At 49.4% G+C, this 135,233-nt stretch overlaps 44 protein-coding genes across 44 annotated transcripts; 25 read left to right on the top strand and 19 right to left on the bottom strand.

The window, feature by feature from the left end:
* Positions 1-2,491: 2,491 nt before the first annotated feature.
* On the top strand, positions 2,492-3,355 carry PG994_013664 (uncharacterized protein; the record flags this gene model as incomplete). The annotated part of the gene is made up of 1 exon (XM_066865073.1): positions 2,492-3,355. The coding sequence occupies one exon, from the start codon at positions 2,492-2,494 to the stop codon at positions 3,353-3,355; it is 864 nt and encodes a 287-aa protein (XP_066710034.1).
* Positions 3,356-4,460: 1,105 nt separating this feature from the next.
* PG994_013663 (oxidoreductase vrtI) lies at positions 4,461-5,716 on the top strand (the record flags this gene model as incomplete). Its single annotated transcript, XM_066865072.1, has 3 exons — positions 4,461-4,750; positions 4,831-4,897; positions 4,985-5,716. 3 exons carry the CDS (start codon positions 4,461-4,463, stop codon positions 5,714-5,716), a joined length of 1,089 nt encoding a protein of 362 aa, XP_066710033.1.
* A 1,153-nt stretch (positions 5,717-6,869) lies between these two features.
* Positions 6,870-8,367, top strand: PG994_013662 (FAD binding domain-containing protein; the record flags this gene model as incomplete). Its single annotated transcript, XM_066865071.1, is given in 5 exon segments — positions 6,870-7,054; positions 7,068-7,706; positions 7,772-7,827; positions 7,897-8,227; positions 8,283-8,367. The coding sequence occupies 5 exon segments, from the start codon at positions 6,870-6,872 to the stop codon at positions 8,365-8,367; spliced, it is 1,296 nt and encodes a 431-aa protein (XP_066710032.1).
* A 721-nt stretch (positions 8,368-9,088) lies between these two features.
* PG994_013661 (uncharacterized protein) lies at positions 9,089-9,615 on the bottom strand (the record flags this gene model as incomplete). Its single annotated transcript, XM_066865070.1, has 2 exons — positions 9,089-9,322; positions 9,601-9,615. The coding sequence occupies 2 exons, from the start codon at positions 9,613-9,615 to the stop codon at positions 9,089-9,091; spliced, it is 249 nt and encodes an 82-aa protein (XP_066710031.1).
* Positions 9,616-12,376: 2,761 nt separating this feature from the next.
* PG994_013660 (uncharacterized protein) lies at positions 12,377-12,691 on the bottom strand (the record flags this gene model as incomplete). The annotated part of the gene is made up of 1 exon (XM_066865069.1): positions 12,377-12,691. One exon carries the CDS (start codon positions 12,689-12,691, stop codon positions 12,377-12,379), a length of 315 nt encoding a protein of 104 aa, XP_066710030.1.
* A 530-nt stretch (positions 12,692-13,221) lies between these two features.
* Positions 13,222-14,213, top strand: PG994_013659 (uncharacterized protein; the record flags this gene model as incomplete). Its single annotated transcript, XM_066865068.1, has 2 exons — positions 13,222-13,722; positions 13,890-14,213. 2 exons carry the CDS (start codon positions 13,222-13,224, stop codon positions 14,211-14,213), a joined length of 825 nt encoding a protein of 274 aa, XP_066710029.1.
* Positions 14,214-14,250: 37 nt separating this feature from the next.
* On the top strand, positions 14,251-15,073 carry PG994_013658 (uncharacterized protein; the record flags this gene model as incomplete). The annotated part of the gene is made up of 2 exons (XM_066865067.1): positions 14,251-14,348; positions 14,668-15,073. 2 exons carry the CDS (start codon positions 14,251-14,253, stop codon positions 15,071-15,073), a joined length of 504 nt encoding a protein of 167 aa, XP_066710028.1.
* Positions 15,074-15,660: 587 nt separating this feature from the next.
* PG994_013657 (uncharacterized protein) lies at positions 15,661-17,806 on the bottom strand (the record flags this gene model as incomplete). Its single annotated transcript, XM_066865066.1, is given in 3 exon segments — positions 15,661-15,677; positions 15,744-16,023; positions 16,043-17,806. 3 exon segments carry the CDS (start codon positions 17,804-17,806, stop codon positions 15,661-15,663), a joined length of 2,061 nt encoding a protein of 686 aa, XP_066710027.1.
* Positions 17,807-43,698: 25,892 nt separating this feature from the next.
* On the top strand, positions 43,699-44,595 carry PG994_013656 (uncharacterized protein; the record flags this gene model as incomplete). Its single annotated transcript, XM_066865065.1, has 2 exons — positions 43,699-43,877; positions 44,298-44,595. The coding sequence occupies 2 exons, from the start codon at positions 43,699-43,701 to the stop codon at positions 44,593-44,595; spliced, it is 477 nt and encodes a 158-aa protein (XP_066710026.1).
* Positions 44,596-45,901: 1,306 nt separating this feature from the next.
* PG994_013655 (uncharacterized protein) lies at positions 45,902-46,594 on the top strand (the record flags this gene model as incomplete). Its single annotated transcript, XM_066865064.1, has 1 exon — positions 45,902-46,594. The coding sequence occupies one exon, from the start codon at positions 45,902-45,904 to the stop codon at positions 46,592-46,594; it is 693 nt and encodes a 230-aa protein (XP_066710025.1).
* A 1,335-nt stretch (positions 46,595-47,929) lies between these two features.
* PG994_013654 (uncharacterized protein) lies at positions 47,930-48,768 on the bottom strand (the record flags this gene model as incomplete). The annotated part of the gene is made up of 2 exons (XM_066865063.1): positions 47,930-48,597; positions 48,666-48,768. The coding sequence occupies 2 exons, from the start codon at positions 48,766-48,768 to the stop codon at positions 47,930-47,932; spliced, it is 771 nt and encodes a 256-aa protein (XP_066710024.1).
* A 996-nt stretch (positions 48,769-49,764) lies between these two features.
* Positions 49,765-50,719, bottom strand: PG994_013653 (uncharacterized protein; the record flags this gene model as incomplete). The annotated part of the gene is made up of 2 exons (XM_066865062.1): positions 49,765-50,210; positions 50,692-50,719. The coding sequence occupies 2 exons, from the start codon at positions 50,717-50,719 to the stop codon at positions 49,765-49,767; spliced, it is 474 nt and encodes a 157-aa protein (XP_066710023.1).
* Positions 50,720-52,340: 1,621 nt separating this feature from the next.
* PG994_013652 (uncharacterized protein) lies at positions 52,341-52,851 on the top strand (the record flags this gene model as incomplete). The annotated part of the gene is made up of 2 exons (XM_066865061.1): positions 52,341-52,619; positions 52,747-52,851. The coding sequence occupies 2 exons, from the start codon at positions 52,341-52,343 to the stop codon at positions 52,849-52,851; spliced, it is 384 nt and encodes a 127-aa protein (XP_066710022.1).
* Positions 52,852-53,614: 763 nt separating this feature from the next.
* Positions 53,615-54,277, top strand: PG994_013651 (uncharacterized protein; the record flags this gene model as incomplete). The annotated part of the gene is made up of 1 exon (XM_066865060.1): positions 53,615-54,277. One exon carries the CDS (start codon positions 53,615-53,617, stop codon positions 54,275-54,277), a length of 663 nt encoding a protein of 220 aa, XP_066710021.1.
* Positions 54,278-54,745: 468 nt separating this feature from the next.
* PG994_013650 (uncharacterized protein) lies at positions 54,746-55,240 on the bottom strand (the record flags this gene model as incomplete). Its single annotated transcript, XM_066865059.1, has 1 exon — positions 54,746-55,240. One exon carries the CDS (start codon positions 55,238-55,240, stop codon positions 54,746-54,748), a length of 495 nt encoding a protein of 164 aa, XP_066710020.1.
* Positions 55,241-55,344: 104 nt separating this feature from the next.
* Positions 55,345-56,134, bottom strand: PG994_013649 (uncharacterized protein; the record flags this gene model as incomplete). The annotated part of the gene is made up of 2 exons (XM_066865058.1): positions 55,345-55,869; positions 55,964-56,134. The coding sequence occupies 2 exons, from the start codon at positions 56,132-56,134 to the stop codon at positions 55,345-55,347; spliced, it is 696 nt and encodes a 231-aa protein (XP_066710019.1).
* Positions 56,135-56,513: 379 nt separating this feature from the next.
* Positions 56,514-57,546, bottom strand: PG994_013648 (uncharacterized protein; the record flags this gene model as incomplete). Its single annotated transcript, XM_066865057.1, is given in 3 exon segments — positions 56,514-56,760; positions 56,775-57,103; positions 57,136-57,546. 3 exon segments carry the CDS (start codon positions 57,544-57,546, stop codon positions 56,514-56,516), a joined length of 987 nt encoding a protein of 328 aa, XP_066710018.1.
* A 337-nt stretch (positions 57,547-57,883) lies between these two features.
* PG994_013647 (uncharacterized protein) lies at positions 57,884-59,239 on the bottom strand (the record flags this gene model as incomplete). The annotated part of the gene is made up of 5 exons (XM_066865056.1): positions 57,884-58,336; positions 58,414-58,713; positions 58,769-58,894; positions 58,993-59,105; positions 59,152-59,239. 5 exons carry the CDS (start codon positions 59,237-59,239, stop codon positions 57,884-57,886), a joined length of 1,080 nt encoding a protein of 359 aa, XP_066710017.1.
* Positions 59,240-59,915: 676 nt separating this feature from the next.
* On the top strand, positions 59,916-62,283 carry PG994_013646 (major facilitator superfamily domain-containing protein; the record flags this gene model as incomplete). Its single annotated transcript, XM_066865055.1, has 6 exons — positions 59,916-60,155; positions 60,227-60,310; positions 60,369-60,556; positions 60,789-60,856; positions 60,919-60,941; positions 61,765-62,283. 6 exons carry the CDS (start codon positions 59,916-59,918, stop codon positions 62,281-62,283), a joined length of 1,122 nt encoding a protein of 373 aa, XP_066710016.1.
* Positions 62,284-65,838: 3,555 nt separating this feature from the next.
* Positions 65,839-67,502, top strand: PG994_013645 (uncharacterized protein; the record flags this gene model as incomplete). The annotated part of the gene is made up of 4 exons (XM_066865054.1): positions 65,839-66,072; positions 66,185-66,595; positions 66,624-66,878; positions 66,975-67,502. 4 exons carry the CDS (start codon positions 65,839-65,841, stop codon positions 67,500-67,502), a joined length of 1,428 nt encoding a protein of 475 aa, XP_066710015.1.
* Positions 67,503-69,930: 2,428 nt separating this feature from the next.
* On the top strand, positions 69,931-70,862 carry PG994_013644 (uncharacterized protein; the record flags this gene model as incomplete). Its single annotated transcript, XM_066865053.1, has 3 exons — positions 69,931-70,219; positions 70,240-70,605; positions 70,714-70,862. 3 exons carry the CDS (start codon positions 69,931-69,933, stop codon positions 70,860-70,862), a joined length of 804 nt encoding a protein of 267 aa, XP_066710014.1.
* A 1,070-nt stretch (positions 70,863-71,932) lies between these two features.
* PG994_013643 (proteasome maturation factor UMP1) lies at positions 71,933-72,558 on the bottom strand (the record flags this gene model as incomplete). Its single annotated transcript, XM_066865052.1, has 2 exons — positions 71,933-72,409; positions 72,556-72,558. 2 exons carry the CDS (start codon positions 72,556-72,558, stop codon positions 71,933-71,935), a joined length of 480 nt encoding a protein of 159 aa, XP_066710013.1.
* A 645-nt stretch (positions 72,559-73,203) lies between these two features.
* PG994_013642 (uncharacterized protein) lies at positions 73,204-75,175 on the top strand (the record flags this gene model as incomplete). The annotated part of the gene is made up of 3 exons (XM_066865051.1): positions 73,204-74,313; positions 74,403-74,549; positions 74,597-75,175. The coding sequence occupies 3 exons, from the start codon at positions 73,204-73,206 to the stop codon at positions 75,173-75,175; spliced, it is 1,836 nt and encodes a 611-aa protein (XP_066710012.1).
* A 1,814-nt stretch (positions 75,176-76,989) lies between these two features.
* PG994_013641 (uncharacterized protein) lies at positions 76,990-77,938 on the top strand (the record flags this gene model as incomplete). Its single annotated transcript, XM_066865050.1, has 2 exons — positions 76,990-77,144; positions 77,206-77,938. The coding sequence occupies 2 exons, from the start codon at positions 76,990-76,992 to the stop codon at positions 77,936-77,938; spliced, it is 888 nt and encodes a 295-aa protein (XP_066710011.1).
* A 1,040-nt stretch (positions 77,939-78,978) lies between these two features.
* On the top strand, positions 78,979-80,064 carry PG994_013640 (meiotically up-regulated protein; the record flags this gene model as incomplete). Its single annotated transcript, XM_066865049.1, has 1 exon — positions 78,979-80,064. The coding sequence occupies one exon, from the start codon at positions 78,979-78,981 to the stop codon at positions 80,062-80,064; it is 1,086 nt and encodes a 361-aa protein (XP_066710010.1).
* A 164-nt stretch (positions 80,065-80,228) lies between these two features.
* PG994_013639 (uncharacterized protein) lies at positions 80,229-82,533 on the top strand (the record flags this gene model as incomplete). Its single annotated transcript, XM_066865048.1, has 3 exons — positions 80,229-80,388; positions 80,460-80,716; positions 80,773-82,533. The coding sequence occupies 3 exons, from the start codon at positions 80,229-80,231 to the stop codon at positions 82,531-82,533; spliced, it is 2,178 nt and encodes a 725-aa protein (XP_066710009.1).
* Positions 82,534-82,588: 55 nt separating this feature from the next.
* On the top strand, positions 82,589-82,909 carry PG994_013638 (meiotically up-regulated protein; the record flags this gene model as incomplete). The annotated part of the gene is made up of 1 exon (XM_066865047.1): positions 82,589-82,909. One exon carries the CDS (start codon positions 82,589-82,591, stop codon positions 82,907-82,909), a length of 321 nt encoding a protein of 106 aa, XP_066710008.1.
* Positions 82,910-83,718: 809 nt separating this feature from the next.
* Positions 83,719-84,597, bottom strand: PG994_013637 (uncharacterized protein; the record flags this gene model as incomplete). The annotated part of the gene is made up of 1 exon (XM_066865046.1): positions 83,719-84,597. The coding sequence occupies one exon, from the start codon at positions 84,595-84,597 to the stop codon at positions 83,719-83,721; it is 879 nt and encodes a 292-aa protein (XP_066710007.1).
* A 2,451-nt stretch (positions 84,598-87,048) lies between these two features.
* On the top strand, positions 87,049-88,446 carry PG994_013636 (uncharacterized protein; the record flags this gene model as incomplete). Its single annotated transcript, XM_066865045.1, has 3 exons — positions 87,049-87,286; positions 87,395-87,836; positions 87,933-88,446. The coding sequence occupies 3 exons, from the start codon at positions 87,049-87,051 to the stop codon at positions 88,444-88,446; spliced, it is 1,194 nt and encodes a 397-aa protein (XP_066710006.1).
* Positions 88,447-90,677: 2,231 nt separating this feature from the next.
* PG994_013635 (uncharacterized protein) lies at positions 90,678-91,574 on the bottom strand (the record flags this gene model as incomplete). Its single annotated transcript, XM_066865044.1, has 1 exon — positions 90,678-91,574. The coding sequence occupies one exon, from the start codon at positions 91,572-91,574 to the stop codon at positions 90,678-90,680; it is 897 nt and encodes a 298-aa protein (XP_066710005.1).
* A 347-nt stretch (positions 91,575-91,921) lies between these two features.
* Positions 91,922-92,596, bottom strand: PG994_013634 (uncharacterized protein; the record flags this gene model as incomplete). The annotated part of the gene is made up of 1 exon (XM_066865043.1): positions 91,922-92,596. The coding sequence occupies one exon, from the start codon at positions 92,594-92,596 to the stop codon at positions 91,922-91,924; it is 675 nt and encodes a 224-aa protein (XP_066710004.1).
* Positions 92,597-93,626: 1,030 nt separating this feature from the next.
* Positions 93,627-96,584, bottom strand: PG994_013633 (serine endopeptidase; the record flags this gene model as incomplete). Its single annotated transcript, XM_066865042.1, is given in 5 exon segments — positions 93,627-93,887; positions 93,905-95,080; positions 95,139-95,561; positions 95,603-96,388; positions 96,462-96,584. The coding sequence occupies 5 exon segments, from the start codon at positions 96,582-96,584 to the stop codon at positions 93,627-93,629; spliced, it is 2,769 nt and encodes a 922-aa protein (XP_066710003.1).
* A 2,027-nt stretch (positions 96,585-98,611) lies between these two features.
* Positions 98,612-99,743, top strand: PG994_013632 (uncharacterized protein; the record flags this gene model as incomplete). Its single annotated transcript, XM_066865041.1, has 2 exons — positions 98,612-99,460; positions 99,516-99,743. The coding sequence occupies 2 exons, from the start codon at positions 98,612-98,614 to the stop codon at positions 99,741-99,743; spliced, it is 1,077 nt and encodes a 358-aa protein (XP_066710002.1).
* Positions 99,744-100,370: 627 nt separating this feature from the next.
* On the bottom strand, positions 100,371-101,171 carry PG994_013631 (uncharacterized protein; the record flags this gene model as incomplete). The annotated part of the gene is made up of 1 exon (XM_066865040.1): positions 100,371-101,171. The coding sequence occupies one exon, from the start codon at positions 101,169-101,171 to the stop codon at positions 100,371-100,373; it is 801 nt and encodes a 266-aa protein (XP_066710001.1).
* Positions 101,172-103,508: 2,337 nt separating this feature from the next.
* Positions 103,509-107,362, bottom strand: PG994_013630 (ATPase family AAA domain-containing protein 3A-like; the record flags this gene model as incomplete). Its single annotated transcript, XM_066865039.1, has 6 exons — positions 103,509-103,928; positions 104,000-104,389; positions 104,473-105,315; positions 105,438-105,621; positions 105,736-105,903; positions 106,017-107,362. The coding sequence occupies 6 exons, from the start codon at positions 107,360-107,362 to the stop codon at positions 103,509-103,511; spliced, it is 3,351 nt and encodes a 1,116-aa protein (XP_066710000.1).
* A 3,370-nt stretch (positions 107,363-110,732) lies between these two features.
* Positions 110,733-112,984, top strand: PG994_013629 (potassium ion channel; the record flags this gene model as incomplete). Its single annotated transcript, XM_066865038.1, has 4 exons — positions 110,733-110,830; positions 111,006-111,359; positions 111,442-112,372; positions 112,442-112,984. The coding sequence occupies 4 exons, from the start codon at positions 110,733-110,735 to the stop codon at positions 112,982-112,984; spliced, it is 1,926 nt and encodes a 641-aa protein (XP_066709999.1).
* A 320-nt stretch (positions 112,985-113,304) lies between these two features.
* On the bottom strand, positions 113,305-115,191 carry PG994_013628 (MFS general substrate transporter; the record flags this gene model as incomplete). The annotated part of the gene is made up of 6 exons (XM_066865037.1): positions 113,305-113,407; positions 113,570-113,949; positions 113,988-114,373; positions 114,510-114,747; positions 114,810-114,911; positions 115,003-115,191. 6 exons carry the CDS (start codon positions 115,189-115,191, stop codon positions 113,305-113,307), a joined length of 1,398 nt encoding a protein of 465 aa, XP_066709998.1.
* A 635-nt stretch (positions 115,192-115,826) lies between these two features.
* Positions 115,827-117,334, top strand: PG994_013627 (uncharacterized protein; the record flags this gene model as incomplete). Its single annotated transcript, XM_066865036.1, has 3 exons — positions 115,827-116,560; positions 116,651-117,025; positions 117,211-117,334. 3 exons carry the CDS (start codon positions 115,827-115,829, stop codon positions 117,332-117,334), a joined length of 1,233 nt encoding a protein of 410 aa, XP_066709997.1.
* Positions 117,335-119,463: 2,129 nt separating this feature from the next.
* On the top strand, positions 119,464-121,474 carry PG994_013626 (sugar transporter family protein; the record flags this gene model as incomplete). The annotated part of the gene is made up of 5 exons (XM_066865035.1): positions 119,464-119,555; positions 119,597-119,786; positions 119,861-120,073; positions 120,367-121,121; positions 121,153-121,474. 5 exons carry the CDS (start codon positions 119,464-119,466, stop codon positions 121,472-121,474), a joined length of 1,572 nt encoding a protein of 523 aa, XP_066709996.1.
* Positions 121,475-122,808: 1,334 nt separating this feature from the next.
* Positions 122,809-123,084, top strand: PG994_013625 (uncharacterized protein; the record flags this gene model as incomplete). The annotated part of the gene is made up of 1 exon (XM_066865034.1): positions 122,809-123,084. The coding sequence occupies one exon, from the start codon at positions 122,809-122,811 to the stop codon at positions 123,082-123,084; it is 276 nt and encodes a 91-aa protein (XP_066709995.1).
* A 358-nt stretch (positions 123,085-123,442) lies between these two features.
* PG994_013624 (uncharacterized protein) lies at positions 123,443-124,891 on the bottom strand (the record flags this gene model as incomplete). The annotated part of the gene is made up of 1 exon (XM_066865033.1): positions 123,443-124,891. One exon carries the CDS (start codon positions 124,889-124,891, stop codon positions 123,443-123,445), a length of 1,449 nt encoding a protein of 482 aa, XP_066709994.1.
* A 524-nt stretch (positions 124,892-125,415) lies between these two features.
* Positions 125,416-126,285, bottom strand: PG994_013623 (macro domain-containing protein; the record flags this gene model as incomplete). Its single annotated transcript, XM_066865032.1, has 2 exons — positions 125,416-125,590; positions 125,672-126,285. 2 exons carry the CDS (start codon positions 126,283-126,285, stop codon positions 125,416-125,418), a joined length of 789 nt encoding a protein of 262 aa, XP_066709993.1.
* Positions 126,286-127,010: 725 nt separating this feature from the next.
* Positions 127,011-128,424, top strand: PG994_013622 (uncharacterized protein; the record flags this gene model as incomplete). Its single annotated transcript, XM_066865031.1, has 2 exons — positions 127,011-127,591; positions 127,662-128,424. 2 exons carry the CDS (start codon positions 127,011-127,013, stop codon positions 128,422-128,424), a joined length of 1,344 nt encoding a protein of 447 aa, XP_066709992.1.
* Positions 128,425-129,036: 612 nt separating this feature from the next.
* On the top strand, positions 129,037-131,875 carry PG994_013621 (uncharacterized protein; the record flags this gene model as incomplete). Its single annotated transcript, XM_066865030.1, has 7 exons — positions 129,037-130,081; positions 130,204-130,458; positions 130,556-130,816; positions 130,902-131,020; positions 131,046-131,089; positions 131,129-131,370; positions 131,445-131,875. The coding sequence occupies 7 exons, from the start codon at positions 129,037-129,039 to the stop codon at positions 131,873-131,875; spliced, it is 2,397 nt and encodes a 798-aa protein (XP_066709991.1).
* Positions 131,876-135,233: the final 3,358 nt, after the last annotated feature.

The following is a 135,233-nucleotide window of genomic DNA, read 5'->3' as shown; positions in this document are numbered from 1 at the left end:
CGATACCTGCGTCTACCCAAGGAAACACGAGTCATGTGGATAGACGCACTCTGCATCAATCAGGATGATCCCGAAGAGCGAGGACGCCAAGTCAGGCATATGGCCCAAATTTACAGCCGGGCGCGCACAGTAGTCGCTTGGCTTGGTCCTGACCGCGACAATGCTGGAAAGGCTTTGGAAGGGTTGGCCCATATAGGAGAGCAAGCCGAGATCATGTTGCACGACAAATATAGCGTTGTGCCTTCTCCAGATACAACAGAGCCCACATGGCATTATTTCAAGGTGGACTTGCCTTTCGACGACGTCTTCTGGACAGCAGTCATCCGTCTGATTGACAGGCCGTGGTTCTGGCGGGTCTGGGTCGTTCAAGAAATCCAAAGGGGGAAGCTCGATTCCGTTTTGCAATGCGGATCCCACAAGATACCTTGGTTGTTGTTCCGACATGCCGTAAAATGTTTATGTCCAAAGATCGGCCGTTTCAAAGCGCTCGAACACATTCGAGCACTTGCTGGGCTATGCGGTGCTGCTTCTGAGGGTCAGTTTGATCTCGAACTCTCCAGCCTTACTCGTAACCGCCACTGCTCTGATCCCAGAGACATCATCTACGGGCTCCTCAGCCTGGCACCCCGGAGCTTCAAGAAGCATTGTATGTCGACTACAGTACCGATTTCCGACTCGTATACAAACACTTTTTCATCACGTACGCTACCCTGCAGAATAGGAGTGATCTCTTGCCGTTGGCTCGGTGTCCTTCAGCAGCAACAGACACCAAATTTCAACCTTGGCCAAGTTGGGTGCCTGACTGGCGGGATAGGGGTTGCATGATGACGTGCCATGGAAATGTGTCAGCCTCGGGGCAGTTCTGTGCAGAAATGTCCTTTGGGGTTGAAAATAATGACTGTTTACATATCCGAGGAGTTGTCTTGCATGAACCCGTGTCGTCCATCATTATCGAGGATATTGGGCGTGTGGCCGATGCGTTTGGGAAGCTCAAGGCATTGCTGGAACAAGGAATTCAGGGGGTCACGATGCCAAGTACTGACAAATACCGGATCAGTATAGATGGCTACATTGACGCGTTCAATCAAGGTCTCATGGCTGAACGGTTCGTGGCTCCTCCCCTTGCGACCCCCACTCGAAGGAGGTTCCGAGACGATGTCTTACAAAATCCACGATTCACGCTAGAGTCAGAGGAGAGCCATCCCAGATGGCGGGCAGCTAACGAAGTCATTCGAGAATCCGTTTGGCCCGGATCGAAACTGTTTCTGACAAGACGAGGTCGGCCAGGTTGTGTTAGTGTGTCCGAGGTAAAGCCGGGTAAGTACTCTACTCGTCACTTACCCTAACTACCCTATCAGCAATTCATGGCTAGAGTCCAAATTGGACACTTTCCTCAGCGATTCTCTGATCACATTATTGATTCATTTGCCGCAGATGATACCGTATTCATACCACTTGGCTGCCATTTCCCCCTCAGTTATCCGTGCTGTAGGCGACAAGGGCAATACGTTCGAGGTGATTGGCCTCGTTTACCTAGATGGCGTCATGGACGGTGAGGCCTTGCTTGGTCCGCTACCTGATGGGTGGCGCGCACAGTATGATGGGTATGGAAGATATGGGGACAAAGGTATTGTATACAAGAATTTGGCGACACGTGCGAGGGTGAAAACCGACCCCCGGTTGGACAAGATACCAGTGCCGCCGGAGTGGGAGTCGGTCCCTTTTATACGGAAAAGGATTGATCCCAGACATTGCTGCCGATTCAGGGACAGAGTTACGGGAGAGCTGATCAATTACGATCCGAGGATGACGAGCACAGCCCTCCGAGAGCGAGGCGTTGACATCCAGGAAATCACGCTAGTTTGATAAGGATTTCCGGAGAGGCGAGAGGGCGGGAACAGTAGGATTTATATGCAAGCGTATTGCTAGTAGGCTCAATAAGGAGACTCGATCATGGGAGGATACGAATGCCTAAGATATGACGACTGGGATTTGGGCGAGCCGTGTCGGATGTAGACATGACCGTTATTAATCCCATTATCGGGCTCCCTACGTTGGTATTGTCTCTCTCGAAATGAGAGACTGCGGGACTCACTCCGTATGCATTTAGATAAAGACACAGATGTAGTAGTGTCACTGAGCATACCATGAGCAGAAAAGGAGTCGTCATCTATGATAGTGTAGCACGAAGATTTACAGTTACATAGAGATTTCATTTTCATTATTACGAACGTCATCTCATCTGACTCCTGAGTCCGTTCATCTGATATTGAACGAATGAAACTCAAATCTGAAAAGGTAATATGCCGTCGGGAGGGTAGGCGGGGAAGGGGTAAATCGATGACAAGGCCTAATCGGGTCTTCCGAATGCCCAGCCAAGGGCCCCACATCCTTCGGCAAGTCCCTCCCTTGCCTCCAGAAACTCACAACAGCCGTTTACTCGACTTCCTCTAAACAAAGTCTGTTCTTCAAATCAGGACAAATACTCAAAATGACGAAAATCACAACGGCACCGGTTGCCAATGGGCACGAGCCGCACAACATCTCCGCCATCTTGAACTACTGGGACGACCCCGACGACGGCTCGAGCCCGACGCCCATCTACATCGGCAAGGGCCGGATCACCAACGAGCGCCCGCACCTGCCGCACCGCTTCACCGTCGCGGACGTGACCAGCCGCGAGGGCGACTTCACCCTGGACGGCCAAGGCTTCCAGTACCTGCAGCACCCGAGCCACGAAAAAGACTTCGTCGACGAGCAGCGCATTCGGGACGACTACTACCCCGAGTGCGCCGCGCTGCTGAAGCAGACGACGGGCGCGCGCCGTGTGCACATCTTCAACCACAAGGTGCGGCGGGGGCCGACACAGTGGCACCACCTGGGCCTCCAGAACCTCGCGAACCGCGGGCCCGTGACCAAGACGCACGTGGATCAGTCCTACGCCGGAGCGGAGCTGCGACTGCGGTGGGAGCTGCCTCAAGACGAAGCCGATGAGATGATCCGCCAGGGGAAGCGGTACCAGATCATCAACGTGTGGCGGCCGATCCGGACCGTCCTCAAGGACCCCGTGGCTGTCGCGGACGCGAACACGGTGCCGGACGAAGACCTGGTCAGCGCGATTATGGTGGAGGACGACTATCACGGGGAGCAGTGGGTGGTGCGGCACAACCCGGCGCACAGGTGGTACTTCAAGCACGGGCTCTCGCCCAACGAGGTGCTGCTGATCAAGTGCTTCGACTCGGACCGCTCCGTCGCGCGACGGGCGCTGCACTCGGCGGTCGAAGATCCAGCTTACAAAGATCTGGAGTCACGGCAGAGCATCGAGGTCCGATGCTTGGTTCTCTACGATGACTAGCTAGATTTATACCTATGGACTTCAAAGTCTTGGTGTTTTGGGTTTGAGTTCATCTGATCACTTCAATAGCAACATTATTTAAGCTTATCATGACTCAACATCATCATCCCTGAAATTTGATTCCATCGACGATGGCTGTACAGAAAGTTGTTGTTTATTGAATCTCACGACATAATCGAGACTGCCGCTCTGCAGTCCATTGACAACTGCCCTTATCTCTCGGCCGGCAATGCTGCGGGTGCCGATCCATATCCGGGGCGATAGGTCCCTCAGGAGCCCGAGTGGCGTCTTCATTGATTGCCCACCCTGATTTCGAAATGTCGCGTAGACGGTGCGGGGTTTGTCGTGGCAATCAATCTATCTCAAAGTGCAAGTGGATATTTCTGCAGCTCCTGCGCCAAGTATTGACGACCAATGCCGTCGCGCCGCGCGTAACTCGGGGAGCTGTTGGGGTATCTACCGGGCCTTGGCGTGCGACTCTGCTATAGGCGTACCCCAACACAAGACCTCTGGGCATTGCGACGTCCATGCAGGATCCCCTCACGCGAACCATCTTTTAGCAGGCTGCAGCGATATATTATCTATGCCGCCGCGAATCTTTACTTGCTGAGACATGGCTGCCGAGGCACGTGTTCCGAATAATGTACGACGCGCCAAGGAAAGGAGCATCATCGAAAACGTCGTGATGAGCTATCATAGGTGGCCATATGATACCGCGGCGCTCCTGCGATTGGGTCTTGGCTTGTTTCAATGAGCGGGAGCAGAGAATATGGCGAAATGGCCGATGCATGACCGATAAATGAAGCAGGTGAGGGGCACAGAAAGCCCAGATCCGGCATTGCACAACGTTGGGGTAATGGGATGTAGGTTCAATGGCGCATAGACTACATCACGGAGGCGATCCTGAGTAGGCGGAATCGACCTTCCGGTGGCATGCAGCCAAGCCAAGAGCGTCTCGGAACCATCTATAAAAGGGGGAGGGAGACGGAGCAAAAAGGGGGGATCTCGAAGTCTCGCCCCCTTATCGACAATACCAACCACCCTAAACTCAACTCCGTTCTTTCACTCTCATCAACACAGACAGCGGCACATTCTAATAGCAACCATGGGTGTCACCAACGAAGTGCCCGAGACCGTCCAGTGGAACGGGAAGCAGGTCCCCGTCTACCCCATGGAGACGGTCAACTTCTCCAAGATCCTCTGCCAGGAGCCCAAGGAGGTCGAGAAGGCCGTCCGCATTTGCCAGACGCAGGGCTACTTCTACATCGACCTCTCCGGCATCGACGGCCGCCGCCTGCTCGAGGACCAGGAGAAGACGCTCGACCTGATGCACCGCTTCTTCGAGGCGCCCATCGAGGAGAAGAACCAATACGGTCTAGTCTCGCCTCATCTTGGGTACGTTTCCAGTAACACAAGCCACCCCGCATTGTGCCACCAAGTTGAGATATTATACTGACCTTGGCTCGATGGTCTAGATATGAACCCATTGCTTCCCGAACTGGTGTCCTTGAGGGAACCAAAGACGGCTACGAGATGATCAAGGTAAGACAGCGCAACTCCTAACACCCCCGCCTTTCCGTTCCAGTTCAATCTTCATTCACCGAGCAAACCACTGACACTCTGTGCAAGGTCGCCCGCGACGAGATCCAGCGGGACAGCCCGCACATCCCCGACGTGATCAAGAACAGCGGCGACATCAAGGTGCTCGAGAACGCCATCGCCGGCAGCAACGTGGTGACCAAAGCCATCCTGTCGGCCCTCTCCACCGGCCTGGGCCTGACGGGCGCGTCGCGGTTCGAGTGCTCGCACCGCAACGACAAGCCCTCGACGACGACGCTGGCCATGATGCACTACATCCCGTCGGACCCGGCCAAGGACAAGCAGATCGGGCACCAGAAGCACACAGACATCTCGTCGCTCACCCTGCTCTTCAGCCACGAGTGGGGCATGCAGATCCGTCCGCCCGGCGCGCGCGAGTTCGGCTTCGTGAAACCCAAGCAAGGCTGCGCCATCGTCAACGTCGGCGACTCGCTGCGGTTCGCGAGCGGACACACGATGCAGTCGTGCATCCACCGCGTCGTGCCGTACGACTACGCGCAGCACCGCTACTCCATCGCCTACTTCCTGCGCGCCGAGGACACGACCATGTTCACGGACCCCGCCGGCCGCTACGTCACGGCCGGCCAGTGGCACGACGAGAAGTTCTTCGCCTTCACCACCGACGCCGAGCTGCAGAAGCAGGCGCCCGCCCATATGATCCTCGGCGGCATGCACGAACCCGAGGCCGAGGAGCTCGAGGACGGCGTCGAGGTCATCGCGGCGGCGCCCCCAGCTGCGGCGCAGCCGATCACGGTGGTTTAGGAAGAGACGATCATTATAGCTACCCATTCATGCCCATATGTACATAGTAAATCCAAAGATTGAGACACTAAATTGCGCGTTTTCGTAGGTAATGCCAGGTAGCAAAAAGTGCATAAACATACAACACCGAGGATTCCCAGGTCGTCACCGACCCTAGTACTAATTCGGCTCTCTGCTGCTTATATATGGGAGAGCGGACGGGATCCCTAGTATTCAGCAGGATATGGTCGTATGTACCAGAAACTGCCATTGCTGGAGTCAATATGGCATGCGTTACCGCGATAGATTGTTCAGGTTCGTCCCAACTTGCGCAACACCTTGAATTGCCAGGGGAGCAGTTTGGGCCAGCCACCGCGTTGGAGAATAACCCAGCTCAGTACAGCACACCACGTCATGTAATGCATTTGGGTTAAACCTTTTATCAGCATTGCTTTAGTAGCAGCAGTACTCGATCATGCACTATTGAGTGGCCATCAACTTCTGATGGCCGGCTTGGCTCCCCCTGTCCCCTGCTGATTCGCGATCTCGGCTTGGTGAAGCGGGCACGCACCCGTAGCAGTAAAGACTGGATCTAATTAGCGCTTAGGCTAACCGTACCTAGTCAACTATACACTGGAATAAACGCCCGCCAAAGCGCTCAATGTGTACTTACCATGGAATCAACGCTGGAATAGCTGTCGAAAATCTGAAGCGTTGAAATGTTCTTCGACGTCGATTCCGATTTAGACGTGTAATTAATTATTGGACGGTCCGGGAGGCGTTATTCCGTATGTCAATGGTGGCAGGATCCTGAACTGCAGTCCATTGGTTTATCTAAACCAGCCTAGCCTGCTACGGACCTCCTTGGCGTATGCGGGTGAGGCTCCCTCGGCCCCCCTCCACTTCTCCAACGCCGATCTCAGGCCACAACACAATGACATCCGGCGTTGCCCCTTTTGGGATTTTGCGTTGAGGGGTAAAACCTGCATTCCAATTTGTCCTTGAGCTTGGCTTTTCAACATCGCTTGAATCTGAAAAATGTGAAAGCCTGTTTCTGATGATGCACTTTGTCGCCCTTCTGCAGCCGCTGACGCATGGCATTCGACTTCTTAGTGAGCTTCCTTAAGCACATCGTCTTATTAGCCAGTGACAATACATGGAACTGCCAATGGAAATGGCCTTCGAGTCGCCTCTCCATGTTCTCATTGTTGGAGGCGGGCTAAGCGGCTTAGCCACAACCATTTCCGTGTCGCTTGCCGGACACAAAGCCACCGTGTTCGAGGCAGCCCCGCAGCCACACCCCTTCGGGTCTGGAGTGCTGACCTGCCCAAAACGGGACCAGGCTGCTTTCAAGATGGGGTATTGGTGTTAGTGATGGCGGCGTTCCAGAAGCAGGCAACAACCACACACCCATCGCGCGGTGGCAACTGTGTGACTCTTACGGGGCACCACTCAGCCCCGATCTGTGGACGGCTGGCGAGGATGGTGATAGCGCAAATTCGCATCAAAAGGAGTCCCAGCCGCCATTGACGTTCCACCGAGTCGATCTACAAGCGGCACTACTGCACCGAGCTCAAGAGGTTGGGGCCACGGTCCGCTTCGGCGCTCGCGTCACGAGTCTGGACGACGAAGATGATGATGGAGGCGTGACGATACAGCTCGAGAGCGGCGCGATGCACTGCGGAGACCTAGTGGTTATCGCCGAAGGCACCAATTCGCGGCTGAGGAATATCATACTTGACAGACCTGTGGATCCAGCAGCTACGAGATACGTCGCGTACCGCATCACCGTGGATCGTTTCACGGTGCACGATCCTGCTTTGCTAGCCTTTATGGACGCCGCTTTCATCCGCACATGGGTCGGAAATGGATCATACGTCTCCGCCTTTCCAATGAAGAGAGGTGCCCAGTTGAGCATGATGGTTCTTATTCCACATAACCAACTCCTGCATGGAGCGACTACCACACCAACGGACGAGCTCGGATATTACTTCAAGGACTGGGACGTCTTGTAAGTGGCATACTGAGCCCCTTTAACACTACAAGTGGCTTTCCTAGACGTTGATTATGGTCTAGGCTGTCTTCCATGATCGATGCTGCGCAGAGAGTGAACAAATGGACAGCGGTACACTGTTAGTTGTTTCACGCATCCCAGCCACGAGAGTCGACCAGTAGCTGACACAAACACGTCGCACCAAAAGTACCAGAACTACCAGAGAATTGTTCGCCGCAGGGCACGAGCATTCTCGTCGGCGACGCCGCAAACACCATGTCCCCCTTTCTGAGCCAGGGCCTGAGCCTGGACCTCGAGGACGCAGCAACCATAGGCTGCCTACTCGGCCACGTGCGTAGCGTGTCACAGCTTCCTGCAGCCACTGCCCTATATGTTAGAATACGAAACGCGCGAGCGCAGAGGATGCGGGAGGAGACGGTTGTCTTCGAAAGCCAATTGCGAGCTACGACTGGTGGTGGCTGCAGAAACGACGAAGAGAGTTCGGCGCCAGGGGCTGGTTCTTCGTGTCCCAGACTTGAGTATGTATGATGCCCCCCCATGTCAATACACTCTCTCGACTGACTTCAGGAATAGGATTGGGCGTCTGGCACAAACATGGATGTGGTCCTACGACGCATATGCAGAGGCTGAAGCGGCTTTCAGGTCAGAACCATTTTAGAGACATTTATTGGTCGCAACCGGTCTATCAAACCGAAACGAGCCTATATTATGTGCTACATACTCATGCCGGGGCACGCATATGGTTTATATGACAGTTAGCCAGTCAACAGCTAGCTTCCAGGAATCTGCGGTCTTCCACTGCAAACAAGGTTAGACAGGCTGGCCATAAACGCATGTTTTATTCATGTTTCGTTTGCATTTTTTGTCGAGGTCGAATCGATCTGGCATTTTTCTACATTAACGCTAGAGCGTTGGGCGGCGACGCAACCAAGCCCGGATTACGATGGGGATTAGCGCGTGTCTTACGCGGAGAGAACCTGACCGCTGCGTCACCTGGACCTATACTTACATATTGAGTGGCGCTGAGGTGAGCAGAAAGGTGTATCAGCCCGTTTTGGCGCAATACTCGGAGAGTGCTTTGAGGTTCCAGATCTCACCGATGGTCAAACCAAAGAGACTCAAGAAGTAAGGGTGAAGTACTGGGATATCGTCGAGATTCAGTGATGAGAACTTCGAGGCGGTTGATAATTGATCGTTTGGTTTTTGCTTACCTAGGTCGCCACCATCGCCCACAGTGCCGTCTGGTTTCTGCGGCGGGTCACTTCGAAGGACAGGTCGTCAGCCGCCACGGCAGCGAAGTGCTGGTTCCAGAACCACTGGACTCCGAGGGTCGGCCATGAAATTGCTGTGTCATTGGGTGCGTGTTCGGGAGAAGGGGTTTATGCGCTATACATGATTACCTTTGCGGCTTTCTCGTTACCCTCGATACCGATCAAGCCACCCTGCCCGTCCATCATCTTCTGCAGCTGCTGCTCCGCGTTCATCGGCGCGATGTCCTCCGCCATGCCGGTGTGTACGACCAGAAGGTCGCCCTTCTTGAAATCCGCCCCCTGGTGCGCCGCCACCGCCTCCAGGTCCTCGACCGTGATGGTGTGCCGACTCACGGGCTCGTACTGTGCCAGTGGTCAATGGACGGGATGCGCTTCTCGGGGTCGTATGCGAGGTGATCCGCCGACCCCTGTAGTTGCTCCTTACCGGCCTGAACGTCAGACTTCAAGATATCCAGCTGGCAGCAGGCCACTTAATACAAGAGTCCCCATGCGCACCCCTTGGACATGCCTTCCACTCGAGGTAGACTATCGAAGTCAGGGAGGTTGTCAAATCGCCCATCTTGGAAAAACTAAGGGGTGGCTTGGTTGAAGAAAAAAGTGAAGGAACGTCCAACGCCTACTGATACTGCGTGCATAACATGCGGCTTTTAGAAGAGCAGAGCCTCATACACTTCAGTGGTTTGCGAATCCCTGTCGCAACCAATCTGATCGGATGAACCCGACCCCCTACCAACTCTTGGCGTTAGTATTACACTTTTTAGGATAAACGGTATGTCACAAGATGGAATTAAGACAACCCCTCAAATAAACGGTGAGTCCACTCCTCCTAAGATACTGGGATAACGGGGAATAAACATCAGAATAAGGAGGAATAAACGCTGGAACAGGAAGGAATCAAACTTGAAAGTCGCTTACCGGCGGCATGACTCGCCAGTAACACAACACGCGAGAAAGCCCCGAGATGGGGCCTTTCCCAAATAGTACTAGACACTAAATATGTATCTATATAGATTAGTCCGATTGAAGGGGTTCGGCCAACGCTGTACATTAAGCGGTTATAAGTGCTTATTATAGTAAATATATCAATACGATCCAAATAGTCTTGCCCTGCAGAATATGTTTGCTTCTAGCGTATTTACTAGGGTGCATAGGCCGCTGTAGTCCTCAGTCCTGTTCCCTGCCGTTGCGGACTCTATCGAGTAAAAGGTACGTTGCGATGAAATTGAGGATGGAGTTTTTGGTCTTTTCAAGGACGGGTTCCTTGATGCAGGAGATTCTGCGACAGCTTCTGGGTTGCGTGATGGCGTAGGAAAAGTATATGGCGATGAAGCTAAGGAGGGAGTCTCGGATCTTGTCAATGACGGATTCCTTGATGTTTTAGACTCTGTGGTAGCTTCTGACCTGCCTAATGGCGTCTTTGATTTGCTAGCGAGTACTGAATGAGATAGAGTTTTCCTTCGAATTGTGTATGTGTCCTTGTCTTTCCCCTTAAAGAAGGCTCTGAGCTTTCCGAAATTGACTTGGGATTTAAGCCCGAAGGTATAGATGCTAGCCTGGTATTGCTCGACATTATGAATGTGTTGACGGCTTCTTTTGGGTTGATAGATTTAAGGGTATATTGCGCGTTGTTGTGAGACTTGATTTCTGGGCCTCATATCGAACCAGAGAAAACAAAACGAAAAAAATGAGGGTTGGCGGTTAAAAGGTTCTGGTATTTATATAGGGCAACTGGGGGGTTTGAGCTTTCAAGTCTCTGAGTCACCACGATCGGAGGAAGGTTGAGAATGTTTGCGCACGCTTCGGTAGGTTGGTGAGCAATGCCCATATATCGGAACGTAGATCAACTTGTTCTCCGTCGCAGCCAAGCACGAATGGCCCTCCGACGCTAGATGATGTGGTTCGGTGCAGCAGTCGGTGACAACGAGCCTCTCTAGTACTGATGCAAGGCATGGGAAAGGCTCCGGGTGTTGGTCGCGACGCTGGTGATCGTGGTGGTGAACGGGGCCGAGGAGCAAAAATAAACGTCCATGGCTTGGGTGAGGTTCATTGTTGGTCAGCTTTCGTGCCGCCGTATTGAATGAGGGTGATTTCAGCGAAATGACGGCCACCAACCCCTTTATGGCGACGGGAGATGGAATACCAAACCACCCCCTTTTTAAATCGGAGACTTGTATATAAGTAGATATGCTATGCAAGATACGTTGATGCGTCTAATCAAAGACACTGCCAGCCTTTCGAGCCATCCAAGTCGTTGCGAGCTACTCAATTCCCATGCTCATCTCCACTGACGGGCTGCCCGATTGCCAACAATCTATACATACTTTACTTCACTCCACGCTCTCGTAAGACGTCCTCCGGTCTTCGAGAATAAACGAATCCCGTCCAATTCTGGATTCCGGAGGTCCCGCAGGAATCCCAATGGCATTCGCTGCCCTCGTCTCTTCCCCCAACCCGCGATTCCATGACTCATTAAACTCAGTGTTTTAGAATATCTAAATCCGAGAGTGGAATCGTTACCTACAGATGGTGTAGCTCCGCTTCGATTGGGATCTCAATTGAGTACGAAACTCTCTTGGTCGACAAGCTGTTGGATTCTTTCGTATAGTCAAGACCAGCCGTGCAGACGTATGTAAACTGGGCAAAGTCATCCGTGGAACCAATTGAAAGAGCAAGAAAACAAGAAAAGATCAAGAGAACATTCTAGGCATAGAGTGGTATGAACACAATAACGGAAAGAAGAATAAGAGCACACGTCGAAGCGTGATAAAAACACGACACACACATACACGCCTAAGAGGGAGACACTTTACTTGACATAACTGGTTTTGACGGGCAGTGGTTTCGACGGACGACAGTGTTGCTGGACAAACGACAGTGTTGCTGGACGGACGATAGTGTTGCTGGACGATCGAGAGGGACGACGCTACTGATGGGTGGACAAGGGTTGACGAGACGGTGTTTTGTTGACGGATGACGGAACAGTCTTTTATCGACGGACGACGGTACTGTGTTGAAGCTTCGCGGATGGCGAGCAGTATTTGGAAGGCAGCAGAATTCGGGCGTAGTTGGAAGACAGCGGATGACGGTATAGGCGACACGTATTCTCCTCAAGGAGGAATTCTTCCAAAGTTTCTTGTCGATATGATGTAGTTGGCTAATAGCCGATCAATAACCAGCCGTGCTAGGATGCAGTAAACATGTATCGAGCCTTAGTTTTACCTGTTTTCGCCACGAGTTTATCGGAGTCAGCACCGCAGAAGTGGCATTATTTCGTGGAGGATGGGGCTTGCCGGAGATTTGGGTCGTCGTGTGCTCATCTCCCTAGACGGCAGAGCTCGCGTCGGACGTCGAGGACTTGGCGTTGGGCGATGAGGAGTTGAATCGAGTGTTGTGGAGTTATCTCAGCTCATCAGGGTCTGACAGATGGAGGCTTGGCCTCGAGAGCGACGGTGCTACTTCTGACTGTACTGAGGCTCTGTCGATGCGGATTATTCTTTGGGGAACTTCTGTATTGCCGTTCAATGATTCTCGAAGCAGATTGAACTTGCCAGGTTGAGCAGTGTATTTGCGTGGCGCAGCAGTGCCAGAGAGCTCGTTTGGCAGATGTCGTCGGTATTCGGGAGCATGCTCTGCCCCGGTATTCCAGTAATGGAGACCCCTTGTGAGAGGCTCGACGCGATGGTTGACGGAGCTGAGAGTAGGAAGCTGCATGATACTGGGACTTTCAAGTAGCGAACAGTGTAGACCACAAGTGTGAAACTTGAGGACAGCACGTGTGGATGTGTAGCAACACCAGATCTGTGAAAGCACGGTGTAGGTCGAGCTTTAAGGAGAGTTATATGGCAACAGGGTGCACATCAGGACAGTTGCCATGAAGTATGCATGGGACCTAGGTGTATAAGGGGTGAGTCTGACTCTCCGAGCGATGTAGGCTAATCCGAGATGGTATCTTGCTTATTGTGAAGTATAAGCTGCTTTCCGTGGTAGAGTAAGCGTGTGGCTAGTTAGGCTATAGAGAGTTGTATATAATAGTGTACTAAAGTATCGGGCGAGAGATTCGACGTATTTAATAAGAATATGTAGTAATGCTTAAATTCGTGTGGGGATTAGAGGCCGCTAAGATTAGGAAGTAGACGTTAGAACTAATTCGATACTTTGAGTCTACCGATGTTTGTTGAATAAAAGTCAAGGGTCGAGGAGCTATTAATGTATCCCGGTCAGTCCAGAAGAAGCCGGAAGCGATGGTTGGTGCGGATAAATCAGGGCACCGCTCTGCTGCCCGTATCGGGCCGCTGCTGTATTTCCCGACGCTCCCTGTTGGCTCGCACGACGTCCATCAGTTTCTTGCACGCCGCCGCATCCTCGCCGTCCTCGGCCCGGCGCAGATTGGTTTCGCTGAGGCCGACCACGTGGCGGTACTGGTTCTCCATGGACACGTACGGGAAAATCATCATCATCTCGGCCTCGGTGGTAAAATCGCCATATCCCCCACCGCCCTGCTGCGGCGCTCGAACACGGTCGCGCAGGCGCCGGGCCCATCGTCGTTGTTCCTCGGCCTCCTCCCGCTCCGGGTGGTAGCTCTTCTGCGTCAAGGCAGACCGATACTTCTCCTCGTCGAACAGTTCGACGGCCTCGCTCTGCGCCAACACCAACTCCTCGAGCAGGAGGGGGCTTTCGGCGGCGGAGGACCTATTGCCGTGATAGCTCCTCACTCCAAAATCGCCCCGAAGAATTCCGCCCAGGTGATACAGGCTCCCTCGTAATCCGTCTCCATCACGATGGCCTTGCAGTCGACCAGCTCGACCTTCCGTAAGGACCCCGGCGACCGTGCCCGGTCCGCGATATAGGCCGCAAGGTCATGACTGACGAGACAGTTCTCGATGCGCAGCTCGCGCAGACGCGGCGCTAGGCCTCCGCCTCGGCGCATGCCGCCTCGCACGTGCTTGAACCCGTAGGGCCACAGGTCGCCGTCGTCGTCGGGGACGTTCAGGGGACAGCTCGGGTGCGCCGCGAGCGCGAGCCGGCGCAGCGGCATCGACGGCGCGGCCAGGTGCTCATAGAAGTTCTGCACCAGGGCGGCGAGGAACGAGCGGCAGCTGTCGCGCAGCAGGGCGCCGTCGGCGTTGCCCCAGAGCCCCAGCTCGAGCGTCTCGAGGTGGCCGAGGAGGCGCGCCCAGCCCCGTCGGCGCCACGTCGTCGCCTCGGCCGCCGGCAGCAGATTCACGGTCCGTAAGCGGCGCACCCCCATGTTCTCGGTCAGGGCCTGCCACATGGCGGCTAGGCCGGCCCGCCACTTCTCGTGCTCCTCGGCGTACGCCAGGTTCTCGTCGCCGTCGTCGGGGGCGACGGCCCAGACCTCCTCCCAATCGTGGTCGAACTCGTGCCCGGGCGCGACTTGGTCGTCGGGGCCCGACGTGAAGCGGATCGTGACCTATCGTCTCTCACCGTAAGTATTACTATTTCTAGAACAAACGGGATGTCTCAGGAGGGAATAAACCCAACTCCTCGAATAAACGGTAAATCCATCCCCCTTATAACACTGGGATAACGAGGAATAACGGCTGGAGTAGAAAGGAATAATCCCCGAGAGTCGCTTACCAACGTCACCGCAGGCAGGGTCTGGCCCGTCAGCAAGTGGCACGTCGGGTTGGGCAGCCCGTACGTAGCCCAGTCGGCATACCGACGAGGCGGCTGGCCATCTGCGTCTTCGCCGGCTTCTTCCTCCTCTTCGCTGTCCGTCAACGGATCCTCGAGGCCGCTCAAGTCCATCTTGAGCGACAAGTCGCGGGCATAGTGTCCGTACTTGGCCATCACGTGCGAGATGGCGTCCTGCTCGACGGCCGGTTGGAGAAGCGGATCGTCTTGTACAGTCCGGGGACCAAGACCTGGCGGAGACGCGCATCCACTTCGCTCAGGCACCGCCTGTCGTCGAAGGGGAGCGCCCGGCCAATCTCGCTCAAGAGCTCCGTCGGCAACTTCTTGAATAGCCCGGACGCCATTTCGCCTGCTTGGTCTGACTATCATGTAGGACGGAAGACGGTTGAGAATAATGTCAAGCCACTTGTTTTATTGATCTTGTGCCACCTCACATAGCCACTTCAGCTGGGATGCGGGGCACGTTTCTGGGCTGGGCTACATACAAGCGCTGGAAGGATTCATTGGCAGACAGGGGCTAGGTAGGGAAATACTGGGCCAGAAAAGAAGCAACTTCACATGTAGAGTAGTAGCTGCTTGGCATCTCAGGATATAACAAAATATAAAATATTTTTCTACACAATTATCTGTGAATGCGTAAGTCATTGCATGTTCTGGCACGATGAAGCGAGATGGGCTGAGCAACAGCCTCATCTATTCACTAATTGCGCTCTCAGGAGTTTCATCACTGCGAACCTCTGGCTGTACTATTGGGTCCTGGAATCCAACTGGGCCGAAAAGTTTGGGTTTGTGCTTGGCTGGGAGGCCATCGTGCTTGGGTGTTTCGGACATTGAAGTTGTCCCGTCCTTGTTGTTGATGAAGACGCTGCTCCAAAGGGTTGCAAGTATACGGAGGAGTTCAACCAGCCATCTAGGTAGCTGAGAAATATCTAGATCAAAAGGTTCGAAACACTAACCGTTGTCTATTATATCTAGTTCCTATTTGGACGTATAGTAATGTTACCCATCGGTAACAGCGCCCTTCTTTAAAAACTGATCAAATCTGTAGATTGGTTAGCCAATATGCTTTGGATGTAGGGAGGCATACGGAGATAGATGAGTTCCTTACCTCGACCGAACAATCCCCTCTTCATCCAATCCATCGCCATCAGCACCCGCGTCCGCGTCCCCACGCTCTGCGCAAAGTAGACCCCGCGCCACGCGTAGACGGCCCAGAGCCCGCCCGTCAGCCCCCAGCCGCCGCCGAGGTCGAAAACGGCCGAGTTGCCGACGTACGCCAGGCTGCCCAGGTGGTGGTACTCGAACGCTTTGTAACACGCCGCGTCGACGTCGCCGTCGCGGATGTCATTGGCCGAGAGCCCAGCCGCGCTGCGCGCCATCACGTTGAACTTCTTGCCTGAGGTAGACCCCTTGCTGGTTGGCGCGCTGCGCCGTGGCCGGGAGCGACGTCAGCTTCGAGTCGATCTCCCCTAGCAGCTCGCGTAGCTCGCCAAAGTCGAGCGTTCCCGATTGGTCCTTATCGAAATCGTTGAACAGCTTGTCCAGGCGTCGGAGGTGGCCCACGGCTTGGGGGAAGCGCTTCTTCACGTCCGCGGCCAAGCCTCGCCAGTCGGCGAAGCTGAGCTCGAGCGTCTCGGGGTCCTTGCCATGCTTGAAAGCCAGGCCACGCAGGAAGGAGACGATGTTGTTGGCCACATTGTTTTGGACCGTGGAACAGTCTCCGATAGCGTAGACGTCACCGAGAGGGGTGCCATTGAGACGCAGATGGGTGTCGGTTTCCAGGGCATGTCGGTTGGTCTGTACATGGCCAAGTTGGTCGGCAATGCGCTTGCAGAGTTCAGCTTGCGCGACACCGGTAGACCAGAGACAGAAGCCCATGGGGAGTTCTTTGGTCACGGTCTCGCCGTTCTCTCCCTTCTGAGTAAAGATGATCTTGTCACTCTGGACTTCCTTGACGCGCGAGTTGGTGAGGACATCGACCTGGTCACGAGAAAAGCGGTCTTCGGCGTATTTGGACAGCGCCTCATCGTAGGTGTTCAGGATGTGACCGCGACTCTGAATGATATGAACCGAAATCTCGTTGCGGAGTAACTTGGGGAAGCGCTTAGTGAGGTCTTCGTTCAGCAGATCGAACAATTCGGCGGCAAACTCCACCCCAGTTGGCCCGCCGCCACTGACTACAAAGGACAGAAGTCTTCGGCGTTCAGCATCGTGGGTGGTGGGCAGGCAAGCGAGCTCCATGTTCTTGATAACCTGGTTGCGGATCATACGGGCGTCGTTGATATCCTTGAGGAAGAAGCAGTTCTCCAAGCCCTTGACACCGTGGGGGTTCGTGGTAGAGCCAACAGCGACGACCAGTTTATCGTAGGGAACATAGAAACGAGTCTCTTTGCCACGCGCATCGGTCTGGGAAACCTCGACGAGTTTGTGGGAGAAGTCGACGTCTTCGGCATTGGCGCGCAGGTAGTGACCGCTGATACGGGCGAGGATACGCCGTATTGGTTCCACCAGACTTCGCATCTCGAGGGTTCCGACAGTCGCAGAGGGCAGCATGGGCGTGAACAGGAAGTAGTTCTTGGGGCTAATGACAGTAACATGGTAATCGCCTGGGTTCAGTTCCTTGAGCAGAGCAACACCGCCCCAACCGCCACCCAGTATCACCAGTCTCGGCTTGTCTTTGACGGCTTGTTTCTCTTCGGTGTCGTCGTCGTCGATCAAGACGTCGAGAATGGGCAAGTCTTCGGGCCCGCCCCGTTTCGGCTGGAGAGCCAATTCGGAGACGCGGCATTCGGCAGCCTCGGCGGATTCCTTGTAGGTAGAAGCATCATAGAGGAAGAAGGCGGCACCGCAGAGACCGACGAAAGCGACGCCGGTACCCACGAGGGCGGCAGAGCGGTACATGAAGTTGAGGAGAAAAGATCGTCGTTGGGGCAAGGGGCGGCCGGACAGAGGTCGCGTCACAGTCTTGGGAGGGAAGAGCCATTTCGAGGGAGAATCGTGCTTGGCTTCAGGCGAAGGGGGTTTCGAGAACAGGCGGAATTGACGGGCCTGGGTGCTATTGAAGTGCTGCTTCAGCATTGGCTGTGTGAGGCGACATGTTGGAGAGGCATTCGAGGCGGCGTGCCGGCCAGCGCGAAGGGCGCCAGCCAAGACAGGCGCTGCTGTCGGCATGGGAGTCTGGCAGGTCAATCAAAGTGCAATTGGACAGACAAAACGAGGGGACAGAGGGTGTCGCTTAGAAAAGACGCGGTATCATGACCAACGAGCGATCAATTGTCAGAGAAAGATGTTGAAGTCTGCGGTGTTTTCTGTCACAGTGATTTCCCATGGGGACGAAGCCAGATGGATTGTCGAGATGCAGAACAGTGGCCCAGGGCCCAAAAGCTTTGTTGCAATGCGTCATTGCCCGAAACTACCGGCAGCTACGACCACGGCGGGGCACCCTTGTTGCCTGTCCAAGCTTGGCGTATTTTGGCAGCACTAACAAGTTCGCTATTCGCCATTCGCTACCCGCCATTCCACCATCTTCTGGAATACGGGAGGTGCTCCAATTCCATGTAGCAAGTCTGCAGGGCGTGTTGAGTGACGATGTATTCGCGTGTCGATTACGGAGCAAACATGATCCAATCTATCGGTTGGGTGTATGGTCAGATTGATCCTGCCCGCAATGTTGATCTTGGCCCCACCCACACTTATCGTTCCTTATCTGATCATCTCATCTGGCTGAGGCAGTGAACAGCATCATATCATACCGGTAGACACGCAAGTCGGTACATGCAACAGGCCATACAATTCTGACCAGTAAAGCACCCATCGACGTGACATGATGTTGTTGGCAATATCCCCCTTTCAATGACTTCGATATACCACTTGAGGACTATTTTGTCTACATTACGTGACGAACCAACTGGAGACTGATTCGAGGCCGCTCAGGGGCTTTAAGTCTCACCTCGCCTCGCTCCATTCGTATCTACCTTAAGTACCTACACGCCCATTCATTAGACACATTTCACATGTCTAGACCTACTACTTCCGCCTGTTAGTCCTGCGCCTCAAGCTGCTGTCGCTTCCGGCTCCACAGCAAGGCCGGTTTCGCCATGCTGATGCTGGAGACTATGAGCCATAGAGTCTGTGAGTGGTGACCCAACTCTCGCGTCCCACCAAAAAAGATCTACACCTGACCAACGCGCACGGAAGAGCAATTCGACGATGCTCGGGACTCAAACCTCATCAGAGATTCCCCGGAGTTCGCTCGCCATTTGCCAGCTCCATGCGGCGTACTACCATCTCCGTGTTCTTCTATGCTCCACTTTGCTCCTGCCGTGTCACCTTGCGTTGCGATAGGTCCCGATGCCAATTTTGTTGTATCGTCTTGCGTAGTAGATAAACTTTATGTTGGGTGGGCCGAAGGAGTGTATTGTCTGATCTCCTTGGCTATCCATCTCCTGAAGCCCGGATGAAGGCTGGGTCTTTATAAACCTAGTTAGAAGTGAACAGCGTGTCTATAGAAGGATCTAGATACATTTGGAGTCTGGTAGACTTGTAGAGAAATGCGGAGAGATATCTCTTAATATGGCCCCCTAAGTCTATTATAGGACAGGAAGTAAAGTGTTAACTAGTTAAGCTAAGTAGCTTAGTAAATCTCTTATAAGTATCTTTCTTTTAATGGATTTATTAATTTATTAGCTGCTATTTTAGTTTTTAATATATAGATTAGTTTAAATAATCCTTTATTTTATATTTTATAAGTTAAAAGTATTTTTTTAATAGTTTTATATTAGTTTTATAAAATTTAAAAACTATATAAACTATATTAAGTCTTATAATAGTCGCTAATTAAAATAGCGAGCTTATTTTAATATTATAGTTTTTAATCGGCTTTATTTAATATTTTAATAATTAAAAGCTTAAAGGCTATAGCGTTATAATATTATTTAAATCTTAAAATCTAAATTATTAAATTAAAAAAGATAGTCTTATTAACTTTATCTCGTTAAATATCGATATTTAAAAAACGTTTAACTTCTTTTGATTCTTTAATTTAAAAGCGTTTTACTAGTTTATTTCGAGCGTTATAAATGGTTATTATATTTTTAGTAAAGATAAGTATATCGTTCACGTATAAGATAAGTAGTGCTCCGGTTCTAAAGTATCGAAATAAGCAGTTGTTTAATTTAAGAGGTTCGAAGTTAAGTGTAACGAACGCTATCAGGGGTCTAATAGAAACCTTAGTAGAACGTACGGGGGTTTATATTAATAATACGAGAAAGTATTTAAACGTGTAATAAGTGAATACTTGTTAATATAATAAATAATAACCGTGACTTAATCATAACTAAGTATAAAACCTGAAAGTATTTATAATAAAGTCGTTAAAGTAATATATTTTATTAATAAATTAAGATTAATATTTAAATTAATTATTAAAATAAAGAATATTTATATAAAATATATAAAAAACGTTTATAATTAAATATTTAATCCCTCCTTTATTAATTTTTTAAATCACGTTACGAACTAGTAATCCGCTTTAATTAGCTCACCGGGAGCGCCGTAATCCGGTAGCTCGTAGCTCGTTACGTAACTCCTATTAGGTACCTATCCTCCCTATAATTTATCGTAAGGTTCCCCGTATCGGGCGCCTATTAATCGCGGAGTATAAATAAATTTATATCGGCGTAGCTAATAGTTTTATCGATATTAATAATATTATAACTTTACCGAGGTATAGTAATTTTATACCGATACTTTTTATAAGTCTAGCCGTATAATTAAGCTAGGTCGTAATATTATCCTCTCTTTTTTACTATTTTATTTTTAAAACGCCAGGTTTTATAAATACCTTAATCTTCCTATTCTATTAAATTTAATAAGTCTTTTTCTTATTTATTACTTTTATTATAATATTTATTTATTATAATATTTATTTATTATAATATCTAGTCGTATCGAAAAGTCTTCCGTTAAAGCCCGTAAACGTTCTTTTTTTCGCAACTATATTACCCTTAATAGCTAATCCGCCGATATACCTTATTCGTATTATTTTAAAAATAAAAAACTAAATTATCGTATCGCCGATTATTTTTCTCGTTACGAAAAGTATATAAATCGCGGCCGTTAATACAACGGTTTCTTAATAGCCTCTTTTTTAAAAAAGGTTCTAACGCAGTAACGCAAACTAAACGTAAACGAGGAGGAGGCGAGCGAGAAATTATTATCGCTTTATTCCGAATTGGCTAAGTTATAATCCTAATTTACCGAGGCGGCTAGGCGCCTTTCGAAAATTCGAAAAATTCGTCGGAAAGTGAAAAAACGGGGTACTAATTTATTTAGCCGGGGTATAAAAGAGTTAAATAAAAAGAATAATATCCTCCCTACCTTAGAAAGTTATAAGAATTATTTAATAAATAACCTTCAGCATATAGGTATCCCTATAGACGTTAACTAGTCCTCCTTAGGTTTACCGGACTTTAAGGATTTAGGCCTTTTAATATCCCTTAAAATCCCTGCCGTTCGAACTCCTAAAGCTCCTTAGCGGTATTCGTTAAATATTTCTTAAACTCCCAGGTATTATTTTCCGATAAGTATCCTTTTCATTAAACGAAATATTAAAAGCCTCGTCCCCCTCTTTCTTTTATTAATAATCTTCTCGACTTCGTATTTATACTAATCCGTCTCGACTTCTAGCTATATATCGATATATACGTTTTTAAAAGCTAATTCGAATAGTAATATATAAAATATAGGGTATATCCGTATTATCTTAAATAATAATAATCGATAATTAGTTTTTAAAATAACTTTTACTATTTTAAATAATCCTATCTTTTTAAAGTCTAGTTTATCGCTAAATTATTTAGTTTTAATATCGCGTCGTAAAAAGTAAACTTTTTCTCCCTCTTTTAAAATTAATCCCTTCAACCTGGTCTAATCGGTATATTTCTTTATTCGTTCTTATAAGAAAATAAGGTCTTATTATAAAATAATTTAAAATTCTTTTAATTTTTCGACTTATATAATCGCGACTAGTGCTAGCCCTCCTTCTAAAAATTATCTAATAATCTCTAGGTCGTACTCATAATTCGCCCGAAATAGTGAAATACGCGTAGTTTCGTTATTTACGTTATTATATACGAACTACGCTATAGGTAACAACTTTACCTAGTTATCTTATTCGTAATTAACGTAACATTATAAGTACTGCTTTAAAATCTAGTTTATTTATTTAATTTACTTATTTATTTATAAGTAATAAGCCGTGAATAGCTTATACTTTACACCTAGTTACGTTATAAACGATTTTTAAAACTTAGTTATAAATAGCTTATCCCGGTTAAAAATAATTATTTTTAATAATCCGTACTAGCTAACAATAGTTTAAAAAAATATATACCCAAGGTTACTAGTATCGCTAAACTCCTTATACGGCAAAAAGTAGGTATACTTCGTAAACTTATCCGTAATTATTAATATATTATTATATTCGACCTAATTAGCGGTTCCGTTAATAAGGACAGCTTAATAACGAAATTAAGTACGATTATTTTCTATACCTTATCTAGTGGTAATATAGGTTATAATTCTTTATACGGTCGGTGTCGTGCAGCCTTAACTTTATTATATAGGTCGTATTCGTTAATAACTCGCGCGACTTAACTCTTTAAGTCCTCGTAATTAAATAGCCGTATAAATCGTTTCTACGTTTTAAATACTCCTTAATATTTATACGCGAGGTATAAGTAGAATTCCTAAATAAATTCCCGTCGATATTATTCGGGAATAAGGATCTTACTTTAGTAATATATTAACCTATTCCTCGAGACTTTATATAATAGTTATAGGGTAACTACGTCCATTTATTTATAATATTCTCCAAACCACGCAACCTATTTATCGTTATACTAAACGTAGCTGGTTACGTTTAGGTATCGTAACGGCACGAGGTTGCCGTCGTTATTATATATAAGGATAGTCCGGGTTTTTAATAGGATTTCCTCCTCATAGTTTAGTTATCGATTAAAAGCGTGGGCCCTTCTATTATCGCTGCTTCTATAATAGATAATAACGAAGTTAAATTCTAATAAGAATTTAGACCATCGTACTTATTATTTATTTAGTTTTTTCGTAATAATAAATATAAACCTTTATTAGTTCTATTATTCCGCTAAAATAATATTTCTATTTTTCGAAGGCTTTAATAATAACTATTAACTCTTTATTATAAATTTAGTAATTAAGCTCTAATTTATTTAATTTTTTTAAAAAAAATATAACGGGGTATAACTTTCCGTTATTGTTTCGTTAATTTAATTAGCTTCTGATCGTATAGTTCAATACGTCGATTTTAACTTTAAAGGGTTTTATAAGATTTATTACGTAAAGTATTAATTTATTAATAATCTGGTCCTTTATAACTTAAAAGGCCTTTTCTTTCTTATCGGTTTACGAAATAACGTGTCCTTCTTAATCAGGTTCTTCAGAAATATCGCTAACTTACTAAATCCGGGGATAAAAATCCGGTAATAATTAACTAATCCTAAAAAGGATTTGACTTTTATAACGCTTATAGGCGTCGGCCACTCCTTAACTACTACTATTTTAAAGGATTTTATTCGGATTTCTCCTAAAGATATAACATATCCTATAAAGGTGACTTAGGTCTAGTAGAACTCGTTTTTCTTTAAGTTAACTAGTGGATTAGCGTCCTATAACTTCTAAAATATTAGCTTTACGTGCTCTTTATATTATTCTTCGTCTTCGGAATAAATAAGGATATTATTAAAATATATTATAATAAACTTATAGAAATATTCCCATAATATATAATTAATTATAAACTAAAAGCTAATTAATATATTAATTAAACTAAACAGTATAACTTAATACTCGAAATATCCGTATTTAGTTTAAAACGCGGTCTTCTATTCTTCTCCCTCCTTAATACAGATTAAGTTATATATATTAAATAAATCGAATACTGTAAAAATTTTAATATATAATAACTTATTCGTAAATTATTAATTAAAAATAAAAGGTATCGGTTCTTAATAATAATTTCGTTAAGCTTTTTATAATCGACATATATATACCACTTAAACTTCTCATCCTTACTCTTTTTTAAAATAAAAAGGATAAGGAATCCGGCTAATAATATAAATAGTCGTATAACTCTTTTTTCGAAGTTCTCTATAATATATTCTTTTAATACTACCTCGTATTCTTGATTAAATTTATATATAAATATAAAAAATAGTTCCTTCTCTTTTTTAAAAAGTATTTCGTAATCTTACTGTATATAAAACGGTAAACCTGTTTCTAATTTTTTATTAAAAAGGTTTATAAACTACCGATACTTTTTTAATACGGTTATCGTAACGCTCGGCTTAAATTTTTTAATAATAATATATATTCGAAATATTTTAAGTTTATTAAAAGGTTACTTTTTAAACCGTTATTTATTAATTAAACCTCTTTTTAATATATTTTATTAAAATTAACCTATTTTTTAATTAATTTTAAAATTATTTACTAATAATTAAAGTATTTTTAAAATTATATTATATTTTACGACGTCCGTAATATTATACGTAATTCGCTTATAACGTTTTCTAATATCGATTATAAAGTTCGCGATTTCTTTTCATATTTCTTTATTATTATAAGTTATAAATCCTTTATTAACGGTCCTAAGTTAATATAAGGCGTTTTTTTTTATTTAATTTAATTAAAGTTTATTAACGATTTATAATAATATATAATTTCTTTACCTTCCGCTATTAAGTAGCGTTTTAATATAAACCCCTTTTATATCTATTATTAATATAATATACTCGTAAAGGCCTTAATCGTTTAAAGTCTAATATAAAAACCGTTCTAATCCCGCTTAATATTATCCTTTTATAATTGGCGGTTTTATTTCCCGACCGGTATAGTTTTACGTAAATAATTAACTTTTACGATTAATTTTACTATTATTACTATCTCTTTTTTTTCTTATAAGGCGCTTCTTGGTATACCGGAAAAGGTATATCGAATCCTCTCCTCGTATATAATACTAGCCTTAATACTTAAGATTTTAGTTCGTCCGGGGATTCGAAGGTTTATTAAGTTCGTCGGGCTTTATACGTATCCTAAAAATATTAGGTATTTTATTTTAGGCGTTTATAAGCCCGCGATTTTTCCTAGGCGTATCGAGGTACCGATCTTTAAAGCACTTCTTTTAATCCCGTTCTTTTAAATAATATTATCGTAATTACCGTAAATCTTTTTATATTAATAAGTACGCTTAACGTCCGTTTAAAATTATTATTTTAACTTTTTTAATTACGTAGTTTAAGTATAATTATATAATAGCTCGTTTATTAATCCGTTAAAGAAACTACTTATTCTCGAGTTTCTTCGCGAAGTATTTTATATAAATATTATATATATACGAGATTTATAAAAAAGTAAAGTATATTTCGCTTATAAAAATAATATAAGGGTTATCGCTTATAACGTAATTATTAATAATTTTTTAAATAAACCTAGCCGTAATAAATATTTAACGTAAATACCTTAAATTAAAGTAAGGAATACCCGGGATAACTAGCTATCCGTCGATTTTTAAATCCTTTAACTTAATAATCTCGTTTATAAGCTCGTTTATAAATATCCCGATTAATTATTAAAAGTTATCGGTATACCGTCCTTATTTAATTATTTTTTCGTTATTATTAAAATCGTCGGTCTTTAAATTATATATAAGTGTAAGTTCTTAACTAATCGCTATAAAAGCCCGGTCGTAATTCTTTTTACCTTTCGAAGCTTTTAAAAATTATCAAATACTTTCTTTATCCACTAAATATATAAAATACTTATTATCGTAATAAGCTATTTAGAATAAGCTACCGTAAAACACGTTTAATATATTATTAACGCTACTTCCTTTAATAACCGTTATAAAAATAGCTTCACTCTTAATAGTATTAATTTATTGTTTTTTAAAAATATATTAAAATACTTTTTTCGGTTTTTAGTACTCCTTAATATAATATCCCTTTTTTTAATAATTATAATAAATAATGTTCTATTTTTTATTATTCTTATTATATTTAATAACGTTAAAATTTATAAGTCCGTTATAATATCCATATATAATAATTACCTTAGTCTAAATATTAACTTATTAATATAATTATCCCGTATTAACCTTAATCCGTTCACTCCACCAGGGTTATCCGCTTTATTTCTCGCGGCGTCGTTTATACAGGCGCGTATCGATCTTAATAACAAGTTCTATATACGCGAAGAAAGTAGTCGGGACGTCTAGTCGACTAAGCTCGTCCTTAACCTCCTCTTTAAATCCTTAATAATATATTATAATTTTAATAGCTTCGATATAATTTAAACGAGCTATAATACGTTAGAACTCTACGGTATACGTTATTACGGATCCCTTTTACTTAAAGTGCTCGAGTTCCTTTTCGGCTTATCGTTTTTTATCGAGATCCTAAAAAAATGATTTAAAAGCGTTTTCGAAGCCGTTATAATTATTAAAAATTTATTAACCTTAATTCGATATAGTTCGATATATTAATCGCGTTTTATAAGTTCGTTTAAATAAGGTTCGAACTATAAAAAAGCTTATCCTTTAAAAAAAAAAGCTATATAAATAACTTTTTAAATTAAGTTTTTAAATATCCCTTTATAAAATTATTAATAAGCTTTAACCTAAATAAAAAATCCTCGGAAATTCCCGCTCGTCTTATCGAATAATACTAATATACTAATTTTAACCCCTTCCTTAAATACGACGAAGGTTTTAATAATATTAATAATAGTTCGTAAATTTTAAACCTCTTTATAAAGCTCGTTAATATCGTTTATTATTTATTTAAAAGCTGTTTAAGCCCGGAGCGCGTCGCGCTCCTTTTTAAGCTTAGTATAATAATATTAATAATTAACGTTTATTTATTAAAATCGCTTAAATTATTTAACCAACTCGCTTAGGTTAATAAAAACGTCTTTATTATTATTATCCTCAACCTCTATACTAAAAGTAAGTCGGGTAATATTCTTACCGTAACGAAGGGCGTTACTCTTTAAAACAGATATATTTCTTATAAAATTATTATTCGAAGGTTTAAATAATAACTCGTAGAAATAAAAATAATTAAAATATAACGAATATTATTAAGGGTTTAATAAAAGCCTTAATAAAACGTACGAGGGTTTATATTAATAATACGAGAAAATATTTAAACGTATAATAAATAAACACTTATTAATATAATAAATAATAACCGTAATTTAGTCGTAATTAAATATAAAAACGTAAAAATATTTATAATAAAATTATTAAAATAATATACCTTATTAATAAATTAAAATTAATATTTAAATTAATTATTAAAATAAAAAATATTTATATAAAATATATAAAAAACGTTTATAATTATGTATCTAATCCCTCTTTTATTAATTATTTAAATTATATTACGAACTAGTAATCCGCTTTAATTAACTCACCGAGAACTTCGTAATCCCGTAGCTCGTAGCTTACCGAGAACGTCGTAATCTTGTAGCTCGTTACGTAACTCTTATTAGGTACCTATCCTCCTTATAATTTATCGTAAAGTTCCCCGTATCGGGCGCTTATTTGTTACAAAATATAAGTAAATTTATATCGGCGTAACTAATAGTTTTATCGGTATTAGTAATATTATAACCTTGCCGGGGTATAGTAGTTCCGTACCGATGCTTTTTATGGCTCTAGCCGTATAATTAGGCTAGATCGTAATATTAAGCTCTTTTATTATTAAAAAAATAATAAAAATTTAATATAAAAGGCTTCGTCGTAAGCCGTATAAAGCTTTACGTAATTTATAAACTATTCCGGGGCTATTTTTAGCGCTTATTAATTATTAAACTTAATAGTCGATTTTTAATAATATTCTCGTATTAAAGAACATTATTTTAAAATTATATTAAAAGTTTTTAAAGTTTTTAATAACCGTTATAATTAAAAAGGTCTTTACGCTCGTATTATTAATTATAGCCGAATAAATATTTTAATTATCTTAATTATTATTTTAAAAATTACCATAAACTATTTAACGCGCCTTAATATTACGATCGGCGGGTTAGTCCCCCGCGAGGTATTATTTAAGACGTAGAATTAGATAGAAATAACCGTTTAGTTATTTTCGAAGCTTTTGCTTTATAGCGTAGTAGTTAGTCTAAACGCATTATAACACTTAATATCTTATTAATTAGTATCTAGATTTAGGTTTTTATTATAAATTTATTTACTAAGACTTTTATAAATAAATATTATAATATTAAATTTTATTATTAATAAAATCTATAGTTTAATAACTTATTATTAATAAATATATTTATTTATAGTTTAATTATTATTTAATTAATTTTAATCATTAATTAATTTAAGCTTTAATTTTTAAAAGAAAAAGAGTGAAGTTAACTATTAAATTTAGTCGGTTTTTTAATAAATAAAAGTAGTTCTCGTTATTTAATAGCTTTTCCTAGTAACGCTTTTTCGATAAAACTTCGATATTCTTATTATACTTTTTAAGCATTTCGAGCTAAGTATATCTTCTTTTTTAGTTTAATTATATCCTGTATTAGGTCGCTTAGAGCTGTAAGTTTAGCAGTGTCTTTTAAGGGAAAAATCGGTGCTTCGTCTATTATTTTATAGGTATCGTTATCCTAGTCTTATACTAACATGTTTCCTACTGCTACGCTTTCTAGTATAGGCTATATTATTATCTCTATTATTAGCTCTAGTAGTGCTTCTAGCGAAAATAATTATAACGGAGTTGTTAAAAATCCTAGTAACGTTAATTTCGTTATTTATAATATTTATTAAGGTTTCTTTAATAGTGTTATTATAAGTTTTAATTTAATTAATTAGTTTCTCGTCTCTTAAAGTATTAATTTAATAAGCATTATATTAAATTTAATATTTAAACTTAATTATTAATTATTTAGATTTTTATTAAATCGTATAGCTATGGCTTTAATTATTCTTTTTCTTTCTAGGTTTTAAATTTAATAAATCTTTTTATAAAAGTTATTAAGTTATAGTTAATAAGCTTTCTCATCTTGACTCTTAATTAGAATTTATTTCTTTAAATTCGATATACTAGCTTAACGAAGTAATAAGTATTATATTAATATAATTTTAACTGTTTAATATAAAGAGCTTTTATAGATTTTGAGAAGTTAAATTTATCGGCGAATCGTTTATAACGGCTTTATTTATTTAAATTAGCTTCGATGGCAAGAGATTTAAAACTTATACTACGCTTTTTATTACGAAAAGAAATAATATTTCGAGAATCCGATATTATTAGATAAATACCGATACTTTTTTTAAAATTACTTGTCCAGCTCTTTATTACGATCGGCGGGTTAATCCCCCGCGGCGTAGCACTTAAAGCGTAGAATTAAATAGAAATAACGTATCCCACAAGCGAATGTCCCACATAAGCGAATGTCTTACTTTCACAAATTTCCTCATAGCCTCAACCTTTTTTTATATTCTTTTACGTCCGAAAATGCTATAACTTTAAAAAGAGAGTGATATAATTCTAGCGCTTTAAACGCTCTAAAAAGACTTAACTTTAAGCGTATAAAAAGCTGTATTAATTTATTACGTCCTATTAAAAACCTTATAACGTAAATAAAATGGTTAACCTATATGACGCGAAATATTTACGAATTTTCGAAAGTTTTTAAATTTAAAAAAAATACGATTATTTAATATATTATTAATTTAAATACGCGATCGTTTTTTCCCCGGTTAAATAATATAAAAGATATAACGAATCGACTATTTAATTTACGCGACGCGAGACGCGTCGGCGTTAATTAGGCTTTTAATTTCGTACGATAATAACTAGACCTCCGGACGCGTTTTAACCGAAGAATTAATTATTAAAAAGTCCTTTATAAAGATCCCGACGCGTATTACGCGTAGTTTACCCTCGTATAGAATATAATTTATAAATACGGGATCTAAAAAAAGGATATCTATAACTTCGACGAGACCAGCTTTTTTATAAGCTAAATCTCGTCCGAAATAATCGTAACCACTTCCGATCGACGCGGAAAACTTAGGGTAATATAATAAAAGAACCGGGAATAAGTTATAATTATTTAGGACGTCGGATTACACAGTTACGCCATCCCTCTATATATTATTTTTACCGAGAAAGCGTACTTCTTTTCTAGGTACGAAAACAGCTTATTACCGAAGGACTAGGTGATCGTAATTACTAAAAATAGCTAGATTACGAATAAAAAAGGCGAGGACTAAATTCGATACTTTAATTAATATACCAAGTTTTATATGAAGGGTTATTATCGCCTCTTGGTCTTAAACGGCTACGAAAGCTACTACTCGATAACTTTCGAGCTTTATTATAAAAAGAACTCGATTATTATATTTTATATACCTTTTTATTTATCGTATAAACTTTAACCTTTTAATATCGGCTGTTTTTATATATTAAAAAGGGCGTACGAAAAAGAAATTAAATATTTTATACGGGCGCATATTACTTACATCTTAAAGGAGGACTTCCTACTAGCGTTTTTAAAAGCGTTCCAGGCGACTTTTACCGTTTCGAATATATAAGGAAGCTTTTAAAGAATAGGACTCGTCTCGTACAATCCGGAATATATTATTTCATAATTAGATATAAAGCTATATATTTTAATACTTCCGGGGACGTTTTCTAACCTACCTATTCTTTAAGAATTAAAAACTTTAAATAACCCGATTAAGGCCTAATCTTAAATCGAATACGTTCGAAACCGTATCGTACGGTATTAAAATAGTTTTTTAACGTTTATTTTAATTAGCCTTAATTAGATCGCAAGTTATAACGTATATTATATACCGAGTTACTCTTTTAAAAGGTAAAAATACGATATTTCGAAAAGTAAATAAGATATTTAGCCAGCGCCGCCGTACGAAAAAGAAACGGCTATAAAATAGAGAATTACTTCGTATATAAGCTGGAGAAGACTTATAGTTTTAAAAAGATATTAATAAATAGTTATAAAATGAATCGCGTCGAAAGAGTGGTCGTACGAGGACGTTTAGGACACGTTTATAGCGCTATAGAATTTACGGAGAGCCCGGGTATAATACGCGCACTTATTAAAATAATATAGAAGTATTTAAAGATAAGGATTTCGATTAATTTTAATATATTAAATACGTTATAGTAAAATTAACTTATATTTTATCGGAAAGGGTGTAAAAAAATGAGACATTCGCTTATATAAGATATTCGCTTATAAGATACGTTAATAGTTAAATTATTTCCGAAGCTCTTATTTTATATCGTAATAATAAATTTAAACGTATTATAATATAATAATTAAATATATTTATTAAATAAAAAATGTAGGTTCGATTTTTATACTTATTAAATAAAAACTCTCTTTAATTATTTAAATAAAATCGCTAATAAATAAATAAGCCTTTATACCAATTAATTTTTTATATAAAAGCTTTAAAGTTTTTTTATACCAAGCTTAAATAAATTATACGGTTATTAAGAGTTTATCGCCTTAGGTATAAAAGTATAACCTTAAAGAAGGGGTATAATATTACGATCGGCGGGTTAGTCCCCCGGGGAAAGTGTAACGAACGCTATCTAGGTTTTAAAGGAAACCTAGTAAGACGTACTAGGGTTTATGTTTAGTAATACGAGAGAGTATTTAAACGTGCGATAAAAGTCCGCTTCTATCGATATAATACGTAATAGCCGTAGGAATAAAGGTAATTAAGGTGCGTAGACTTAAAAGTATTCGTAATAAAGTTATTAAGGCCGTTTACTTTATTAATAAATTAGATTAATATTTAGATTAATTATTAAAATAAAGGGTATCTATATAAAATATATAGGGGGCGTTTATTATTATATATCTAATCTCTTTTTTATTAATTCTTTTAGATCTTGTTAAATATTTACGATTTGATATATCCTGTCCTAGATTATATTAGATATCTACGATCTAACATATCCTGTCCTAGCTCGTACTGGATATTTGCGATCTAATATATTCATATCTTATTTTTATATAAGTAGTATTATTTTACTATAGCTTATTTTTTCTTAGCTGTCTTACTCGTACTGTTTAACTCGTACTATTTAACTCGTGCTATTTAACTCGTGCTGTTTAACTCGTGCTGTCTTAAAATAGCTACGTCGAATATTACCTATTATTATAGTATTAGTTATTATTGTAATTTAATCGCTATTAGTTTTATTAATTTGTAAAGTCGCGATAATTAGTGGAGCTTTATTAATTAGTAGGGTTCGAAATTATGCTAAGTCGTTATACAGAGGTTCGGGGTATTATAAAGCCGTGCCGTAAGGTGGGTTCTAAGCCGTATTGTTAAGCTAGGTTATAATATTATCTCTTTCCCTCTTATTTATTTTATTTTTAAAGTAGTTTAGTTATTATAAATACTTACGAGTTTGCCGTTATATTAGGATTTTTATATATTCTTTTTTTTTTACTTTTATTATAATATATATTTATTATGTCGTTTAATTATATTAAAAAACGTAAATTTCGTTTTAAAAAAATTAAATAACGTAACGCTTTATTATTTATTATTTTATAATATTTCGTTATTATATCGTCGTGTTCTTATTACGAAAACCGTGGTTTTTCTTTTTATAAAGTTTCGGTATGGGACTCGTCTCGTTATGCTAAGTATATTCGTTAAGGTCGGTCCCGTTGCGATATTTAAGGTATTAATTTTACTAAGTTACGAAAAATCGCCGAGTAATATTAAAAACTAGAGGATAAGTTTTAAGCTACGGAGGAAAAGATCCTTCGCCTTCGAAAATAAAAGAAGCTCTAGTTTAAAAAGATGATGCGGGCGGTTCGTCGTAGTATTAATAATATCGAAGAGCTTGAGCGTATTAAGCGTAAGGAGGTTAAGGAAGAGGCTCGCTATAAGACTATATCCGAACTGGTTCCCGGGGAGGTTCCGATATTACTTTCCGACTTCTTATTCGATTAGAACGCCGTGTACCCTAACGTGTTATTAGAACTATCGCTATTAATAAAGTTTAGTATTGTCTTTTAAACTTTTAAAGCTTTTTAGCGGCGTTTTTTTAAGTATTTTTTAAGTTTTTAGGTGTTGTTTTTTATTAGGTAACCCTTCTACTTAACGAGGTATTTTTATTTTTTTTTAAATCGTTTTTTATTAAGAATTATTTTAATTTTATACTCGTATTAATTTATTTCGACTTTTAGCTATGTTTTGGTTTTTTCGTTTTTAAGGGCTAGTTGTTACGACCTAGCCTAATTATGCGGCTTAGACCTATAATTCACCGGTACGGAACTACTATACCCCGATTAGGCTACGATATTACTAGTACTAATAAAACTACTAGTTATATTAATATAAACTTACGTATATTTCGCGACCGACCGCCGCTTGATACGATGCCGCCTTAGACGGCTATAGGATAGATGAACATCCTTATAAAGAAAAACTAAGGGCGGAGGTTATGTAACGGATTGGGGGATCTAGGACAGATTCTAAGATCCCGCGCCGGATTTAGAGGATCGGGGTAAATTTACGAGATTTAAAGGAATTAATAAAGAAGGGATTAAATATATAATTACGAACGTTTTTTATATATTGTATATAAATAATTTTTATTTTAATAATTAATTTAAGTATTAATTTTAATTTATTAATAAAGAAGGGATTAAATATATAATTACGAACGTTTTTTATATATTGTATATAAATACTTTTTATGTTAATAATTAATTTAAGTATTAATTTTAATTTATTAATAAGGTATATTATTTTAATAACTTTATTATAAATATTTTTAAGTTTTATATTTAATTATAATTAAGTTACGGTTATTATTTATGATATTAATAAGCGATTATTTACTATACGTTTAAATATTTTTTCGTATTATTAATATAAATCCTATATATTTTATTAAGGTTTTTATTAAATCCCTTAATAACGTTCCGTTATATTTTAATTATTTTTATTTTTATAAATTATTATTTAAACCTTTAAATAATAACCTTATAAGAAATATATCTACTTTAAAAAGTAACGCCCCTCGTCATAATAAAGACGTTACCCGACCTGCCTCTAGTATATAGGTCGAAAATAATAATAACGAAGACGTCCTTACTAACCCAAACGAGCTGGTTAAGCAGTTTAAGCGACTTTAATAAGCGAACGCCAATTATTAATATTATTATACTAAGCTTAAAAAGGAGCGCGACGCGCTCCGGGCTTAAACAGCTTTTAAATAAATAATAAACGATATTAACGAGCTTTATAAAGAGGTTTAACTTTTACGAACTACTATTAATATTATTAAGACCCTTGTCGCACTTAAAGAAAAGGTTAAGATTAGCGTACTAGTATTATTTAATAAGATAAACGGGAACCTCCGAGGATTCCTTGTCTAGGTTAAAGCTTATTAACGATTTTATAAAAGGATATTTAAAAACTTAACTTAAAAAGTTATTTATACGGCCTCTTTCTTTAAAAAAAAAGCTTTTTTATAGTTCGAGCCTTATTTAAACGAACTCGTAAAACGCGACTAGTAAATCGAACTATGCCGCGCCGAAACCTAACAGATTTTTAATAGTTACGACGGTTTTAAAAAGGCTTTTAAATTACTCTTTTAAGATCCCGACGAAAAATAATAAGCCGAGAGGGAGCTCGAACACCTTAAGTAAAAAAGATCCGTAATAACGTATATTATAAAATTTTAACGTATTATAGCTTGTCTAAATTATACCGAAATTAATAAAATTACAATATATTATTAAAGATTTAAAAAAAAAGTTGAGAATAAATTTAATCGTTTAAACGCCTTAATTGTTTTTTTCGCGTATATAAAACTTATTATTAGGATTAATATGCGTTTATATAAATAACGTTACGAGAAATAAAGCGGATAACCCCGGTAGAGCGAACAAATTAAAACTAATACGGAACGATTATAATAATAAGTTAATATTTAAACTAAAATAATTATTATATATAGATATTATAATAAACCTATAAACTTTAACGTTATTAAATATAATAAGAACGATAAAAAATAAAACGTTATTTATTATAATTATTAAAAAAGGGATATTACGTTAAAAAATATCGAAGATTAAAAAAGGTATTTTAACGTGTTTTAAAAAAATAATAAGTTAACGTTACTAAGAATAAAGCTATTTTTATAACGGCTATTAAAGGAAGTAGCATTAACGATATATTAAACGTACTTTACGCTAACCTATTCTAAATAGCTTATTATAATAATAAATACTTTATATACTTAGCGGATAAGGAAGGTACCGGATAGTTTTTAAAAGCTCCGAAGGGTAAAAAGAATTACGATCGGGCCCTCGTAACGATTAACCGAGAATTTATGCTTACGTATAACTTAAAAACTAATAATTCTAATAATAATAAAAAACCGGTTAAATAAGGATAATAAACTAATAACCTTTAATAATTAATTAAAATATTTATAAACGAGCTTATAAACGAGATTATTAAATTAAAAGATTTAAGAGTCAATAAATAGCTAGTTATCCTAGGTATTCCTTATTTTAATTTTAAATATTTATATTAAATATTTATTATGGCCGGGTTTATTTAAAAAATTATTAGTAACTATATTATAAAATAACGATCCCCGTATTATTTTTATAAGCGAAATATATTTTACTCTCTTATAAATTTCGTATATATATGACGTTTATATAAAATATCTCGTAAAAAAACTCGAAAACAAATAATTTCCCTAACGGATTAATAAATAAGCTATTATATAACTATACCTAGACTATATAATCGGGAAGGTTAAAATAATAATCCCGAATAAATATCGAGTGTATTTATTAATATAAAAAGATTTACGATAGCTATAATAATACTACCTAAAAAGACGGAATTAGAAGGAATACCTCGAAAATCGGTACTTTAAACACGCTTAGAAAAAATCGCGGGCTTATAAACGCTTAAAATAAAGTGCCTAATACTTTTAAAATATATATAGAGCCCGGCGAACTTAATAAACCTTCGAATCCCCGGATAAACCAGAATCCTAGGTATTAAAGCTAATATTATATACGGGGAGAGGACTCGACATACCTCTCCCGGTATACTAAAAAGCGCCCTACAGGGAAAGAAGGAGATAGCGATAATAGGAGGATCGATCGTAAGAGTTAATTATTTACGTAGAACTATACCGGTCGGGAAATAAATACCGCCGATTATAAAAAGATAATACTAGGCGGGATTAGAACGGTCTTTATATTAAACTTTAAATAATTAAGACTTTTATAAATATATTATATTAATAATAAATATAAAAAGAGTTTATATTAAAGCGTTATTTAATAACGAAACGTAAAAAAATTATATATTATTACGACTTATTTATAAACTCTAATTAGATTAAACGGGAAAAAACGCCCTATACCGATTTAAAACCGTTAATAAAGGATTTATAACTTATAATAATAAAGAAGTATAAAAAAAGTTATAAACCTTTTAATTAATATTAAAAAATATTACGAACAAATTACATATAATATTACGAACGTTATAAGATACGATATAATTTTAAAATTAATTAAAAAATAAGTTAACTTTAATAAAATATATTAAAAAAAGGTTTAATTAATAAATAACTGTTTAAAAAGTAACCTTTTAATAAACTTAAAATATTTAAAATATATATTATTATGAAAAAACCTAAACCGAGCGTTATAATAATTATATTAAAAAAATACCGATAATTTATAAACCTTTTTAATAAGAAATTAAAAACGGGTTTATTATTTTATATATAATAAAATTACGAAATACTTTTTAAAAAAAGGAAAAACTACTCTTCATACCTATATATAAGCTTAATCAAAAGTATAAAATAATATTAAAGGAGTATATTACGGGGAACCTCGAAAAAAGAATTATATAACTATTTATATTACTGGCCAGATTTCTTATCCTCTTTATTTTAAAAAAAAGTAAAGACGAGAAGCTTAAATAATATATATATATATTAATTATAAAAAGCTTAACGAAATTATTATTAAGAACCGGTACCCTTTACTTTTAATTAATAACCTATAAAATAAGTTATTATATATTAAAATCTTTATAATACTCGATCTTTTTAATATATATAACCTAATCCGTATTAAAAAAAGAGAGGAATAAAAGACCGCGTTCCGGATTAAATATAGATATTTCGAGTATTAAGTTATACCGTTTAATTTAATTAACGCGCTAACTAGGTTCTAGTTTATAATTAATTACGTATTACGAGAATACCTCGACAGGTTTATTATAATATAACTCAATAATATCTTTATTTACTCCGAAAATAAAGAATAATATAAAGAACACGTAAAGTTAATATTTTAGAAGCTATAAAACTCTAATCTATTAATTAACCTAAAAAAAAGCGAATTTTACCAGACTTAAGTCACCTTTATAGGATACGTTATATCCTTAAGAAAAATCCGAATAAAATCCTCTAAAGTAGTAGCAGTTAAGGAGTGGCCGACGCCTATAAGCGTTATAGAAGTTAAATCCTTTTTAAAATTAGCTAATTATTACCGGATTTTTATCCCCGAATTTAGTAGGTTAACAATACCCCTGACGAACCTGACTAAAAAGGACATATTATTTACATAGACCGATAAGGAAGAAGAAGCCTTTTAAGCTATAAAAGATCGAATTAATAACGAACTAATATTTTACGTAATAAATCCTATAAAACCCTTTAAAATTAAAACCGACGTATCGAACTATACGATCCGAGGCTAGCTAAGTTAACGAAACGATAACGGAAAATTATACCCCGTCGTATTTTTTTCGAAAAAACTAAATAAATTAGATCTTAATTATTAAATTTATAATAAGGAGTTAATAATTATTATTAAAGCTTTCGAAGAATAGAGATATTATTTTAACGGAATAGTAAAACTAGTAAAGGTCTATACCGATTATAAGAACCTAACTACGTTTATTATTACAAAACAGCTAAATAAATAATAAATATAATGGTTTAAGTTCTTATTAAAATTTAACTTCGTTATTATATATTATAAAAGCAGTAATAACGGAAGGGCCGATACTTTTAACCGACGATTAGATTATTAGGAGGAAATTTTATTAAAAACCCGAACTATTCTTATATATAATAACGATAGTAACCTCGTATTATCACAATAACTATACGTAACTAACCACATTTAGCACGATAATAAATAGGTTATACGCTTTAAGAAATATTACGAACAAATAGATATAATTATTTTACGATTACCGTACGGAGTATTAAAAAACGGGTTAATATATTACTAAGGCAAGATCTTTATCCCTAAGCTATACCGATAGGAATTTATTTAAGAATTTTACTTATACCCCGCGTATAAATAGCAAGGAATATTTAAGATATAGAAACGAATTATACGGCTATTTAATTACGAAAGTTTAAAAAATCAAGTTATAAAGGTTATTAATAAATACGACCTTTGTAATAAAGCTAAAGCTACGCGATACCGACCGTATAAAGAGCTCCAGCTTATACTACCACTAAATAAAGCATAAAAAACGATCGTACTAAACTTTATCATTAAATTATTACTATCTACAAAACTACTAATTAAGGTCGAATATAATAATATATTAATAGTTACGGATAAGCTTATAAAATATACCTATTTCCTGCTATATAAAAAGTTTAGTAATATTAACAACCTTACGTATACATTTCTCCGAAACTATTATTAGCTAGTACGGATTACTAGAAATAATTATTTCCGACCGAGACAAGTTATTTATTGCCAAGTTCTAAAGGTTATTTATAGTATAACTAAGCGTGAAATATAAGCTATCTACGGCTTATTACTTATAAATAAATAAATAAATTAAACGAATAAATTAGATTTTAAAATAATACTTATAATACTACGTTAATTATAAATAAAATAACTAGGTAAAATTATTACTTATAGTATAATTCGTATATAATAACGTAAATAATAAAACTACGCGCATTTTATTATTTCAAACGAACTATAAGTACGACCTGGAAATTATTAAATAACCCTTAAAAAGAGAGCTAGTACTAATCGTAACTATATAAATCGAAAAACTAAAAGAATTTCAAACTACTTTATAATAAGACCTTGCCTTCTTTTAAAAACGAATAAAAAAATACGCCGATTAAACCAAGTTAAAAAGATTAACTTTAAAAAAGGAAAAAAAAGTTTGCTTTTTATAACGTAATATTAAAACTGAACGACTTAATAATAAATTAGATTTTAAAAAGATTAAACTATTTAAAATTATAAAAGTTATTTTAAAAACTAATTATTAATTATCCTATTACTAAAATAATACGGATACACCCTATATTTTATATCTTATTTTTTAAATTAATACTAATAAACGCTAAACTTAAAACCATATTAAAAATCGAAACGAATTAATACGAATACGAAATCAAAACCATCTTAAATAAAACAAAATCGGAAAAGGATAGCAATACCTCGTCAAATAAAAGGGATACTCACCTTAAAAAAATATATAAAAACTTAAAAAACACTTTACTCTTAACGTTTTAAAAGAGTACTATTCCTAAAAATAAGAAAACCTAAAGCCTTAAACTCCGAGCTAAAACTAAAAAAGAATTAATCCATATCACTAATAACGCCCCACCCTTAAAAGTTAGAAACGACGCGATATTCCTAAGCGGTAAAAATACCATCCTCCTTATCCAAAAACTACATCCCCCGATAAAACAACTTAAAACTTCGCTCCTTCATAGCCTTCTTCAAACATCAAACCCGCAATAAACAACCTAAAGCCGTAATTATCTATATCTATAAAACTTCTAAAGCTTCTTCCGTATTCACCTCCTCGTTTTCGTATTTTTTCTAGTTAACTATCGCCTTATTTAAAGCGGAAACTACTTTAAACTTATCGTAAAAGCGATTATAAAAAACATACTGGCCGTAACGCGAAAAATTGGTAGCTATCTTATAAGCTTTATTATATTTAAAATAATACGAATAAAGTATAACGTTAAAACCGGACGAAATAATATAATTAATAAGTATACGGCGCTTAGAAGTAATAACGCGTTTAAACTTTTTAATACGACCTAATATAATAAGCGTATATTATAAAAATACGAAAAAAAGAAAAAAGACTTACGAAATAATAACGCTAAAAGTACGACAACCTCTTATATAATTAAAGCTTTAAGGATAAAAACCGTTAAAAAAGGGAAATAATATTACGAACTATATAAAACAGACCTACATTTAAAGGACCAGGGGTCCAATAGGCGGCTACGAACCCCACCACGGCCTAAGTAAAGAAACTCCGAAACTAAGCACCGCCCAGGTCGGACGCCTCAGCTATGCGCAATCACGTAACTCGATTACCGGTAAATCCTAATAATTACGCGGCTTAGCGACCGTAATCCATACTAGAGATTATTAATATTAAAAAAGTAATTATTAATAATAAAGACTAATAGTTTACGGTATTAATAAAAAAATAACTTAATATATAAATTAGAAGGATTTCTTAATTAAATAATTATTACTTTAATAATTAATTTAAATATTAATCTTAACTTATTAATAAGGTATATTATCTTAACGACTCTATTATAAATACCTTTAAATTCTATACTTAATTACGATTAAATCACGGTTATTATTTATTATATTAATAGGCGACTACCTATTGCACGTCTAAATACTCTCTCGTATTACTAATATAAACCCCCGCACGTTCTACCAAGGTTTCTATTGGACCCCTAATAACGTTCGTTACAAATATAAAAAAAGTATATTACTTATATAAGTTTAATTCTTTTATCGATATTAATCGCTTTAACGTTTTACTTAGTTTATTTTTCGATTTATATAACTTAGTTTTAAAGTATTTATTAATACTCTTTTTTATATAAATAAAAAAGATCTAGTAATAATTATTAAATATATCGATTATATATATATTATATTAATATTTTAAATGTTTTAATTTATTATATTAAATTACGTCGGCTTTAATAAGCTTAAGTTTTTTTTAAATATCATAAGTAATTATTTCTCTTTTTTATCGAAAATCTTATTTACTACGTAAGACTTATAAAAAAGTTTCTTTAAAATATTAAATAATTTAATACTAGCTTTTTTAAATACTTTTAATACCGTCTTTTTATTTATATATATTAATTAATTATATATAATATCGTAAGAGATCGAGGTTAATATAACTTAATTAATTTAGTTTTAATTAAAGTGTTTCGTTAGTTAAAATAATTCTACCGGAATCACCGCTATATTATCTATTTATTCGTATTTAGCTAGTTGCTTACCTGTAGCTTTATAGACTAAGGCGTCTTAGTATTCGTTTCGAATTAAGCTTTAAGATTAAAGTGTGCTTAACGACAGTATATTAATAAAAGATTCGAAGTAATATAATATATCGTTTATTATTATTATAATAAATCGATTATTTAACTTATAAGCTTAAAGTGTATTATCTTTTATAATTTCGCTTATTTATTAATACTATTTATAAAAGTGAATTTAATTAATTAAAAAATAGCTTTAAGCTTATAAACCACTTAATATAATTAAAAGTTAATATTAAGCAGCTAAATTTATTTATAACTATATTTTTAATAATAAAATTTAATTTTTAAAGCTTATTAAACTTCATTATTAATAAATAATAAGGGCCCTTTTAAAAATACTTTTAAATCGAGATAAAAGAGGTGCCGCTAGCGGTTTAAACTAAGTCCTCGTTATTATTATAAATTACCGCGTGTATTGTTTCTTAGTTAATTAAAGTAAATATCCTTAAGTTTTAGCTCGTTATCGTTATAAGAGTTGTCGAAGTTATTACTTAAAGCTTTTTAAACTAATCGAGTGCCTCTTTTTCGTTCTTTAAAAAGTAAAAGCTTAAAATAAGCTTTATATAGTAAATATTATAGCTAGGGTATTATTTTTAGCTTTAATATCGTAAGTAATATTTCGAATGTTCTTTATATTTAAAATTTTCGTAACCTTAGATAAAAGGTTAATTCGACCGTTATCCCTTTTTATCCCGGTTTTAATGTTTTAATTCGAGGGTTTCGTATTTATTAATTAAATAATACTAGAGTAGTTATAAGCCGTAATTACGTAAAGGATTCGTTAAATAGCTTTTTAATTATTTTATTTAAAAGCTTTATTATAAGATTATATAGTTTAAAATCGCCACTTTAAAAGTTTTATACTTAAAATCGAAAATGGTTTAAATATATATTTCGTATATGATTAAAAGTAATAAAAATATAAGCTTTTTTATTTATAGTTTTTAAAACTTTATAAAGAAGCGCTTATAATTATCAAAATCAGTTTTAAAAATCGTACTATATTACTTTATTAAATTCGGTAATACATTATCGGAGATTCTATTAACCGCTCGATAGATTATATCGTATATTACCTTCGAGTCTTTCTCGTTCCTTATTTAATTATATAGCTTTAAAATCGATATAATTTAAATAATAGTCTCGTTTAATATAATTTCAATTATTATTCGTTTTTAATATTATTAAGTTTAATTATTCGACTCTTTATTTATTAATTTTAAAACTACATCTTTAATATATTGTAAACGTTCGTAAAGATTTAATATATCGTATAGCATTATATTTTATATAGCTCGATCTTTTTCCCTTTTTAATTAAAGGATTTTAAAGAGGTAAGTTTTAAAGCCTCTATTTATTATTATAAAACGATAAAGGTAATAATAGTTTATACGTTTCACGTTTCGACTAGATTTTATATATTTCGAGATTCGTAATAAATAATAAAGTAGTGTAAATTATTAATTAAAAAATATAAAGTATAAGTTATAAAGCGAGGGCTTATAACCTATTGAATGAGGTGAAAGAGTGTATTATTTAATCTCTCTAGCTATTTATCTCTTAAAGCCCGGATAAAGGCTATGTTTTTATAGATTTAGTTAAAAGTGAACAGCGTATCTATAAAAAGATCTAGATACATCTAGAGTCTAGTAAATTTATAAAGAAGTGGGGAGAGATATCTCCCAACACTTTATTATTTATATTCTAATCACAGCTTTATTTAATAACGTCGTCCTAAGGGTATTAAACATCCGTATTATAAACCGCAGCACCGATCGCAATAATAGCATGGAAGGTACATGTATTACTAGTGAGGTGGGTGGTGGTACCTCTGGTGTACTGTGTACTCGACTCCATTAAGCAAGAGTGTATTCTATATATACGGCAAGAGCGTTTGAATGCTTTCACTTTCCTCACGGCCTTTCTGCCAAAAGAGGTTTGTTGTGTCCCGCCAAAACGCCCAATTGTTGACACACCAGATTCGCTGCCATCATAAACATCCTATTCTGGACCTCCCCATCATCGTCACATCTCACCAATCACTTCTTCTCAATACTTAGTCCAGTCAGCCGTCGCACGCTGGGCGGAACCTACTACGACTTGCAAGAATTCATCTATTTCCAATTTCTTCCTTGCCTTTGTCGACGGCGAACCACGACTGGACTCGCGGACATCGGCATGCCCCAAACATCGGATCAGTTCCAACGTCCACTTCCTTTTCTCGGCAGCCTACCATCGTCACCCGAACCCAAGCATCACTGCATATCCCCATCAAATACGTCGAATCTCTCGCCCGATCACCATATCTCGTAACGGCTCTCTCACCACGACAGTTTCAAAGCTTCCAAGAATTTCAACGTTTGAGGGGCCTTATGAAGGAGGAGGAGCGTGATCCAGAACGTGCCCCATGGGTTATAATGCAATCACCCCGGCGGGGAACGATGGCAAAGTCTCCATAGCCTCCCTCAGTGGAGCAAGAGTGGGTGGCTAGATGACTGGCGGCCCCTCCGAAGTCGATCTTAAAACGTTCCCATCCAATCTGGTGGAGGCAGCAAAGAGAATCATGAATCGGTTGATATAGTGATGCTTGATGATGGAAATTCAGGCCGCCGGAGAAGCTATGCTAAGGGCGACGCAAATGCAGGACCTCACGATAGCCTGTCCAGGCCCTCCTCGACTTTTTCTACCAACAACAACGGCCGTGCTCCGGAGCGCCAGATCCCTACCGAGCTAGATCATCCAGTCCACCTCAGTCGAAGGCCGTGAGGGCCAAGGCTGTTCAGGTCAGACCCAAAATCACGCAGTCTATGTCTGGCGGTCAATAGAAATCAGAGGACTCTAGCACGGGAAGGGGAATCTCGACGGAAAACTTGGGGAGAGGGCAATCTCAGGCCAGCATGCCAGCAGCAGCAGCAGTTGTGACAGCGGCGGCAGCGATGGCAGCTGGAGCACCGCTCCAGAGGAGCTGTAGTATTTTCTTCTTCTTCTAGAAACGAAGGGTAACGACGACAACCTGCGACGACGACCGACTAACCATGACGACGATAGTAACAGCGATAGTAACGGTAGTAGCCGAAAAGGGCTTTTACGCCATATTATCGGCTAAGAGCGTAGTTATTAGCGTCGTGGTCGGTGGGGTAGTGGGCGTTGTGGCGATCATCGTCGCGCTGTAGATCCGGAAGTACCCCCGGCCTGCTCCGAACGCCGGGCGCCAGGATATCGAGTTGGGCGAGTTGGGACGACAGCTCGAGCAGCTGCAAAAGCAATAACAATAGCCGCAGCAGCAGCAGCCTCAGCCCTAGCCTTAGCTGCAGTAGCAGCAGGGCCCCGGCTAACGGCGCTAAGCCGTTACCCGGGGGCGTAGCGGCCCGTCGCCGAGGTGTAGACGGTGGCAACGGTAGCAGCGGCGGCAGCGGCGTCGACGGCGGCGGCAGTGGCGGCAGCGGTGGCAGCTGGCGCACCGCTCGAGAGGAGCTCTAGTTTTTTCTTTTTTTCTTCTTTTTTTCCTATATTACATTTTACAGCCTAGGGTGTGCTGTTTTTTCTAGCTGTTATATAATTACTTAATAATGAGACTCACCCCTCCCCCTTTCCAAAGCTCGAAAAGGAGCCGGTAATTGAAACCATGAATCATTCTCATCTTGTGCCTGTCCCTTATTGTCCACATGTGTCATCGTATATTAGAAGTTCTGGGCAACCTCGATGCAGAAGACGCAGGTCGGCCCAGCTGGGATCCAGCACCAGCGTGCTTCGGCGTAGTTACAGGGCCTTCAAACTACCGTTGCTGCCCCAAGCTATGCCGGCGGCGAGGAATTTCCAGGCCTTGGATGCCAGTGGGATTCCTGCGGGGCCTCATCTGATCATGCCGTACTGGCTCTTGGCGTTGTGATTGCTCTTTCCGGAATAAACGTGATGTCTCAGGGGGGATTAAAGGCAACTACCACCCCCCTGTGAGACACTGGGATAATCAGGAATAACGGCTGGAATAGGAAGGAATAAACCCCAAAAGCCGCCATATCCTCGAGCCTACTTAATTCTATAATAAGTCATCCATTCATTCTCCAAACTTGCTGCAGGCAGCGCTAATCGCATTACCGCTATTGGGAAACTCCAGTTTGCGCCTCTGGGATTCTGGTAGTCTATTGTTGCAAGCCTCCGGGGGTGAGTTGATGCCGATATTCAACCATTGCCTTAAAGCTCTCTGCGCGTTGACTGTTTTCCTGCGTGCTCCTGACCACCCCTTGATAGTCGAGACCTGGCCGCGGTTTCTCCCCCTTGAGACAACTGATATTGGAAGTGATGCAATCTGATTGAGACAGATTTCCGTCAATACTTTTGGGGCGTTGACCGGTTCACACGGAAATTGGGGTTCATGCATTCATCGGAGTCTATGTTGCCACTTCTTGGTGAGCCCACCCTGTTGTCCAATCGGAGTAGTAAGCAAGTTGAAGCTATCGTCGCTCCACCTCGCGATTGTTGCCACGGGGACCCTCTCCCGCTGTCTTACGTGTCTTACGTGCATGATGATCGTTCGTATTGTGAAACAATTGAGCTTTTTTGTCGTGCTTAGTAATCTTACGCGTTACATCCCCCGGATCATCAGCTGTGGCTGAGGCATTGGCCACGATTTGTTGGCAATTATATGCAGTTATATGTCATAGCTTATGTAGCAAACCAGTTTCCTCCAGAGCGGGGGAGACCCCGGACCAGCATCACAACAAACAACCATTTCCATCACAGATTCTTCGCTGACTTTCTTTAAGACTGACCTGGCGGGCGGTTGATTATGCATTTCCGGAAACCTTCCGAGGCCAAGCATCACGAGGATAAGGCAGCTTCAAGCGACATGGCGAGGAGGTCCGTATCCCTTGGCACCCCGGGGCCAACCCCGTTTCCGCCCCCAAAGACAGCGACAGACATCTCACTCCCGGACTCGTTGGGAGACTTCTCGTCGGGCATCTCCTGGGACATCCCCCATCTGAACGATCTAGATGTGCGCGGTTCAGATTTTTCCGAGCAGGGCGCGAGATCCTCCGCGCTGAACCAGCCACCGCCTTCTGGCACGGAAGGGACGGGCCAGGCGGTCAAGACGGACGACGAGCCGCTGTCGAACGCCATCGACATCATCCTGGCGCGGTCGAGGGTCTACGCGCCCGCGCGTAGAAACGAGGCGCAGCCGTGGTGGACGACGCGCTCGGCCGAGTCCACTTTGGCGGCCGAGAGAGCGAGGAGGAACCTGCAGGATCACCTGCCGCCGGACGGGACAGAGCTCTACTTCATATACCCCAAGGACGGCTGCAGCACCCAGCAGACGCGCTCCATCGACAAGCACCTGGAAGATTCGGTTGACGCCTACGCCATGCACCGGTCGAACCTGTTCGAGGGCGTCTTGTTTTGGCGTGCCTTCCTGACCGCGTCTCAGTTGGAACTCATTCGAGCCATGCCAGAGGTAGGGAAACCCAGCAACGAAGTGCCCTAACGGGTGCCCTTTTTGGCATGTAGATGCTGACACCGCCCAGGTCCTGAAGGTCGAGCATCAACCGAGGCCTGATCTGAACGCTAAGCAGCAAGCGGAACGGCCACATTTCATGGTTTCCAGGGAAAACAAGTTGATAGAAGCCAGAGCACCGTGGCCGACCGGGAAAGCCCTCTACTTCATTCTGCCCAGCAGTCAGGACGAGAAAGCGGTACGGTACCTCGACAACCAACTGGAGGCCATGGCTGGTGCGGAGAATCTGTACGCCGAGGGGCTTCCGGTGGGAGTCTACTTTTGGCGTGCCTTTTTGACGAAGAGCCAGGCTGAGGTCCTGGAAGGAATGCAAGAGGTAACGTACTACGAGCCACTGACCGATCATGTTTCTGCTCCGATTTGATGGCTAATACCTACCCCCTCCAGGTTGGCAGTGTGGGCAGTTCACGGGAAGACGAATCCGGTTACCCCCCTAATGGACCGTATTGATTACGATGGGTATGTGCTCGGATTAACGGGGAACTGCGTGTTAGCATGAGTTAGCATATTAATAGAACGTGTTACAGAAACCAAGTGGCAGCGGGACGGAGTTGCACGAACATGGTGATCCTTCATGACCTGCATATGCAGTTGGATCATTTGGACTCCTGCATTCACTAACGACGGGAAATCCAATTAGTTAAACTTTACAAGGCTCTGGTTGAGGGCGATATCAGACAAATACAGTGATCTTGGAGGTGGTTATATCGAAAACGATTCATCCCGCGTCCCCCGAAACTAACCTGCAGCTTCTAATTTAAGCTTGTGCACATCTTGAAACACCTCGTGTCCGCCAACTCGGAGCAACTACCCTGTGGTTGTCCAGGTTATACTGCGTGATACTGGATTCACCCACACCACCTCTTTTGAATCTCCTCGTTGACATCTGCTCATAGCGACTCTTCCGGCTATTCGGATATCCGACTTGGAATATTGGACGAGCATTGGACCAACAAGGAAACACAACTCTACTGATGATTCGAATGGGGCATGCTGTTAGTTGTGAGCAAGCTTCAAATCAGTCCAAGACAACCATCACCTAACTCGAGGCACTTGTCCTCGCAGTACTCAGATATCTCAACTCTTGCTTGATATCTGTCCACGTTCATTTTAGGGCCGAGTTACTCAACATCAAAAAACGGATATTGGGCCATTTGGGGGTCTCCATACCTAGTACTTGGTTTTGTGGCAGTGGGTAGCCCCTTTTACAAGCTATTTCTCACCACTTTGGCGTTAGAGGATTTCGAATCACTGAACAGGTGTAGAGGGTTTGACTAGTACCTGTTTCCCTTGAACTTCACCTCGTCAGCAGTACGCCAAGACCGGAGCAGCGAGTCGGACGAATTGGGCTCGAGCCCGAACACCTTTTCGGCCCGGCCCGTGTCCTTCTGGAACGTGCACGCGGTCGACGGCCCGGCCACAGCGGCCTCCCTTTCCTTGGTCGAAACCCACACGCTGTGCACCTTGGACGCGCTGCTCTCGAGCAGCGCCCGCAGACGGGGTCGCCATGGTGCCGTCGAGCTGGTCCACCTTGGCGCGGAACTCGTCGGCCGTCATGGTCGACTGGGTGGCGGCCAGCGGCGGCGGCAGGGCGCTGACGACGACGCCCTGGGCCGAGGTCTGGCCGTTTGGGAAGGCGCGGACGAGCTGACAGATGAGCGAGTAGAGGAAGTCGAGGGCCTCTTTGTCGGCGTCGCTTTGTCCGTTCTTGTCACTTTTGTTATCATCGGCAATGTTAGACGGTGCTGAGCCGAAGAAGTAGCGCACGACGCGTCGCTCCGGCTTCTCGCCCTTGAGCGTCTCGGAGAACCACCACGCGAGCTCCATCAGCAGGGGCAGATCGTCGCAGGCGCAGTTCCCCTCCTCCTCGTTGCTGCTACTGTTTCTCAGCACGATGCGGGAGCTGGTGTCCCGCTCGGCGAACCGCTGGACGTACTTGGCGTCCTTGGAGATGAGGCGGAAGCTTCCAGGCGCTTGGAGGGGGCGCGGTACGTCTGCTTGAACTTCTCGGCGTCGCGGCCCCACGACACGAGGAACTGACGGATGTGCTGCGCCTCCAGGACGAAGTCCATCCGGCTGCAGCAGCCGCCGTCTTCGCACGCGGTGGCGGGGGGCGCCATGGTGGTGGCAGGCTTTGAGAACATCGCGTCGCTATGTATGGGGTCAAAAGCTGTAGTAGTGTATGCGTATGTATATATGCCTTCTGTCTGATTCAGGGGAAGGCTTTAATGGATTAAAAATGGATAATGGTATATGTTTGTGTGTCAGGACATCCCAGCTTTATATCGAGAAATGCTATAATCAGATGCGTATAAGAATAATGTATATGAAAGAGCACCGCCGTCCTATGTTTGTAGGATGTGGTGGCATTGTTTAATCAGTAGAGGACAAAGAATGGTGAGTCAAAGGAGCACTCTGAACGCCCAAGACAGCAGTGAAAGATTGCCATTCACAAAAGAAGTAATTGAACTGGCACAGCCCACGAAGTAAAATTGCATAATTCACAAAGAGCTGCTTCATACATATACCAACTTACCTGTACGATTCCTTCGGAGAACCCGTCTAGAGGGGGCTTCAAGATTGACACGAATAATCTGACCTAACAAATTTGTTACAACCAAAAGCCCCTCTACCTTACCACCACCATTATCATGTCGCCAAATTCCACCAAAGCGAAACTACAGCAGGCGATCTCCCAAAATAAGTACGTCTCGGAGTGGGTTGGTGTCACGGAATGTCGGGTCAGCCCGGACAAAAACGCTAATGTTAAGCACTTGCGCGTGACACCCGAGGCCAAGGATCAAATCAAAAGTTTCATGAGAGATTACTCGGCTATGCTGGACCTGACTGCACCGAATAATAGCGGCATCTCAAGCCTCACATCGCAGATTGTGAGAGCCAAGTTGGCGGGCGACACCAAGATGGCGACCTTCGACTGCAGCTACTTCGTCAGGCGACGACAAGCCCAGAGGCGGGAGACCAGCAAGCTCGAGCGCATCACCAATAAACTGCACAAGTTCGTCGGAAAGAATAATACACAGTACAAAGTGCTCGAGGTGCTGTACTCCTTCATTTGTCAAGTGGTCGACCTGTTGCCTGATGAGGATACCCACCGCATGGCACCCGACGACGTCGACGAATTAAGCACCTCCCGCCGCGAAGACGGATGGGGCGGCTTCTCGAAATCGTACAAAACCGGCGTCTTCCTGCGCGAGCTCCATCGGATCAACGGCCGAGTCGATACGTGGCAAAATGCCATCGATGCTCTGGAGGCTTTGCTCCACATCGCCGGCGACGAGTGCGAACTGCTGGTGCTCGACCGCCGAGACCTGATCGACGCCGGCACCAATAGTCAAGAAACCCGGGTCGACGATCTGACGTTCGTCCTGAGCCAGACGTTCCCGCCGGCGCACCGGTTCCTGATGACGCGGGAGCACGAAAAGCCGTACCTGTCTTGGTTCGAGTGCCGCTTCGAGGACGAGTCCAACTGCTGGCGCCCTGCGGAGCACTTTGCTTTGTGCCCTAGCCAGGAAGGCTCGGATGAACAGGGCGTGCTGTTGGCAGATCTGCGGGAGCTGAAGATTGTCTAGGGGGTATCGTCATCAGCATTTCATGAAAAATCGATAGATGATGAGAAGTTTGGTTTGCAGTATCAAGCAGATAATGGTTAAGAGGCGGATTATGTGATTATACTATATAGAAGATAAAGTAACTTGATATTGAAATATTACAATATGGCTTTCTGCAGTGTTGCGTTTGTTATGGTAGTAGAGTCAAGAGTACCAGGGAACTAGCTGCTATTATCGCCCTACCAACTCTCGGCGTTAGTATTACTCTTTTTAGAATAAACGGGATGTCTTAGGAGGGGATAAAGGCAACTACTCGAATAAACGGTGGATCCATCCCTATGAGACACTGGGATAATGAGGAATAACGGCTGGAATAGGACGGGATAATCCCCGAGAGTCGTTGACCGTCTATTTGTAACTTTGCCCGAAGACTCCTTTTGGCGACTGTGGTCATGGTAGTTTCTCTCTTGTCATGCACTGCCCAATCCTCTCAGGCACTGCTCTGTGGCAGTGACGTCGATCCCATTGCGATCAAGACACAGCCAGACTGGGCGTTGGTGACAATTGGCCAGCATCGAAGGATCGTGGACATTAACATTGCCAAGTGGGTGTAAAGAACGTTGTGATGATGTTGCCATATTGGAACTTTCAAGGCGATTGGCCGACAGGTCAAGTCAATAGTGCCAAGGCTGCCCACAGCTCAGATGTCGTGGTCTGTCAATCCAATCAGCTTGCTGCAGACAGCAGTACTTTCCGAGGCCAAACACAAGGTCCTGTCACCTGTTTTATGCAGCTCGAACGGGTATGACGGCACAAGCCACCGGTGTTTAATAGGTATAAGTACTGGATCATGTGCGGCGCAAGCGGCGCATGGCTCCTCTTTCGGCATGAGTAAGAAATATGTTCCCCCGCCCGTCACTTCTGACCACCCCCTAGGGGGATTGTGGGAAAGCCTCCGCCGGCAAGCTGACAGCTGATATACTTGCTTGCCGCCGAGGGGGGTGCCAAAGGCTTGACATCATCTAACCACGGCCCCCCAATTGGCTATGTTGGAATACTGTAATTATAGTGAGTTGAGCGTCATTATCTGCACAGTTTATTAAGCAAGGCGCATCTTGGAACTACTAGACCGCTGGTAGCTCGGAAAGTAACGGCAGTAAGCGTCTATTGTTCGTGTCAGCAACTTGTGTACCAACAAAATTGGGGGCTTCTGTCACGGGACCGCACCGTTATGGTTCTATTAGGTATATTGTTGTTGCACGAGGGACGAAAGGTCCTCGTGGGAGGATCGCCGGCGGAACGCCGGTTTTGTGGCCACTAAGCGCACGGACCACACTAAACCTAGCTAGCTACCGTAACAGCTTCTTAGCTATTAGCTTTAACCCTCGAATGTTCAGATTGCCTCTTTATACTTCTGTCTGAGTCATCTCATGCTCTTTTAACTCTCGTTCATGGTGAAGGGTTAAAGTATTGAACACGTCATGGCAAGCGTTGGACTTTCCAGTTAATCGGGGTAGACTAAGAGAAGCCAAACTCGGAGACTGTATCGTTGGGGTTCTAGATAGTCTCGATCTTCAAGGCAATGGTTTTAACGCATTCATGACCCAAGCATTCGGGATCTGTTATTCTTCGAATTAGATATAGAAGCCTTACTTGTGCACCGGCCGCTCCAAGAGCGATGGTTTCTAGTGCATGGGCCCGATGTGTGCTTTCTGGGCTCTGCCTTTCTAACACGAGGGTGCTGTTTGCTGGCCCACACTGACAACAGTGTATAGACGCGCCGATGGTGACCTGTATCTGCGATCATATCATGCCCTGAGGTGTCGCTAAGTGTCAATGGGAGGGATTTCGGCCATGACCTTCCGCATTTGTGTGTGTCCACCATCAGCAAACGCTTCATGTCAGCATCACAGTCAGAACCGCTGACCAACTTTCATGCTTTCCTCCTTACGAGATAGCATGGGCACCCTCATACTCACGTGGAAGAGCATTTAGATGGAGGCCTTTCGATTATAATAAGACCGGAGTTCTCTCATCTAATCCTATCTCCTTTCTTCTTCACCCACCACAGCCCAGTCCAGCTAGTCCAGCAGCCCCTTACTACTATTCCAAAACACCACCCAGAAACCACCAAATCTCGACCCAAGATGCGTTTCTCCGCTGCTACCGTCGTCGCCGTGCTCGCCGGCAATGCCGTGGCCGGCCCGGCCGTCCCCGTCCCGGTCACGTCCTCTACCGGCGGTGTGTCCATCAAGCTCAACGAGACCATGGTCGAGGAGGCGATCCTTTTCGCGATCCGGCCCGACGCCGACTGCAGCCTTGGGAATTGCGCCGGGGTCGTTGCTGCTGCCGCCTGCATCGCGCTCGGCATTGTGCGCAGGAGCCCCAGCGCTGTCATCAAGTGCGTTTCAGGCGGCGCATCCCAGGTAAGTTGATAGAACCTAGTTTACCCTCTCTCTCCCTCCCGTGCTGTATGAGCATATGAATAGAAGCACCATAACGCACGATGGGGATATTTAACTGACCATGGGCCGAAATAAAACTACTATATAGCTCTGCGGCTGCGCTAGCTGTGTCTCCGCGCTCGGCGACTTCCTGACTGAGCACAACATCTGCAGCTTAGCTGGTGCAGCGTCTGCCGACATGCACGCCAACTAGCCTCTGAGGATAACTAATAGGTGAATGGCTATAGGGACGTTCGCATGACTTGGCAACTAGACTGGCTACTCATCGTGGATCGACGGTTCGTTCATTATGATAAAAAGGAAGGAGAGGGGCAAGATTCGTTATTTATACCTAGGTCACCATATTCATTTGAGATATATTCACTCCTTTTCTATATAACCTTTTGAGTTTGTGCCAAGAGAGTGCATAGAACACAACCCCTGAAGCGATGGGGCATTCGGTCCGATGTATTAATTAACACACTCGTTGATACATTCCTCCCTTCGAGTTGGTATTGGCTTTACCGTGTTGTCCTCTTACCATCGCATTGCTAGTAATGAAGTAACGCCTGAGAGTTGTGCATGAGTTGTGCATGTTGACGATTCTTCCAGTTCGGTTCCATACCTGGTCCCTGGGCGGATCACCTAACCTAACGTAGGGGGCAACCGAAAATATATATTGGCAACATACTATTTGCGTGCAATGTGTGGGGGACGGACGAATGGGATTGGTTCGCTTGTTCGCCGGGTTACCCTGTTTAACCTAGTCAGAGGCACTAGACCCCAGCTGTGCCGCAAGTCAGATATTAGTGTGCCTTGTGTGCCGACGGGCTGGAAAGGTCGAGGCCAAGACCCAACAATGTACCGTTTCTTTTCATTCTCATTCCTTTCCCCCTCGCCACTTCGATCTCTCTTCCTCCTTAATCATTAATCATTCTCTTACTGGCTGAGACCAATCGCCTGATTTAATTTCCACAATGGCTGCGGATAAAGCAACACCCGGCTTCGCCTTATTTGCCAGCCTGCCCCCCGAACTGCGGCTTTTGATATGGAAAGAGGCCCTGGCCGTCGACTGCGTCTGGGTCGCCATCATGACGGAGCCCAAGACCGAGCACCTCGACGGCACGCGCGAGGCGCGGTTCCGGATGCGGTTCATGGGTCCCTCGCCGCCCCACCTAGTCGGCCAGGCCTGCCACGAGGCGCGGCAGACGATGAAGGCCGTCTTCGGCCGGCCCTTTCGGGGTCCGCGCGGTCCGAAACTCATCATGGGCCACGACGAAGAAGACATGCTGCCGTCGTCTGATAATGACCAGCAGAAGGAAGGTCGGGACCGTTATTACTGGGTTAACCCGGCCACGACGGTGCTCGTCCTCCCCGGCCCGCGCGACGCGCGGCGCCTCCTGGACGGGATCGCCGCCGAAGAGCTGGGCCGGGTCCGGCACCTGTCTGTGTTCTGGGCACACTGGGCCACGGTCGCGGCGCTGACTGCGCGGCTGCGCCGGGACTGCCCGGGCCTCTACACACTCATCATCGAAAAGGGGCGGCTGCGGTACCAGAAGTACCCGGAGCACTTGCGGGTACCCGGCGCTCGACGAGGAGACCGCGTCCCGGTATGCGCGGCTCATCTCGCCCTCGGATGAGGGGGGCGGAGGGGCCGTCGTCTGCGACCACTCGGCGCTGAGCCACGAGTTCCGCGAGCGCACGAGGCTTGTGTGTGATGACATGGAGGAGAAGAAGGGGGAAGAACAGGAGCAGGAGGGGGTCGCAACAATGCCGGAGGTGGTGGTGAAGAACCCGCTGAGGGTCCATCTGCTGACGGATCCGGGGTCCATGGCCCGCTCGGATCTTCTCAAGCAATCCAAGAGACTGCAAATCGCTCGCTTGCTAAGCGGGAGGCTAAGCTGACCTGACTACGCGCGGGATTGGGGGCATTAGGGGGTAAGCATCATATTGTGAAGCGGGCTGCAGCTCCGGGCCGTCTTCCCGGGTTTAAAACATGATATATTAATGTTATATAGTAGTATAACCCAGCTCTCTCTTCTAATTTGCTTGGGTAGCCCAGATCATGGCCTCGCGTTTCCAGCTCTCTTGCCCACACCTCGAGGGTGCTAAGTGTAGGACAGCTCAGCCTCAGTATCGTTCAAGAATTTTTCAAACTCTGGACTCTCTCCAAGTACCTCCATGGCCCTCTCCGGCAAAGTTATGGTGAGAACAAGCGTGTCGTCCCCTTTTCGAACCGGATGGAGCTGGATCCCCGGGGCGGTCGGGACATGACGCCGTACCACATCCGCCTTACCCCCGTAAGGAAAGCTATGGTCGGCCCCGAAGTGGCGCGCGTCATTGACTTGAAGCCAGTTGCTGTCCGCAACATCAGAGCGGACGCCGAGGTCTCGGATGTCCTCTTTGGTGATCTCTCTGATAAAACACTCCCTTTCATGAAGGTACGCCCCGGTCCTCACGAGACGGACCGCGTCCGATATGGCCTCCATAATGAGTTTGGTCGAACTGTGCGCATCCTCGTCGTTTCCGCGGCTGGCTCGAAGCCAACTAAAGGTCCCTATCCTCACGGCAGCGGGAACGACTGCGTTGCCGACGGTGTCCATCGCCGCGCCGTTGATACTCCGCACGTCGACGGGGATCCAGACCGTGGCTCCTCCGTTGTAATGGCTGACATCCGATCCGCCACGGTCGGCCTCCAGACGTGCTGTTAACGCATGGGCGGCGCACTTCGCGGCCACGAAGGCGGATAGACTGCAACCCTGACCAGGCCCGGGGCCTCGCCGATCAGCTTAAGGCACTTGGCCCGTGAGATATTGTACGTTCTGCTCTTAGTTGGAGTTCGGAAGCTGCAGTGGCGCAGCTCCTGCTGGGCCGGCCCGCCCTTATCCGGAAGGCGGAAATAGAAGCTACCGAGAACCTCCTCCAGGCCCCTCGCCATCGGCGAAGAAGGAGCAGAGAAGGAAAAAGAAGAAAAGGCTATCTGCGCCCGTCGTTCGTCATCCATGGTTGCCACGGGAGGTGTTCCTTCCGCTACGCCCTTCGCAAACATGGCGAAAGCGCTCCCGTCGGCCACCGAGTGGTGGGCGCGAAACACGACGCAAACGCCCGCCCGCACCGTCAGGACGTCGATGCGCGCGGTGCGGCTCGGCCCGGGTAATCCGAGGCACTGTGCCGCGGCCGGCTGCTCGACGATGCGCGTCAGCGCCTCGACACCCAAGTCGCTCCGGGAGGACTCGTGTAGTAGCGGCGAGCTCTAGCGGCCGGGGCCCGCGGCGACGAGCCGGATCCGCCCGTCGTCCGGCTGTTCTCTCAGCTCGGCGCCGAACCTCGGGTAGCGCCGGATGGTCTCGTCGAGGTTCTGGCGGAGCTGCGCCACGAAGCGTCGGTACAGGACGGGGGTGGTGGTCTCGGAAGATGTAGAAGGCGCTGAGCCAGGCGCGCTGTGCCGCCTGGTCTTCGAAAACGGGGTCCTCCAGGTAGGTTTTGGAAGCTGCCATTGTGATCCCAGCAAAACGGAATTTCAGCTGGTTACGGTGAGGAAGCGCAGTAGAAAGGCAGAGGTAAAACCTGAACTAAGGATTTTGCAATTTCCACTGCAGTGTGGTATCAATGTTTGTTTAATGCAGGAGTAAATGCTTGAGCTATATAGAAGAGGTGAGGATCTGGTTGAAAATAAGTAGTCTTATATATACTCATATCCAGGAATAGTATGACAAGGAAGCCATGATATGATGTCCATCATGATTGCTGATGATTCGGAAGAAATCGTAGATATTGGTGATAATTCATTAGATAATAGAGGACAGGATCACCCTACACTCAGTGATCTTCCGACGCCCACACCGAGCCCCGAGGTACAATCTAGAGGCCGCCAGATTATCCTTCCACTATCTCGTTACCATCGGCATCACATCGCCTCCACCGCAGAGATGGTGTCTCGAACACGGGCGGCTTCCCGCGCGCGTCCGGGTGCACAAAGACCCGCGAGAACTCGTCCTGGGCGCGGCGCACCTCCTCGACCCGGTCGGCATCCGTGTGGGAAACGACCTCGGTTCCCGACTTCTCCAGCCGCAGGATCAGGTCCGCCCGGCCCGCCAGGTCTGCTGCTCCTGTGGTAGCCGCTCTGCCTCTTTCCACCCGAGATTCTGTTGGAACGTCCGGTCCAATGGGAGGGCCGCCGGCTTCCAGACGATGCCGCACCGCTGGTGGCGCATTACCCAGCTGGTGGCGGCGTCGTACAACTCCCCCATCCGTAGCCCGTCGTCGTCGTCGTCGTTATCGCCGCTCAGCCGCAGCTCACTGCACCGGTAATACCTGCCGCGTTCCGAGCTTCCCCACTTGGCGTCGTCCATTTCCTCCATGAACCCGATCAGACGTCTGGGCGGTTGCGCCACCAGCATTCTCCGCCAGCTGGCCCCGGGGCGCATGAACGCGTCCCGTCTCCACTCGTTTGCCAATGCCAGACACTTCCCGGACGGTCCACGGTTCCAGTCCTCACTCTCCGGCCCCCAGAAAAAGAGGAGAGGTTGATGGTGCGCATCTGCGACTGGAAATCTGGGGGAAAGTAGCGCCGTCGAATGGACGACCGAAACAGCCTGGAGCGCATCTGCCAAAGGCTATGTTCGTCTGGCTCCGGCTCGTAGAAGAAGATGTCGAACTTCTCTTTGAGGAGCGGGTTCACTTCCTGCCCACCGCCGGGTCCGTCCGCGGCAGACGTATTAGCAGCAGGTTGTGGGATGCCCCGGAAAAACAAGCGCCGCTGCAGCGGCGGGGAGTCGCTAATGACCTCACGCCATCGGCGGCGAACTAGCTGCGCCGAGGTGAGAAGTGTTACAAGGTCAATATCGATCAAGATGTATTCCAGCAGTTCTGCGGTATCGAATACTTCATCCTGGCTCCTTCTCGGCATTTTGTGCGGGAGGTGCTGGTGAGTACGCATGTGTTTCGTTGACTTCGGTTCACTGTTGATACACCGGAGGTGATGATGTGACATCGGCAGTTGCTCTATGATTTGTATTATGCGCATGTCACACAGCAAATGGTATCATCGGTCGATGCTTTCTCCGATTACCCCACACAGAGGAGTGGCCGGGATGAGTCCTCCCTAAAGCAGGGGTAGCACGACACTCCACCGAAGCAGTGACTTGAATGAAGAGTCGACTTTCTTGATGCGAATGAATGATAGCACCAGCGTAGCGATTAACATTCGAAGACGGTCGCGAGTAAAATATACGTAAACAACAGGATCAATCGTAGTACTTCGCCGACTTCCCCTCCCACAATATGCTGCTCAGACACATCACTCCTCGCCGATTGCCCCTCGACACACCACTGGCCACCCGCGCCTTCACCCACTCCCCCGCTGTGATGCCGACAGCGCCGCCATCGGTCGACTCGTCGTACCCCAGCCGCTCCAGCACCCTGCTCACCACGGGCTTGAGTTCGAGACTGTCCTCGGGCCGCACAAAATACAGCACGCCCAGCCGGTCGATCTCGGCCTGGTCCGGCGGCGGAGCCACGACGCGGTGGATGCTGGACTTGAGGAACCCGTTGGTCAGGAACTCGAGCGAGTCGGCGATGTTGACCGTGATGCTGCCCGGGAGAGGCTCAACCCACTTCCAGCTGTGGTAACTCTCACCCCCCTCGGCTTCTTCACCCGATACCGAGGTCGATGTCGAGGTTGGTGAGGGCATGCACACCTACAACGCGGCAACGGGCTGGCGGAACAGCAGCGTGAGGCTGCCAAAGTCGGTGTGCCCCTTGACCCAGACATCACCCAGCGCCCGATTCTGCTCGGGGTGCGCCGGTGGTACTTCATGTAGCGCAGGTGGCAGTCGCTGCGCTCGGCGTAGCGGTGGCTCCGCAAGACATAATCATCGTCGGGCAGCTCGAGGACCCGGGCGAAGAGCACGAGCAGCTTGCCGACGACGTTCTCGTGGATGTAGCGCACGAAGGCCTCGATTTCGCGGCGGTGCGCGTGGATGACGTCCGGGTGGGCCTGTTCCAGCGCCGGGATGAACTTGGGGATGTTGTAGATCTCGGTGTTGTCGAAGATTCCGGGGCGGGTCTCCTGATGCTGGTTTAGTAGCTCATACTTAAGGTTTCAAGGGAGATCGAAAGAGCAAAAGTACCCGAAGACCCAGGGGTTTATATCCATTGTAACCTCCATGCTCGAGATCGGCTCGGTACTTCTGCTTTTCCTCCGTCGGGAGTTGGAAGACTTCTTTGCCGATGGCGAACTGCTGGTCAACTTGCTCCTGGGAGAGACCAAAGTTGACTATATAGAACAACCCTTTTGTTGGTTCAATCAGACGCAGCTCCTTCATTCGTAGATGCATTTCGAGAGATATCTTACCGATCTTCGGATTGCTTCGAAGAGCTGGCTCGACAACTCTTCATTTCCACCTGGCTGGTCGAACTTTGAGAGATCCAATGTCGCCAGATCCGCCCACTCTACTTTGACACCGACTCGGGTAAGCAAATGATATGTGCTTTGAATCTTGACTAGACTTACGCTCATATTCTGTCTCTGGTACTTGATGGTAGGCCGGTATCTCAGATGTGGCCTGGGATGATGGACTGAGGACGGCGGCAGCCGTCATGAATTCAAAAAAATAGAATAACTCTGCAACGCTTTGCTGTGTCTCACTGTCCTCTGCTGTTGTATTTCGTCCTTGGCAAGTTGAATGATCTGGACTAAAAGAGAAGACAGTGGCTGATACTAATTAGTTTGCAAAACTCAATGTCTTCGCCCGTGATAAAACGGCTGCGAATCAAAGCTGCACAGCGACTTTGAGATCACAGAATTTTGCTATCGGCATTGGCCTTCCGGCTTCCCCTCTCTTCGCCATCGTTTTCTCCTCAATTTCCCCAATCGTGCTGCCGAGAGGGTTGCGTACAACCTTCTCCAATAACTGTCGTGATCGCCGGGTTGCATTACGAATACACCAAACTGCCGCTCCCGTTGGCCGACCTCACTTGTCACAATTCGGGGTGGATGGCACCTCATTTCCGCTCCCGCGTTGCACCACCGTCTATCCTTGATAGAACGGAAGTATCTTCGGGGTTAAGGCCTTCAGGGACCGCTGTTATGAGGAAGGAAGTACTAGGAAATTTCCAGCGTCGGTGTTCCTGTAGGAAAAGAAGCCATTGTTTAAGTATTTTATTCTTACAAGCTCTCTCTCTCTCTCTCTCTCTCTCTCTCTCTCCTCCCTCTCTCTCTTTTTCTTGGCACTAACCAATCGTTTCTGGGATACCACTGTATTGGGCGTTAAAGATATGGCAATCACTGCCAAGGATGAGCCTACCGGTCCAAAGACTTCCGATATAGACTTGGCGAACCCCAACCCGGCCTCTGGGGTTGCTACTATGGGTTCCAACGCCGATGAATACGAGCGATCGCGGCTAAGGCAACTGCTTACACCCGAAGAGGAGAAGAAGCTGTTGAGGCGCACCGACTGGCATCTTATGCCGCTCTGCTCCATCATCTTCATGTTCAAGAATCTGGACTCGGACAATGTAAGTATGACCAATGCTAAGTTCATTGCAGCTGTTTCACTGTGTACTTACTTAACAACGTGGGCTTGAAGGTATCGAACGCTCGCATCATGAACCGCGGCTCCGATCTTAACATCATGACCCAACTGGGCATGAGTTCTGATGCATACGCACTCGTCACCCTCCGTTGTCCAGTTATCAAGCAAGAAGAGGTTCTTCTAATCACCAGACAAGATCCCGTACATCCTCGGCGAAGCACCATCAAACCTGCTGATCAAACGCTTCTCCCCCTCCAAATGGCAGCCTCGCATCTCGGTCTCCTGGGGCGTCGTCCTGGGGCTCCACTGTCTCGCTAAGAACGCGACAGGTCTCTACATTGCTCGTTTCTTCTCGGGACTGTTCGAAACGGGCCAGTTCCCGGGGTCGTCCTGCAGATGTGTTACTGTTACCGACAGGACTAGATGTCCTTGCGGCTGCTTTACTTCTACATATGTGGCAACCTCTCGGGCATCTTCAGTGGTATACTCGCGTTCGCGTTCGATCACTTGTCTGGCTACGGTGGACTTAGCGGTTGGCAATGTTAAGGGGAGCATTGCAATACTTGTCGGGTGTATGTAGGTATTCAGGGTGCCCCTATTAACGACATCCTCACAGGCTCTTCCTGGTCGAATCACTGGCCACAGTCGTGATGGGCGTCATCGTCTGGTTCACTCTGCCCGATTGTAAGCATGTCCACTCGGTTTTCAATCTCCGCATTGCTCAAGATCTGACCAGATCTTTGAAGTCCCGACACCGTCGGGACCTCAGGTAAGCGACTTTCGGGGATTATTCCTTCCTTTTCCTGCCGTTATTCCTCGTTATTCTAACTATTATTCCTCGTATAACATGTCCTGGTGAGTTGTTCTTGGAGTATTTTGAAGGCTTGCTTCTCTTCGCTTGTTGGCTCGAAGGTGACAGTGGTCGTCCATTTTCTCCTTCCGGCCACTGTTTTGAATGTTCGTCCTTCTGTTCGACCATCTGCCAAAAGGTCTGTCTTCCGCTTTTGAAGAGGTTGTATTTTCTGTGAATACCAAGGTATGAATCTTTGCAGGAAATCCTGTCATATCTATATAATTTTCCAGTCTGTCCAGTCTGTCTGGGCATTTAAACTTGGCAATGGCTTCTGTTCTGTCGTCGGGTGTTGACGTTCCATCCCCGTAGATTGATTGTTCTCCCATGCCAATGATCTTGTCCAGGGTTTCTTTGATAGCCCTGTATAAGCGATTGTTGGACACCGGTTATGCCGGGACGAAGCTTGTAACGAGTTTCTTGATTACCGGTTCCTTCTCTACCCATTCGTCTATTGGGTGTGACTTGAGGATGTTGTACCAGGGGAGGGGGGGGGCTTTCACCGTTCATTCGAGGAGTTGCCTTCATTCCCTCTTGAGACATCCCGTTTATTCCAACGAGAGTAGTATTAACGCCGGGGGTCGGTAGGTGTCCGACTCTACCAGCCCATCATCGCCAACCTGGGGTTCACGTAAGTTTTTGTTGAGCACTTCTAATACTACGCCCCAACACATTTTATATTACAGTTTCACTGATTAAGCCCATGGTATATTCGTATAAAACCGACCTCGCAACCGCCCAGATCCTCAACATCCCCATCCCCATCCTCGGCCTAGCCCTAATCGCCACCACCGGCCTCTTGGCCGACAACGCCCGCCTACCCCGCCCTCTCTACCCGCTAGCCTTCCTGACCATCATCCTGGCCTGCTACGGCGTGCTAGTGGCATACCCGAGCAACGCCGCCGTGTACGCAGCGACGATGATCGGCAACGACGTGACCACGGCGTGGTACCCCATGATGTGGCCCTGGCGCGTCCAGACGACGGCCCGGGCCACGGGGTCCGCCTTCGCCATCGGTTTCGTCAACAGCTACGGCCAGATCGGCGGCGCCGTGGGGCCGCAGCTGTTCCGGGATGCTTACGCGCTGCGGTACCGGGTGGCCTTCGGCGTCGCCATGGCGTTGGTGGGCGCGTGCGCGTGCGTCACCCTTGTGACGTGGTTCCCGACGCGCCGGACCGAGAGCGAGACGAGATGGCTGAAGCGGGCGAGGCTCGCGGCTGCGAGGCGGGGCGAGAGCTTTTTGGAGGAGCTGAGTAATTGAGATATTACCTACCCAAGTCTCCATCGACAACGAGAAACCCTCTGAGGGCAGGGGAAACGTGATATCCGAAATGAGATGTTTGCGTCCCATGATGGATCACCGTCAGATTGAGTCGTCAGTTTAGTCAGAACTGGTTGAAAGACGTTATTGAACGCTTCGACCAAGCCAACGCTTTTGTGGGACGTAGCTGGAGCCTTGATGACACCAGCTCCTTTTTCCTGTAGACGAAGTACCGTTTTCCTGGACACAAAGCTCTTTCCAGGGTCGAAGTAGAAAGCTAGCGGAATCGCTCCAATTTGGCGCATCCAATCCTCCACGATCGAGTATACCGTGCCCGACTTATTAGTGTCCGTGGTTGGCCTTGCCCATCCGAAGCGGGAGAAAGAAACAGATGGATAGATCAGTGTCGGGTTTATGTTCTGGTTGTACTATAGTGACTCCCCTTGAATAGGTACACTCCACATCACCAGCGCAAGCTTTGACGACCTACATGAATCAAGAGAAAGCAATAATAAAAACTGTCGGTATTAAAGCGACGGCGGACAACTTTGACAAAAAAAAGTGAAAAGGGCAAAATTTGATTCCGATGCGGGGAATCGAACCCCGGGCTAGACGGATCTATCATGAGAGCGTCTAATGTTAACCACTACACCACATCGGACTGTATCGCGGCGATGCTGATTTGATGGCAGATTGACAAGCTAATACTTGTTATGACACATCAATGAATGGGTGCTACGAGCATATTCTGGAGCTGCTCGGCTTATCGACTGATCGTAAAGGGGGTCGGCCACTGGGGTTGGCAGCATCCTTCAAGTACTTCTGACTGCTCGGTGTCCCCACCAGGAATTGGGAAAGACGATGCGTAAGCATCTTGTTGCCGTATCTCGAGCACGAGAAGTCTCGGCGACGCTCAGAAGCCCAGAAAAGGCCGAGCGAAAGGGCCCGTCATAATCAATTCCATCTCTCGGTATATGTGCCGCAGCTGAGCGCTGATCGTTTCGCAGACTGCGGCGGCCGGAGATGGGCGTCTCTGGGCCTCCTAACATTGTCATAGACATCGTCGCGAGGGGCGCTGGTATACTGAGCGGAGGACACGGTGGCATTGATTTGCTACTACAGCAACCGTCACAACGCCCGAGAGGCTCGCTGGTCACGCGAACCTACAGCCAAGCTCCCCAACGGCTAGAATTGCCAATCAACCCCGGGTCCTGCGACGACTCAGGTGGTGCTGCGCCGAAATGGACGACGATGTACTGGAGCCTCTATGTGACATGGAATGGCATCAACTCGTAGAATGCCAAGGAGGGACATGGGACTACCTTAACACCACCAACAATTCCCAGATAAGTCCAGTCTCAAGCAGTGAGTGGTCTGACGAAGACAAGTTCAGAGCGAGTTCACCGAGACCGGCACAGGGTGACCCTCGGAACCGCCGCTATGTCTGAGAGGGAGTGCGGACGGTTCCCGGGGAAGAGAAACTGACAATGCCGCCATGACGACGAAGACGTTTGCGGACTCGGAATGGACTCGATGGCGGCGCCAGGTGGGCTTGGGTAAGTCACCCGAGGCGAATAGGACGTGGCTGGGATGTGGCTGCAGTCGCAATAGGGGGGGTTGTGCGAAGTCGCAGGTAGTGAGTGTGGTGAGGGTGGTCTGGCGTTGGGTAGTACGACATCATCTCTCATGTCGGCACCGGGAACTCGGGTGCAAAGATCTCACTTTAAATTCCAAGATATGCAGGGGGTCGGAACCTCCAGTGAACATGAAGGTATGGTCATCATATTAAATGACCATCGATGTCGTTGTTGAACTAAGCTTGAGGTCTGGTTTCGTTGGGTAATGGCAGGACGGTGCCACATCGCTCGGCACCCCGCAGGGCTGACTTTGACCATCTCGCCGGAGAGACAGCCAAGGTGAATTAAGCATTTGTTTGCAGGTGCATGTTCCGACGCGGTGGATGTCAGAATATTTCATGTCGGATTTCTTTCCGCGCGGTCGCTGGCACCCCCCCTTGCACGGGCGAGGGAGAGAGCAGGGTTCAGAGAGGTATGTACAGTACTGTGTGTCTGTCGTGCGATCCAACGACAGGTCGTATATGCGTATACCCGCGACTTGCGGCTGCGCCGCCCCCAAAACGCCCAACCAATGGCGGCACAAGCTGACAGGGGAATCGATTTGTTTGGCGACCCCCGAAACAAGCCCTCTGGGGGTCCACTATGTAATGAGAAGAGTTAAGCTTTTCTGGCCAAGCCGTAAGGGATCGCTATCAGTCTTCAATCTCGGGCGTTTTCTTTCTTCCAAGCCGTGGCGCATTCGACCTCCCCGTTCAGGGGTGTATGTTGCCGCCACTCGCATTTGGGGGGATATGACTTTGATGTTGTTTACCCGAGCTGGCTCAAACTTGCATAAGTAGGATTTCGTTTAGCCGGGGTGGTGGTTATTGAGGGGGGCAGGGGAGGGAGTTGAAAAGTTCCAGCTGCCTGTCAGCGATTGCCCGTTGGAGGTACGGGTAGACACCGCATACCCCGACTGTTTTCAATGTAAATCATCTACCCGCTAGGTTAATATCACGTTGACACTGTTCTGGGTACACACTGGGTACCGGAGGAGAGGGAGTCAGGAGTGCTTCTTTGCTGATACGTGTTGAGACTTCAGCGAATTGATGACATAGTCGGCTACTTTATGGAACTTGCCAGCTTTCAGCCCTTGCTGGGTTGGCGCCAACGGGCCTGACTCACCATGAGCTTGACTTGCCACGGCTTGAACGACCTATCATGTCAACTTACACTGACCCCAGCCTCTGCCGTTTGGAAAGTCGCAATACATCTCACTGAAAACTGCGACGGTGCAAATCGAAAACACGAATGCTATGCAGATGTTGCACATTGGAATCGCGACGCTGCCTTGTCCAGTTCGGGCTAGGCGTGTACCAATGCCATGCCCGGCAATATACGTAAGTATGTAGACCACATGCAGGTCTGTCCGGCTGCAAGCTTAATCGACGTTTCATCCGGCCTACCCCCCGAATTAGTGAACAAGGAGAGGGTGGTATAGGTGGCCAAGGCAAGGGGACTTTTCGGCTCCCAAGCTGTAAGGCCTGGTGGCGTCGATAAGGGCCCCTCCCCTCGTTGGACAAACACTCCTGAACCTTGCCGACCAGGCCACGGAGGGTAGCACAAGCACACAGCCAGCTAAAAAGGAGACCCATGAAGCGAGAGTAGAGTACATATGTAACCTAGTAGGATCAGCATTGCGTGGCTGTTCGCAGCTCACCCCCGGAAGGTTCAGTAAGCAATAGGACAGGGGAAGGACACGGGATACTGAATATGGGCGGATCATGTACTCACGCACACACCCATGCTCACGCTCCCAATGCAAGAAGAGTTACTAAGATAATCCGTGAGATGACATTGGTCGGTCGGCTCTGTGTGAATATAACACGGTCGGGTCGTCTCGTTCGAGATCGGGCGAGATCTCTCTCAAGCTTTTCGCTTATTGCTTGGGTCCGACCTCCCCCCCCCCGTGGAAGAAGCAGCCAGAACCCCAGCCATCATGATGTGGTTCAAAAGCAACCGTGACAGTCGCATGATCTTGCTCGGCATCGGTTTTGTTGCCTTCTTTTTTACCATAGCCCATCTCCGTCGCTTGCGGATAAAGTCCAACGAGTACGGCTCTTCCGACTCCCCATGGAGATACCCCAAAGGATCGTCACCACCACAATCCTCGTGGCATTTCGACGCCAACCGTGATGCGTTCAATTATGGGCTCAGCGACGAGCAATGCGATGTAAGATCATGCCGTTCCTCGTCTTTGAACCTCTCTCCTCCACTCCATGGAACGAGGTGTCTCCTCCCGTCTTCTTCGTCTTGACTGACACGCGTTGAGCTGCAAATAAAAGGCCGCATTCCCGGGCCTCTACGCCGAGATCTACCGGGCGCGCGACCACCTGCTCCAGCACAACAAGACGATCGGGCGCCAGGACGTGCACCTGTACCACGCCGAGGAGCGGGCGGCGCGCCCGCACTACGAGCTGCACTTGCTGCTGCACGACGGCGAGCTGTACGTGCTGCACCAGAACGACGGCGCCTGGCCGCACCACTACCGCGCCGTCGCCGGGCTCGCGAGTTTGTACCGCGCCATGGCCGCGCTGCCGGACCTGCGGCGACTGCCCAACGTCGAGTTCGTCCTGAACGCGGACGACTACTACGCGCGGCCCGGCGAACCGGGTTTTGCCGACGGCCGGCCCCGATTTAGTTGGAACCGCCACGTCGACGACCCGTGGACCTGGGTCATGCCTGACTTCGGGGGGGTGGATGTTCTCCGACGACGGCGTGCAGTCGTACGCCCAGTTCCGCGCCGATGCGGCGCTCGTCGAACGCGAGTACATGGCGCAGGGGAAGCGCGGCGGCTGGGACGACAAGACGCCCAAGCTCGCGTGGCGCGGCAGCATGGGCCTCGGGGAGTCGCTGCGCCATGCGCTCGTCGACGCCGCCGAGGGCCACGAGTGGAGCGATGTGTCGGCCATGGAGATCATCGCCGACCAGAACATCCGGAACAACGTGCTGGACATGGCGGACTTCTGTCGTTACAAGGTAAATCTGGTGTTTCCTCCTTTCTTTCGCTCTCTCTCTCTCTCTCTCTCTGTCTTTCTCTTCCGATGTCTACATGGGCGCTGACAGAAGACACAGTACCTAGCCCACACCGAAGGCCTCTCCTGGAGCGGCCGCCTGCGCTACCTGATGAACTGCGAGAGCGTGCCCCTGATCCACGAGCGCGAGTGGGTGGCGCACTTCTACCCGCTCCTCCAGGCGTCGGGCCCGCACCAGAACCACGTGGCGGTGAAGCGGGACTGGTCGGACCTCGCGGCGCGCATGAACGACTTGGAAAAATCGCCCGCGCGCGCCCGCCGCGTCGCGCACGAGGTGGCCGCGCAGTTCCGCGACCGCTACCTCACGCCCGCGGCCGAGGCGTGCTACCTGCGGCGCATGGTCGCCGTGTACGCGACGGTGCAGGACTTCGAGCCGCGGTCGCACTACGTCGTGGACGATCCTGATGATGCGGAGTCCGGAGAAGAAGGAAAGGTGGGTGGTGGTGGAAAGAAGAAGAAGAAGGGGAAGCGGCGCGGTGTGTCGTTTCCTTATTACCTGACCCCCGCGCCGTATTCCAAGTTTGGCTTCCTGGCTGCCGATAAAGAGAGATACGAGGCCGAGGGTTGATGAGAGAAAAGAGCGAGATTCTAAAAATGGTAGATACCGTGTACACTTATTTTAGCAGAGAGGCGGTGCAGCAATCCCGGGGGGGGGGGGTTTCAGGTTCAGGATCTGGCTAGGCGTTCGGTGTGTGTTGAAACAGATACAAGTACATAATCCCCGACCTCAGCTTATTAATTAGGGTCATTCATTCTGAATCTCGTGTCAGGGCATAATAAGAAGACTAAAACATGCGTTCTACAAGTCGACCATCTCCTTTTCTGCTTTCTGCCCTTCCAGGTAGATGTGTTTACATGAGGTTATACATGTGTTTCTGAAAGGATTCAGGACATCGAGAAAACAGGGGTAGTTCCACATCCTCCCCCGGCTCATCGGCTAGTGGTATCCGGGGGTCGCAATCCCACGCTACAAATCCCCAGCAACCAATACTCGCGCGGTGAAGAGTGAGGCATAATTGTTACTCATCGCTAATCTACGGGCCTACCTTGATGACATCAGCGTTTGTCCGGGTTCAGCATGACGAAGCTGACGACGCCAACTGCCTTATTTAGACGTGCGCCGTAGCTGAACTGGACTGATGAACCGAGCATGAGGAGAGTTGCTGTCAAAGGCTTGGAGGCAGTGGAGTTTTGTGGTGTAAAGGATCCTGGTCCTTGGCGCACATCCCGTCACTCTGGGATGAAGTTACTTATCTTCTGTAAGTATGTAACCAACCTTTCGACTGTCGATTGCTCGGCTGGAGTCTGGAGTCAGGAAGCCTACTTCACTCGCACGGGAATAATGGGTTGGAAAGAATAGAATCGCATGACCGGTTGGTGCCGTACTCCGTCCGTACTGGATAGGGAGATAAAACAATAGAAAGCAGAGAAGGGTTATCACGATTAGAGGCGGTCTATGTAGAAGGGGTCCAAATCCAGATGGTTACGTCGTGATGATGACAATTCACGAGAGATCTGCCAAGCCAGGCCAAGGAGGGCCAAGGAGGGCTCAATGAATGATTCCCATTGCTCCTAAGTGTAGGAGAAATGTTCCTCCAGTTTCGTTACCCCATCATCGACAGTGCTTGAGGTCATGTTTCCCATGCCGACTCCGCTCTCTCCAGGCTTTCGAGGGCCCAGGTTTCTGCCGAGAATCTCCTGCCCCCTCACGATTTCCCCATGCCATTCATTGCCCAGTGCTTGGCCCCAATCAATTGCCCACTAAGCCACTGTAGGCCTTAGCCGCTGCACCCTGTTCGAATCAGTGAAGGTGCTCTGCTCTCTCCGCTAAACATGCTAAACTTTGCGCGCCCGCCTAAAACATCCCAGCTTCCACAGGCTTAACTCAGCAGCAGCAGCTCCAAAGTAAGGTTCGAAGCAGGAAACATGAAACAGGTCCTGTCATTTATTTCCCATCCCCGACCCGGCTTCCCTTGAATGCCAATTCGATTAATTGATTGATTAATACATAAAAAGAGATGCTCGGGTCTGCTTGATTGCTTTGTTCTTTCTGCTTAGCTCCCGTCTGCCTTGCCTTGTCGTCCCGTCTGCTCGGTCTCGCCGTGTGTTGTGTTTATCTCTCTGCCTGTCCCTGCGGCCGCCTTGTCAGTCAATCCTGTCAGTCATCCAGTCAGTCAGCCGCCAATTATTTTTGGAGACCGAGGACAGGTGGATTCGAACTGGGACTGGGGCTGGAGTAGAACTGGATCTTGCCCAATTGCAACTGCTCGATCCTGTCTTAACTTGCTGCTTTTTGATCTCTCTCTCTCTCTCTCTTTGCTTTCGCAGATGATGGATCATCCTCAATCTCGGTGCATTGCTGCTCAATTGTTCACCCCGACTCTTATGTAGGATTCCAGGGGGCTCCAAAGCAAACTTGTGGCCAAGTAACTTGCAAGTTCGGACGGAGCTGGAGCACTACTTTCCCAGTTCCAGTTACCAGCACCAGAACCAGCGCATCTTTCCTCCCCCAGTCGCGTCCACGTGCACTTGGCTCTAAACTGGAAGCAGCATCGCCCATCCTCCCCTGCTTATTGTTTTGTCCAATTCAATGTCTCTCTAAAGCCGGGCCCATTGGAAGACTTGGAACTTCCCATATTCCCGTCCCATTCAAGAACCGCATCGCTTCGTCGACCGTCGGCATCTCACAGCATCCCCATGAACCATATCGCCACTTAGGCCCAATACCACGTTTTCCCCCCATTTGTACGTATCATTAATTCGGCCAGCCGACTCCCGATCGTAGCCGGTTTCTTTCGTATTCTTCCTTTTCTCTCCTTTCTGCGTGCCGCCCATCGCATCGCCCGACGTTCATTGATTTCGCGACATTTGCATCAACTCGAACATCATTATTGTACCAACAGGAAGAGCGCCACTCGCATCTTCCCATTGAAAACACCAAACACGAGCGAACTCGACGCAGAATTCAGGGCATTCGTGCCACTTTCACCGCAGCTATGACTGAGACCACCTCTTCTCCATCCCGGTCGAAAGACAAGCAGCCCGAAGAGCCCGCTCCGTCGGGCACACTACCCCCTAGGTTGGAGGGAGCAGTAGAGATGGAGGACTTGACGCTCAAGCCCGCTGCCCAAGAGACGGCCTCCGAGACGGCCGCAGAATCTGCCTCGAGCAGCGGCCCGACACCACAATCGCCCGTCGGCGGTGCCCAGGAGCCATCGCCCGCGGCGCAGTCGTTGTCCCAGAATATCACCGCCGCGTCCGCAACGCCCGCAGAAGGGGAAGAAAGTACATCAACCACGACACAGTCGAAAGGCAAAGCGCCCGCCGCGGCCACGCCGCCCCGCGAGGACCCCTGGCCATGGGCCAGACGCCATCTTTGGAGGAGATTACGGCCAAGGGCGACATGGCGGTGGAGATCCTGCTGATATCAACAGCGGCGAGCTCGCGGCACCCCTTCAAGATCACGGAGAAGTACCTGACGAAACGCAACGTCAACGTGCCGGGCGTGACCGACGACGGGAAGATGGACCCCCTCAGCATTACCGTCTACTCGCTCAAAGAGCTGATCCTGCGGGAATGGCGGAGAGAGTGGGAGACGGCCCCCCGGGAGCCGGCCAGTATCCGACTGATCAGGCTGGGCAAAATGCTGGACGATAAGGCGACTCTGCGAAGTGAGTAGTACTAGGCCCCTCCACTCCTTCTATTCCCGCAAACATGCACATTTGCTTTGCAGAGACCATTTGAGAGATTTAACTGACCAACGCCCCTTTTCGCTACAGGTTATGGATTTAGTTTAGAGTCACCGAACGTGGTTCATATGACGGTAAAACCGCAAGAAATGACCGAGGAGGAAGGCGGAGCGGCTAAGGGCGTTAAGGAAGCCGGGCACGATAGTAATGAAGCCGGCTGCTGCTGCATCGTGCTATGATGGAATGCAACCTCTCGTCGCAGCGGATGCCGCAAGAACATACCCCATTACCACTCATCAGGAGGTTCTTCGAAGAACGGACCTGTACCTTCATCGCCTCTTTTCCGGTCTGGCCCATTTATTTTGACCAGAGGTCGGCACTGTGGCCGGCCTACCTTTGATTGGGTGTGTCCTCTCGGTCGTCGAGCCACCTTCTACATACTCGAAGCGACAAACTCAGACGGGCCACTCCCCATCCCCCGGATACACACATACATTTCCTCAACATCGACATTGGACATTGCATTTCAGGGACGCCGCCGCGAGTTAGCGGGGACACACGGGAGTTGCGGTCTTGTAATGGGACACATAAAGCGAGCACGCCATCACCACCATCCCCGGATCAACTTTTCCGATTGGCTTTTATACACAACAGGCGATAAGGTGTCGGGATGGGTGGTTGTTGGTAGAAAAAGATGGAACCCATGGGACGGGATAACCAGGGGATCACAGCGTACTACTCATGTTTGTAATTCAGACTCTCGTAGTCTTGGGTGACTCTTACTACTGCCGTAGAGAGAGTAAACTTGGGCGGGCATGTAGGGATATGGAAGGAATCTGTGTATAGCGTTGGGATATGGCATGCATAGCAAGGTATCATTCTGCCACACTATTCGTCTCTCCAACCGGTTAAAGTCTGCATGTTTGACGTTTTGACGGTGGTGCCATCCCTGATGCGTGTCTTGACTCGCCTGTTTTGCTGTAGCTGCGTCTATTCACTTGCGAGACCAGCATCGTACAGCTGAACTGTCGTTGGTGCGAAATACGACCGGTGAATGATTTCTGGTGCTCTGGTAGCCATACACATGAAGAAGAACTAATGGGAATCTCAGCTGCTGGCTTCGAGATGCCCAGACCAGCCCGGCTATCAGGTACATAGGAAGGTTCTTGTGATGGCTATCGATCACCCTTCCTCCATTCCCATCAAATGCCATGTATATCATGGGGGTGAACCCCTTTGGTCTTCATCATGCTATTTGTTCTTCGTCATCATTCATCCCCCCCATTCCAGGTAGTATCTCCTCCTTCCTCTAAATCTTCAGCTTCCGCTCCATCTCGTCGTGGATGCCGACGACACCGCCAGCCGTCTGCTCCTCGCCGGTGAAGACGTCCTCCCAGTCGATGTGGCTCTCGCGTCCGCGCAGGATGTCTTCGTGGACGCTGCTATTGCCAACCGCACCGCTGCCGCCGAGGGCCAGGGGCCGCCACTCGCCGTCGCGCACCGTCTTGAGCTCCATGCCACGGCGGATGGGCTCGGCAACGCCGAAGGTCTTGCGAAGCGACTCCATGCGGACGGCCTCCTGGGTGGCCTCCCAGGCCTTGAGGCGGGACTCGAGCGGGTGGCGCGACGTGACGGGGTCCGAGGTGGAAGTGACGGTCGAGAGGGGGACGGCGCCGACGCCGTTGCGGAGGGTGTCGTAGAGGCCCGGGGCGGAGGGGGCGCCGGGGGTCTTGAGGTGGTGGGTGTAGGTGGTGGCGTGCTCGCCGGAGGGGACTATGCGCATCGACTGTTGGGGAAACGGGAGCAATTAGCGGCTTGGGTTTCTTCTTAGGGAGAGAGAAAGTGGGAGAGGTACGAAGGGGTAGTAGGTGTTCGTGTGTGTATGTATCGATTTGCTGGTGGTGGTGATAATGGGATTGGAGAGGTGCTTACCATGTTGGCGGTTTGAGTGTGTGATGAGGGATGATATCCGCAAGTGTTCTTATTCTTGATTGCTGTCGATTGATTGACGAAGCACTTTTCAAAGCACCCAGCTGGTCAAAGGGCTCGTGTGGTATGTGCTGGAATGATGCCGCGGTCGAGGGTGGAAAGTCGGTGGTTGTTGATGGGTTTGGTTGTTGGAGCAGCTTAGCTGTGCCTGTCTGTGCCTGGAGCTTCGGGTGGTTGCGTACAGCTTGCGGGCCAGGCTACGATGGTGTGTGCGTAGCTGACCTCAGGACCCTCAGAAGGGTACCGCCTAAATCGCTGGGGGGGGGGGGCCGGTGGAAGGTACCTGAGAGTTGGCGTAGCCTTGCCTGGCCCTTGCGCACTAAAGCTTCGTTAATTCAATTCATCGAACCTCATTAGGTGCATAAGCTGATCGAGGCCACCGTTATTTCCGGCCGACGTCAGGAGCCGCCATTACTCACAAGCCAACAAGCAGGTGGTTCGGATGTTCGGACATACAACTACACACAAGTTACCATGGTAGAATAAACAGGCAACATTGAAGGGCCAGCTCGAGGACACACACATCTTGAGATGACCCAAGTGACAGGATGCGACCCCCCAGATCCCTCCCTCCCATCGTGAACATCACCAATGGCACCTTCTACCCGCACCTTTCCCGGCTCGTCGAGCCTCCACCCAAACCCGCCGCTCTTCATCAACCTGAACTTCTCCATTCCCGCGGCGGTTGATCCCCCAACCCATTGGTATGTGGTCGGGCCTTCCCTCAGCGGGAAAACCACCTTTCTCAGCCTCTTGAGGGGCCGGCTCTTTTGTGACCCGCCCAGGTCGCGGAGCTTCACCTACCACCCAAATGATGGTGATGGTGATGATGCCAACACCGCATCCCGACCGTCCCGCTTGCCGGACCAGATGATCCAGTACGTGGGCTTCAACGGCGGCGAAGCGCTGAGCGGCGGGCCCACGGCCGCCGCCTACCTGGCCGCCCGCTACGAGTCCAAGCGGGAGATCACCGACTTCTCCCTGCGCGACTTCCTGCTGGGCAACACCGAGCTGAACGCGCTGGAGAAGCGGGATAAGCCCGCTGATCTGGCGCATTTCGAGCGCGTGGTGCGCGACCTCCGGCTCACGCCCCTGATGGAGCTGCCCGTCACGTCGTTGAGCAACGGCCAGGGCCGCCGGGCGCGGATCGCGAGGGCGCTGCTGAACAAGCCCGAGGTGCTGCTGCTCGACGAGCCGTTCATGGGCCTGGACCCGCCTACCGTGGCAGGGCTGAGCCCGCTGCTGCGCGACATGGCCAGTACGGCCAGCCCGCGCCTCGTCTTGACGGCGCGGCCGCAGGATCCCATCCCGGACTGGATCACGCATCTGCTCTACCTGCGCGCCGACTGCCAGGTCGGCGCCATGGGCCGGAAGGAGGATGTCCTGGACAGGCTGAGGACGTATGTGAAGGATGTGTCCAGCGGTGCCTCCAGAGAGGACAGCAAGATGGCTGTTCACAATCTCATCCACGTGGGCAAAACATTGACGGCCAAGGGTATCTCTGGCAAGACGTTGATGGAAGAGGCCGAACCAGAAGCAGCTGAGTCAACATCATCGTTTCAGGAGAAAGAGCCACAAAGATCACTTGGAGAGCCCCTGGTGGAGATGGACGGCTGCCGCGTCGCGTACAACGATAAAGTGGTGCTCGGAAACTGGAAGCAAAACGTCGACGGCCAGGAGAAATCCGGCCTCGTCTGGATCGTCAGGAGAGGCGAGCGATGGGCATCTTTGGGCCCAATGGCTCGGGAAAGACCACCATCCTGTCGCTCATCTGCTCGGACCACCCCCAGACTTACTCGCTGCCGATCAGGCTGTTTGGCAGAAGCCGGTTGCCCGAGCCTGGGTCGGGAAAACTGCCCCTGACCATCTGGGATGTGCAGTCCCGCATCGGCCACTCCAGCCCCGAGATACACCAGCTCATGCCGCGCAACTTGACCGTTCACCAGCTTCTGGAGAACGCCTGGCCGACACGTTCCGGTCCAAGGCGAAGCTGGACAGCCAGAGCGGGAAGAAGGTGGACGCCGTCCTCCGGTGGTTCGAGGCGGAGCTCAACCCCAGCTTTGCCGCCAGCCAGGCGGCGGATGATGGTTCCAGGACGACTGCTGAAAGAGACCTGAAGTGGGCGGACCACTACATGTTCGGCGAGCTGTCGTTCTCAGCGCAGCGCATCGCGCTTTTCCTCCGCGCCACCATCAAGAACCCGGACATCGTGGTGCTCGACGAAGCCTGCAGCGGCATGGACGACGGCGTCCGTAACAAATGCCTACTGTTCCTGGAGCATGGTGAGCACAAGACGTACGTCACGCGCGACGATGGGTCCGAGGCCGTCGTCGAGAGCGAGGTCGCCCGACGCGGCGACGTGCGGGTGGGCGGGCTCACGGGCGAGCAGGCGCTGATCTGCATCAGCCACGTCCGCGAGGAGATTCCGGACGGCGTGCGGGAGTGGGTCTGCCTGCCCGAGGCCAACACGGGCGCGGCGGCGCGGTTCGGGCAGGCGCGGGGGCCGCTGGGGCGGGACGAGAGGGGGTGGATGGAGATTTGGGGCATGGTGGGCGACGCGTGAAGGACTGTTGGTACCTATGTAGCTTACCTCCTGAAATATATGTCTGCATTCTCCACCGGACTTTGAGTCATAGTGGGTGTTAAACTACAGAATTCTCATCTAAGATCATATCCGATAACAATCCGATGTGGTGTAGTGGTTAACATTAGACGCTCTCATGGTAGATCACCGTCTAGCCCGGGGTTCGATTCCCCGCATCGGAAGCATTCTTTTTGCTTTTTTTCTTCTTCTTTTTCTTATTTGCAAAGTCGTCTGTGATGACTATGCTTTTTTTTTCTCAATCTCTTGTCACCCACCACCCAGTTCAGCGTCCTGAATGCCAAAGTTTGGTTGTTTCTCGTGGCCAACCCGTCACTGCATGAGATAAATGGCATCGACGGAGTAGGTTGCTCTGCCAAACGGTTCTCGTAGTTGAAACATAAGGTATTCGCTTCCTTCTAATGAGATGCCCCTTTCCGTTTATATATGAATTCGGCGTGGTAAATGCATACCCCTCGCCTCGGTAGCTCTATGCAAAAAGAAAGTCGCAACCAAGCAGCATCAAGTAAGAGCTAGTCCAGAGGCTTACATCATCGTGAAGCCGCATACTGGTTGTTCTCTGTGATCTTCCACAGGCTGGATGACGTGTGCCACTTCCCAGGCCAGCCCGGCGATTGAAACCACAAAGGCGTAGTCCTCGATGCCTGTCACGGAGACCCCATAACTTAAGAAGGCATCAGCATTTCCGCCGCTTCGTATATGACAACGGTGAAGGCCGCTGATAATATTTTGCCGGTGAGTGATAGACGACTCATGGCGAAACGATCAAACCGAGCCAGGTCGTGGTTTCCTTTCCTTTTTTTACTTCGATTCAGTGCGTAGTCGGCTCAGAAGCGTCTAACGACGCTCGACGAGTAGAAACGGTTTATACGCAAGGGATCCCAAGCGGGAAAACATGCGAAAGGGGGATGCAGCTTGCCATCTTAATGTCTTGATATATCAATATGTACAGTCCTTACAATCCTTTCCCTTTTAAGAGGCATAAGAATATATTCGTGTTTTCATTCGCAGAGCCTCATCGCCTATCAAGATAAACCAAAACGCGCAATCTCACCCGTGTACCAACATAAAAGTCGCCGAAATGTCATCGGACAAGGGCTATAATCTAACGCACGCTCAAACACATCTCTAGGCTTGGTTTATATTCAGGGTTCCTGAGCCAGACTGGATTGCTCCGTGTGCACCTTTACGTATCCAGGGGCTATCTCCTTTTTTTGTTCAGCCCCCAAGCAGCGTTGATGATCAGAGTCTCACAAAGGCAAGGTTTTATTAACCTTACAGCGATAACGCCAGTCTATGCATCGTGTACAATCAACAATGTATACGTCAAGTGAACCATTTATCTGCTGTCAGAAGGTTGCTAACAGAAGGTGGTTAGAGACAGGGCACATATCCTTACTTCTCAAGAGCTCGGCATCATCACAATCTAGATGCTTCTGCATCCAGAAACATTACTAGCACACCAACGGGTCGTCTCGATTTTGGGCTACGGCGTCAGAGACGGCAACAATGTAACAAGCTGGCTTTCGATATCTTCGGAGTTAAGCAAGTTGAGCCGGATGACTCACTCGGTAAGCCAGGTCTTAGCGCCGTATGACTGTGACATCTTTTCTTACAGTAAGCAGCAAGCATATATACATCACGTACTTACGATTATTTTCAGGGCTCCCGGCTTGACAGATAGACATCATAGTTACAAATCGCAATTTCCGCACTCACCTTGGGAACGCGTTTCCTCCTTCATACGTTCTGTAAGACTCGGATTGACCGCGGCCATGGCGAGCAGAGCCCAAAGAGAAGTGCTTGGCACGACGGAACTCCTGGAGAACATTCTGTTGCATCTCGACATCAAGACCCTTCTCCTCTCGTCGCAGCTAGTAGAGCAGAGATGGCGCAACCTGATCCGCCACTCGGTGGTACTCCAGCAAGCGTTATTCTTCCGGGGCATCCCAGAGCCGCCGCAGCAGACAGGCAGCCACTCCCCAAAGGAGACCAACCCGCTGCTTCGAGGAGAAGTTCGCCCTGTTCTTCCATGACGGGCGCCGCGACAGGGCCACGACCGATGTCCATGGCCCCCGCAGGACGGTCTACATACAACACCGGCGGGGGTCGCAGGCGTGCGACCTCCAGTTCAAGCACTTCCCCGCCCTGCCGCTGGCGGCGGGCGAGGCGGCGCGCGCGGCCTTCATGCGCCCCGAGGCCAGCTGGCGGCGGATGCTCGTGACGCAGCCGCCGACGCAGCGCGTCGGGTTCTCCGAGGAGACCAGCCACATGAGCGGCATGATGCACCGGTTCAGCGCGCTGCGGATGGACGCGGACGCGGACGAAGACGGAGGAGGGGGCCTGCGCATGGGGGCGCTCTACGACGCGGCGGCGAGCTGGGTCCTGGCGGCCGACCACCCGAGCTTCGGCATCATGTGGAACCCGGCGGGCTTCCAGTTTCCGATCCGGCTCTCCCACTATACCGAGCGGACGCGACAGATCGACATAGACGAGAAGGAGGCGCTGGCCGGCCGGGTTGACGTCCTCTTGACATTGGCTATGGGGCCGACCCAGGCGGAGAGAGAGGAGATGGGACGCGAGAGGGACGCGTTCAGGGAGAAGTTCGTTCACCCCGGAGCCCGTGGCAAGCCGTCGATCCAGGCCACCAAGACTTTGTGGTGGAAGAAGCACTGCCTGGACGGGACCGCGGTAGAGGAAAGGTTCGGTTGGGTCGAATATTGAAGCCCAACTGCTTGCTGCCGTTTTAGGGCAAGCGAGCAAACTGGAGCGAATCGTTTTGAACGACAAGCTCGCCTACTGGCGAATGCTACCAAATACTATATCTTGAGCACCTCGATGTGATTCAGCTGGGTTTATGGTCTGTTATATCGCTACACACTCCCCTTGCTTCGACGGGTGGGCGGCAAGACCTGCCGCAAGGCGTCAGCCATCCGGAGCAGCAGGGCAAAGCCAAGAGCGTTGAATCCAGACTGTGTTAGAGGGACGATGAGTGGAATGTAACTCAAGGAAACATCCCGATACTCCTAGCCAATCGGACATACATTTGTTTGATCTATTTAGTCTGCGATCTTGCCAACTCACCTAACCCAGCAAAAGATCACAAGCGATTTTACATGCAGTTAATTATGTAAGCTCACGTCATGCGGCGGCTCTCGTTATATTAGGTGCAGGTCCCCGACATGGACGCGTAAGTCCCCAGAATGCCAAGGCCACTTAGTAGCCGTTTCAGCCGAACTACGCCGGAGATTCTCCAACATGAGTCAGACTCTTAGAAGATCAACTGCCAAAATGAAGGGAAGCAAACGAGATATTGAGACGAGTGTACATGATGCAGCAATATGTATCCAAGACGAAAGGGAGATGCGCTGTTGTGAAAAGGGGGAGGGTTGTCGACTTAAGCTTCTAGAAGACGAGGAGAGGTTGGAATGGAAGGCTTCAATTTTGGGGCTGTTCGGTGCTGGTGTCCACGCCGAGATGAGACGCCAAGGCGCTGTGACAGCTCACAGGGCTCGTCCGGGTATGCGGCAGATCAGACTGCCAGCTACATAATGTAAGGTTCGGCATCATCCGTGCGGGACTTCCAAGGACTTTCAGGGAAAACGTGTGTCGTCATCCCGTCAACAATGGGAAGTTGGCCTGCTTGCGCGCGACGTGACATGTGCCTTTTCAGCGAAATGCAGATGTGTGAATCTCATGCTATCTAGTGAACCAACTACACTACTTGCACGATCGAGTACGGGCCGTCATGCGTAGCGAATGAGATGGCCGAGTTCTTTCGCAGCTCCAAACCGGCTTACACTGCGAGACGCCCAGTCCCGATCATCAGCAGCTATGTGCGCGAGCAGCAGGAGCGCTCCGCCCAGGCGCTGAGCCCAGAGGAGGAGGACTTCAGCGACGAAGAGACCCAGCTGGACGACGACGACGACGACAAACTCGAACCGAACGGGCTTGGTAAAAGCCAGTCGAGCAGCAACACCAAAGATGGCGCCGACGCATCGGGCCAAGCGACGAGCAACGACGAGCAGCAGAGCGCCGTGACCAACGACACGTCCGAGGCCGTCGACAGCCAGGCGAACCCGAAGCGGCGCCGCAAGGACCTCGGCAAGCGGCGCAAGCTGAAGCGCCGCCGCGAGCGCGAGGTGACGGACCCCGTGACGCACCTGCCTGTGCGCATCTACGACTCCCAGGCGTCCGACCTGGCCGAGGTGGACCCAGGCGCGCTCATCACGCGGGGCGCCCCGTCAGGCCGGCTCACGGGCGTGGCGGGCCAGGCCAAGTCGGACGACGACTTGAAGGAAGAGGCCGAGGACATCGACGTGTACCACGCGCAGCTCGACGCGCGCTTCCCGCCGCCCGACTACGAGGCCGTCAAGCGGCGCCTGGTCGGCGTCTACTCCGCGAGCATCGTCATCGGCCTCACGGCCGCGGTCGCGGTCGCGGTCGCCTACGCCGTCTCGGCCGCCGAGCAGGCGCTGGGGAGCCGCGGTGGGTTCCTCCCGTTCGCTTCAGAGGCGGCGATCGGGAGCCTGGGGTTCTTGGGGATCGCGTATGCCATCTACGTGGCGCGGCAGTGGATGGCGAACCGCGTCGACGACATCTGGGAGGAGCTCTGGCATGCCGAGAGGAACCGCCGTGATCCCGACGACGATGCGACCATCGGTGCTCGCGCCATCGCTGACATCGATCCGGCCAGCACGCGCTGGCTGAATGACATGTTGAGCTCCTTGTGGCCGCTGGTGAATCCCGATCTGTTCTTTGGCGTCGCCGACACGCTGGAGGACGTGATGCAGGCGAGCATTCCGAGCATAGTGCGAATGGTCAGGTTAGTTATGTCTTGCCAGCTGTGATTACCGTCCTTTGCTATTTGCGTTACTCACAAGTCCAAGCATAGAAGACATAGGTCAAGGTGGCGCACCCGTCAACATTCTGGGGATCAAATGGCTCCCGACAGGCGCAGCCATGAACACGATCTCAAAACTTACTGGAAGTGGGGGGTGTAGGACCCCAAGATATGGATGAAGATGCCGAAAAGGGTCTGGAAGGCGAGGATGGCGATTTCCTCAATCTCGAGGTCGCATTCGCATACCGCCCCCAGTCAATAATCTCGGATGAAGCAAGGCTGCAGGGCACATCTCAACACGCCCATCTCGTCATGGGATTCTATCTTCCAGGTAAATAACTATACCCCCAGCCATAACAACACTCAAAGCAAACATGGTTTCTGACTATTACGACTGAACAGGGCGAATCAAGCTTCCCATTTACGCACATCTCAAAGCGCTGGTCGGCAAAGCTAGGCTGCGACTCACCCTGATACCCGACCCCCCTTTCTTCAGCTCCGTAACGGTAACCCTGCTCGGCCAGCCCAAGGTGGAGATCGCCTGCATGCCGCTCGTCCAGAAGGGCCTGAACATCATGGACCTGCCGCTCATCTCCAGCTTCGTGCAGACGTCGGTCGACGCGGCCGTGGCCGAGTACGTGGCCCCGAAGAGCATCACGGTCCCCTGAAAGACATCCTGGCCGGCCGCGACTACAAGCTGGACCCGCGCGCCAAGGGCATCATCGTGATCCACGTCAAGCGCGCCTACAGCTTCAAGCAGGGGGACCAGGCGATCCCGCTGCTGCGGCCCGAGGGCAGCGCCGATCCCTACGTCACGTGCGGCTGGGCCAAGTACGTCAAGCCGCTCTGGTCGACGCGCGTGCTGCTGGCCGAGATGCAGCCGTGGTGGGACGAGACGGCGTTTCTGCCCGTGACCGACGACGAGCTCAACATCCACGAGCGGCTGCGCGTCCAGCTGTGGGACTCGGACCGCTTCACCGCCGACGACGACCTCGGCCGCGTCGAGATGGACCTGCGCGAGCTCATGCGCGACCCGGCCACGGTGAACCGGATGCAGGACCGCGTCGACGGCTTCAAAGCCCTCAAGGCGAGCGAGCGCATGCCGGGCAAGCTCGAGTGGGCCGTCGGGTACTACCCCAAGATCGCCATCCAGGCGAGCCAGCTTGCGCAGCAGACCGAGTTCCCCGAGGTGCGGACCGCCGAGGTCCTGTCCGAGCGCGCCGACGAAAACTGCAAGCGCAAGCTGCGGGGCGGGCCCAAGATCGACGACGTCGAGGGCACGCGGCAGGCCGAGTACAAGGAGATGGAGGACCGCATGGTGGCGTCGGCGCCGCCCTGCGCCGACTTCCCGAGCGGCGTGCTGGCGATCCAGATCCACGAGGCGACGGGGCTCGAGATCCGCGCGCACCATAACGCGGCCCAGCGCAACCGCGGGACCGAGGTCGACGACGAGGTCGAGGAGGGCGAGGAGCTGCCCTCGGCTTATTGCAACATCATCCTGAACCACGAGAAGATCTACCGGACCCGCGTCAAGCCCAAGAACGCGCGGCCTTTCTTCAACGCCAGCACCGAGCGGTTTCTGCGCGACTGGCGCACCGCCGAGCTGTTCGTGTCGGTGCGCGACTTGTGCGTGCACGAGGACGACGCGCTCATGGGGCTCGTGTACCTGCCGCTGCGCGAGGTGTTCAAGGAGCGCGCGCAGGTCGACCGCGTCTACCCCCTGTTCGGCGGCATGGGCTACGGCCGGCTGCGCATCTCGATGGTGTTCCGGTCCGTCGGGGTGCACCCGCCGCGCCCCATGCTGGGGTGGGAGTACGGCACCCTCGCCGTCGGCCCCCGCGTCGGGGCCCAGGACGTGTCCGCCGAACTGCACGGGCTCACCATGAAGCTCGACACCTCCCTGAGCTCGGGGCACATGTACTATAACAAGAAGTCGTCATCTTCTGGCACCGACGAAGAGCAGCAGCCCTTCTGGTCCACGGCACAGGGCAAGATGCTGCACCTCGGCGTGCGCAAGCGCTACAGCTCGCCGCTGGTGCTCCAGTTCCGCAAAGAGCGGCGCCTGCGCGTCGGCCTCGACTCCAAGACGGCCGTGGCGTACGCGGTGCTGTGGCTGTCGGAGCTGCCCGACGACGAGGAAGTCACCGTCGCGCTCGACGTCTGGAAGGGCGACCTCAAGCGCGCGAGCACGTGCGCCCTACCGAAGGACGCGGCGGGCGACGAGAAGGTCGGCCGGGTCTCGCTGCGCGTGCGGTTCCGCAGGGGGGTCGGCAAGGCCCACGCCGGGCTCGCGGACCGCGACCCCCACGTCGCCAACGTCATCGAGGTCGTCGAGACGGCGGCGTACCAGCTGCGCAAGGAGCGGCGCGAGGACGAGGGCGCCGTGCGCAGCGCCGCCCGGGCGCAGACCGAGGGCGTCGTCGGGGAGGTCCGCCATGACAGAAGGAACCGCGGTCGAGTCCACGTCGGAGGATAGCGACGACGCTGCCGAAAACGACGAGGATGACGGCGAAGGTGGATATAAGGACGCGATGAGTAATATGGATGAGGACGACGAGGAAGATGGCGGTAGTGCCCATAGTGACGACGAGTATCTCCAGGACGAGTCCAGCCGCGGCATGCGCGACGCCGTGCGTGACTACCGGTCGCACGCCAAGCAGACGCATCGGCGGCACCGTGGCGTGATCCAGTTCAAGGGCGCGCGGACGCTGTGGTGGATAAAGCACAAGGTCGGCTACCTCCCGGACCGGGTGAGCGGGAAACTGGAGCACGGCGACCGCAAGACCGTGGTCGAGAGCGAGGTGTCCTTTGGTGATAATGCAGATAAACAATCTACTATACTTGTTATGTAATGAGAAACGGCATCTTCCTCGTCGTAGGAAGAGGTCCCTTATCTTGAAGGCAAGGCGTTCAGGGTTCAACCTCGGAAGCAATGAATGCTTATCCTAGTAACCTACCCTTCCGATACAACGTGGTGGTATACATTACTCGGTAACCGCCGTTCTGACCTTTTATCGAAAACAAACATGGAATTGACCCCTTTCGACCATCGCACCCACCACATGCACGTCGAAACCACAAGTGACTGATCTGCCAGAAAACGGCGGATACACTCGTCGCAGCAATGCCGTCCCGGATACGCGGAAACCGCGGCCGGCCAGTCTAGTCAGCGGTGCCCACGGGTCAAGACTCATCTTGCTTATGTACTCGTCTCGAGAGTTCTTGGGCAGTGAATCAATAACAGCAGAAGATGTGGTGAAAGAAAGCGTGATGAATTGAGCTAAGACCTCTCGGCGGTGGGTGTATTTTACCACTGGTGTGGCGCAAGCCACTCAACTACACCGCCACACCATGTCAGTGCAGAGACAGTAATACTAATTAGTGAGCGGCTTTGGATTGGGCCTTGGCCGCAGTGTATCATGACAACGCACGCCACCAAGCAGCCACTTTTCATCGCCATCCAGACAACATCACATCACGGTGCAGCGGGGCTTGATTTTTGGGTCGAGCAACGTCTATGCTGCCTCTATCTTATGTTTGTATTTTTATTTCTACTTGCATCAGTCGCTTTATTCAGATTCGCTGGGTATCGCAAAGAAAATAGTCAACGCGCAGATGAAATCATCATCATCATCATCATCATGCGTCTCGTTGCTGTCTATTAGGCCTTGAGGGCGCGCTCCTGGCCCTGCTTGGCGACGTCGATGAGGAACGTGGCCACCTCGTCGACCTCGGACAGGAAGGGCGAGTGCGACGTCTTGGCGTGGTAGGTGATGGCGTTGGGCCCGAGCTGGGCGGCCAGCTGCTCCTGGATGGGCGGCGGCAGCGCCTTGTCCTCGTCGCAGAAGTAGAAGGCGCACTCGACGCCGTCGTTCCAGGGCTCGTACGCGACGCTGTCGAGGAAGACCTGCTTCGACTGCAGGCACAGGTTGGCGACGGCCTGCTCCTGCACCGCGGGCGCGCAGTCGTGGTAAAACGTCTGCACCGGCTTGTCGGCCACGACGACGTCGCCGCGCGGCAGCATCCAGGGCAGCCAGTCGCCGCCCAGCATGTTGTAGATGGACCCGCCCTTGGGCGTCACGAAGGCCGCCAGGTACACGTACATGATGACGCCGCCCGGCTGGCCCGCGGCCCGGCGGTGCTGGATGCCGAACTTCTCGACTTGCGTGGCCTTGCTGCCCTCGGGGCTGTTGGCGCCGGCGGGCGCGCCCAGCGCGTTGGCGCCGACGAGGCCGCCGTACGAGTGCACGACGAGGACGATCTCCTTGCCCTCGTCCGAGAGGCGGCGCAGGACGTCGCGGGTGGCGGCGGCGTCGGCGTCGAGGCCGGGCAGGCCCTTGGCGTCGACGTCCCCATTGTTTAGGGCCTCGGCGTGCTTGTCGGCCTCGACGACCGAGGGATACTCGACGGCCTCGGTCGCCCAGCCCTGGGCTTCGAGGTTCGAGCGAATGGTGTCAAAGCACTTGGCCCTGTGCCACGCTCCGGGGCCGAAGACGATGGTGGGCTTGACAGTGGGGGTGGAGGTGGTGGAAATCGCCATGGTGAATGATGATGGCTTTCTACTTTGGGCTATGAATGCACGATGGAAGGGTAGTATATAGTGTTTGTTGGTTATTGCTTTGGTGGTACCAGGTATAGGAAAAGAGTTCGGCTATGTGTACGTATTGGGCATGCAGGTGGTATCGTATTATACCGAGCGCGGCAGATCCCCCCTCGCAGCAGCACCCGCAGCAATCCAGGTGGTGCAAGCCGAGGCACACACAACCGAGCCTGGACGCATTTTAGGGCAAAAAACGTTATCCCAGGACGCAGTATGGGGCCCAATGGAACGGCGGTCTCGAGTTGTAACGGACCAACCCACGAGGGCGGCCCCTCTCCGGTGCAATCTGATACGACGTTCCGCATTGTCTAATTAGACGAGATGCACGATGTGGGCATGCTTGCAAGCGTTGGACTGTCAAGCACAAGGAACAATTACAGGTTATACCCCAGTTAACAGATATAGGATGTAACGCATGTGGGGGCCCCCAGAGGGATGTACCGGTGGGTGAAAGTGTATAATTCGACCCCCTCGGCCCACGATACAGGGGTAAAACATGGGTATAAGGGGGTAGGGTAGCTTAGAGTTGACAGCTAGAAGGCATATATAATAATATTAACCGTATTAAGTAATGGGCTAGCCAAAAGAGGCTAGCTTACTTTAAGCGAATATTCAATATAATAGATATTAGGGATAATGCATAAGTTTTTAAGGGATGAGTCTTATCTATTAATAGGGGTACGTCCTATACCCGTTACGGGGGAACCGCTCCCCTATTCAGGCTTTGCTTGATCAGGATGCCCGGAATGGTGAGGTTAAGGTATCAGCCGGAGGCCGCTAGCAGCTAGCCCTCGCAGCTGGGGTCCTATACTGACTCGATGTGACCCAAAATGGATAGGGTTCGGACATAAGCGGATCGCTGATTGGCCAGCGGCGGGGCGCCTTACCGGGATTTTAATACGCATAGTTAACGAACCGTTACACACTTTCTTCCAGTGGCCCTCCTAGTATAGGTCATACCCCTGTTAGTAGATATACTGGTTTTAATGCATAAATTTCGGCCGTCAGCGCTGATTTTGGTATACTAATAGATAAAACAGATAACAGATATGCTTTCTGAAAATATCTGTTTACAGGGGTCCATACAGGGGGTTTCAGACCCCTGTACAGGCTGATTTTAAGTGTAAAAGCTAACCTTTTCAGGGTCGACAGGACCCCCCCTCCCAACCACCACCAGCACCACTATATGCATATAGCACCACCACATACAGTACCACCGCCAACAGCACCAATTACGATAATGCTGTATGTGGTGCTGTATGCAGTGCTATTGGCGGTGTTATTGGCGCTGCTGTTGGTGGTGCTGTATGTGGTGGTGCAGAATTGAGGCCATTTGGGTGGGAAAATGCACCAATTATGAGGCCCCGCAAAAGGTCACGTGCGAGCCCTTAAGTAGATATGCTGGGGAAAACGCATAAATATTCGATGCCCGAGTCTCATCTACTAACAGGGGTAGGCCCTGTAGCCCTCCGCGACCCCTGCCCTACCGGTGGAACCTCTAGCACTCTGCCCCTACTACATACAGTAACCTTACAGTGTTACGTATTCCTGAGCGGATCCGTACCAGGAATGAACCTTTGACGGTACGCATGAGTCAGTATCTGCCAGGTGATTACAAGCAATCAAAGACAGCCCCCATCAAGCCATGACAGATGTCCTCGATGTCAACCTCGAGTTAGCATGTAATTAGAGGCGGCATAGAACATTAATGGAAGGGAAGGGAAGAGGGGGGGGTAAGCCCAGGCTTTTGGTTCGGCATCTAGAAAATGCGCCGCACACACACGCCGCACACGTGGGAAAATCCAGGTTCAACCACCCAAGCGACGACCTTGGCTTCGGGCCGCCGGTAGTTGTGCGGCGCAGACCAGAACCTTTTTTCTTCATCCAGCCGACCTGCCAGCCAGCCCACTTTGTCTGTGCTGAAATATACCCGTAGCACGGAACTAACCCCGAGCTAGCAGGGATCGGCTGATTAGTTTGATATAAACAGCCACCGACGATGAAACCGTCAGGCAGATTAGAGTTTGTCCCAGACCGTAAACGGGTGACAGGCACTTCGGCATAGCATACCACTTACTCCTGCATGCTGCTGATCGTGGTACCATGGACCCGGATAGGCAAAAATAAAAAAGCTAGATGCTGTGTGTGGACTTGGATAAGAAGTAGGTATATAAACGGGTCTGGACTTTGTTCGTAGCCCACCAAGTGCCCGTCGCAGAGGAAGGCGACAGAAGATGGTTTCGTCATTTGTCCACTCATTCACCAATACGCCATCACCAAACCAACACGCCGTCACCGTCACCGCCGCCGCCGCCGCCGGTGTAGTAGTAGTTGTTCCTCCTCGGTGATTTCAGTCGAGTCCAGTCCAGTCCAGCCATCGCCGTCCAAATCATGGTGGCCATTCCTTTCATGGGCGCCGCCCTCGTTCGCGCCCGCGCCGAGTCCGTCTACGACGACCAGGGCCCTCACCAGTCCGCGACGACCACGGCCCTTCTGGTGCTGGCCACATTCTTCGTCGGCCTGCGCCTCTGGGCGAGATACATAAAATCTACGGGATACGCCCTGGACGATTACATGGTCATTTCTGCTCTGCTCGTCACGTTTGTTACGGGATCTCTCAACTATGGCAGTAGGTTCTTTAATACTTATTATTCTTGATGAACAAATACACGAAAAAGAGGTGTTTGTGTGAAATGGATATCAATGAGGCTGACGTTTTCTGGTGAAACCCACACAGTGATCGCCAACGGCCTCGGTAAACACATGCAGATGGTCCCGCCCGAGACCCTGACCGAGTTCTTCAAGCTGCTGCTCGGCTTCGAGTGCGTCTACGTGACGGGCGTGATGCTGGTCAAGCTGTCGGTGCTGGCGATGTACCTGCGCATTTTCCCCTCGCGCAACTTCAAGTACGGCGCCTGGTTCATCGGCGGCATCGTCGTCGCCTGGTGGATCGCCATCGTGCTCGTCTGCATCTTTCAGTGCTGGCCCATCCCCAAGGCCTGGAACCCGGCCCTGCCGGGCCACTGCATCAACCTCAAGGCTTCCTTCATCGGCAACGCCATCCCCAACATCGCCACAGACATCGCCATCCTCGCCATGCCCGTGGGGCAGGTCTGGCATCTGCAGGTCAACCTGGCGCAGAAAATCTCGCTCCTGTTCATGTTCTTGCTGGGCAGTTTGTAAGTAATACCAGACCCCAGATTCGACACAGTCCCCTCACCGGTCTGTTGTCTTTTCTGTCTTTCTCTTACTAACTGTCCCCCTCTTTTCTCTAGCGTCCTCTTCGCCAGTATCTACCGTTTCAGCACCATCATGCAGTTCCAGATCGAGGACACCACCTGGACGCTGGCCGAGGCCTGCACGTGGTGCGTCGTCGAGAGCGCGTGCGGCGTCATCAGCGCGTGCCTACCCACCCTCCGCCCCGTCATGATGAAGATCTCCTCGCAGTGGGGCTCCCTCAACTCGTCGCGCCGCAACGGCACGCAGACGACGGGCAAGGACGGCAAGTCCTCCAGCGGCATGGGGTCCAAGGGCGGCTTCGGCGTCGCGACCATCGGCGGCACGGGTGCGTCGGCGAGCGCGTCCGGGTCCAAGGGCGGCGCCGGCGGCGGCAGCGGGCTCCGCTCGGGCCCGCGCTCCCACGGCTTCTCCAAGATGGACAGCGACGACGATGGGCACTCGCTCGACGAGCTGCCGCTGCAGAAGAACGCCGGCGGCATCCAGGTCCAGAGCGACTTCTCCGTCCACACCGAGCGTACGGCTGCCGACGCGGAGAGGCGGTATCGCTGAGGTTCGGAGGGGGGGAAGACGGAGAAGACGGAGAAGACGGAGAAGACGGAGAAGACGGAGAAGACGGAGAAGACGGAGAAGACTGAGAAGACTGAGAAGAGAGGAAGAAGAGCAGCAGAGCAACCACATTGAACCAAAAAAAAAAATTATACATGTATTATTAATCAGGCAAACAAAAACCTACGGGTCGGCGGGGTGATGAAACTACGAAACTACAATGTAGTATAATAAGCATTATAAATATATATGTACCTAATAATCTGGAAATTATTCGAGTACTCACTTTACTCCTGCCGTCCTAACTGCTAATGTGAACCAGCAGTCATCATATACAAAACATGTTTTGTGTTTTCTGGACATCAGTCCACAGCCGATTAATCACCAAGCTAGTCAAAATGGACATACGCGCAATGAGACGGTTTCTCTCGAAGGCTTGATGAGAACAGGTTGGGAGGACGATGCACGATTTACTACCTTAAACAGTCTGCCGCTCTGCCCCTGCCCAGGAAGTCTTGAAACTGGGGCTATTCAGGATGCCATGCTTGGCAACCAGCTTCACGCCCCTCCTCGACTTGGGAGGGGAAGGTGCGGGTAAAGGAAGGAGCCGCCCCGGGGCGGCGGACTGCGTTTGGGATTCCGGGGAGCGAGTTCCGATTTCAGCACCCCCCGGTGGCCGCGCGTTTCTGGGGGCCGGATCCGTAAGGTACACGCACACACACACACACATTGGGCATAAAAACACCACTCCCTTGGGGTGTCAGGTGTGAGACCGGGTACGTACATCGATTAAATCTTTCTTGGCGGGTGGGGGAGGGCAGATCCCAATAGATATGTATGTAGGTCATTCGAAAAAAAAAAGATCAAATGACGTGCGTATTCTATTGTAGAAGCCCCCCTCGATGGGGTGAAAGAAGGCTCTTACTTACATACTTCTTCGTATGTGCCCACCGTGGGCTGACGCCGGCCGGACGGGTCATCATCGTCAGTTAATCTACCAACCTATTGGGAGAAGGAAATGAAATCTCGTAGAAGCTAGGAAGCATGTGTGTGTATTTGTGTCACGTGTGTGTGTGTGGCCTTGGCAGCCTGGAAGGGCATCGGGCCTTTACGAGTGGGAGTGGAACAGGGGTCGCGATGTGTGGGGCGGAGACCGCAACGAGATTATACAGGGAAGATTCAAAAAAGAACAAAATAAAGAAAACGATTAGAGTAAGATTGTGTACTTAACCAGAAGATCGACATCTAATTGTATTTTATCACCGAACTCCCGACGTTGGACAGCCAGGGGCGCATACTCGTATCTACACGGGCATGACGACGCCACCCCTCTTTTTTGCCCTTGTCGCGACGCGGGGATTCGCCGAGAGACCCTGAACTGTTGGAGCCCACTATACCGCAGTAGGAGGGAGCGCCGCAGGGGGGTTCATGCCCAGATTGAAGATTGACGGGCAATGCTACGCGCTCCGGCCGTGAAGATGATTGTTGGTAGGTTGCCGAAGAGGTCGGTATGTGGCCGAAAAGACCATCGTGGCGAGGGAGAGGTAGGATGGGAAGTTATCGCATAGAAACTGCTTAGTTATAGTGGGTTGGCGAGTGTGTTTTCATTTTTCAAAAGGCTTTCTGAAGTGAAGTTTCTTTGGGTAAGGGATGATAGATGCGTATGTAGTTATTAGCGCAGGGGCTGAGTATGTTTTACCCCTTTAGAGCCTAGACTAGGCTCGATGGTGAAGAAGGGGGGAGATCTTCGTCTTGAAACAGGCACTTGAAGGAAGGAAACGCCCTCCTACCTACATATAAGAGGCTCACGCGCAACAGAACTCGCTTTGCCCACGCGTATTACGCAGATAGGGCAAAGAAGATGCGATGAATGTGTAGCTTGTTCTGGCAGACTTTCGCCAAGTCCGTCTCGCCTGCGGTTCCTGATATTGCATCTGTGGAGAGAACAAATGACTTGACAGTCGAGATGCCACCTAAGTGTGCACAACATTTCGACGTTTGTCACGCCGAATTCTCACTGTGATTTGAAGTTTCCACGTATACTCTCTAACCACGGAACCCTATTGCGTCTAGATAATTTTGGAGTAAGCAGAGAGTCCTTGGATGGTGGTGAGGGATGCGCACCAATACCAAACTGGAGGCGCGTTTTGTGGCTGCGTATATTCTTCTCGGTCTTTCCTAACTGCGAAATGGAGCCTGGTGATCTAGATGCCGTGTACGTTTTCTAATAATTACTAGGATGCTCTATCAATGCCATATTCTGCGTAATCGAAGTGCTCCAGGCTAGGTATCATCTCCGCCCAGCCATCGTCCACCTCGCCGAGCCGCCTCCGTTCCTCATCATCTCTTCCTCCCATCTTCACCACGCCGGTCCTCCCGGCCAGCACCTCCCTCTCTCTCCCGCGGTACTCGATCGCCATGTCCGGGTGCGGCACCCAGACCACCCGCATGCCCGCCCGCCGCCCGGCCTCGACGCCGACCACGCTGTCCTCGAACACCAGGCACTCGCTGGGCAGGATGGGCTTCTGACCAGCGGCCTCTGCTGCCGAGTTCAAGGTCTGCAGCGCCACTAGGTATATGTCCGGTGCCGGCTTCCCGCGCCCGCCGCTGCCCTTGGAAGGGAGCCGCGGATCGTCGCCCAGGACCCTGTGGTCCGACGGGAAGAAGCTCAGTAGTTTCTGGGTTTCCGTCGACGACATGGTCTTCAGAGCGTAGTTTTGCGCGGTGCTTCCGGACGCCAATGCCAGCTTGATCATTTCCTTGCTGTCTTCTTCGGTGTTTCCTCCCTCCCCAGAAGCGGAGAAGGCTCGACTCAGTGCTGATACCAACGCCTCGGCCCCGGGCAGTGGCCCACACTGCGGAAAATTCCGCCGGAACGCCTCCTTGGACTCCCGGGCCCACTGCTCGCGCGGGATGGGCAGCCGGGCCCAGTCGTGGAAGGCGTCGCCGTTGGAGGAGTTGGCGAGGCCCATGAGCTGGGCGCGGACCGACCGCGTCAGGGGCGGGCGGTCGTACTTTTCTACCAGCAGCCGGTTGATGGCGGCGGTGATGATGTCCTCGGTGTTAATGAGGAGGCCGTCCAGGTCGAAGATGCAGGCGCGGACTGCGGGGAACCTGGGGGCAGCTCTCATCAGTAAATTTGGCGCGGCTCACGCATCAAATCATGGAGGTCCGGTAAGCAATAAACACTGACTCTGGTGTGGTATTAGTGGCCATCTTTGCCTATGCAGGAACGGAGCTTCTTCTTTGTTGGTGCTGCGGTTCGAGGCAGGTTCTGATGCAGAAAGAAGGGGTCCGAGTGGCAATCTGTCTTTGGTCGCATGTAGCCAACCTTGCGCGACGGAGCGCTAAGGTTATCTGCTTCCTGCTGTCCGGTTGACCAATCACATTACTTACATAGAGCACAAGAAAGCTCCACCAGGGGGTTCTGCAGGCTTAATACTAGCCGAAACCATATGTCTCCTATATCTACCTCGTGTCATGAAGACCCTTGTTTCTTTGTGCGAAGAGTCCCTAGTAGAGTGCGACTCAACCTTGGGAGAAAGTCCGTTTTTGTGATAACAGCCCACAGGGAAAAGACTGCCCAGGTGCTGGGCAAGGTGAAAGCAAGATACACCCAGAACCGGTCCTGGAGAACGGGGCTCTCGTCCCATTGCAGCAGGGGCATCGCGAAGAGAGCCGCGAAGAAGATGGCCGGCAACAGTACCATAGTGATGACCGCCACCGTCTTCATCGAAGAGCTGTCCTCCAGCGCCCTCGCAGCCAACATCTTGGACGCCTGGCCATCGAATATTCCGACATCTCCTGGGCGATGCTTCTCATCGCCACGAACGTTCTCTTCTGGGAAAATCGCCTCGTAGTGGATGTTGCTCACACTCTGCGCTACGTCGTCGAGATCGCGGTGCACCACCCGGTCGAAGTCCATCGTGCCGGCCGACTGGCCCTTGTTGCGATGCCCCGTCTTGGTTTCGATTTCCCGGAGTCTGGCCACCAGCTTGCGATTTGCGCCGTGTAAGGTATCTAGCTGTACTTGCAGGGCAAGCAGAGCGGGCGCCAAAGGTTGGGTTAGGTCCAGTCTGTACCGTTCGATCTGCGTCTCGCTGAAAGGTCGGTCGTCGTCCCTGACAGCAATCGCTCGCACAGCCCCGGTCATTAGATCAGAGCTCCTTAATACTGTCGCCACATTGTAGGCCAAGCCAAAGGTGACAATGGCCGGGTTCCCAGTGGCCTTGGTGTCTGCTCCGAAATATTGGAAGTGAAAGGGCCGGAGTTCAGAACCAATAATAAGACGGCATGGTCGATGTTGCACAACTCGAGCAGAGATAACAATTGCTAAGGATGTAGAGAGTGCAACCTCGGCAGCTTGAATGTCGCTGCACGCGTTGGACTCGCTTGAAAGTCATTGGCGACCCTCATGCTCTCTGCAAGAGACTCGAAGTCTGAAAACCGCGTCGTGGAGTGGGAAGTAGTATCGAGTTGTGTTTGTGTCTCATGCATAACGACATGAAAGCCACCTCCCGCAAAGACGTTGTTGTGAAACAGCTGGCGGAACCAGGTTTGGGTCAGATCTGGATCGAGTATCGCGGATGTTACGCCGTGCCGCAAAGATTCCATGGCGATCAAGCGGGCTGTTGAAAACAGCGTCTAGGTTTAATATCTATTGATGGAGCTTTTCCTTTGACAGTGGAAGACTTCGTAGTCGCTTCCTCACAGGCTTCAAGGCTCAAGCTGCTGCCGATGGCACTGGATCAAGTTCTTTTATAGCGAGAAGACTGGTTGGAGAGTTTTCCGTCATCTCTCTATATCTGAAGTAGCCCCGCACTCCTTGATTTTTAAGCATCCCCTTTCTTATTGCTGCTCGGTCGTGCAGTATTACGCCAACCATGGCTAGCTAGATCAAGTCGATAGGGATATGAAGTAAATATAGATGAGCAAACATGACGTATGTTAAGATAACCCCAAGTGATCCCCAACCACCTTCTCGTTAGTGATGCCACTCGAGCGGCCGAGCTGATGTAGCTAGTACCCGAGAGAAACCACAACCAGCGTCGCCCCCTCGGTGTTATACCATTAGAAAACGGGATCCCGCGCTTGCTACATTCGGCCTCTAACACACCACCTTCTCGCTTTGATATATAGTTATCTAATTACTTAAACATGTTCTTGTTCACATTAAGTACTTCTTACACCTTCCCGCCCGGCAGCCCCGTGCTATCAGCCGCATACCGCAACCCCCAGCTCTCCGACTCCCAGACATCCCAATCCCTCTCGACCATCCCCGAGTCCGCATTCAGCCGCAACGCCGTGACCCGCCAGACATACTCGCCCGCCGGCACAAACGTGCGGTTCCGGTCGCTGCCGTCCCAGGCGTGGTACCCGCTCCCGTCCCACGGGTTGTTCGACCCGCTCGTGTAAACGCCTCCCCCCGGGGCAGCACTGTCTTGCTGCTCTTCTTGTCCACCAGGTCGATCGTGAGGTTGCGCGTCTGCGTCACGAGCGACAGCACGAGGCCCGGCGCGAGGCCATCGGCGGGGAAGGTGCAGGGAGGGCTCGCGCTGGTTTGGTAGCGGCACTCGAAGACGCGCCCGGCGGGGAGGCGGTCTGTCGAGGACTGCTTGGCGGCGTCGTAGCCCGCGCTGTAGGTTTGGTCGCGGTTGATCATGGGGAGGGACGTGAGGTCCCCGCCGAAGCCTGTGTAGGGTAGACTGAGCGTGGAGTTGGTGTTATTGTTGTTGTTGCTGCTGCTGGAGACGACGTCGATGGTGATGTAGCCGCCGAAGTAGGAGATGCGCTTCGCGGCTTCGGGCATAGCGGGCTCGGCCGCTATGGATACAGACACGGTGGCTGATTTCCCCGGTTCCAGCGTGAGGGAAGCGGGGCTGATCGCGAGCTCGGCGTAGACGGGCTGGGCGTCGCCAGTCGTAAGATCGTAGAGGGCACCGCCGGTCGTGTTCATGACGTACCCCGACGCCGCGCCGGTGTGGCGGAGTGTGTAAGAAAGCGTCTCGGACCCCGCGTTAGTGAGGCTGAAATCCAAGTGCGAGGGCCGGTGCGTCGTGTCGTTGAAGTTCAGACTCGTCGTGTTAGTCAACGTGGCCGTGTGCACCGCGGCCCAGGCGTCCAGAAAGCCGGCGCCCTGCGCAATGACCGGTGCCAGGAAGTCGCGCGTCACGCCGTAGTAGTCCGAGCGCTGGCGCGTATTGAACTTGATGGGCCGCGCCGTCAGCGCCATGGCGGCCTGGATCTGCGCGCCGTCCCACGCCGGGTGCGCCTGCTTCGCGAGGGCCGCGGCGCCGGCGACCAGCGGCGTCGACATGCTGGTGCCGCCGATGACGCCCCAGTTCCCGAGGTAGCGCGGGAACGTGCTGAGGATGTTGTGGCCCGGGGCGATCAGGGTGGGCCGGCTGCGGCCGTCGAGGCTGGGGCCCCAGCTCGAGTAGTAGGTGAGCTGGCCTCCGGCCTCGGTGTTGTCGATGCTCGTGACGGCGACGCGGCCCGAGACGGCGTCCGCGGGGAGGATGACGGTGACGCTGTCGCCGTTGTTCAGGGCTGCAATCATGGACAGGCCGGTGGCGTGGGCGATCGAGATGATGCCCTGGGTGCTCTCGGCGTCGGCGTCGGTGAACCAGGGGCAGGGCTTCGGTGACGAGTCGGGGGTTTGGAACATGTGCCTCATCACGTAGGTGAAGTTGTACCGGGGGGGACGCGGTCAGGGAGACTCCGTCTTGGTCCACCCAGCACTGGCTTCTCTCCAGCAACAGGATGGTGTTGGCCGGGTCTGCGGGAGGCGCCATATCATCGGCGACTTGGTTGCAGCTACCATCAGCAGACTTGACGCTCTTTGTCGGCGACCAGACCGTCAAGCTAGTCGCAGGGAAGCCGACTCTGGATCCCGGCGTAAAGGAGAGCGGCGATGACATCCCTCCCAACGTCAGGACCCCCTGCCACTGCAGACAAGGCGTAATCGTGTTATAGGTCGCCCCCACCGCCATGACATCCAACGCCATACCGGCACCGCCACCGGTAAACGGCCCCGTCCCGCTCGGGCTGTTGCCATTGGAAAGGGAGACAAAGGTCCCATTTCTGGCCAGGCGCGTGGCCACCACGGCCCACGGCTCCTGGGGAACGCGTTGTCGCCGCCATACGAGCAGGTAATAACATCGACCCCGCGCTGCCCGGCCTGCAGGAAGGCCGCGATCAGGTCGTCGGTCTGGGCCGCGTCGGCGCCGCACGGCTGGATGCGGTACAGCTCGTACGTGGCGTCGTACGCCGCGCCGTTGACGCCGTGGGTCATGGCCGGTTGTGCCGACGAAGAGTCGTTGGCTGCCCCCGTCCCCTTCTGATTGGCGCCCACGATGCCCAGCACGTGCGTGCCGTGGTACGAGCAGTCGTCGCCCGTGACGGAGCCGCCCGTGATGATGTCCTTGGTGTAGCCGACCATAGTACCGCTGAGACCGGGGACGCTTGTGTCGAAGCTCGAGTCCACCACGGCGATGCGGATGCCTTTGCCGGTGATGCCCTCGGCGTGCAGGCGGTCGATGCCGGTTTCCACGTGGGTGGAGAGGGTGTCTGGGGCCGGCGATTCATCACGAGCAGCTAATAAATCTGAGCTGCCAGGTGATGATGAGGCAAAACCATCGCGAAGACGGCCTAGAGGCGCGTTGTTTACCCTGGGCAACTCGAGGTGGGCGGCGCCTCTTCCGTCATGACCTGAGGGAATATTCCTCTGGGCCTTGACCTGTCGAACCGGCCAGGCCTTGCCGACAACGCCCAGGTTTCTGATGGCCTCGAGGGCGGCTTGCTGCTGGACGCTGCTGTCGCATTGCAGGTTGAACGAAGCGCCTGTGAAGTGCGGAGAGTCGAACTGGTTCCGGAGCGTGGCCTTGCAGGACGCGCCAAGTCCGGACAGGGCGGATGTCACATCGCTCAGCAAGTCGCTACGAGACTAATAAAATTACTCAAAGGGTCAGCTTGGCAATAAGATGATATAGTGGTAATAAGAAAAGTGGCAGTCGAACCTGAATCGTCGTAGAGGGGTCTGACTCTACGATGAAGGCATCCTGGTAGACCGGGCCCTCCGCTACGGCGGTCGAGGACCAGAGGCCTACAAGCAGGAGGGAAATTTGCTTGAGCGACGGCATCTTGAACGAGTGATGACACCGAAAGAACTCATGGAGCAACTGTAAGGAGTGTGGTTCCCTCTACCGGGGCGAGGTCGGATCACACCGATGTCTATATAGGTGACATCGCGAGTCCATGAATCATGGACCATCAAGCGTTTGCATCTGTTTCCAAGGTACCGATGTTCGGCGGATGCGTTAGGCCGGGGGTCAGCATCATGCCTGTCTAGGATTTACTGCAATACTCAGGGATCATTTAGCTTCGTGGCCTCCACGGGTCAACTGTATAGCTGTATAACTGGATAAAACATGGATAATTTTGGCAGTGAAAACCAGGGCCGGTACAGCCCCAAAAGTCCACTTGATATGATTGGCAGTACCAATTGCATAAAAATTAAGTACGCAGAGTACTGATTGCCGTATCGTTAGATTTAGTGCCGCGCTAGCATAAATGATCCCTGAGAGTTGTACAGATACATCGTCCCATACATACTAGCGTGATTAATCTCGCGAACTCTCACAGATTGATCGCTAATTACCAGCAATCAGGTTCACTGCGGACGTGGGGGCGGAAGTAGCCGAATGTGCTGTTCCTTGAGACCATCATCCAGAAGCGGCCCAACCAATGTATTGGGTGCATTTCCTTATTCATAGACTTGGGTCCAAGACGTTGTGCTTAGAAGCTCTGGACCTGGTGTATCCAGGTAGGTATGAGGCGTGAATAATTACCTATAGAAGGCTTGGGAGTTACACCGTATTTTCCCTCTTTTTGATATCAATTTCGAATTCCCCTATTGATGCATTATCAGTAATTAGAATAGACTTTCTACTAACAAGGGTTCCCTATACTGAACTCTATATTGAGTGGGCTGCTGGGAAAATAGTGGAGTGGCTAAATGGCATCGACGGGCCTGGCTGAGGATGTTCCCGTAAATTGAAAAGTATAATTCAACCTCGATCCTGGAGGTGATTGCCTGGGAGCGTTTGTGCGGGTAGAAATGGGGGTCGAGGAACGTCGGCGGCAAGTTCCGCCTACTTGGGTTGGTGGTGCCACATTGGTATTGAAGACCATCCTCCAACATGCGGCTTCTGGAGGCCCGGGACTGTCAACAACCACCCCCGACAAGGAGTCGCCCTCGTTTTGCGCATGACGCGGGTCCGGCCTGCACTTCACCGGAGCCACCGTTGACGACCGGTCTTGTACGGTCAATAGATCGCTAAGGTTTTCTGGCAAGGTGGGGAATCCCGGCGCCCATCCAGCGCGCGTGGGGGGTTCGTCACGGGCCGAGCGAAGTATTATCCAGAGCATGCCCCGGCCGGCATGCAGCCCATATCGCAGACGGTGGAAGGTGGCAGAAATCAGTACATGGTAATCTAGATTTAGCCGTCGAAGACATACTCACATTCTTAATGGCGAGTTGGAGGATATAATCGGGGTTGAGGGTGTCGTAGTAGGGGTTATCTCCTGTTATAATCAAGTACTCCTTACATCGGGAAGTACCTGTATGCAGTTAATCTAAATTAATGAGTCAGATGCAGCCACAGAGAGCCGGAAAGTTCATTGCAACAGCCCAAGCCCGAAATCCGAATTGCCTGTTCAAGTTGATTGGAAGCGACAAGATCGGCGGTCGGATGGCGCAGAGCAGTAATTAATCTGATGCCACGGGGGCTTAGCAGCCGTCTGTTGGTGGCCGCTCTGTTTTATTCGGTGTGACTGCCGCCGAAATACCTTATGTTGTACAGTCACGCCGGTTCTTAATACGCCGTACTATAGAACACTACATGTTGGTTCATGTTGATCATTCGTCACTTTAACTCTCTTCAATGGATATATGTATATGAATGTATCGCCCAGGTCTTGGACTTTGATTCGTTATAAGAAGTCAAGAGACAGAGAGAGAGAGAGAGAGAGAGAGAGAGAGAGGGGGAGAGCGTCTTCCATTGTTTCATTTGTATTAACTCTGGGCCTTTTGTTTTGGTTGGCTCACCCCATCCGCCCTGTAGGGATTGTGTAGTAAGCTGAAGCTGCCACCTACCCCTCCTCAGCCATGGCATCGCCGCAACAGCAACCCGTCCGCGATCTATTCCACTACCTCCGCCTAAAGATCTTCGTCCTCGTCTTCCGCCTGCTGCTCCGCTGGCGCACGGCCGAGCACATCCGGCGCGATAGCGCCATCCTCCCCCTGTCCGAGGCCGGCGTCCGCAAGCAGCGCATCGAGATCCCCTCGTCGCACGGCGGCCGTTCCATCGTGGCCGATCTCTACCTGCCAACGCCGCCCTATGATAGCGACAATGGCGATGGTAAAGAAGATAATGATGCACTTGGGAAGGGAATAAAGCAGAAGCGGCACCTGCCCGTCCTCGTCAATTGGCACGGCAGCGGCTTCGTCTTCCCCCTCCACGGCACCGACGCCTACTTCTGCACCCGCATGGCCCGCGATGCCGGCGTCGCCGTGCTCGACGCCGACTATCGCAAGGCGCCCGAGTGTCCCTACCCGGCCGCCATCGACGATGCCGAGGACGCGCTGCGGTGGGTCGCCTCTTCCTCCGCCTCCGCTTCTTACAAGCTGGACCCGCTCCGCGTCGCTGTGTCGGGCTTCAGCGCGGGCGGCCACATCGCGGCCGTCGCGGCGTCGCATCTCCGGAAAAAGCTGGAGATGGACGAAAACCAGCTGAAGATCCAAATGCTCCTGTCCGTCTACGGCTCCTCCGACCTCGCGACCGACGGCGCCGCGAAAACGCCGCCCTCCCCCGTCGCTGCGTGCGCACCCGCCGTGGATCCTGAACATGTTCGCCGCCGCCTACGCGCCCGACCCGCCGCACGCGCGCACCGACTCGGCCGTGTCGCCGTTGTTTGCGGACCCGGGCGCGTTCCCTGCGACGGCGGCGTTCTTGACGTGTGAGGGGGATAATCTGCGGTGGGAGATGGAGGCGCTGGCGGAGCGCCTGCAGAAGAAGACGGAGAACGACGACGACGACGGGAATGACGCCAACGGCAATGTAGAGAAGATTCAGAAGAAGAGAGACGTCCATTACAAGATGCTCGAGGGGGTGTGCCATGCGTTTGACAAGGGGCTCAAGGAGGACGGCAACAGCGGTTCCCTAGCCTGGACCCGGCGCGAGGAAGCTTACGCTTGGGCGGCATCGCTGCTCAAAGTTGCGCTTCATCCGAAACTGTGATATGATGAATTCATGGTTGAATGAGTTCAGGGCTTCGAAGATGCCAGTCTGCATTTGCTGGTGGCAGCGGGCATCTCTCCTAAAATGTGACAGAGCTTTTAGAAACCAAGACCGGAAGGGAAAGTAAAGAGAGCATAATAGATATCTCGAAACATACTTTATAGTACTTTCAAAACAAGAAATTCATGTACTAAAGTTTTTCAACCCACTGCCAGTCTTCTGGCGACTCGGCCCACCTAATCTTCAATCAGCCAACGCTCTGCCATGTTACGTCGTGGGCTAAGGAACTAGCCATTGCCACTGAAGTTGACATCGTAATGGCTTATATAGACTATACAACTCAGGATATCAATCGTGAGTTTATACAATGTCGTTGATAAAGAGGAGCTGAAGAAGAGGGAAAATGCAATCCAATCCACCCCAAACCATATGGACCCTAAAAACGCCTTGCCTTGCCCATAGAGAATCCCCCCAACTCCTCGCATTCCACGGGAAGAACTCCGAAGACATAAAACATAAAGATACGTGGTAAATTTCCCAAAACAGTGTACTTTTGAACTCAGTCTCCGTCACTTTTCGTGTGAACCGACAGAGAAAGGAAGTGCGGGAAGACAGAAGAGAATCTGATCAAGGGTTCCCCTGATGAAAAGTAGCACGCCACCTTCCTTTCGTGTCGCATATGACCGGGTTCCCATGAAAATCGTCAATATACGCCTTCTTCTCCGCCCTGCCGTTGCCGTCACTGAGCGTCTTGAGCAGCCAGTCGCGCGGCACCGGCAGCACGACAGGCAGCCCATCGTTCGGGTTAGCGTCCTGCGGCGTCTTGCCGCGCTCCGTCGCGCGCACCGCCTTCCCGCCGCTCAGCTTCGTCCCCAGCGCCCCCGCCGGCGCCCCCGCCATGCAGGCCTGACTGAACCCCGTGGCCACGCCGCTGCCGTCCGTCGTCCGCAGCGTCACGGCGCCGTCGCAGCCGCGGATCAGCGACACGTCGCCGTACGACCGGCCGTCGGCGTCGTAGCCCAGCTCGAGCCAGGTGCCGAGCGAGGTGTCGGGCCCCTTGGCGCGCGCGACGTGGACCTCGTGCGTGCCGCGCTGGACGCGGCCCTGGAACTTGGCCGGCAGCGAGACGAAGACGGTCTGGCCGGCCGCCACGTCGGCCACGTAGATGTACGGCATCGTGTCGCAGCCGTTGGAATACACGAAGTAGCTGCGGGGCTGGCTGTCGGCATTCTCGATGGAGAGGCCGAGGCCCTTGTTGGCGTCGCCCGTCGTCTTGCGCGGCACGAGGGCCTTGCACTGCTCGGGCGTCAAGACGCCCGTGTAGGGCGTGCCGGCGGCTCTGTTGCTCAGGGACGGCTGCTCGGGGGTCGGGGCGGCGACAGCCATGGCCGCGAAGACCAGAGACCCGAGGACGTGTGTAAAGAACATGGTGTCATGTGATAGCTAGAGACGACTACAAGAAGAAAGCACGGAAACACGAAACAATAACTAGCAAGTAGGAACAGAGCAGAGGTTGGAAGCGGGCTTCGTCGTTGTCTGCCTCTTGAGAAGGGTGATAAGACCCGTCCGTATGCAAAGTTGGAACGCTGAAGATGCTCTGGACAGAACTCATGGTATACCTTACTCGAAAAGATCGGCATCAGCCCTAGATAGACCTCTCGCTATGGTGAAGCCACTACTATGCTGCCCCTATGAGATGTTTCATGGCCCCACGGGTGGCTGCACGCCATCCAACATTGTTGCTCCTCGCCCCTGGACGGGAAGGATTCGCCAAACGCGCTTATTCCTAACGGTAACTGAGAGAATCCTTTCACCACACCCAGAGAGTTACTTGGCAGCTTGGTTACACACCTAGATGCGCCGGTGGTGTGGGCTGGTTGTCGTTGGGGGTGCAGAAGAAGGGAGGCATCGCCACACCCCCAATCCTCCAACCAAGGGGGCCAACATTGTCACTGCTTGGTAGGGATTTCAGGGACTGCGGTCCGTCTCACAAAGAGAAAGTAGGCTGTCTCTAGCCCGTATGCGCGCGTGTTGTTTACCTAGAAGTGTAGTAAGTAATAGTCAATAAGCATGATAACTATCCGAGTAAGTCACTGCCTCCGTTCTTGATATAGTAGTAAGTTGTGTCAGACTGCTAGTAGCTGTTCAATATGGCGTCGTACCTTGCAGCTGCGGAAAGGTCCTACCTAGTTGGCTGGCTACTGCAGCGCGGGAGGGGCGCGGGGGCCGCAGGTTGATAGCAAGTGACAGGTTTCGGCTGCGCATCCAATTGAGAGTGCAGGGTCCCCAAGTCCAGATCCAGGTCCCAGGTCCAGGTTCAAGGTCCAGGCCTCCGTGTCAAGGTGCTCTGGCCGACGATGCTTTTTTCCATGTTTCCAGGGGTTTTTTGACGGACATAAGCTTACTACGAGGCTGTACCCCCCCCCCCCCTCCAGAAACAAATCCTCCGCAGACAGAAGGAAAAGGCTGCTGCTGCTGATGGTTTGTTTCAAACCCTGCACGAACTCCGACTTGCCACTTCAAGGAGAATGGATGAATGTTGCAGCATGGCAATGCCACCTTAATGCAGGAATCAGAGATTGCATTCGATCTGGCGCCGTTGAGTTGCGGGTATGATATCATGTTGGTGTTAGGTTGTTACGTTCCTACATGAATGAAATCAGGAACCAACCCCAACTTCAGTGCATGGTAGCGTCTATTCTTGGCCCCTGCGGAAGCTTGGCACCAGTCAGATTCCCACTAAATCGCGCTACGGCGAGATCCCTTTAGCGGGCACTACCTACCACTCAACCACTAAAGCCCCCAAGTGCCCAGCCAAAGACGTCGAAAGGGACAATCCGTTCGTCTACTACACCACGTTTAGTATACCAACGATCGATTATCACCGTACCTTGCCGCAACTTGCTTTGATTCGCTCCCCTGGGTGCGTTGCGCGACTATCAACTTTATGTAGATGCACAAGAGGTATGCAATTAACTTGGGCCCTCGAGGATCGCCTTCAATTGACTTCTCTAACCACACTCTCCTGCTCCTTCGCTTCCTTCCCTTCCAGGGAACCATGAAATACGTCATTAAACCGAATTGACCTTTTGAGTCTATTATTAGGCCTTTGAGATATATGTACGGATGGTTTCCCGTGCTATTCATTGGTTGGTCGGACCGGGTAACACTTCTCATTCTTCATTCGGGTGTTACAGCATTTTGTTGGATGGCAGACACATTTACTTCCGGCAAGCCACGCGTCGTAGACATATTGTGAGGCAGCCAGCCACTCGTCATTGGCTGCTGTCTGCCAGTAACCTAGTAAGTTTACGGTTGGCTATTGTCAGGGAATAATAAGGGACACTAGAAGTTATTTACGAAATTTGATGATCAAAATTAAAAAGCGCGAGATAAAATCAATTTTTGATAACACCAAATCTGAAGCTGCGGAGGATAGCAACACATGTACTCTAACGCTATAATAGCATAATAATCCAAGTGCCAGAGGAAGAAAACAAATCCACGCTTGATCACATTCGTACAAGAAAACAAGAAGCCGTAGCTATCTACGGGGAACCTCAACTATTTGTGCTGCGCCATTTCCCCCCCATAGTTCTTAAAGCAAGAAGTCATGGGAAAACGAAGCAAGAGCAGCGAAACCCAATACCCAATTGAGGGGCAACTGAGGTAAAAAGTGACGACGATGGTGCTTGCTGCTGCCAAGAGAAATCCTCCGGCGTAGGATGCGCATTCCTCCCGCCTGCCTTGCCTACCTGCCCCTCACTAAAAGTAGGATCGCATAGCCTCCTTATAGCCCGGTCCCCCCTTGATGTCGCGCTCAAAGTCCATGACGACGCCGAGGTAGTTGCGGATCTGCCGCATCCCGAGCGCCTCGTCCTGTTGGCGCGCCACCCGGTGCGCCGTGATGACCGTGTTCTTGATCTGCCGCCCGTTGAGGCTGTAGCGCGCGAGCTCGTTGTAGTCCTCCTCGGTGAAGTCGGCCACGCGATTGAGCTGGCCGCCTGGACCTGCCGGAGCGACTTCGCAATCACCGTCCTTGATGGTGGTCGTCGTGTTCGTTGCGGCACCGTTGTTACGCACCCGCTCGATGAACATTTTGAAGACGGCCTTGCGCGCCTTGGCGTCTAGCTCGTCGTAGCGCAGCGGAATGTGCATGCGCGACAAGAAAGCCTCGTCAAATGACTGTCATAACTAGTGTTAGCCATCATCAAATAAAAGTCTACTTTATAGTTTTTGCCCTGATAAAAACGTACCTCGACACGGTTCGTAGTCAAAAACAGAATCCCCTGAAAATACTCGAGTTGCCGCAAGAAGATGCTGACGAGCGCGTTGCGGTGGATATCGGCCATGTTGCGCTTCTCGAGGAAGACGTCGGCCTCGTCCAACAACAAAATCGCGCCCCACGCGTGGCAGATGTCGAGCGTCTTCTGCAGCTCCGCCTCGAGGTAGCGGCTGTCGGTGCCGAGGTCGCCCGCCGACACATTGTACAGCGGACACCGCAGCAGCTCGCTGATGCCCTCGGCCGTCAGTGTCTTGCCCGTGCCGGGCGGGCCGTGCAGCACCGCGACCAGGCCTTTGCCCTTGCCCTGGATCACGTCGTCGATGCTCTCGGTGGGGTGGTACTTGTGGGACTCGACGAGGGCCTGGAGTCATGGGGTTCAGACGGATTAGCAGGAAGGACTGATAACAAGAGTTCTGTTTTTGTTGCTGATGATGAAGAACTTACCTGAACAATCTCCTTCTTGTTGGGCTCCCGGACTAGAGAGTCGTACGCATGCTCGTTCCACACGATATCCTTGATGCCCGACACGGTAAACTCGAGCCAGAGCTTCTCTCCAAACGCGAAGCCCAAGACGACGGGGGAGGCGATCAAATACTCCTCGTCATTGAACTCGGGGACCTTGCTGGCAGCCGTGGAGGCGGTAGTTTTGCTGTTGTTGGCGTCCTTCTGGCCTTGGCCTTCGACCTTGTCCAGCTGCTCATTGGGCACGAAGCTGTCGGCCTCGTCCGCGGGCACGTTGTGGATCTCGATCTTGCCCTCCCTGTTCGTGATGGCCTTGCTGACCATCTTGACCGACTCCTCGCCGCCGCTCTCGTGACTGCCGAGAGCGGGCTGAAGCGCGCCATTCGCCAGCCCCCCATGGAGATGATCCTGGTGACCACAGTCGTCGGCCTCACTATCCTCGTCCTCGTCCTCTTCCTCTTCCTCGTCGTCCGAGTCGCCGCCAAAGAGGTCCTCGACCTTGGGCCGCACGATGGAGATGGGGTAGTTCGGGTTGTTGCGCCGGTGGATAGCCGGGTCGACCATGACGCGGCTGTTGACCTCGACGCGCACCACCGACTTCTTCTTCTTGTAGTACGCAAGCCCCTGGTGGCACTGGTAGTGGACGCCCCCCAGGCCGACGAACTTCTTGCCCCGCTCGATCAGGTTGCGTCGTACCTGCGATTCATCCTTATGGTACTGCAGCGGGTAACAGGCCAGGCTGTCAATGCGGCGAGAGCCCTGGAAGTCGGGCAGCTCCTCGGCCATGGCGCCGAAGCCGAAGTTCTTGCCGTCGTACTCGAAGTACTATATTGGGTTGACAGGTTAGCATACTGACAAGTAGGAGTATGAGGAAGAGAAAGACGCAACAACGATGAAGGGAATAAATTGGGCTATGGTTAGTGAGTGGGCCAGCAATTAATCCTTACCTTTCCTTCAACATAGTAAGTCTGCCCCTTGAGCATGCTGTAACGCTTCTCGGCCATCTCAGCCTTAAAGACGCGATGCTCCTCGGGGCTCCCGTAAGTCGTGGTAAACACGAGCGTGTTCGGCTTCCACAAAGCCCAAAGCAGGTCGAAGGTGATGAGACCATTCTCAAGCATGGGATATAGGCTATCAAAATCAGTTTGGGTTAGTTACATCATGTCATCCATCATGCTGTTTGCCTCTTCTCGTGAGATCTCTTATGAGATGAAGGACACGAAAAGCTCTGAATTATTGACTCACTTCTTCTTGACTTGGGCGTAGTCCTTGTCCAGATACTTGATGAGCACCTTCAGGTGGCGGCGCTTATCATCCAACCAGGCCTGCTGCTTCTTGCGTTCCTTTTTGGTCTTGGCCTCGACCGTCACGCCCTTGAGCTTGCGGAAGTGCTCTCGGAGATCTTCCAAGTACCTGCGATAAGTGTTAGGCGAAAACTCCGTCTCATGCTGTCTGTCACCAGTCGCGGTAGTATTTGGTGGTGTTTATCGGATGGGTAGTGGCCTTGAAGAGAAAAGGAAACTTACAAGAAGAGCATGTTCGGATCCAGCTTCGGCGTGTCCTCCACGAGGCTGAGCCCCTTAACAGTCCCGATGACATCCTGCAGGCACTCGCGCAGCTTCTTACTCTTGATGTCGACGACAGTCGCCTTAAACTTGTTCTCCCAATCAAAAGTGCGCCGCACGTGGAAGAGGTACTCGTTGTAGTGGGAGTCGCCGGTGTTCTTGGCCGTGTCCTGCAGCTTGTAGTTGTGAATTTGCGTGTCCCACACCTGGTCCACCCGCTTGAACTCCAACTTCGGGGTCTTGGACGAGGAAGGGGTACCGGTGGCACGCTTTCTCTGCTTGGGAGAGCCTAGCAAGGGGTTGCCGTTACCCCGGCCACCGAGAATGATGTCTTCGTCGTCATCATAGTACTCGTCTCGGGAGCTTCGAAGACCCGTTCGCGAACCTCTGCCGAGCGGAAGGTCTCGGCCAGCTCCTCTAGCACCGCCGCGACCAGTAGTGCGACCAGCAAGGCCTCCTCCGGTGGCATTTTGTTGGGCGAGGCCGGCGAGACCCGTTGCATTGTTGTTGCCCAGCATACCCTGGTTCAGCAAGCCCGCATTGACGGCCAGAGGGTTATACAGACCAGCATTTCCCATACCGAAACCAGAGGCTGTGACGATGCGCTGGAGCTGCTCAAGCTGTTGCTGTTGCTTAAGCTGCAACTGGGAAATCAGCTGGAGCTCTTGAGAGATTGAAGCTAGCGCCGACGATTCGTAGCCAGTCTGACCAGTTCGGGCGCCCTCTACCTCAGAGTCGTCATCGTTGTCGCAATCATCGAGGTCTGAATCAGCCTCTTCTTTGCCGTCAAGGTCATCGCTATCATCGCTATCGACGTCCACGCGGGACTTAAGCTGCTTCTTGGACTTCTTGGCGGACTTGGCCTTTCGCTGCTGCGTCTTCTTGGAATACTGTCGCTTCTTCGATACTTCGATCTTTCTCACGAGTTCGACCTCAGGCTCCGAGTCGGATAAATCCTGAGAATCCAAGTCGGAATCGTCGGAATCATCAGAAGTGGAATCTGCGGTATGCTCGACAGCCTCGCTATCGCTGCTAGAGGAATCATCTCGAGACATGGAGACCTTCTTGCCGACCTTGGTCTTCGCCTTGTTCGATTTCTTCTTCTTCTTCTTCTTACAGTCATTCGAGCCCTGCTTCTTCCCCTTGCCGTTAGACTTGCCGGTCTTACCACCTCCTACTCCGCCCGCTTCAGCGGCAGGGACGGGTTTCATCTCCGCAGTGAACGTATCTTCCACCAAAGTGCTACTTACGGGCATGGTGCCTTTGCGGCTCTCAGTAGCGGAGCCGAGGTTGCCTGAGGCGTCCATCTTCTCTTCACAGTCGTTGAGTGTTGTAGATGATCTTGAAGAACGCTTGCTTGCTTTTTGGTTCCGTTATGTATGACGAACGAACTGGCAAAAGAGCTCAGCCCATGAGTAAAGTGCTTTGAATAATGTTAGCCCATCACAATCTAGTGGGTTCTGGTATGGCAGAACAACAAGAGCTTGTAGTCAAGATGTTTTACCTCTGGTAAGCCCTTTGTTGTTGTGGCCGAATCGTACTGGCCCGGGAAAGCCGCCCTTTCGGTGAGTGGTCAGCACTGTGGGAACTTGGGCAGCCTCTGGCGATGAAGCTCTCTACCTGTTTTTCGGGGTCTTACCCTTTTCTGACGGATGTATTGGCTCAAAGATCGATGATGATCATCAGAGGATCTCCTTGGATCTACGATCCCAGGGCGCAAATCGAGTCCAGTTGAAAGATGACAGCAAATAAGCCACACACTCTGCAGCTGTTGAATGCGCGCGAATCAATCTGAGCGGGAACCTCTTGTTAAAAAAACCTGATGGTGTTGGGTGGCCGTGTGGAAGAGAGAAAAAGCAAATAAGTTAAGTAGGTGGGCAAGAAGAATCAAAATCTCCCAAGAGGTGTTTATAACCACCTGGACGGAGAAAGCGAGGGGCGCGAGGGGCGCCAGTGGTCGCCTGGCCTACTCAGTCGAAGTAGCTCTGGTTCAGTCGCCGAGGGAGTGATTAGGTACCAGTAGTACAAGAGCGGTGAATGAGGTCGGCGATGCGGACAAGGTTGTTGCTGGAGAGTTCGGGAGGGCCTATGGTGTGTTTCTTACCATCCTCGATGGGGGCGGAATGTAGGGTAAGTATCAGGCAATCAAGTCAAACAGGGGGGAGTGATATCTCATCCCAGGCAGCACGAGACAATGACCGGAGCAGGATCAGAGCTGCTGGTAAAGAGAATGGACAAGAATCAAGTGTATTATCTACAAAATCCCAGCGGGTTGGTTGAGAGGGGTTGCGTGCTTTCGACAAACCAGGCGAGACAGGCAGACAAAGGTGAAGGATCAACTGACCGCTTCGCAGTGCCTAGAGAAGAGAAAGCCTGGTGCAGTAAGCCGCAGCGGGATTTGTACGTGATGGCAATCTGCATGCGCATATATGCAATGCACCAATGCACACCTGCGCAGAGCTGCAACTTGACGAGCGCCAAACAACGATCTACGAGGTACGCCTGTCGCTTCTGCGGGAACCGGGACTTCCCTCAGCCTTGGGAGTTGTGTGGTTTGCCCGCATGACTGGCCAACTTGGCTCTCTCCCTCCTCCCGCTGGAGTGCAGTTGGAGATGTGACCCAACGGATGTGGTACTAAAGTGCAGGTTAATTCATGGCCGTTGGGGTGAGATGTTCAAAAAGCATGTGTGAGGAATTGCACATGGAAGTTTTAGGCTGAATATGCCTGTGAACCTAGTGAGTGGTAAGACAAGGTGAGATGCCGTTATCCATCTGCGGAGTGCGGTAGAACAAGGCAACCCATGACAGACAGCCTTGTAGGCAGCCGCTGCTGCCCATCCTTTGGCCACGGCAGATGAAAAGAGTCATTTCTGCATCAGATAAGCGGCTCGGCAGCATGGCCAACGCGACTCTCTCACTCTCTCTCTCCATCCGAGGTTGATTTGTCAAGAAGGAGAAGCAGAACAGGTGGCCATTCTTGAACCAATTCGGACAAGGTACGTGTCCCTACCAAGAAGGGCTTGCCATGTACGAGGCGCATTAGGTGCCATTGCTTTGGGTAAGTATGATATCCTGGACGGGGCAAGCAATCCAGTGACCGAAAATCGGGAAGAACCCAAGTGTGTGTGAGAGCAGCTCGGGTATGTAGGTTGGTGGGTGTCTGGGGGCGGTTGGTCATCCGTGTTGCCAAACGAGCAGAGCAAACCCAACCCAAAGGATCCCAAGAGACAAGAAACATAGGTAAGAACGCTGAGACCAACCTGCATGTCACCCACCTAGTCCGCCCCCAGCTAAGACTAATACCTTGGTAAGCCTGGTGCATATTCAGTGTGCAAATTTACAAGCCGGAATCTTCTCCAGGTCTCCAGGCCAATCAGGAATTGCTTAGGTAGACAAGGGCCTGTTTGTGCATCCAAAAAGGACGTGACCCATGTGGAGGAATGCGAGTGGAAACCCAGCTATGCGACGGAGTCCCGTTCGATCTTGGTGAGGGAGTTGGTGAGTGCAACCACAGCCAGAAGTGCATGTTGCATGTTGGGTATAGCTGGTCAACTTTGCAGGTGCAACATGATAGGTTAGAAAGCCGCCTAGGTCCTTGCTAGTCATGATGATCTCGGGACGATCCATCTCTCAGCACAACATGACTGACCAAATGCGAGTTGAGGATGGTATTCTGAGGAGATGCGCTAGGTTAGTGGTTAGCTCCCAGCCCACAGACAGGCTTGGTGCCTGGTTCAATAGTGGTGGGTAGGTAAGCTCTCCTGGAATCCGAGGAGGAAGTATATCCGGATTCGGCCTTATTTGGCCATCGATATGTCGCTTGAGAAATCCGAGTATGCCATGCTTGTCTCCACTGCCCTGGTTCCCAAATCAATACCTATGTATCGATGGTTTGTTTGGAGACAAGAGTCAACCTTGAGGTTGAAGATGGACTCGTGCTCTGGCTTGGTCTACCTGCCCAAACGACCGGGAACCTGCTAGCTTTCCACTAATCTCAGATTCTTAGAGCTCACCCAGCTCCTCCCCCCCCACTTGTTGTTTCCTTGGTTCCAACGGTGGAGTTTGGCAGCGACCAACAGAGACGTCATCGTACAGCAGCTTCCACTTCATCCAGCCCTTTTGCAAGAGAAAAAGTCACGAACGTCCGGAGGAAAACATCGATCTATTGGACGTGACGTAAGGTTGGATCTTATTTTTCGCGCCCAATCCCAGTCAGTAGCTTGGCGCGCTGGATAATCCAGCAACTTTTTTCCTACATAGGCTAATTCTATATGTATTCCTACCACAAGCCTGTGTCTTTCAATTGATTGATTGATGTGCTGCTACTTTTGTTGTTCTCCGAGTGTGTTTGATGCGATAGCTATCACGAGTTGCGACAACGAACATTGAAGCACGACTCGGTCCCATTGCTTCTTTGAGCTACTCGCTACTCGACTCGCCAATTGAGGAGCTAACGACCAGACGTGCCTTCCTCGCCTCCACTGACGGGATTCGATTCCAACTCGACTCATTCGACAGCACGGCCCGCACGCGAATGCAATTGCTCCTGCCACATTCTCGCAGCTACTCCCGCTAAAGCTCCAACCCCACCGAGGTCGTCGTCGCTTCCTTTCCTCTTCAATACAGGCGAGATAGAAAAAGAAAATAGTAGAAAGAGCTATCTGCAAAGGGAAAATATGGCAAGATCCGGTACCTTTGCCCGCCTGCTGGGCTGGAATCGGCACCCGCACCATGATCGCGAATGGCGCCTGCATGAATCACGGCGAAGACGTGAGTACCTTTTTTGCTTACCTACACTTCTGGCTTTGAAGACAGACTCGGTTTACCGTCAATTGATGTTCAGGCGACAGCCAGTCAGTCAATTGACTGTCGTCCGCTATGCCACGTTGCCGAAGAAGATACACTCCCGTCCTCCGGCGAAAAGGAAATGGGACCGTCGTGACTGACAGTTTGCTGGCGACGCCCGCCTACGCAGTGCTCCCCACGTACCGTGATCGACACATCGAGTCCGCCATCCCCGCCGAGGAGGTCACCAAGATCGCCCTGCGCCTGCGCTACCTCATCGAGGAGGCCGTGCCCTGCGAGCTCGAGGCCGAGGAGATCAGCCGCCCGCACAGTCGCGTCATCACCCCCAAGGTCGTCGCGGCCGCCAAGGAGGCCGGCAGCCAGCAGTACCGCGCCTGCGTCGTCTTCTGCCTGCTGATCGCGAAGCGCTGGTTCATGCACCAGGCCCAGGTCGAGCTGTGGGATGCCGACCTACACGCCGTCCGCGCCGTAGCCTGCGAGGTCATTGCTAAGAGCATGTGAGTTCTATACCTATTTGGTGCAGGTGACGTGGTATGTGGGGGAAGATTTGGCCCACTGACAGATGTGATATAAAACCAGTATCGAATCCGAGGAGGATATGGGCTACCTTTTGCACGCCATCTTGCTGAAGCGCTACGCCATTATCATTGATGGCGAGTCGACGCTACCTGTCAATGTCATCGAGAAGGCTGTCGATCTGCACGCACTGAGCGTGATCGGCTCTTCCGGCTACCAGAAGTGTATCAGCTATCTGTGGAAGGGCTGGCTGGTCCAGGATGAAGACGACCCATCAAGTTTTGTCGACTATCAGGACCGTGACAGTACGTCTTTCGTGGTGCACCTCGACCCCGACCGGATGCGAGCGCCCATGTACCAGAATGCGGCCCAACTTCTCATCTCGCTGATCTACCTCGCTCTGTATACTGGTGCTATCAACACCATTAACCGTGATGGTGATCTGGATGTGGTGGAAGGGCTTCTTTACATCTTCACCCTCGGTTTCATCTGCGACGAAGTCACCAAGGTGTGGAAAGCCGGCATGCAAATCATTGGATTCTGGAACGCGTTCAACTTCGTCCTCTATTCTCTCCTGATTGTCTCGCTCGCGCTCCGCTTTGTGGCCTTCAGTCATCCGTGGGACGGAACCGGCGAGCGCCAGTACTTCAACTCGCTGAGTTACAACTTCCTCGCTTTTTCCGCACCGCTGTTCTGGGCGCGCTTGTTACTGTACCTCGACAGCTTCCGCTTCTTCGGCGCCATGCTTGTAGTGGTCAAGGTCATGATGCGAGAAAGTGTCATCTTCTTTGCCTTGCTCCTCTTCATGATTGTGGGTTTCCTGCAGGCCTTCATCGGCATGGATTACGCCGATGACTTGGTGGGAGACGATATCGTGTTCGTCATCCAAGCCATGTTGAATGCGATCATGCAGAGCCCCGACTTCACGGGATTCGAAAAGTTCAGCCCGCCATTCGGTATCATCCTCTACTACGTCTTCACCTTCATTATCATGGTAAGAAGGATCATCTAATGGCCCTATCGGATGAAAAAGGGAGACATCACTAACATGACCGTGTCACAGATTATCCTGCTCAACATTCTCATTGCCCTGTACAACAGCGCCTACGAGGATATCTATGAGAATGCCGACGATGAGTTCCTCGGTCTGTTTGCGCAGAAGACGATGCAGTTTGTGCGCGCTCCCGATGAGAACGTGTTCATCGCGCCGTTCAACCTGATCGAGATCTTCCTGCTCATCATCCCGTTCGAGTGGTGGCTGCCCAAGAAGACGTACGAGCGGCTCAACGACATCGTGATGGCGGTCATCTACTCGCCGCTGTTGGTTTGCGCCGCCTTCTTCGAGGTCAGCAACGCCAAGGACATCCGGTCGAACCGCTTGCGCGGCGAGGAGGACGAGGACACGACGGAGGAGTGGGAGCAGATGGCGGACCAGATCGACTTCGAGGCTGAGGGGTGGACTAAGAAGGTGGCCGACTGCAAGAGCAACGTCGAGGAGGAGCCGGCGGTCGTGGAGGTGCGCAAGCTGGGCGAGGAGGTGGCCAAGCTTAAGGAGATGATCCACGGGCTCGAGAAGGTCCTGATGGCCAAGTCGGAGCAGACGTAGGAGGTGATTTAGGAGGCCTCGTCGCATCGTCGTGGGTTGGCCAAGCACTTGAGGTCGGAGTAATACTCATCGCCCGAGTTTATGGATACCACTTGAATTATTTGGGCCGACGACGGTGCCGATCGTTATGGACATGTGGGTTCTGCGGCATTCATGGTGTAGCCTTGAGTGAGGAGTCTGGTTAATCACTTCTCACTTGGGGTCTAAAGCGAGTGTTGAGGATCAAAAGTTTGGAATCGGTATATAATAAGACAGTTTAGGTATAATAAATACATATGAATAATACGCCTCGTCTTAATTTCCATAGTTTGACTGCCAACTTATAGGCCATACCTAAAGGTGTGCCTCTGATCCCCACGCCGAACCTGCGAAGTGCTCTCATCTGCGAATCGCTGCTCGTCCCAGGTGGCAATTTCTGCGGCCCTCGTCTTGTTCTCACGTTAGTACATAAAGAGGATAAAAACGAGCCCGCAGGCGCCTGCGACTATGATGCAGCCAGGTGACGGTCAGGGGTACTTCGTCTGGAAGGTAATTAAAGATCCGTTGGTACACATTTTCCCTCTAACATAGCAGGCAGGTAAGTACTCGCATCTAGGCGCATATTTATCCTTGAAGATCTGCCCCGCGATGACTCCCGCCACATTACTCCATCCGTTGACGCCGAGCACGACGCCCCGGGCCCCTTTCCAGGGCGTGTTGCCCGCGAGCCAGACCGCGAGCAGGGGCCCGCCCACGAACACGCCCGCCATGCAAACGTAACAGAAGCCGTAGCGCAGCGCGTCCCGGTCGCTGACGGCCATGACGATGCAGTCCACGACACCCAGCAGCCTGCCGGCCACGGTGTGCAGGGAGCGCTCGCGGACGCGGTCGCTGGAGCGCACGAGGAGTAGCAGGCTGGCGACGCCGGCGAGGAAGGGAGGGGCGCTCATCGGCGTCGCGTCGGGGCCGGCGTAGTAGCCCATGCCCTGGACGACGAGGGGAGGAAGGTCGTGAAGGCGGTCACGGGCAGCACTGAGGTGACGTTGCAGAGGACCGTGGCGAGCTTCTTCCAGTCCGTGAGCACGTCCGCCAGGTCGCGCCGCGTGACTGTCCCGGTTCCGTGGGCATCCTCGTCGTCGGCGGATTCCTGGGTGCCGGACAGGTCCACCTCCATGCGGTACAGCGCGTGCGCGCGCTCCGGCGCGGTCAGGAACCAGGCCGTGCCGAGGCGGCGCGGCAGCGCGAGGGGCGTCAGGAGGCCGAGCAGCACCGTGAAGCCGCCCTCGAGCAGGAAGACGGCCTGCCAGCCGTGGAGGTGCGGGGTCTCGAGCTGGAGCAGGGCGTAGGCGAGCAGGCCGGCGAAGGCGCCCGCGAGGGAGTACATGCTCGAGAACAGGCCGACGCGCCATGCTGTTTTTGAGGTGTCGGTCAATCATTAGTATGGATGAATATCTCAGCGCTCTGTACCCACGCACCCACCCTGACGAATGTGCTCGGAAAATCATCGAGGCAGTGTGTTAGCGGACGAACTCTCTGTGGAACTTACCGAGTTCGGCTTTGGGATATACGGTCGACATGTAGTAGTTGCCGATCTGGGTGAAGCCGGCCTCGGCGGCGCCGAGGAGCAGGCGCAGCGCGATCAGCGTGCCCGCGCTGCGGATCGCGGTGTGGCACATGCAGAGGCCGCCCCAGGTCACCAGCTGGACGGCGAGGAAGTACTTGACGCCTACGCGGCGGGCCAGGATGACCATGACGGGCTGGAGGACGACGTAGGTGGCCGAGAACTATTAGGGTTTTTGTTTTGTTATGGTAAGCTTAGTACATTTGGGACCCAATCCAATCTTACCAAGGAAATGGAGTGCGGAAAGGCGTCGGCGCCGAGATGGACATCTTTGGGGAACGAGCTGGTAGCGACGAAACCGATGTTCGTTTTGTCAATCCCGCAGAACTGTTCACCCCTCAACCCTATTATCGTACGTCAGCTTAATTGCTCCTACGTATAAGTACAGAACCAATAGGCAGTGGACGGTGTTGCTCACGGTAAACTCGAGCGCGAGAAGAGACAGCACAAAGCAATCCAGCTTGCGGTTGACGCGCTTATTGAGGGCCTTTTCCTCGTCCGTTACTGGCACGTAATGGCTCTGGACGCCGCGAGCGGTCTCGTCGAGGACGATCTCTAAATGCTGGGCCCCAAGCTCGCTCTTGCCGGGGGCGATGGTGCGCTCCATCGCGTACTTTGTTTGAATGAGATTTGAAACTCCGGCGTCGCCAGAGGTTATCTGGACTTCGGTGGGCAGTGTCGGTTTGACTCTCTTTACTCGAGGAAAACAGTGTTCACATCTGCCCTTATCATCTCGTGAATCTCAATAACGCTGTTGGGGATCTTTCGACGGAACCTCCTCATGCTATGTCTTCTTTACCCCAGGCTTCCCCGTACGCTAATACCCCGCAAGAGATTGATCTGTTACTAGGCCGATGGGGTGATCTCAATGAGATGCATATGCAGCAAACTGTAGGGTGGGCACAGGATGTGAGTGGCCAACGATGTTGTATTTACCCAGTTTAACCCCGTGCTAGATCTATCGGACATGCAGCGGCTAATACCTCGGTCTTGACTCATCCCAATCTAAGACAGGACATCTGCTGTAGGCTATTAGGGACCGATTGCCAGGGTATCTCATTGCCTTTCTTGCAGCCATGTCCATGAGTGATCGGGGGGCCATACCCGAAAGCAGCCAAGTGTCCGGAGCCAGCCAATACGGCGCACTCGGGCTGTCATCTCATAGTTCTTTCCAGGGAAGAGAGACTATCTGAATCATCTCAGAGACAAAGAAACATCAAACCAACATCTGCCCAGAAAAACATGTCTTCTGCCGTATCGCGCGACGTCGAGCACCATGGTGATGAAGTGGAAGAAGAAGCGCCCTTCGACATCGACCAAGCCCACGTCGTCGTCAGCGACGACCCGCACCAGATCTACGCCGAGTACCGCCACCTCCGTCAGCACTGCCCGCTCGCGCACACGCGCCAGTACGGCGGCTACTGGCTGCTGACGCGGTACGCGGACGTCCGGCGCGCGGCCCTGGACGCGGACACGTACCTCTCGTCCGTCAAGGCCGTCGTGCCCAGCGACCCGCGCGGCGTCCGGCGCCCGCCCCTGAACTTCGACGCGCCGGCGCACACGCCCTTCCGCACCGCCCTCGAGCGGACGCTGAAGCCGGCGCGCGTCCGGTGGCTTGCGGGCCCGCTGCAGCGGCACGCTGAGGAACAGCTCGCGCCGCTCTTAGCAGCTGGAAGGGGCGACGTCGCGGCCGGGTTTGGGGCCAACTACGTGGCCCGGGTCGAGACCGAGTGGCTCAACCTGGACGACGCCGATGTGGCGCCGAGGCTGGCCGCGACCTCGGCCGCCTGGCTTAATGCGTGGCGTCGGCAGGATGGCGAGACGGTCACGGCCAACTCGCTGACGATGTACCAGATCGCGCGTGACTTGCTGGCGGACCGGCGCGCGAACCCTCGAGATCCCGAGGAAGACCCGGCGTCGTCGCTGCTGCTCGAGAGGGATGCTGAGGGAAACCCGCTGAGTGAAGAACATCTTGTGTGGGTACCCTTATGTTGTCGTCATTATCTCCATGGTTTCTTCTATGTTCTTTCTTCCTTAACTTGTGATCGTTGACGTCTTTCATATAGAGGCTGCCTGCGACAATCCCTAGTCGTCGGCGTCGTCGGCCCGCCGATCCTGATCGGGTCCATCTGCAAGCACCTGTCCGAGGACAAACCCTTACAAAATCAGCTCCGCGCCGACGAGTCGCTGCTGCCCGGGGAGTTCCTGCGCCTCTACAGCCCGTACCGCGGGTTCGCGCGCACGGTGGCGCGCGACACTCAACTGCACGGCCAGACCATACGGCCCGGCGAGCCCGTGACGCTGCACTACACCGCGGCGAACCGTGACCCGACCGTGTTCGCAGCACCCGATGACTTCGTGCTGCACAGGGATAATGTCACGATGCACATGGGGTTCGGGCGTGGCAGGCACCGGTGCGTGGGGATGCCATTGGCTAGACTGTACGTTTGATGGTGTGCTTACCTTGGGCGGGCTTTGAGGAGGCGTTGTCCCCGACTAACTAACCCCTTGTCCTCCCATCCCCTTTCTCTCTCTCTATCGGTCGGTCCAACGGAGAGAGAGACATGGTGTGATGTGAGCGCCATTGCGACGATTATTGGCTAACCCATACTCCGAACAACCACAGAGCTGTCGAAACGGTTATGCGGGTGATACTGCGTAGCACCAAGGACTTCGAGATTGATGGCCCGTTGCAGTATTCGAGGATGCCCGAGCTAGGGATTATTAGTTGCCCGATGCGCTTTTTCTGAGCCGCTGACGGGGCTGAACAGTTTGACTTAAGCTTTGAGGCTTGTGACTATTGATTCGGAGGTCTACAAGTCGATCCGGATCATCGTGGTGTGCGAGGTTCCGATAGTGCTCAATGATGCGGTGGATGGCATTGCAATTGCATGTAGTTGGATCTCGCTAAGAACGTTGTGTGGCGGCATCCATGGCTGATCTTGACCGCCGACCATGTGAAATTTTGTTCGTGGCTTCTAATAAGAATCAGGTGCCGAGAGTTTGACGGATCGATCGCCTGTACTCACGGCTTTGCTGTGATCGACATGCGTCATACAAATTAATTCGCCGAAGCCTGCAATGTCAAAGGAGCTGATCGGGGAGATATGCATTGGGTCTCAACGCCAACAGCACCGTTGGACAAAATCCAACGAGATCTTTCTTTAGCTCCCATGCTGCCTTGCCGATCGCAACAGATGCATGGCTGGCAGGCAGCCTAGCACGCAGCCGGTCGTGACACAGCATCAGCCACAGCATCAGCCTTATTGGCACACTTTGCACCTCGGATGGAATTAGCGATTTCCGTGATACAGTCAACAGCATCGCAAACTTTGGATTTGGATTCGGCGGTTTAACGGCCCAATCTGATAACTCGGCGCAACGCCTTATCTCAAATATTCTAGTTGTTGGGTGTGTGTGCCGTCGCGTCGGACGAGCTTCGGCAATGCGGTGTTGGGTGGCGTGACGCACACGATGCCTTCAATTTTTTCCCTCTCTCTTCCTTTTCTTTCCCCTTCTCTTCCCGTCCTGTCAATAAATCTACCTTAGGTACGCACTAAACTTCAGCTGTGATGCCGTGCAACAGATTTGAAGGATCTGGACATCTGACTCGGCCGTAGGACGATGCTTGACATGGTTGCCCTGAAGTGCGGCAGAACAATTCCGATTTATCAGGCCAAAGACTTACTGTACACTGGACGAACTGGACATGAAATGAACCATTCCTACGGGTCATTTCAGCAGGCATTCCATCCATTGGAAACCACCTCCGACAGCGCTTGGCAGCTGCGGGGAAATATCCACTCTTCCCCAATCCCCACTGAAACTATTGGGGGCATTGGGGCAGATTCTGGAGGTTAGCGGCTGCTGTAGGTGCTTTCTCTGGTTCCCGCGTAGTTCGCTTCTGGTTCGTTCTTTTCTATCCTTCAATATTGCTTGTGTTTGCTCCAATTGCCTCGCTGTGACGGAATGCATCATAGGTAGGGTTACATGCATCCAACCGTTGCCAGTCCACGATGCAACCTCGGTAATCCCACCAAGGTTAATCGCGGCGATCTCATCCTTTTGCTTACAGCTAGTGGCTGGGAGTACGGGAGGCAGTCGAAGACATTCATAAAGTCGCTCAACTTGCTCTTAAAGCTCTGCTTGAACAAAGACTAACTTCCTGTAACTAACGCCAGGAGCCGGAAATGGATTCCTCGCCAGCATGCAATGCATCGAAAAGGAAAAGCGCACGTTGCTTGTTGGACATAAAGCGCTTCTTGGCGTAACCAGGATACCGTTGGCAGATTGGTGAGATGAACTGTCGGAATGGAAATCCTAACCGTGCATTCGGGCCCCGTAATCCCAGTCCTGATCCCAGTCCGTCCCCCTTCCTCCCTTCGCATGCCACCTCGTCATTTCATTCGCCAGGCTTGCATTTCATCGCTCCCACCTAGAGAAGGGCCGGTCGGAAACGCCGCGGCGTGCCTACGTAATTGCTTGCCATAGGATTACTCACAAGCTAGGCCATCTCTAGCCTCTAGCTGGTAGTAGTCCTTCTGTCACCTGCCTGCCGTCTTTCCCACGGGGTACGAGTGTGGACACCAGCCAGCTAGCCCACGTATCCTTGAAGATGCTGGGGGACTTGGTAGGGATAGCGCTTCCCCCGCACATCGCACACGCTTCGGCCAAAATATTAAAGGCGAACACGGCGTTAGTATGTCTCTCCTTATCTTTCATATTTGCAGGGATGGGACTGCTTTTGCATTTCCCACATAAAGAGCAGACGTGACCCCAGGAACGCAAGGTTTTCTCGGGCTAGAGACTTCTCCCAAGCATTCTCGTCGCCTCCCGAATTGCGACTCTCGACCTGCATCCACTTGTCACCGTCGACAACATGGACAAGACCCAACAGATGCCCGCCCATGGCGAGGGCACCAGGAGAGACTTGGAGGGCGAGGACTCCAACTTGTACCCTCCCCCATCATGGTAAGGCAATCCGCTTCCCTTCACCATCCGAGATGGCCAAGCGTTGCCGATAATAAACATGAGCATGAAACTCACACGGTTCACTACGTAGGCATGAGCACCGGGAAATATTTCGCCACGCGCTTATCAAGCTTGAAGCCGGCCATGGCGCCCGCGCCGAACCCCATCAAATTGCTGAGAATGCTCACCATGCAAAACTGGGCTTTCTTTGCCGTCGCTTTCGTCGCTTGGGTAAGTCGTTGCCCCGTGGATTATGATATAAGCATATAATCTTGCCAATTGGCTAATAATGTTGGCAACCACAGACCTGGGATGCCTTTGACTTTTTTACTGTTTCTTTGACAGTGGAGGATCTCGCCGAGGACTTCGGCAAGACCAAAACCGACATCACCTGGGGAATCACTCTAGTACTTATGTTCCGTTCTGTTGGCTCCATACTTTTTGGCATCGCTGCTGATCGATACGGCCGCAAATGGCCTTTCATTGTCAACAACCTGCTGTTCATCGCTCTTGAGCTTGTAAGTGGTTTGCAATTTGCTCTTTTTGATCCTCTTTCTGCCAAAGGCCAAGCTTTGCCAAGCTTTGCGGGTCTTCTGGGGCAGTCTTAGATCGTGGGCCACTCGATCGAGAGCCAAGCCGACCATTGCGAACCCGTCCCGCAAACGGCGCGACTTGGCGATACCTTGGCTGCAGCGTTGCGCAGAAACTCTAGCCAAGCCACCCGTCCTTGGCAATAGCCCCTCCACAAACACAATGTCGCATTCGGTGCTTTCAATCATGTCGAGCTGGACAATGCTAACAACGAAAACAGGGGACTGGTTTCTGCCAAACTTACAGCCAATTCCTCGCATGTAGAGCTTTGTTCGGTGTTGCCATGGGTGGTTTGTATGGCAATGCCGCCGCCACTGCTCTCGAGGACCTGCCCACGGAAGCTCGTGGCTTGATGAGTGGCATCCTCCAACAAGGTTATGCCTTTGGCTATCTACTTGCTACCGCGTTCGCTCGTGGCCTTGTTAACACCACCCCTCACGGATGGCGGCCGCTGTTCTGGTTTGGTGCCTGTCCGCCCGTGCTCATCATCCTCTTCCGACTGATGCTGCCCGAAACCAAGACGTACCGACACCACCAGGAGGTGCGGCGCGTTGAAGGTGGCAATGTAGGAAAGACGTTCATTGCAGAAGGCAAAGTCGCCTTGAAGCGTCACTGGGCGTTGCTCACCTATCTCGTGTTGCTTATGGCTGGCTTCAACTTCATGTCCCATGGCAGCCAGGATCTCTACCCTACGATGTTGAGCAACCAGTACAACTTTTCACAAAACGATGTTACGGTGACTCAGATTGTGGCCAACCTCGGCGCGATGCTTGGGGGTACCGTCGTCGGCTTCAGCTCTCAAATCTTCGGCCGCCGTATCAGCATCATTGTCATGTGCGTTCTGGGCGGCGCCCTGCTGTACCCGTACTCATTCGTCTCCAACAGGGGTCTTATCGCGGCCGCCTTCTTCGAGCAATTCTGCGTCCAGGGTGCCTGGGGCGTTATCCCCGTGCACCTCATGGAACTATCGCCGGGGTGCCTTCCGCACATTCGTCGTCGGCACCAGCTACCAGCTCGGCAACCTGGTCTCTTCGGCCTCGTCCACCATCGAGGCCACCATTGGCGAGCGGTTCCCCCTACCGCCCATGGGAAACGTCAAGCGCTACAACTACGGCATTGTCATCTGCATCTTCATGGGTTGCGTGTATGCCTATGTCATCCTCCTGACCTTCTTGGGGCCCGAGCACCTCAGCAAATCGTTCGATGTCGACCAGGACGCCGACATGGCCGAGGTCATTGATAGCAAGCATCACGATGTCGGTGCGGGGGCGCACCGACGCGATAGCTCGGTGGATGAGGAGAAGGCGGTCGCCCGTCAGTTAGAATAGGCGTTGCTATCCGTAAAAATTGACACTAGTTATGGATGATGATGGATAGGGGATATTTTACGATGGGGAATCAAGCGCTTTATGGATTTCTTGATTTTCGAGGAGGACTTCCTCGATACTACAGATGGGACTCTCATAGATGCTAGATACCACTTTTCATATGCTTAGTTCTTCTTGAATAACATGGATTTGAACGTTCCCTTGCAGCTTCTTCTCCTAGCCCGTACACGTCTATTATGGCAACTTCAGAACAGTTAGTATGTCCTCTTGGATAAGAAGCCCAACTATAGTTTGAAAGGATCGCAGAGACCGGGTAGGTAGGATCTAGTCGTCATGTCCAACACTAGAGAGGCCATTTACTTCATCGAATCATATGGCATGGTATCTCCCTTCGTGTCGTTGTGCGAGCATGCCGGCGAAGAATTTCCGGGCCAACAGTTACACATGCACCAGCACACATGCAAGAACACACAAACCCGGTACTGCAGATGTGCTCTTTGAAGTCATCTGACCTGTGTACACATACATCCATGCCTCGTCATCGTAATCGCCTTCGTGGAGTTGGGAGTTATGCGTGCATGTTTGGTTCTACATGCGCGCTCGCCTGTTTGCTGGAACACCATGCGTGAGAACCCAATTGACCACTGAAAGGGGGCTGCCTGGTTAAGCAGCAGCTAGTAGGTGATGCGATGCGATGTGATGCGATTCTCCACGACCAAAGCCCTCTGCCATAGCCAATGAATGGAGGGGATGATGATACCTTGACAGTTGAACTTACCCTGGCCTCTTTCTCCCTACATGTGTACATGCGTAGCTACCTAAGTAGGTAAGTAGTCAGCTACTCAGAGCACGATGCTAATTCTGTCAGCGGATTTGCCCAACGTACGCGCCGTAGACTTGTTGAGTGGCACTTCTTTGACCCCCAGCAAGCTGGACAATGGAAGGCAAGATGACAAGGGCTGACGTTTCGAAACCAACAATGAACTTCGTCTTTTTTTCTTCGGACAAGGATGGATGGAAAATGGGCATTCCTTTGGTGGCTGCTGGTCGCCATGCAGCGTCTCCTTTCCCGAAGGGCTGGCGACTGATTTGTTTCCCATCCATCCCCCCCCTTTCTCTCCAATTTACAGCCACGAACACTACGAGATCTATCAGACTATATACCCAGCTTCCTTTGGCATAACCCAGTCCATAACTCCTTTCCCTTGAGACCAGAGCCCTCATTCGCGCGGGGGGTATCGCGTACCATCCATCTCTTAATTGCCCTACTGAATCTCCTTTCCTCACGTCGCTGTAATTACATACCAAACACACACCAACCACCCAACCCAGCCATGGTGGTCCAAACATCCTGCCGCTGCGACTTCTGCAAATGCTCCAACTGGGCTCAACAACAAGAAGAAGGAGGAGGAGACTCCCCTTCTGCTGACCTGTGCCTCGTGTGCGAGAACGCCCGGCTGTGGCGCAAGACGTGGCCGACCTACCGGGGCTGCCTCTGCGTGTGCAAATGCAGGCTGGAGCGGGCGCCCGGGTCGCTGCAGTGCCACGACTGTCTGGAGGAAAATGGCAAGAATCGCAGGCGACATCGGCTGCACGGGAAACCGAAATAGGAGGTGGATGGCCCCCTTGATAGAGACGTTGGGGGTCGGTCTCCTTCATGAGGCGGTAAGGTAGCTAGATTGTGGGCAGATGAGATATTATGATGTATTAAATCAAATCAATGGTCTATCCTAAAGTGAGATCTATTGGCCGCGGGTCCCGCTCCCTTCCCTGAGATCGTGGGGCAGCAATCTAGCGATACCACGGGTATCTGTGCAGAGGTGTACATGTTGGTTATACCCAACCATATCCGATATCCAGCATAGAGCGATAATACACTCTCACACGATGAACTTCCAAGTTCAGCTGGTGGCCATATCCACATCCTGTCCACCATCGTCATTGTTGGCCTTCTTCGTGTCATTCTCCTTATCCACAATCCCGTTCTCTGGCTTCCCGATATCCTTCGCCTTCCCCTTCCCCTTTGTCAGTAGTCTTAGTCTCGTTACTTCTGAAGTTCTCAATGAATTGCCCCAATCCCTGGATGAACCGATTCTGCATGTCCTCGTCACGTAACAACAGCTCCAAAGGGGGAAGCTTTGGAGTTGCTGAGGATGACGTCTGCTCCGATGTTTCTCCTCCTTTGTCTGCCGAGGCAATAACGCCGGGGTCCGGGCTGGTAACGGGAGCAGCAGTAGTGGGAGCAGCAGTGGCAGTGGCTTCGGCTTTGGCTTCAACTTCGTCGCCCAGAGTCTCCTTAGTATCCGCGAACCTGCCTTTCTTGGCTGCGCTCGGGTTTCGCTCAGGAGATAGTGGCTGTGGGCCTCTCTTCTTGGCACTGCCGGTATCTGGTTCAACAGATGGCGATAGTTCCGAGCTTGGCGGGGATGTAGTCGTTGTACTGCCGTTGTTGCCTTGGTCGTTCACACCAGCTTCTCCAGTAGAAGCGGCACGAGATGACGCAGATGCCAAGCCCGGCTCCGGTGTTACTTCGGTCGATGCTGCTGACGACGATGGTGATGGTGAACAAGCGGCGCAGAGCATCGTCTGCCCCCCCTTCGCGGCCAGTCCCGCCTTCTTTTCGGACGCCGAGAGTTCCTCGTCGCATTTCTCACAGAACTGCTTCCTCGACCCAAGGCGGCAGATGATGCATCGCTTGGTCAGACGTTTATCACCACCCTCTCGTCCTTTCGGGTGGTCGGCCTGGAAGTGGGCTCGTGGGTACGCCTTGATGCACCTGATGCAGACGACGAGACCCAGGGGACCGGCCGCGCGCGCCCGTTCGTCGTACCGCTTTCGTTTCTTCTCGTCGTCCTTGCTGCGGCAGGCGCGGCACTCCCGGTTGTACCCGCCGCGGCGGACCTGTTTGGGGAGGAACTGCGATAGGGGTTTGGTGTGACCGCATACGCTGCAGTGTTTCTCGGTGGTGGTAGTGGTGGTGCTGGTGGTGATGCTACTACTGTCATCCGCAGCAGCATCCGGCTCCTTTTCTTGCTCTTTACCTGTTGCGCTGCTGTTTGCCGATGTGGTGGCGGTCGCTGGGACCTCGGGGACGATTTTCTCCTGACCGAGTGTCTGGGCCGTCGGCGAGGTGGCGGAGGTACCGGGAGGGCTTGCGCCGGGGATTGAGTGGCTAACTGCTGCTGCTGCTGCCGCCGCTTCTGCGGCGCCTGCAAGGGGGCTACCTAGGGGACTCTGAGCTGGCTGCGGATTCTCGGCTCCAAACTGGAATAGGATGCGGAGGGGGCCGAAGTTCATACCCGGGAAAGAGACGGATTTCTCATCGATTGTTGCTTGGGACGATGACAGAGGCGTAGCCGGAGCCGATACATCTTGATGATTGGGTTGGGAGGTGTGTTGTTCCCTGCTACCTTCCATCTTGGCCTGTCAGAGATAGTTCTGGGAAGACAGAAGTGATACAGTAGAGTTGGTGTATTGATGAAGTGTGGAAGGGAAACATCTAGGGAATCAGACGACATATATACCCCTATCCGTGGCATGAGCCTTCTCATATTAAAGGCAGTGCCTGAGGATTAATAGTGCTTCAGCAACCTCAGAAAGCTGGACAAGCTCTTTCGAGAGATCTCTGTATCCTTCCTTGACGGATGGTCTGGGCCAGGAGTTCAGGCGACCGAGCACAATAAGCTCGGGCCTTCGAGGTCATCAAGTCAAGGAAACAGCACATAGTAGATGAGAAAAGGTCAATTGACCTTGGAGATGCCAAGTCAGACATTGAGAAGTAATGCCTGGTGTAACACGCATTGCCTGTGATGGGCAGTATCCTAAGATCCATCCATATGTCCATTCCTCATTATGGAATAACGCCAACGCCATGCTCCCGTGCCCGTCATGAAATCATTTTGGCCATTCAGCAATTTCCATTGTTCTGGTAGAGAGAACGATCATGACTCTCCATCCTGCTTCTGCTTCTTTTGGGCATGATCGGAATCGATTTGAGCAGGGTCGGTAGTGGGCACGTCGGGAAGCTTGCTGGCCGTGGCCTTGGCCTCGGCTGCCTGGTCCTCGGCGGCTTTCTCTTGGTCGACTGAGGTCTCGGTGTCGGGCGGGAAATAAAGCCTGTGTATTAAGAGACCAGTGGTTAGCACATTCCAGACTATTAATAAAGGCCAGTCTTTAGGGTAGAAAGGTAAGACTTACGGCAGGGTTTCGTCGTATGAGCGGACATCCTTAGCCTCGAAGGTCACAAAGACAACCTTATCCAACTTGTCTCCATTTTGGTCCATGAAGCGCTTAACCGTGTCACAGGCCACCTGGCAGGCATCCAAGCTGGGATAGCCGTAAATGCCCGTGCTGATGCCGCTGAACGCGACGGTCTTGAGCCCGTGCTCGACCGCGAGCTCGAGCGAGGAGTGGTAGCAGCCGCGCAGGGCGGCCTCGCTGCGCTCCGGGCGCAGGCCGTCGTAGACGGGGCCGACGGTGTGGATGACCTTGCGGCAGGGCAGGTCGTAGGCGTCGGTGATCTTGGCGCGGCCCGTGTCGCAGCCGTGGAGGCCCCGGCACTCGCGCAGCAAGCCGCGGCCGGCGGCGCGGTGGATGGCGCCGTCGACGCCGCCGCCGCCGAGCAGCGAGTTGTTGGCCGCGTTGACGATGGCGTCGACGGCCAAGGTGGTGATGTCGCCGCGCAGGAGGGCGACGCGGTCATTGTTCTGGGGCGTGGCGCCGGCGACGGGCGTGGTCGGCGCCTTGTCCAGCTTGCGCAGCTTGTACAGCAGGGTGAGCGAGGGGATGTCGGCGGCGGCGATGGGCGCCATCTTCATTTTTCTGGAGGCGGTGGCGAAGGATCGGAGCATGTGCATGTACGTGGGAGGTGTGCGGCGATTGAAGCTCGTTGGGTATTTAACCGTGCAGGTAATCTTGAATATTATGCGTGGGCGCAAGTGGGATGGGTTTGTATTAATTCTTTTCACGTTTGCATCTTTGCGCAAGAAGCTGAAGCCGCCTGTGACGTAGGTTAGAAGGGGACCTCAGCAATGGGCCCTGGTTATCGATAAGTACCCGAGTCCCTGGACGACCCCTCCAGTCAATCGCCTTCACCTTCAACACATCCCTGTTGATCAATTGCTTGTAAATACAACCGTTGAACACTACCTAGGGAATATAATTCATATATGCTGCATCACAACATGCACTTGGTTAAACCACCAGTATTTTTGTCCATGTCTTGCCACCCTGTTTCTTGCAAGTCACAGCGCAGTGGAGGAATTTGACTGCGCTGTGGAGGAATTTGAAGTTCCATTGTCTGTACTTGCAAGCGGAAATCGACCATAATGAAACTCGTGAGACTGACAATGCATTCATCACAGCCACACAGAGGTCGTGCCATAGCTGGCGAGGCCATGCTGCACTTCCCTCGTACAGAGAAACATGGCATGATACACGTTGTTCTTCATTTCGTACTTGTATCTTTCGTTCGTTTGATTGTTGGAAAACAAAAAAAGGCGACAGAAAAGCAGCAACGTCCTAACAAATTCCTACTATGGCCGATCAGAAAAGCCAGGCCATACCCACCACTCGGCCGCCCAACTCACTACCGGAATCCCCTTGGGCCCAACACTTTTTTCCTTCCCGCGACCCTGCTTTTCGACAGATTGGAGATGGAGTCCATCATTCCGGCTTGGCCCCGGCCCTCCCCTACGTGCCTTGGGACCGGCTTGACCAGCCTCCCGATGTCCAAGAGCCCCTGCCCAGCATGGAGAATCTAGATGTCATCTTCTACTCGGAGCGCTACCAGACACAGATACGCGAAGGCATGGTGTCTTGGCGCCTGCCAGCAATGGTTAGCGAGTTGTTCAGATTGTCCAAGCGCGACGACATTGAAATGGACCCCGATCTGATCGAGGTCCACGAGGACCGCTGGCTGGATTTCCTGAAAAAGTCCCGCTGGTTCGACCGTCAAGTCGACGCCGTTTCCAGCATCCCCAATCCTCATCCGGATCTGCTCAACCACGAAAATGACTGGTGGTCCGTCGACAATCCCGCCATCTGGAGAGTATTGCGCATAGCCCTGGAGCTGGTGAATCGCATCTTGAACACCATCATCGAGCAGAGACATCCCTGGTCTGTATATCACTCTTGTGAAACGTCCACCAACCCCCCGCCGGAACCGCCACTAACATCCACGCTACAGGCTAGATACTATGCTTTTTGTCGAGCCGCAGAAATGGTCGGATATTAACCTAGAAATGGCCGACTGGTGTAACAAGAAGGGTATTGATTCGCCTACGGTACTGATCGAACGTCCGCTCCCCGAGAGAGCAAGTTCCGACCAGATCAGGGCAAGACTCGAAGATGTTCTTCGATGCATGATTCTGGGCTTCTTCGATGAAGCCAGCGTGAACCAGACCACTAGCAGCTATGGCACCTCGGTTTTTCTGTTCCCTCAAGAGACGGTTGACACCTACAAGGCCGCTGTACAAGGTGAAGCGGAAGCCGTCCTGGAGGCCATGGAATCGACCAGGATTCCCAACAGCTTGCCACGTTACGTCAAGAGACCACGAAATGTGGCCGAAAAACGGCCCTTGGCGGAATCTTCCAGTGGTCAAGAAGATCCCCTTTTCGACGTGAACGACTTATCCGACTTGGAGGACTATGAGGACTGGATGGCCTTCGAAGACGCGGTCGACCAGGCCGCCTCCCAGGTGACGAAGCCTGACGGTACGATGATGGACGCGTTGACGCGTGCAGCCGCCGCGTGGGTCCCCATCTCGGAGGACGAATTCACGGTGGATCCTATAAACACCTTCATGTGTTCATTCCACGTTATTCCGCTCCGCTGTCTCCTCAATACACAGTCGAAGCCTTTTGAGCGATACAATGCGCTTATGTCCATAGCTTCTGTGGTAAGCAAAACCCACTCAAGATGCGTCGGATCCTGTATGCTCACACCGTAGTTGCACAGATACTTCATGAACTCTCGGTAGGCTTCGCCAATATCTCTGGTCTAGGCTTGCTCAAAGACTAACTCGGGAACGGTCAGCACTGTATTCTCTATGGTAGACAGCGGCAAGCCGGCTTCAATAGTGGCAATTGGGGTACCAATGAGCCAGTGTGTTTAAAATTTCCCAACAAGCCCCTTTCGATGTTGTTACGATCATCTAACAGATGATTACAGTACATTCTCCCCTTCTTGGACGCGAGGCAGGGTTGTCGTTCGAGACAACTTTCTTCGGCGGTATTGTCGAACCAATGACACTGAGTGATGACATACATGATAATGGATATGGAAACGGCGCCAACACTCACCTGACTCACTCGGCTTGGCCTTTTCCCTGGGAAGAAGACAAGGTGCTACCTGAACAGTTCATTAGGGCCATTCCTACCGAGTTCCCCCGTTATGCCCTGCCGGCTCTGTGGCCCAGCTCTCTGTTCTCGGAAGGGTATTGGCGGGGGTAGTCCCCCGCTGGGGCACCCTCGCTTTCCAGGCCCCGAAGGTTCTTGCTTCACGATCAAGCCATTTTCCGTCCCACTACACTTTCAGGCATTTTGGCGTGCGCTTGATGGAGATGGAGAACACGCTACCCGAGACGAGGGACCATTATGCAAGGTTCCAGCGGCGGTGGCAACGGCTGACGACCTGGAACAACAAGACCCGGCCCTGGTGGGAAGAGCAGTACGCAAAGTGGTCTATCAGCCCGTGGAGCCAGGTCAACGCCAGAAGGTGGATCTCCGAGTTTCGTGAAGCACACGCCCGCCGAGACCTCCGTCAATGTACGCACCTGATTTGGAAGATGGTCGATTACATCGGCCCAGACAATTTTGCCAAAGGATTCGACCCGTCGATGGGGCCCACGAAGAACCTCTGGGGCTGCATCGCCGCACTAATGATGGCATCCATCCCGATCGTGGCCGGTGCGCAGGGCTGGATGGGGCCGAGACCAGATATCTGGGCACATCCTAGTGTGTCGGCGGGTATACGATGGACGAAGCCATTGACCATTCATCCTGTAGTTATAGATAGTTATGTTAAGAAGCACGAACACTATGCGGCGACGTGGAAACACCCCAAAGAGGGACTCACCCACTTCTGGGCCCGATTCTGCCCCATGGGCATGGCCTACGCGCTGCCCCACGGCTGGCTCGAGGCGTGCTACAACGCGTTCCAGAAGCTCTGGGTGCACCACCACACGGCCAAGACCGAGTGGCACTGGGCCGACTTCGACTTCCAAGTCCCCCAGTACGACGACAAGTGGGCCGTCATCACGCTCCATGGCGTCAACGTCAACTACTACAACCTTCCCATCTGCCACTGGATGAGCCATCACGCTCCGACCGGGACCGAGGCCGAGTTCTATGTCCCCAGTCCGCCGTTGACCCCGGTGCCGATGAGCCCCCAAGGAGCCAACTGGTTGAACCAGGCAAAGCAGCAGCAGCCTAGGTCCTCCGCCCACCGCTCTCGTAAAGCGACTAGCCGATCTCGCTCGCGTGGAAGGAAGCCTCTATATCCCCTGCACTTTTCTATCGGAGAGGTCGGCAACAACATGGACGACGAGGACTTCTATGTGGTTGAGTGCGATGGCAATGGCGGCTATGATATATTTTCCATCTCCAGTATGTTCTTCTTATTTCCGTCTCTTGCCTGGTGTCCCCTTTTTGCTTTCGTACTTGCCGCAACATATATGAACAGGGCCCCCGCAAGACTGTTTTCTAACTCGGGAAAAACTTGCGCACAGAACTATGCCTTGAGAGGGGATTCCCCACGGCAGAGATGATACGGCGGGACCTGATCACGCTGAGCCCATTCGGTCCCAAGCTGCGCGAGGACGAGCACCCCGTGGCCGATGAGGTACGAGGCATGTTGAGCCAGTCCAACCAGAAGGTCGGAAAACTTCTTCTTCCTCGAACCCCAGAGGAGATCTTCGAGTACGACGGACAGGGGGGGATGCCAATGTGGATCATTATAAGCACGACTGTCTACGATATCACAAGTAAGTCTCTTCTTCTATATACGTCCCTGGATCTTGAATTTTCACCCTCTGGAGCCGGTCGTGGTCTGTGTAACTAACAGGGGTTTTTCTCGTACAGCGTTCAGCTTTGGCACTCAACAAGAAAAGGCCCAATTATCTGAGAATCCTGGCGGTCGACCAAAGAGTCTTCCCGATGATCCGGACGTGTATGATGACCTGCTGAAGCGGTTGCAACCATTCCGATGTGCTGTCTTTCAGGGTCAAAAGGCTCCCAAGAAGGAGGTGCTTCATCCTTTCAGTCCAGCTATGCTGAGTTGGCATGACAACCCCACGGCGGGGATGTACACAGCCATCGACGGCATCGTGTATAACATTGCGGGTACGTTGATTATACTTCCTTCGTGAACCCTCCATTTCGAAACGTTACTAGAAGTCCTGCTGACTTACTTTGTTCGATGCAACAGATTATGTAGACCGCCATCCGGGCGGAAGAGACATCATGGGCCAGGCGCTGGGGCGCGAGGCCAGCAACTTCCACGACTACCACGCGCCGAACACCATGGCCGACTACGAGGAACTGGCCGTGGGCCGGCTCGTGCCGGACATAGCGCCGGAGCAGCTCCAGGAGCGCCACGTCGCCATCCACGACTGGGTCTTTGACCTCTCGCAGCTCGAAGCGGCGGACGACGAGTGGGTCCTCCCCGTGCTGGCCCCCCCTGCGCGGCAAGGACGCCTCGGAGGCCATTCGGAACAATGATCAGATCTCACGTGCCTTGGTGCACGTTTACGACCGGAGGAAGGAGGTGATCGTGGCCCATGTGGCCACGGCCGAGCTGGTCGAGATCCCGGTCGGCGAGGTGGCTAAGCACAATGACCCGCAGAGCTTCCACGGGGCTTGGGTCACGATTGATGGATACGTGTTCGATGTCACTAGTAAGTCCGCACATCTATCTACCTACCTCGCAGGGAGGGAAAAACGATGGTTCACATTAACTAATGCGAAACAGCCCTCATGCTCCACGGCAAATCCATCCACGGAAAGGAGCTGCCGCACATGTGGGCCGGCACCGAGGTGCGCGACGAGGCGCTGCGCACGTGGCTCCGGGAGGGCTTTTCGCACCGCATCGTCGGGCGCGCAGTCGTGGGCGAGGCGAGCGCGGAGCCGACGGTCGAGGAGCTGCTGAAGAACCACTCCGGCCTCCACGAGGAGGAACCGGACGAGGCGGCCGACGCGGCGCGGCGCCGCGCGATCTGGGGGTTCGATAAGGACGATGCGAGCTGTGGGGGGTTGATCCGGTTTTGCGAGCGGGGCCCCGGGGGGTGTTGTGGGGCGCATCGACGGCGTGCTTCCCCGGCTGTTAATAAGACGAAGAAGAGGGCTGCGGCTGCGGATGGGGAGGAGGGGGGGAGGAGGAGGAGGGGGCGGCGCCTTCGGTGAAGCGACGGGGTTGAGTTAGGGAGGGTGAGGAAGGGCAATAAGTGGTTTTGTTTTAGGTTGGGATCGTGTCTATTTACATAACGTACGTCACCCCATAATTGACCCCCCCTTGTAATTGACCCCTTAATAAAATTAAAGGTATAAATTAATTACTAACTTTAAATAATTATTATTCCTTTAATTTTAAACTATAATATAATCGTTTTTAATTATAAATATAATAGATATTTTATAATTTAATTTTTTAATTTTAATTTAATTTAGTTTATCTCTTATATATTATATACTTTTAATTAATATAAATTTCGAATTCGAGTTAATTTATACCCTTTATTTCTTTTATAACTTTATAAGCTTTAACTTGTCTTTTAAAAACTATATTTATAATTTTATATTAATTAATAAATAATCCTTTTTTTAATATCTTTTTTAAATTTTTTTAAATAATTAATATTATATAATAAAGTTAATTTAATTTAATTAATAAAAGTACCGAATTTAACGCTTTAAACTAATACACTTCTTTAATATTAATTATAATATATTATTAATTAAAGCTTATATATTTCTTTTAATTATATTTAATTATTATTTTAAAGTAAAAAAGAGCTAGTAAATAGCTTCGTAATATATACGAGTTAAAAATCACTACTACATTAATTATCTTTAATATTTTAAGCTAATAAAGCTTTTTTATAAGCTTTAATATAATATAAAAAAAAGTTTTATTTATTAATAAAGGCTAAATTCGTTAATAAAATAAAAAATCGATCTTCTTTTAATAATAAGCTTATATAAGAGTAAAAACTTTAATATTAAAGGGTTAAAGAGTATATAATTAATAAAAGAGTAAAACTATTATTTTAATAATAAAAGGATATAAAATTATTAGTTATATAATTATTATACTTATTTAAAATAAATAAACCAGTATTTTTTAAGTTATTTAAAACGAGTTTTAATATAAAAATATCTTTAAGTTATTTAATAGCGATTTCGTTATTTTTTTTAGCTTTTATTACTTATATTAAATATTTATCTTTTAAATTTATTAAGTTTTTAAAAAAACTATTACTATTAAATAAGCTTTCGTACGTATATATAAGTAAGTTCTAAGTTTAATTAAGGTTATACTATTATATTCTTTTATTTATATTTATTTTTAATATTAGCTACGAAAAGTATCGTATACCCCTCTTAATAAAATAAAAAAGGGGTTCGTACGCGTAGGTACGTAGCACTTTTTTTAAAGTAATATAAAAAACCTTAGCTTTTATTATTTTAATACTAGTAGTTTTTTATTTTAGCGATAAAATTAGCTTATTCCCTTTTTTAAATATAGGCCTTCCCTTCTCGAGGGTCTCGTACGAATAAGTTACGCTAATCCGGTATTCGATACCTGCTTAAGCCGTATAAGTTCGTATAAGTAATGTTATACCTTTTTAATATTAATTTTATCGGGTAATAAATCCCTTTAATTAATTATTTTAACTATTCGATAATAATAATAATAATAATAGGGGAAGTTATTATATATTAACGTATATTATTTCTTATTATAAATTAAAAAGAATAGTTTAAAAGTAGTAATAATAATAAAAGTGCTGTTATATATCGCGATACGTTACACTTTATTAAAGATATATAAGTTTAACTTCTCGATATACGCTTTTATATATACGATAAAGCTATTTATTAAAACTATTTACTCGAGGGCCTTATTTAAGGATATTTTAATAAAGGCGTTTACCGGGTTATTTTTACTATTAATATAATAGATTTATAAGATCTCTTTTTTTATATAATATTTAAAGAGATATAATATTAATTATAAGCCTCTTTTTATTTATTATACCTAGCTTAATTAAATAATTATAAAAAAACCTTAAATTTATATAAAAAGTTATTAATATATTTTAAAATTTTAAGGTTTATATAATTCTATTAAGCGTAGTGCTTAATACGATACCGTTATTTATACCGGAAGTCGTGCCGTATAATTCGTTAATTAATACGCTTTATATAACTCTTTTATATTTTATTAAGTTATAATAAATAATATTACTTTAAATCTCGAACTAGTCCTTTATATAATTTATTTTTTAGCTTAATAAGATTACGTATTTAAATTAAGAAGTTAAGTTTTTATTATTTATAAACGAGCCGTCGGTAAAAATATATATCTTTATATAATAAAAGTTAAGCGGGATATATTTTAAGCCGCGTATTAAGTTTTAGAATTTATTAATTAATACGCTTATTAAGCTTTTAATATCCTTATTTTTTAAAGTTTATATTTAAGCGGCGATAAATAAGTTATACGCTATTTTTAATTAATAAATAAATATTAAGTATGCTTCTTTTACTTATTAAGAGATATAATATTAATCTTTATTAATAACTTTCGAATCGATAAGTTTTAATTAATTAACCTATCCCTTTTATTTAAAAAAGATATCGTATAATCTTAGTCAAATATTACCTTTATTAAATTCTATCGGCGTACTTTTAATTAAGATGTTTTTTAGCTTTATACGAAATTGTTACTTTATTAGTTTTTTTCCCTTCTTTTAAGAAAAAGAGGCTATAATAAAGCTAAACGTATCGTCGGTTTATATTATTATAATATCGAAAGTATCCGGTCTATTCGTAATAAATAATAAATAAGCGTTATATATTAAAACTATTATTTTTAAATTTCGTATATAATAATTATAATACGTTTTAAATTAATAAAATCCCGACTTTATTAATTTATATAAAGGTAATACGATTTAAAATAGCGTCTTTTCGAAATATTAAGTCTTTAACTTTATTAATAAACGTATGTAAATTAGTCGGTTTAATTTACTATATAATTAAATATATATTTATATAATATCGCATAGCTTACTTTATATATTAAAGTTTCGAATTAAGGTCGGTTTAAAGGCTAATAAAAATCTTTAGCTTATCCTTTAAATTATTAATAACTAAGTTAAAATAACCTCCTTTTCTATATCTCTATATTTTTATATTACGAGCTTAAATTTCTTATATAGCTTTATAGTTTTACCTTTAATTTCTTATACGAGCCGTATTTTAAAGATTTTCCGGCCGATAAGCCAGCTGACGGTGCTACGGTCACCTCATGCAACGGCGACCCCTAAATTTAGATAGCCCCTAATAGTACCATATATAAATTAGTATATAAACTAATCAGCTTTTGATTTATAATTAATTAAATAATACTATCGTTTTCTTTTTCTTTTCCTCTTTTTGATAGGCCGTAAACTTGACGAGTTAGCACTGCAACGCGCGATTTAGGATATTATAAATAGCTCGTTAATAAAATAAGCCGCCGAGAAGCACAATATCC

This window comes from Apiospora phragmitis (genome assembly GCF_038363925.1).
Source record: "Apiospora phragmitis strain CBS 135458 chromosome Unknown utg000011l:1.0-3236445.0:1.0-3240683.0, whole genome shotgun sequence".
NCBI classification, from domain to species: domain Eukaryota; kingdom Fungi; phylum Ascomycota; class Sordariomycetes; order Amphisphaeriales; family Apiosporaceae; genus Apiospora; species Apiospora phragmitis.
Note: the sequence above shows the minus strand (reverse complement) of the source record. Positions and strands in the feature narration are given on the sequence as shown.